General features: G+C 47.7%; 2 protein-coding genes across 2 annotated transcripts in view; both read right to left on the bottom strand.

Moving 5' to 3' along the window:
* si:dkey-178e17.3 (somatomedin-B and thrombospondin type-1 domain-containing protein) overlaps nt 1–2768 on the bottom strand; it is a 136974-nt gene extending 134206 nt beyond the window's left edge. Inside the window, exon 1 of the mRNA XM_060843916.1 lies at nt 2221–2768. Coding sequence (XP_060699899.1) covers nt 2221–2461 — 241 coding nt within the window. The 5' untranslated portion in view covers nt 2462–2768. The remainder of the gene's footprint in view (nt 1–2220) is intronic.
* A 16247-nt stretch (nt 2769–19015) lies between these two features.
* On the bottom strand, nt 19016–98079 carry LOC132827283 (tricarboxylate transport protein B, mitochondrial). The gene is made up of 9 exons (XM_060843915.1): nt 97710–98079; nt 58309–58416; nt 52203–52302; nt 40681–40819; nt 33677–33761; nt 29107–29211; nt 25389–25504; nt 24243–24316; nt 19016–19139 (listed from the first exon to the last, which is right to left on the bottom strand). The coding sequence occupies exons 1-9, from the start codon at nt 97792–97794 to the stop codon at nt 19025–19027; spliced, it is 927 nt and encodes a 308-aa protein (XP_060699898.1). The 5' UTR covers nt 97795–98079; the 3' UTR covers nt 19016–19024.
* Between the last annotated feature and the right edge of the window lie 21581 nt (nt 98080–119660).

Below are 119660 nucleotides of genomic sequence, written 5' to 3'. Positions count from 1 at the left end.
AGCCCCACTCTCCCTCTCTCACTCTCTCTGCCCCACTCCCTCTCTCACTCTCTCTACCCCACTCTCTCTCTCTGCCCTGCTCTCTCTCTCTGCCCCACTCTCCCTCTCTCTCTCTGCCCCACTCTCCCTCTCTCTCTCTCTGCCCCACTCTCCCTCTCTCTCTCTCTCTATCTGCCCCAATCTCACTCACTCTCTCTCTCTGCCCCACTCTCCCTCTCTCTCTCTCTGCCCACTCCCCTCTCTCTCTCTGCCCCACTCTCCCTCTCTCTCTCTCTATCTGCCCCAATCTCACTCACTCTCTCTCTCTGCCCCACTCTCCCTCTCTCTCTCTCTACCCCACTCTCTCTCTCTGCCCTGCTCTCCCTCTCTTTACTCCACTCTCTCTCTCTCTACCCCACTCTCTCTCTCTGCCCTGCTCTCTCTCTCTTTACTCCACTTTCTCTCTCTCTACCCCACTCTCTCTCTCTGCCCTGCTCTCCCTCTCTTTACCCCACTCTCTCTCTCTGCCCTGCTCTCTCTCTCCCACTCTCTGCCCCACTCTCCCTCTCTCTCTCTCTGCCCCACTCTCCCCTCTCTCTCTCTCTGCCCCACTCTCCCTCTCTCTCTCTCTCTATCTGCCCCAATCTCACTCACTCTCTCTGTCTGCCCCACTCTCCCTCTCTCTCTCTCTCTGCCCCACTCTCCCTCTCTCTCTCTCTCTCTGCCCCACTCTCCCTCTCTCTCTACCCCACTTTCTCTCTCTGCCCTGCTCTCTCTCTCCCTCTCTCTGCCCCGCTCTCTCTCTCCCTCTCTCTCTCTCTGCTCCCCACTCTCTCTCTCTCTCTGCTCCCCACTCCACTCTCTCTCTCTCTGCTCCCCCACTCTCTCTCTCTCTCTGCCCCCCACTCTCTCTCTCTCTCTCTGCCCCCCACTCTCTCTCTCTCTCGGCGCCCCACTCTCTCTCTCTCTCTGCCCCCCACTCTCTCTCTCTCTCTGCCCCCCACTCTCTATCCCACTCTCTCTCTCTCTCTCTCTGCCCCTCCCTCTCTCTCTGCCCCACTCTCTCTCTCTCTCTCTCTGCCCCTCCCTCTCTCTCTGCCCCCCACTCTCTCTCTGCCCCACTCTCTCTCTCTCTCTCTCTGCCCCCCACTCTCTCTCTCTCTCTGCCCCCCACTCTCTCTCTCTCTGCCCCCCACTCTCTATCCCACTCTCTCTCTCTCTCTCTGCCCCTCCCTCTCTCTCTGTCCCACTCTCTCTGCCCCACTCTCTCTCTCTCTCTCTGCCCCTCCCTCTCTCTCTGCCCCCCACTCACTCTCTCTCTCTGCCCCCCACTCTCTCTCTCTGCCCCCCACTCTCTCTCTCTCTCTCTGCCCCCCCACTCTCTCTCTCTCTCTGCCCCCCCACTCTCTCTCTCTCTCTGCCCCCCACTCTCTCTCCCCCCACTCTCTCTCTGCCCCACTCTCTCTCTCTCTGCCCCTCACTCTCTATCCCACTCTCTCTGCCCCACTCTCTCTCTCTCTCTCTCTGCCCCCCCACTCTCTCTCTCTCTCTGCCCCCCCACTCTCTCTCTCTCTCTGCCCCCCACTCTCTACCCCACTCTCTCTCTCTCTCTGCCCCTCTCTCTCTCTCTCTCTCTCTCTGCCCCCCACTCTCTCTCTCTCTGCCCCCCACTCTCTCTCCCCCCACTCTCTCTCTGCCCCACTCTCTCTCTCTCTGCCCCTCACTCTCTATCCCACTCTCTCTGCCCCACTCTCTCTCTCTCTCTGCCCCACTCTCTCTATCCCACTCTCTCTATCCCACTCTCTCTCTCTCTCTGCCCCACTCTCTCTATCCCACTCTCTCTCTCTGCCCCACTCTCTCTCTCTCTCTCTGCCCCTCCCTCTCTCTCTGCCCCACTCTCTCTCTGCCCCTCTCTCTCTCTCTGCCCCACTCTCTCTATCCCACTCTCTCTCTCTGCCCCACTCTCTCTATCCCACTCTCTCTCTCTCTCTCTGCCCCTCCCTCTCTCTCTGCCCCACTCTCTCTCTGCCCCTCTCTCTCTCTCTGCCCCACTCTCTCTATCCCACTCTCTCTCTCTGCCCCACTCTCTCTCTCTCTCTCTCTGCCCCTCCCTCTCTCTCTGTCCCACTCTCTCTCTCTGTCCCACTCTCTCTCTGATTCCTGTTGATGCCTGACTCACACCCAAGCCCATTGTACCCATTTCCAGTCCATATCACACAGAGACACACGTGGGTCACTCACCGGATATCTGACACACTGTGGGGTAATCTTCACAACAGTCTCCTGTTTTCTGACAGTAAGCATCACAGTAACACGGTGTCCGCCTCCTGCTCACCTCCTGACACTCGTTATTCCTGCCGGGACAGCATTTCGGGTTCTCTCGGTGATAGCAGCCGGCAGAGACCCCGTGCATCCTCAGGGTGAGGGTCAGTGTCCCCCAGTACAAGAGAAGACCAGCCCTGCCCAGCACCAGGTTCCCCATCTCCCTCTCTCAGCCCCTTTCACAATCCACCTCCGCTCACCATACGTTGGTGAATCTCTCTCTCTCTGAGTGTTAGCCCGCTCTGTGGTGTGTGGCAGGGACTCCTTTCCCTGCACAGATCCCTGGGCTCAATGCATCCTCGATTGCTGGGATCGAGAGGGATCCTGTGAGAGAACACAGTCTTCAGCAGAGCCCCTTGCAGATTGCCTCTCCAGCTCAGGCTCCTGTCACTGGTCCGAGCGCCCACACTCAGAGTCACAGCCCCAAGCCCCAGCTCCTGCTCCTCACTCCACAGCACAGCACAGACAGCTGGTCTCATAATTAGCACACGCCCCCCAGTCCAGGGTCCTGCAGCATCATCCCCTCCCCACTCCCCCAGCCCAGGGTCCTGCAGCATCACCCCCCTCTCTATTCCCCCAGCCCAGAGTCCTGCAGCATCACCCCCCTCCCCACTCCCCCAGCCCAGGGTCCTGCAGCATCACCCCCCTCCCCACTCCGCCAGCCCAGAGTCCTGCAGCATCACCCCCCTCCCCACTCCCCCAGCCCAGAATCCTGCAGCATCACCCCCCTCCCCACTCCGCCAGCCCAGAATCCTGCAGCATCACCCCCCTCCCCACTCCCCCAGCCCAGAATCCTGCAGCATCACCCCCCTCCCCGTTCCCCAGCCCAGAATCCTGCAGCATCACCCCCTCCCCATTCCCCCAGCCCAGAATCCTGCAGCATCACCCCCTCCCCGTTCCCCCAGCCCAGGGTCCTGCAGCATCACCCCCCTCCCCACTCCCCCAGCCCAGAATCCTGCAACATCACCCCCTCCCCATTCCCCCAGCCCAGAATCCTGCAACATCACCCCCTCCCCGTTCCCCCAGCCCAGAATCCTGCAGCATCACCCCCTCTCCACTCCCCCAGCCCAGAGTCCGGCAGCATCACCCCCTCCCCGTTCCCCCAGCCCAGGGTCCTGCAGCATCACCCCCCTCCCCACTCCCCCAGCCCAGAATCCTGCAGCATCACCCCCTCTCCACTCCCCCAGCCCAGGGTCCTGCAGCATCCCCCCACCCCATTCCCCCAGCCCAGAGTCCTGCAGCATCACCCCCTCCCCACTTCCACAGCCCAGAATCTTGCAACATCCCCCCTCCCCACTCCCCCAGCCCAGAATCTTGTAACATCCTCCCTTCCTATTCCCACAGCCCAGAGTCCTGCAACATCACCCTCCCCACTCCCCCAGCCCAGAGTCCTGCAACATCACCCTCCCCACTCCCCCAGCCCAGAATCCTACATCACCCCCTACCCACTCCCCCAGCCCAGAATCCTACAACATCACCCCCCCCCCCCATTCCCCCAGCCCAGAATCCTACACATCCCCCCTCCCCATTCCCTCAGCCCAGCCTGGAATCCGGCAACATCACCCACTCCCCCAGCCCAGAATCCTGCACCCTTCCACCCCCATCAGTTTGTGAAGCCTGTTGTGAGGCAGGTCCACCAATTTCAGCCGAGAGTCCAGGGGGGATTCAAGGAGGGTAGATTCCTCTGGAGGCGATGGAGACAGGAATTCACTGGCTCAAAGGGTTATAGAGGCAGAAATTCTCATAATAAGTCCAAAGATGCACAGGTTAGATGGGTTGGCCGTGCTAAAAGTGTCCAGGGATGTATAGACTAGGAGGATTAGCCATGGGGAATGTGGGGCTATGGGGATATGTTGGGGGCTGGGTGGGATGATCTTCGGAGGCTAGGTAAGGGCCAAATGGCCTCTTCCTACACTGTAAGGATTCAATTATTCTAATTCTAAAAAAAACTTGGATGTCCTCCTGAAGAGTGATGGCTGTAAGAGTGGGAATGGGATAAGGCTGGTTAGATTCCTGCAGTGGTTCGCATGGATGTGGAGAGGAGGCCATCCAGCCCATCATGTCTGTCCTAGCTCTCTCAGTGGGAAGTTAGCACCAGCAGCCATCTGAATGGTTTGTTCATCTGTCTCTTTCCCCCTGTAACTGGACTGAGTGTCACAAGGAATTACTGCCCTTCACATAGTGCCTGCCATGTACCTTGACCACTGCCCTGGCCTGGCAATATCTTTCCCAGAGCTGAGACATGGCAAGTAAAATGGCACAGCACAAAAAAGAGGCCATTTGACCCATTGAACCATTGCCAGCCTTCTGGTATGACATTGGGGTTTGTGGCAGCTTGCTGTGCAGATGTTGTATTTCCTACATGACAGCAGTATTTACACTTCATGGTTTGGGGGTAAAACATTTTAGGATATCCCAAGCTTATCAGACCATAAAACACAGGATCACAAATTGGGCCCTTCAGCCCATCGAGTCTGCTCCGCCATTCAATCATGGCTGATCATTTTCTCAACCCCATTCTCCTGCTTTCTCCCTGTAACCCTTGATCCCCTTGACAATCAAGAACCTATCTACCTCAGTCTTAAATATACTCAATGGCCTGGCCTCCATGGCCCTCTGTGGCAGTGAGTTCCATCGATTCACCACTGTCTGGCTGAAGAAGTTTTTCCGGATAACTGTTCCAAAAGGTCTTCCTTTCAATCTAAGGCAGTGCCCTCAGGTTCGAGTCTCTCCTACTGGCGCACCCATGACATGTACAATCTCAGTGGAAGCCTTTCTTTCCAGACATTTTATTAAAAGGAGCACTGTACCTTACAGACTTTTTTTTAGATTACTTACAGTGTGGAAACAGGCCCTTCGGCCCAACAAGTCCACACCGACCCGCCGAAACACAACCCACCCATTACCATACATTTACCCCTTTACCTAACACTACGGGCAATTTAACATGGTCAATTCACCTGACCCGCACATCTTTGGACTGTGGGAGGAAACCGGAGCACCCAGAGGAAACCCACGCAGACACGGGGAGAACGTGCAAACTCCACACAGACAGTCGCCTGAGTCGGGAATTGAACCCGGGTCTCTAGCGCTGTGAGGCAGCAGTGCTAACCACTGTGCCACCGTGCCGCCCAGTCTTTGGGCGCTAAATTTTCCGCCAAGTCTTTGAGATGTGTTACAGATTACAGCATTCCTTTCCAATACTTAATCAGAGAGCACTGCAGCACATTGCTATATTAATATCGATCAAACAGAACATGGGTCTCCTAATACTAACCCACAGAATCACAGAAGTTTTCCTGCACAGGAGGAGGCCATTTGGCCCATCATTCCTGCAGGAGCTCTACAAATGAGTGTCACGACCGAGAGCTAATCTCCTGTTTTTTGTCTCAATACTCCAATATCCAAAGAAAGAGATTTGGAGAGGGTGCAGAGGAGGTTCACCAGGATGTTGCCTGGTATGGAAGGGCGCGAGGAATGAGGAGAGGTTGAGTAGATTAGGATTATTTTCATTAGAAAGATGGAGGTTGAGAGGGACCTGATTGAGGTCTACAAAATCATGAGAGGTATAGACAGGCTCTTCCCAGAGCAGGGGACTCAATTACTGGGGGTCATGAGTTGAAAGTGAGAGGGGAAAAGTTTAGGGATATATGCGTGGAAAGTTCTTTACGCAGAGGGTGGTGGGTGCCTGGAAGGCGTTGCCAGCAGAAATGGTAGAGATGGGTACTATAGCGTCATTTAAGATGTATCTAGGCAGATACATAAAAGGGCAGGGAGCAGAGGGATACAGATCCTTAGAAAATAGGCGAGACATTTAGATAGAGGGTCAGGATCGGCGCAGGCTGGGAGGGCCGAAGGGTCTGTTCATGTGCTGCTTTGTTCTTTGTTGAAATGATCCAATGTTCTCTAAAACACCTCAATTGATTCTGCCTTTTCCAGCCTGTGCTGTAGGGCTGAATGGTCTACAACTGTTCCTAGTTTCTCAGTTTCTGCGTATTCCAGATCCTAAACACCTGCTGGATTCCTCACACATCACCCTCGCTTCCGTCATACGGAACTTCCCTGGTGGATAATCAGACTTGAAATCTATGTCCTCTCCTCTTTATTCCTTTTATGATCGGGAACAGTGTCTCCTGATCTCCTCAACCCAGCCCGCTCAAGACTTTGAAAACCTTGATTAGGTCTCCCCTCAGCCTCCTTCTCTACAAAGAGAGTCCTGACACTATCAATCTATCCTCATCGCACTTCCCTCAATCACCTTTTCAGCATCACTGAGTCAATTCTGTACGTACCCAGTCCCGATAGTACACATTAAATAATCACAGAGACCACATGAACCAATTCAGCAGGATTTTTAAGTATAAAACAAAATCACAGGATGAGAGTAATGCTGACATTTAATTAACCAGTTGGATATATTACTACACACCTCAGGAGTAGACAGGACTTGAACTCCAGCCTCCAGGTCCAGAGGCAGGGACATTATCACTGTATCACTTTTGCCTAAGGGCCAGTCATATTTGATGTGCCCAGAGTCACGTGTACAACAGCAGATTTCCATCTGAGAACCTGACAGTTTCCCACCGACAATTCCCATCATCTCTTAACTCTAGATTATTCAAGTTTCAACTCAAGTTCCTGTATCTTCCATGACTGGGTTTGAACTCAGGTCCCCAGAACATTAAACAAAAAACATCACAGATGAGCTATAAAGAAAGGCTGGAACTGTTTTCACTGGAGTGTAGGAGGTTGAGAGACGATCCAATGGAAGTTTCTAATGAGGGGTACAGATAGAGTGAATGGTCATTGTCTTTTCCCTGGGATGGGGGATTTCAAGACATTTTTAAGGCGAGGGAGAGATTTAAAAAAGACATGAGGGGCAAATCTTTTACACAGGATGGTTCCTGTGTGGAACAAACTTGATGAGGAAGTGGTGGATGTGGGTACATTTGGATAAGTACATGACAAGGAAAGGTCTGGAGGGATATGGGCCAGGAGCAGGCAGGTGAGACTAGTTTTGTTCGGGATTATGTTGGGCATGGACTGGATGGACCGAAGGGTCTCTTTCCGTGCTGTATGAGTCCTATAACTGCAGACAATGGAAATCAGAAACTAAAGCAGAAATTACTGGAGAAGCTCAGCAGGTCTGGTAGCATCAGTGGAGAGAAACCAGAGTTAGCTCTGCTCTCAACCCTCTCAGTTATCAGCCCTCTGTCTCTTTCTCTCTCTCTCTCCTCCCCCCCCCCCCCCCCCCCCCCCTTCTTCACAGACGCACTTTGTTTTGTTTCATTTCAGATTTCCACATTTTGCTTTCCAGTGCAGGGGAGGGGGGTGAGATAAAGAGAATGGGGGAGAATATTCTGACCTCCCACATCCCTTTGTATCAGCCTGATCCATTTCCATTCCTGTTAATGGTAGATTCTCGGAATAACGAAGGCAGCAGACCTTATCATTCTGGGAGAGGGGTTAGCTGGGAATACTAATTAAAAAGTAAAGGGTTGCACTCCCTCCCTCTCGTTAAAGTGGTAACCAGCTCCAGAAAGACAGCACTGCCCACCTATTTCACCGCTGAAGAGAGAGACCAATGCTGCATTTCCCTGGAGCATCAGAGGCTGAGAGGTGACCTTATAGAGGTTTATACAATCATGAGGGGCATGGATAGTGTAAATAGACTGGTGGGTACAGGCTTAAGGTGAGAGGGGAAAGATATAAAAGACACCTCAGGGGCAACTTTTTCACACAGAGGGTGGTGTGTCTATGGAATGAGCTGCCAGAGGAAGTGGTGGAGGCTGGTACAATTACAGCATTTAAAAGGCATCTGGATGGGTATGTGAATAGAAAGGGTTTGGAGGGATATGGGCCAAGTGCTGGCAAAGGGGACTAGATTGGGTTGGGATATCTGGTTGCATGGACAGGTTGGACCGAAGGGTCTGTTTCTGTGCTGGACAGCTCTATGACTCGATTTTTCCACATTACAATATACCTGTGAACCATGTGGCCACAGTGAATGCTGCTGTATAAACATTTCACATGAATTGAACTTCACAGTGAGATTAGTTTTCAGTGTGCCAGTGAGACCTTGAAGTAAGGACTGAAAGTCATTTTTTTTTGTAATAATGACTATCACCTGATGAAGGAGCGTTGCTCCGAAAGCTAGTGCTTCCAATTAAACCTGTTGGATTATAACCTGGTGTTGTGTGATTTTTAACTTTTTGTAATAAGACTGTCACAGACCACCTCCCCTCCTCATCCTTCCTGCTGACAACAGTCTTTAGTACAAGTACTTATCCCCCCACCCCCCACCTTACCCTTGACAATGGGAGTATCAGTTGGGCCCGCAGGGGTTAACCTGACCTCCTAGTCACGGCCTATTTTAATTCCCCTTTCCCCTCCCCCTCCGGCATGACCAACGTAGGCCTCTTCCATTGCCACAACGAATCAAACCACAAATTGGAGGAATAACACCTCAGCTTCCGCCTGGGCAGCCTACAGCCTACAGGACTCAACGTTGAGTTCTCCAGTTTCAAATAGTCTCCCTCCCCATCCCCTGACTCCCTTCCCAGCCCCACCCACTGCTCCCTGCTCCTAACTAAATTCATTCCTCCCATTCACCAAACAGGCCGTACCCTCTACCCGTGTTCACCTATCCCCACCGTACCACCCTGCCCCCTCACCCCCTTTATCTAAAGCTCCCCCCACCACCAAGGATTTATTTCCCTCCCCCCCCCTTTCCGCCTTCCGTAAAGACCGTTCCCTCCGTGACTGCCTGGTCAGGTCCACGCCCCCCTACAACCCACCCTCCCATCCTGGCACCCTTCCCTGCCACCGCAGGAACTGCAAAACCTGCGCCCATACCTCCCTCACCTCCATCCAAGGCCCTAAATGAGCCTTCCACATCCATCAAAGTTTTACCTGCACATCCACCAATATCATTTATTGTATCCATTGCTCCCGATGCGGTCTCCTCTACTTTGGGGAGACTGGATGCCTCCTAGCAGAGCGCTTTAGGGAACATCTCTGGGACACCCGCACCAATCAACCACACTGCCCTGTGGCCCAACATTTCAACTCCCCTTCCCACTTTGCCGAGAACATGGAGGTCCTGGGCCTCCTTCACCGCCGCTCCCTCACCACCCGAAGCCTGGAGGAAGAACGCCTCATCTTCCGCCTCGGAACATTTCAATCCCAGGGCATCAATGTAGACAATTGCCTCATTTCCCCTTCCCCCACCTCACCCTAGTTCCAAACTTCCAGCTCAGCACTGTCCCCATGACTTGTCCTACCTATCTTCTTTTCTACCTATCCACTCCACCCTCTCCTCCCTGACCTATCACCTTCATCCCCTCCCCCACTCACCTATTGTACTCTATGCTACTTTCTCCCCACCCCCACCCTCCTCTAGCTTATCTCTCCACCCTTCAGGCTCTCTGCCTTTATGCCTGATGAAGGGCTTTTGCCCAAAACGTCGATTTTCCTGCTCCTCGGATGCTGCCTGACCTGCTGTGCTTTTCCAGCACCACTCTGGTCTAGACTCTGGTTTCCAGCGTCTGCAGTCCTGGTTTTTACCGAAGGTTTTGTACCTAGGCACCATCGTACCGAAGATGGCGCCGGGAATGGTGACTGTGTACACTTCCCACTGTGGGCAGCGTAGGGTGACTGTGTGGACGTGCTCCCACAGCCTGTATTCCAAGGCTGGGGGACAGGGGAAGGCACCTCCTTGAGGAGAGAGATTTAAAAACGACAGAAGAGGCAACATTTTTACACAAAGTGTAGTCCATGTGTGGAATGAACTTCCTGAGGAAGTGATGAATGCAAGTAGAATTACAACAATTTATGAGATATTTGGATAGATACATGAAGAGGAAAGGTTTGGAGGAATTGTGGCCAGGAGCGGGCAGGTGGGACTCATTTAGTTTGGGATTATGTTCGGCATGGTCTGTTTCCATGCTGCATGAATCGATGTGCAGGTTAGGTGCCCATATCCAGGCTAGGTGGGTTAAAGGAATGAGGCACTTTCCTCATTCCTGAAGAAGGGCTTATGCCCGAAACATCAAATCTCCTGCTCCTTGGATGCTGCCTGACCTGCTGCGCTTTTCCAGCAACACATTTTCAGCCCTGATCTCCAGCATCTGCAGTCCTCACTTTCTCCTCCTAGGTGAGTTAAATGCAGGTTCCAGTGAGGGTGAGGGGAGGGGGTCCTGTACTTGAGTACGTCTGTCAATAAAATCTAATTCCAATCCCCTCGGAAGCTCTTGAAAAGAGATTTCTAATAAATGCAAAATATCATGGATGCTGGAAATCTGGAATGATGAAGGGCTTATGCTCGAAACGTCGAATTCTCTATTCCTGAGATGCTGCCTGGCCTGCTGTGCTTTGACCAGCAACACATTTGCAGCTGTGATCTCCAGCATCTGCAGACCTCATTTTTTACTCGAAATCTGGAATGAACCCAGAGACTGCTGGAGAAACTCAGCAGGTCTGTAGCAGCCATGGAGAGGATGAAGAAGGGATTCAAAACATGAACTCTTTTTCTCTCTGTACAAATGCTGCCAGGCCTGTTGAGTTTCTCTAGTGTTCTCGGTTTTTATTTATGGACATATTCTGTTATCTGCTACAAAGTGTGAAATGGGGCTTGATTAGCTTGGATGGTTGGTTTGAGATACTGAGTGATACCAACAGTGAGGGTGCAATTTCTACACTGCCTGTGGTCACCATGAAGGACTCTCTTTCTCAACCTTTCCCCTCACCTGAAGTGTAGTGACCCTTCGGTTAAACCACCACCAGTTGTTTCTCTCCAATGACAGGTCTGGGAAGAATGTGGTGACTTCTTTTACTCATCATGTAAGGACACAAGGTTTACATTTAAATAGCACCTTTCACAATATCAGGCCGACCCAGAACACTATGCCATTGGATTTCTGTAGGATCTTTGTAATGTAGAGAAAACATGATAGTGTCTCAAAAACAGCAATGTAACTAATGACTCTATAATCTGTTGAACTGTCACCAGTTTATCTCAATTCTTATGAAAAGCTATGGAATTGTAGAGTTATAAAAATGTACAGCACAGAAACAGACCCTTGCGTCCAACTCATCCATGCTGGCCAGATATTCTAAATTAATCTAGTCCCATTTGCTAGCACTTGGCCCATATCTCTCCAAATCTTTCCTATTAATATACCCATCCAAATGTCTTTTAAATGTTGTAATTGTTCCAGCCTCCTCTTCCTCTGGCAACTCATTCCCTACACATACCGTCCTCTGTGCGAGAAAGTTACCCCTCAGCTTCCTTTTAAACCTTTCCCCTCTCACCCTAAACCTATACCTACCAGTTTTGGACTCCCCCACCCCAGGGAAAAGACCTTGATTATTTACCCTATCCATGTCCCTCATGATTTTATAAACCTCTATAAGGTCACCCCTCAGCCTCCGACACTGCATAGAAAACAGCCCCAGCCTGTTCAGCCTCTCCCTACAGCTCAATCCTCCAACCCTGGCAACATCCTTGTAAATCTTTTCTGAACCCTTTCAAGTTTCACAACATCTTTCTGATAGGAAGGAGACCAGAATTGTACGCGGTATTCCTAAAGTGGTCCAACCAACGTCCTGTACAGCCGCAACATGACCTCCCAAATCTGATACTCAATACTTTGACCAATAAAGGAAAGCATACCAAACACCTTCCTCACTATCCTATCTACCTGGGACTCCACTTTCAAGGAGCTATGAACCTGCACTCCAAGGTCTCTTTGTTCAGCAACACTCCCCAGGACCTTACCATTAAGTGTATAAGTCCTGTTGGATTTGCTTTCTCAAAATGCAGCACCTCACATTTATCTAAATCCATCTGGCACTCCTCAGCCCATTGGCCCATCTAATCAAGATCCTGTTGGACTCTGAGGTAACCTTCTTTGCTGTCCACTACACCTCCAATTTTGGTGTCATCTGCAAACTTATTAGCTATACCTCCTATGACAAAACGTAGTGGACCCAGCACTGATCCTGTGGCACTTCACTGATCAAAGGCCTCCAGTCTGAAAAACAACCCTCCACCACCACCCTCTGTCCATTTGGACTCAAAATATTAACACTCTCTCTCTTCGTAGATGCTGCAAAAACTGCTGAGTTTCTCAAGCACTTCCTATTTTTATTTCAAATATTTAAAGGGATGTGGGCCAAGTGTTGGCAAATGGGACTAGATTGGGTTGGGATATCTGGGTGGCATGGACGAGTTTGAACCGAAGGGTCTGTTTCTGTGCTGTACATCTCTAAGACTCTACGATCTCATGTATTTGCAAAATCCTCCTTTTAATCTACATGACTGAAGTTGGTTAAGGGGATGTTATTGACAGACAGTCCTGTTTGTCAAACAATGCCATCGGACCTTTTTTTTAAGATGAAAGCACACTGGGACATCTCTTTAATCCAATTTCAGGAGAGGGTCTTAATCCCACAATCTTCCAGTTCAGAGATGTGAGTGTGTGTGCACGTGCGAGAGAAAGATAACCAAACAGAAGAGTCTTTTACCATTCGTTTCAATAATTTTACAGAACTAGGGATGTTGTATTTCAGAAGCCACAACACAATGAATCCTGTCTATTGTGGACATCAGTTCAGAGAGGAAGGATTTGTGCTTAGTCAATGGTTAGACGCAAGATTTGAACTGGAGATTGGAGAATGCAGTTCCCAGGCCAGTATGACAAAACCTTCCCAAGAAAAAAAAAGGGATCAATCTAAGGTCATTTCCAAGCTACACAGACACTTACAGAGTCGTTCAAACAGGGGGGGTGAAATGCAAATTCCTGCTCGTCAGTCTCACCCGCGATCTCTGCCAAACTAATGAAAAGGGTTTTGTCTGGGGAGGAAGAAAGGAGAGTCTGTTGGCAATGCCAATCACTCATTACTGAGCTGCTATGCCAGCTGATGGCATCGGCCAGCAGGAGTGATGCCTTTTCCTGTTCAGGCTTGATGTGAAAACAAGCCGTCCCTTAACTCGGAAAGGTGGTTTCCCCTGGTCAGGAGCTCGGGCCCAAGTTTGCAATCTGAGCCTGAAGTGCAGTCACGGCGTGAGAAAACACATCAGGGGAACAGCTTCCCCATCTTACCTTGGGCAGCATCAATCAAACCTCTCCTCAAGACACAACCTCCTGCCCCTTACCAGTGTTGAGGTGGTGACATAGTGATAATGAAATTGAACTAATTATCTAGAGAAGGAGGGTAATGCTCTGGGCACAGGGGTTCAAATCCTATCTTAACCCCTGAAGTCCTGGTATGACCCTTATAAACCTGTGTCGAACTCCCTCCAGGGTCAAACCTTTGATGCCCAGCTTTGTTCTAAATGGGGTGTGGGAAAAGATCTACCACCCTGCCAACCGACGATAGGCCCACAAAAGCAAACCTGGCCAAACTGTACCAAAACACCCAGAATGCCTCAGCAGGGACCAAGCAGGCTGACTAGTGTACTAGACAACACTCTCAAACACTTCCCAGCACCCACTAACAATGTCAGGGCACCACAGCTATCCCAAAGCCCTGAGTGTAGTTCACAACCCAGCAATACCAAAGCCACACAAAGGACAGGTCAGACAGAGGAGCACCGGCAAGGTAATGCTCCCAGGACAGGACTATGGAAGCACCTCACCATTCCGGAGGAGACATTAGCATCTATCTGGGAAGTGGAATGGAAGCTCCGAACGCATCAATACCGTCAGGATGTTGCTTTGTGGAGAGAGTTAGGACATTCCTCAGATACCTGTTTTCCCAATGAGCATCCTTGTAACTAGATTACTTCATTTGCAGATACACTGTATTTTCCCCATTTCTAATTAGCCACATTGGACAGGATTGTTATAGAAACTGGCTTCTTCCTCAGCTTGGGGGAAGAGAAATTCTGATCTACCTGCACAGACTGTCAATGCTGCCTCAGCCTCGTCAATTTCTCTTCCAGCCATATCGCTTGTAATAACCAGCTTGTCAATTTCACCCAATCTGGTTTGTGCGGCCTCTACTTTATTGGGCAAATTTCTCCGACATGGGGTCGAAGTAGAGCACTGTATAATCAGGAAGGTGTCAGTGCAGTGGTATTACCACTGGATTGTTAACCCCGAGACTCAGGTAATGTCCTGGATACCACAGTTCAAATCCTATCATGGCAGCTGGTAGAATTTGAACTCAGTAAAAGTCTGGAACTACTGGGTGCCTCTAGAGGGGAAGTTGTGGTAGAGACTGTCGCATAACTCCTGCTGGATTGTGTCTTTGCAGAGGGAGTCTGGACACAGATGCAGTGGTTATTGTCGGGGTTAATCCTGAGCAGCACCATGACAGTGGTCCACAGTCTGTTCCCCACAAGGCGAGGAACATTCATTGCACCTGGAGGACCATCAACTCTGTGACAGACGCCCTTCGGTCTGCCTGAAACGGAACGGTCTTGCACAGCAAGGAGTTGTTCCTGAGCGAGTGTGACTGGCACATTCCAAGGTTCAGGACGAAGTGCTGAGGGACGCACCAAAGCCTGGGGCAGCTGCTGTAAAGGTGCAGTGGGGAAAGACCACCATCTGAGGTCTTTCTGCCGAAGTGCAGTTCAGTTAACAGACCCTCCTGATGCCTCAAATATATGTAAATAGTATCTTAGATAAGAAGGAGGCAGCTCGGGTTAGTTTGTTCTCCATATGTAAAAAGACAGCATACAGAATCAAACTGCTCTAGTGACTTTGAACTTCTATAAAGATTTTTATGAATAAAGCATATTTTTGAAATTAAAAAAAAAAGAGGATTTGACAATGTAGTTGTGATAAGGTTGTTTCCCCTTGTGGGAGAGTCTAGGACCAGGGGACACTGTCTCAGAGCAAGGGGTCCCACATTTAAGACAGAGATGAGGGGGAATTTCTCCTCTCAGAGGGTACTGGATCGATAGGGCAGCACGGTGGCTCAGTGGTTAGCGCAGCCGCCTCAGAGCACCTCAGGTTCGATTCCAGCCTCGGGTGACACTGTGTGTGGAGTTTGCACATTGTCCCTGCGTCTGAGTGGGATTCCTCTGGGTGCTCCGGTTTCCTCCCACAGTCCAAAGATGTGCAGGTTAGGTGAACAGGCCATGTTAAATTGCCCACAGTGTTAGGTGCATTAGTCAGAGGGAAATGGGACTGGGTGGATTACTCTTCAGTGGACTTGTTGGGCCAAGGGCCTGTTTCCACACTGTGGGAAATCTAATCTAATTTTTACAGATATGGATATGGACCGCTTGGAGGCCAAAGAGTTTTAATTTCGGTAGGCATCATGAGTGAGCACATTGTTGGTGGGCTGAACGGCCTGTTCTTTGTCCTTGAACATTCTGCATCTACAGCCTTTTGAAGAACAGAATTCCAAAGACTCTGAAGCCTCTAACAGAGAGGACCCTCTGAGAGACTAACAGCAATATGGAGGGCCAGTGGCAATGAATCTACCCGAGGCATCTGAGTGGGTTCCATACTATCTCCCACCCACTGCTCCACAATGGCTCCATACAAAGGAACAGCATTGCTGCAGGTCCAGAGATATTCCCCGGTAAATCAGTGCAGAAGCTCAGCTGGATAATGCACAGTTAATTTATTAGCAATAATACATTGTGTTGTAAACATTACCCATACTGAGAGAAAAACAACAAGACAGAAATTACAACAACAAAACGATACGCAAGGACACAGTACACAACACTGATTGGGGCGGGAGGGGGAGGGGAACGGGGTAGTTTGGGGCACAGTTCTAAAGGAGCACCAGTGAGGGGTGTTGTGGCGCTGTGGTAGTGCTCCTACCTCAAAGCCAGGAGGTTTGGGTTCAAGTCCCTCCCTCCTCCAGAGATGTGTAATGTGTGGGGTGACAACAGCCTAGTGGCTTTATCGCGAGACTGTCAATCCTGAAACTCAGCTAATGTTCTGAGGATGTGGGTTCAAGTCCCACCCACAGCAGATGGTGGAAGTTAAATTTAATAAAAAGTCCAAAATTAAGAACGGAATGATGACTATTAATCCAACAGTTGAAAAAGCCACCTTGTTCACTAATGGTGTTTGGGGATGGAAATCTGCCTTTCCCACCCGGTCTGGCCTACATGTGACTCCAGACCCAGAGCAATGGGCTTGACTCTGAAATGCACCCTAGGCAATTAGGGACAGGCAATAAATGCTGGCCTAGTCAGTGGTGCCCATGACCTCTGACTGGATAGAAAAAGAAACCCAGCATTTGCTGCTTGTCTCTAATTACCCTTGAACTGAGTCGGAGGGCAGTGGAGAGTCAACCACATTGTTGACACTCTGGAGTTACATATAGGCCAGACTGTGGGTGTGCTGATGTATTTATTTTTGAGACTGGCTTTTAATTCCAAATTTACTAATTGAATTTAAGTCCCGCAAGAGGCGATGGTGGGATTTGAACCTAGCGCCTGTAGGAATAAGTGCTGGCCCAGTCAGAGACGCCCCCATCTCATGAACAGGTTAATTTGAAAATATCTAAAGGAGCATAGTCTTCACTCACCCCCACACACAGACACAGACACACCCACCATCACACTCACACACACAGACACGCCCCCCCCAACACAGACACACACACACATCCTCACACAGACACGCCCCCCCCACACACAGACACACACACCCTCACACAGACACGCCCCCCCACACACACAGACACACAACCCCACAAACAGACACACACCTCCCAAACAGACAGACAGACACACACACACACACACACACACACCCCAAACAGACAGACACACACACACAGACACACACACACACAGCAAATGAAGGAAAATGCTCATTTTGTGGGTTTCTCTAATCCTTCAAAACTCAATCACAGGATGTGGGGTATCTCTGGTCAGGCCAGCTTTTACAGCTCATCCTTACTTGCCCCGAGAAGGTGGTAGTGACCGCCCTCTTTTGAAGGGCAGCCGAGTGTCCTGACAGGTCGTTTCTGAGGGAGGTAAGGAATTGACCACATTGCTGTGGGCCTGCAGTGACGCGGGGGCCAGACTGGGGCACGATGGGTTTTTAACGATAATCTGGTGAGGTGCATGGGCACCACGACTGAGACTAACTCCTTACTTATTTCATTCATCAAGTTCAAATTCGTATTGGCTCAGCAGTAAGAGGCTTAATGGCAGATCTGCACAGTCCCCAGACAAACCTGAACCAGCCACAAAACCTTTCCTCCTGCATCCCTCCCCGTTCAGAGGGGGACGTGGCCTCTGTACCACTTGCGGCTGCTTTGGAATATGCCCTTTGGGGAGGGCTGACAGGAAGTAGCTGCTCCTTAGCATTGTGGGTAGTCAGGATGCCATTGACATTGTGACTGGACGTAGGTTCCAAGGACGTACCAAAGGTCCAGTAGCCACAAGGGAACAGCCTCAGAGCTGGCTTCTTAACATCAGGATACATGACAATGAGTCTCCAAATGGGGAGGTGTGGCTCACTTAATCACCAACCTCAGGTACAAAGTGAAATGCTGACCCCTTCTCCTCTCCCCATCACACACCCCCTCCCCCCTCACCACCCATTCCCCATGAGAATTCACACATGGAACCATGACTTCAGACTAAGACAAGACAACAGCTCAAGCTGACAACAGTGATGCAAAGAGTTAGGCTTGGCGGAGTTAAGAACAGTGAGGTTAAACCAGCACTGCAACTTCACGGGATGACAAGAGACTTTGGCCAAGGATTGGGAACGTAAGAATTGGGGAAGGCCATTCAGCCCTTCCACCATTAAATGAGATCATGGCTGACCTGCAGTGTAACTCTATCTTAATCACCTTGGATTCCTGACACATCACCTTCTATAATGAAAACTCATGATCCATAGCAACTGTCCTCTGATGACATGATCATCTCCTGATCACATGATCTAGCCCCGTGGCCAATGAGGCCTCGGCATGAGGCCAATCTGTTTCCTTCAGGCAGTTTCTGGTTTGCAGTCTATAGGCACTTAAAATCGAATGGCTGTATCTCTACCAAGCCCTCCTTGTGATAATAAAAAGGACATTAAAAAGATGAGTCACTTTGGCACAAATTAAAAAAATATTCAAACAGGCATCACCAGCTATTGGCACGTATTACATTACCAAGGCCACAAGGTACCCGGCTACAGAAATAATTTAATTCTCTCTCAGTTACCTGATGTGACTGGCTTGCAGCTGACTTAATATGACATTGCTTGGCAACATGAATTGGGGGGGAGGGGGAGAGTGTTGCTTCGTAAGGGGTGGGGGATTTGAAATGTTTACGCTGCCTCTGTCAATGTTATCCATTTTCTCAAGACCTCCTATTACCTGCCTTTCCCCACCCCATTCCTCTCCTTGCCATGGCAATGGGTGTCCCCTGCCCCATCCACCTCGCCATGGCAATGGATCTCTGCATTCCCTCACCCACCTCGCCATGGCAACAGATCTCTCCCCACCCTCACCCACCTCGCCATGGCAATGGACCTCTACATTCCCTCACCCACCTCGCCATGGCAACGGATCTCTCCCCGCCCTCACCCACCTCACCATGGCAATAGGTTTCTCCCCTCCCACATTCACCTCACCGTGGCAACAGGTCTCCCCTCTCCCATCCACCTCGCCAAGGCAATTGGTCTCCCCAGCCCACCCACCTCGTCATGGCAACGGATCTCTCCCTTTCCCCACTCACTTTACCATGGCAATGGCTCTCCCCTCCCCATCACACCCCCTCCCCCACACTCCTCCAAAATCTTCAGTCCGTCTTCCAAATCTTGTTCAGCACCTTCACCACTTCTTCATAGATGATGAAGACTATCGCGACATCCAGGCAGACCCGACCCAGCCGAGGGACTGTTCCTTTGTAAAACCTTTGAGGGGAGACAAAAGGCATTCAATTAGTGTGGCCGACTCTCCGGCCTTAGTCTCCAGGAAAATTGGGAGACTAATCTTTGTGAAGAACAGCGAATGAACATCTTGGAGAAAATAAGTCAAGACAAACATTTTTAAAAAACATTTTCTTCCATCCTTCCCCCTTCCAATTGTGCAAGGACTGTTAATTGTGATGGTTCTCAAACCTCTATCAATCACTTCCATGCTATCTCACAATGGTTAGGGGACATCATGTCACTGTCCTGCCTCTTCTCTTCCCCCCACCCATCCCTGCACAGCATCTAGATCACCTTAACCATCCAATGTCCCCTTGAATGCTTCAGTTGAACCTGTCTCCCCCACATTTCCAGGCAGTGCATTCCAGACTCGCTGGGTGGAGAAGCTTTTGCTCACATCAGTGTCATGGTGGCTCAGTGGTTAGCACTGCTGCCTCACAGCACCAGGGTCCTAGGTTCGATTCCAGCCTTGGGCGACTGTCTGTGTGGAGTTTGCCAGTTCTCCCACAGTGTTTGCGTGAGTTTCCTGCCACAGTCCAACGATGCACAGATTAGGTGGATGGGAAATGTGAGGGTTAGAGCTGAGTCTGGGTGGAACTCCCTTCGAGGGTCAGTGCAGACTGGATGGCTTGTGTAGTCTTTTTCCACTATCAATCCTTGGAAACTGACCCTTTGGTCCAATTTATCCATGTCACCCAGGTTTTCCTAACTGAACTAGTCCCATTTACCTGTGTTTGCCCATATTCCTCTAAACATTTCCTTTTCATCTACCAGGCCTCATGTCTTTTAAATATTGTAACTGTATCTGCATCTGCCACTCCCTCTGGCAGTTCATTTCACACACAAACTTTGCCATCGGTGTGAAAAAGTTGCCCTGTCCCTTATAAATCTTTCCTGTCTCACATTAAAAATATGCCTGCACCGAGGGAAAATGCCTTTGCTACTACACCAGTCATGATTGTATAAACCTCTAATGCTCCAGTGAAAAATAATCTTAGCCTAACCAGCCTCTCCTTATAACCCAAACCCTCCAGTCCCAGCAACATTCTGGTTAATCTGTTCTGAACCCTTTGCAATTTAATAATATCCTTCCTGTATCAGGGCGACCAGAACTGGACACAATATTCCAGAAGAGGCCTCACCAAAGTCCTGTACAATCTCAACACGACATCCCAACACCTACAGTTAAAGGTCCGAGCAACAAAGGCAAGCATGCTAAACACTTCCTTAAATACTCTGTCTACCTGTGATGCAGCTTTCAAAGAACCATGTACCTGACAGAAGGCAGAGAGTTGGGATAAAAGGTTCTTTTTTGGAATGGCAGCTGGTGACAAGTGGTATCCCACAGGGTTCAGTGTTGGGATCACAGCTGTTCACTTTATATATTAATGATCTGGATGAAGGGACTGGGGGCATTCTAGCGAAGTTTGCCGATGATACGAAGTTAGGCGGACTGGTAGGTAGCACTGAGGAGGTGGGGAGGCTGCAGAAGGATCTAGACAGTTTAGGAGAGTGGTCCAGGAAATGGCTGATGAAATTCAACGTGAGCAAGTATGGGGTCTTGCACTTTGGAAAAAAGAATACAGGCCTGGACTATTTTCTAAACAGTGAGAAAATTCATAAAGCCAAAGTACAAAAGGATCTGGGAGTGCTAGTCCAGGATTCTCTAAAGGTTAAGTCCGTGATTAAGAAAACAAATGTAATGTTGTCATTTATTTCAAGAGGGTTGGAATATAAAAGCAGTGATGTGCTTCTGAGACTTTATAAAGCTCTAATTAGGCCCCATTTAGAATACTGTGTCCAACTTTGGCCCCCCACACCTCAGGAAAGACATACTGGAGTGTGTCCAGCAGAAATTCACATGGATGATCCCTGGAATGGTAGGCCTATAATGAATGGTTGAGGATCCTGGGATTGTATTCATTAGGTTGAATGGAAATCTAATAGAAACTTACAATAAAATGCATGGCTTAGAAAGGGTGGACACTGGGAAGTTGTTTCTGTTAGGCACAGAGACTAGGACCCGTGGGGACAGCTTTAGAATTAGACGGGGTCAATTTTGGATGGAAATGAGGAGGCATTTCTTCAGCCAGAGAGTGGTGGGTCTGTGGAATTCATTGCCGCAGAGCGCAGTGGAGGCAGGGACATCAAGGCAGAGATTGATAAATTCTTGATCTCAGAAGGAATTAAGGGCTATGGGGAGAGTGTGGGTAAGTGGAGTTGAATTGCCCATCAGCCATGATTGAATAGCGGAGTGGACTCGATGGGCCGAATGGCCACTCCTATGTCTTATGGAACCCCCTAAATGCTTCTGTTCAACTGCTCAGGACTCTACCATTAACTGTATCAGACCTGCCCTTATTCATTTTACGAAAATGCAAATCCTAATTAAACTTCCTCTGCCATTCCTCAGCCCATTGGCCCAACTGATCAAGATCCCTCTGTAATCTCAAATAACCTTCTTAGATAATTTTGGTGTCATCTGCAAACTTACTAAACACGCCTCCTAAATTCTCATCCAAATTGTTTATGTAAATGCCAAACAACAGTGGACCCAGCACCGATCCCTGCTGAACACCTCCAGTCTGAAAACACCCCATCACCATCACCCTCTGTTTCCTACTTTCAAGTCAATTTTGTGTCCAATTGGTAAGTACTCCCTGAATCCTATGTGATATAGCTTTACCAATTAGGCTATCATGTGGAACTTTGTCAAAGACTTTACTAAAGTCCGTGTAGACAACTCCACCTTCATTTTTTTAAAAAACATCCACAAAAAACTCAATCAAGTTTGTGAGACACGATTTTTCACACAAAGCCACATTGACTATCCCTGATCAGTCCTTGCCTTTCCAAACATACATAAATCTTGTCTCTCAGGATTCCCTCCAACAACTTTCTCGCCATTGACATCAGAATCACAGGTCTATAGTTCCCAAGCTTTTCCACACAACCTTCCTCAAATCAAGGCTCCAGTCCTCTGGCACTTCTCCCATGGCTGTACATGATACAAATAAGGCTGCCCCGCAATTTCTTCCCGAATTTCCCACGACCTCCTGGGATACATTAGATCAAGTCTGGGAGATAGATCCACCTTTATGTTTCTCAGACCTCTTGCACTTCCTCTTCTGTAACGTGGGCTGTTTTCGAGGAGAGGGAAGATTCGACAATGAGAGTGCACCCACTGACGGGAAGAGTCAACCGAAACGATGAAGCAATGTTCCAGCTGCAGGATCTGAGCCGGATACCTCGCACTGATAGACGGACGGTGGTCTGCTTTGTGTTGCTGTCAATTTATAGGCAGCCCTCAGGCCCCTGCATCTGCTGCTCATTATCCAGGAGCTTGGATCATCTGCTTGTTGACGTGTTGGGTCAGTCTGAACCAATATATCAAACGTGCCGACTTCATTCCAGGCCCAAAATCCGCCTTGGTCCCCGGCTCTCGCCACCATCACCGGTCTCTGACCTCCAGGCACACATGAGTTTGTGCTGCCTTTCCCAAGTGGCCTTCCTCAGCCCATGCTCCGTTGATATATCCCATAGGATTATCCCCAACCCAGGGTTTGAGGTAGGATATAAAACCCTTGATAGCAACATCTGGGACACAACCAACTGAAAACATTTGGAGCCATCTTATAACTGCAATTAAAACTGGGAGGGTCAACACAGAGGAACCTCAATTATTCGGCATTCAATTATCCGAATATTGGATTATCCGGGAAGGTCACAAGCTCCCGATGCTCGGCTAAACTATGTTAGCCGGCACTCGATTATCCGGATGAAGTATTCCCCGTCCGTGTTCTTTGGATAATCGAGGTTCCTCTGCACGTGGTTTCTATAGATTTAGAAACAATGAAAATAGAAATAGGCCATTCAGCCCTTTGAGTCTGCTATACTATTCATTATCATCCCGAATGATCGTTCAGCTTATTTCTGCTTTCCCTACATATCCTTGAATCCCTTTAGCCCCATGGGCTACATCCAACTCCTTCTGGAAAGGAGTCTCTACATAAGAACAAACTCCGCTATTTAAAAATCACAACAATTCCCATTCATCCATTAGCCCTGTGCTCACTGACCTACGCTGGATCTCAGTCAAGCAATGCCTTGATTTTAAAATTCTCATTGTTATTTTGATATCCCTCTATCACCTTGCCCTTCCCTACCTCTGGCACGCCCTCCAACCCCACGATCCTGGTTATCTCAGTGATCCTTAAATTCCGATGTCTTGAGTGTCTTTGGTTCTAACCCCTCCAGTGTTGATGCCCAAGCTTTTCCCTCCAGCACCATCTCCAACTCCCTCTCCTTTTCCAAAGACAAACCTCAAAACCTACCCGCTCATCTCCCCTTGCACCAGCTCACTGTCACATTTGGCAAAGCACCTGGGAAGAGCCTGGGGATGTTTGGCAGTAGGTGCTACTTAAATGCAAGGGGTTGTTGGCATCGTTGGCATCCACTTGCCAGTGGGTGGCTGGAAGTGGACGGAAGGGGTTGAACAGAGGGAGTAAGGCACAGTTGCTGCCTTATCACTTTCGCATTGAACGAGGATGGAAAGGGACTCTGCTGCGATGCATCCCGTAGTCCACCAGCCCACCATCACTTGCTGCAAAGGCTCCTTGGGCCAAATGCGTGCACAGCCAGATCCAACTAACTACTGCCTTTACAACCCCGTTTGCAGAAAACCAATGACAATACAACCTTGTTCAATGGGCAACACCTGCACAACAAGATCCAACGAACCGTCACGCGATTGCAACCAAGTGATCAACTTAATTTCTCACAACACCCATTGGCTCAGGGAAGAATATTCAACCAGGGAAATCACTTTGAAGGGTGTGGACATGGCTTTTTTCCCGGAAGTGGCCACAGGGTAATAATTTATTGGAAGGGGGAGGTCTGCGACAGTGCAGCACTCCCTCCGTACCCCACTGGAGGGGCAGCCTCCAATGTTCTTTTTCTGTGCTCAGGACCTGAAGTGAGATTTGAACTCTTGACCCTCAAACCTCACTGGGCTGAGGTGTGCTTTCCCACTGAGTCACAATGACCAACATTCTTTCAAAAACAAAAATTAACAATCGCACTTACGCCAAGGGGCCTTCGTACTTCATTATTTGGATAGCACAGTCCCAGGTGCTCCTGTATTTATGAGCTTCCAGGCCCTAAAGGAATTGAGACACGTATTTATAATCCAGGTCACAGCTGCACTACACCCAGCCACTAAGAGCTGAGACACTCACCTGCTTCGCTCTATGCCCATCCCACCGCCGCAAGTTCTCAGCTGCTTGTCTGACTCATGTGGCACTAGAGCAGAGGCCCCACAGCAGATCTAGTTTTCCTCCTCCCTCTGAGTTCTCCCCACCCCCAACACCCAGTGTCTTCTGCGATTGATCCCAGAGCTCACTGGGCCCAGCACCGGTTTCCCTTCCCATTTCCTGAGTGTCCGAGAGCAGATCCATCACTGGACTGGTCATAGCAGGGAGCAAGCCTTCACATCGTGAGGGCACGCGGTGAATTAATCTGAACCGTCAGTGCTGAAGGAGGCCACTCGGCCCACTGTGCCTGTGCTGACCCTCTGAGAAAGCAATCCTCCTGGAGTTCCCATTCCTTGGTCAATTTTCTCCTTTTCAAATATTTGTCCATTTCCTATTTGAAAGTCCCTTCGGAATCTGCTTTCCCTTTCACACTGCGCGCTCCAGACCACACCAACTCCTTGAGATCTTGTCACCCCTTCCCCTCAGCTCTCCGAGTCTCTAACCCTCCAAATTCCCAAAGGGGGAAGAGGCAGAGAGTGGCCAGGGAGAGGGAAATATCGTGTGGGAGCTCTGACTGACTTGTATTGGCTGCGTTCCCAGCTCTCCCCCCTCAGGGCACTGAGACCCTTCCCAAGCCTTGGAATGGGTTAAGGAGGGGGGGTGCGGATTTGGGAAGATGCTGCGGCCAATGGAAACGCGCCTCTTCCTATTTCCTCCATCAAACCTCCTCATGAACTTGAATGGTGCCATCAAAGGGTCCCTTCCCCTCCCCCCACCCCCCACCACTCCATCCAATCTTTCAGTGGGGGCTGTTTTGGTTCAGTTGGGGTGTGGTCAGTTGGGGTGTGGTCTCGCCCCCCACCCCTCTCCCATCTGACTGACCCGATGATCCTGAGTTGATCAGGAGAATGAGATGTCCCTCTCCCCAGGGGGGTGGTGTCGGTCACTCTGTGCCTGGGCAGGGTCAAAGGTCTCGTACCTGCATTCTGGTTTTCACCACGTCTAGGGGGGTGTTGCCAAACACGCTCGCAGCTCCGGCGAGGGCACCAAACAATCCGGTGATGACCGGGTTCATCTCCTTGGCCAGATTATCCCCTGACGGAGGAGACAAAGAATCGTCACAACTCTCCAGCAGGTGTACTGCGGCCACCATCTCACATCACTCCACAAAGGCCATTCAACCCATCAGGTCTGTCTCAGCCCTTGGAAAGAGCAAAAAGCCCCATTGCCCTGCAACCGTTTCACAGGAAGTAGAGGCCATTCAGCCCTTCAGGCCTGCTTTGCTATTCAACATGATCACAGTTGATTGGTCCAACCCTGTTCCCACTTTCTCCCAATGCTCTTAAGAACTAGGATCTAACTCCCTTTTCAATCATTTATCAAATTCCCTTTTTGCAAGTTTCTTTACAATCTGCTTTCCCCACCCTCTCAGGCAGAATGCTCTATACCTAGACACTCACCTCCATATAGGCAGGAGGCTGGAAGAACACCACAAGCCAGGCAGCATCAGGAGGTGGAGAAGTCAATACGTCCTCTGAGTCCTGAAGAAGAGTTACACCCGAAGACAAAAAAAAACTGCGGATGCTGGAATCCCAAGTAGACAGGCAGGAGGCTGGGAGAACAGCCAATGTTTCGGGTGTAACTCTTCTTCAGGACTCAGAGGACGTATTGACTTCCCCACCTCCTGACGCTGCCTGGCTTGCGGTGTTCTTCCAGCCTCCTGCCTGTCTACTTGGGATTCCAGCACCCGCAGTTTTTTTTTGTCTTCTATGCTGAGATAAGGAGGCCATCAACTCGACTGGGATAACCTAACCGTTGTAGGACGAGTTAACTTAAGACATGCATGGGAGTATCTACAGACCAGGTTCTCAACTAAGACTGTCAGTGTGGAGTTTGCACATTCTCCCCATGTCTGCGTGCGTTTCCTCCCACAGTCCAAAGATGTGCAGGTTAGGGTGACTCGGCCGTGCTAAATTGCCCATTGTGTTCAGGGATGTGGAGATTAAGTGCATCTGGTTCCATAGTTTTCCCTGGAACATGACTTCTTTCTACATCAAACATGGCTGACCAGGTGAGTCTCCCATGCTTACCGCCACCATCAGGCACCTGGAAGGGAAAATGTCGAGTAATGGCTCTGGGTGGGTTACTCTTCAGAGGGTCAATGTGGACTTGTTGGGCCGAAGGGTGTGTTCCCACACTGTAGGGATTCCATGATTCACATTCTATGTAAAAGACCAGGTCAGATCAATAATGAGGGGGCTGGTACAACCGCGTCTCCTCAGAAGGCACACGGAGGATGATACCTCACAAGCTGTCTGACAAAATGTCTGCACACAATCTTTCCAGTTTGGTGAACAGACCGACAATTGTATACTAGACAGCCCCACACACCCTACGGGAATCCTTCTTCAGCATCTCCTCTCCTGTTCTCTCACCAATCATATTCAATCTGTGATTTTCCCTCTCTCTAACCGACTCACCTTCCTCTTTCATGGGACATGGGCATCATTGGCGAGGACAGCAGTTGTGGTGCATCCCTAATGGCCCTGGAACTGCTACCCTGCCCAGCTATTTCAGTTAAGGGTCAATCACATCGCTGTGGGTCTGGAGTCACATGTAGGGCAGGTCAAGGTAAGGACAGCAGATTTCCTCCCCTCAAGGACATTAGTGAACTGGATGGGTTTTTAAACAGTGGTGTCCACTACTGAGACAAGCTTTCAATTTCAGATACAACTCCCACAGGCACCCTGGGATCTCTGGGACTTAATGACCATGTTGTGGGTGTTTGTAACACAAATAAATCGAGGATCAAGCTGCCCATCCTTCCAGGTGCCTGATGGTGGCGGTAAGCATGGGAGACTCTCCTGGTCAGCCATGTTTGATGTAGAAAGAAGTCATGTTCCAGGGAAAACTATGAAACCAGACACCACCCTCCTTTGGAGGGAAGGTCTTATGAGGAAAGGCTGAGGGACTTGAGGCAGTTTTTGTTAGAGAGAAAAAGGTTGGGAGGTGACTTAATCGAGACACAAGATAATCAGAGGGTTAGGTAGGGTTGGACAGTGACATCCTTTTTCCTCAGATGGTAATGGCTAGCACAAGGGGACATAGCTTTAAATTGAGGGGTGATAGATATAGGACAGATGTCAGGGGTAGTTTCTTTACTCAGAGAGTAGGAGGGCTGTGGAATGCACTGCCTACAAAAGTAGGAGACTCACCAACTTTAAGGGCATTTAAATGGTCATTGGATAAACACATTGATGAAAATGGAATAGTATAGGTTAGATGGGCTTCAGGTTGGCTCCACAGGTCAGCGCGACATCGAGGGCTTAAGGGCCTGTACTGCGCTGTCATGTTCAATGTTCTAGCACGAGGCTTGTCAGGGAATGTCGGAGAAAGGAACATGACAGACTAGGATAAGAAGGAGGCGGAGGTGGGTACTGCAGATGCTGGAGATTAGAGTCAGGATTAGAGTGATGCTGGAAAAGCACAGCAGATCAGGCAGCATCTGAGGAGCAGAAAAATCAACGTTTCGGGCAAAAGCTCTTCATCAGGAATCACCTAAGATAAGAAGGAGCTGTTCCCTATACTAAAGACATTAGTAAGATCCACAAGTCTTAAGAGAAGTAGACCATTCAGCCCATCGAGCCTGCTCCACCTTTCATGACTGATCCGATAATCCTAAACCCCACTTTCCTGCCCCTCTTCCTATGAAAATCGGGGTGGTGGGGGGGTGCACAGGTTTGGAGTAAATGGTTGAAGGAATAGAGGGTTGTTGAGGAATTTCTTTTCACCGAGACAGTGGGTGGTAGCTGGAATTCAATGCTTGATGGGAGAGTAGAGGCAGAATCAGTACTCTGTCTCCCTCTGATGGTGGACACCAGACACTGCTGCTGCTTTTATAAAAGCAAATTCCTGTGGATGCTGGAATCTGAAACCAAAACAGAAAATGCTGGAAAATTTCAGCGAGTCTGGCAGCATCTGTAAGGAGAGACAAGAGCTGACGTTTCGACCCTTTGTCAAAGCTAGACTCGGTAATGTCAGCTCTTTTCTCTCCTTACAGATGCTGCTAGGCCTGCTGAGATTTTCCAGCATTTTCTCCTTTGGCTGCTGTTGCTTTTCATTAGATTTAGCCCCGGGTACAAGGCAGGTCTCGTATGTGGAAGACACTGAGCTTCATCCAAACAGCACTGTAACGACGGGAAAGAATCACTGCACCAAAAGTCCAAGCCACACCAACAGGCTGTTCAGTCCCTATGCTCTGTACTAGCATTTCTACACCACACCACTTCCCAGCCTCTCTTCACTGTCCCCCTCCCAATCAATGTAACTCTTATTCCCCTGTCCGTCATGTGCTTCTCCAGCTTCATGTTAATCCACCTCCAAGTCTTCCTCCTCTCCAGCTCTCGGTTAAAGAGAATGTAATGGTGTCTGGTTAAATCAGGTCAGTAACCCGCTATAGCCCATGGTGAACCACTGTCACTGGAACACAATCTTTGAGGGTGAGGGTATTGAAGAGGTAGCAGGGTGAGGAGGCAGGTTCCCAGGAATCAAACCCATTCTAAACCTCCGACTAACCGTCCAGCCAACTGAGCTAACCAGCAGCCTCCTGTGAAATCCATCAGGAGTACAGTTATTACTAACATAACTCTGCTGTTGCTGTGGTCACCTCCCCTCCCCTCCCCATGCTTCCACCTTACCTTTGTACCAGTTCTTCAGTGAGGTCATCACAAAGAATCGAATGGCTTGGTTCGATCCTTGCTTCAGGATAGTTGCTGTTAATCCCTGATATGTACCTTTCAGACCTACACAAGAGAAGGGACACCAGGTGACAGACAGGTTACAGCTGCACCATCCTCCCCTCATGGTGGAATTAAGGGTTCAATTCACGTTACCTGATATTCATCCCATTCACAATCCCTGCACCCAAAGCCCCCATACTGCCCCTTGTAGGGTATGCTGACATAATGCAACAATACCCACCTCCAGCATTAACCTACAGCCCATTAACCCTTCATAGAAAGTCAAATCTCAGAAGCCCTTCAGGGATGGGGATGGGGGATGGGGAGAGGGTCAGGGATGGGGGATGGGGGAATGGTGACGGGGGGGGGTGGGGACAGGGATGGGATTTGGGACGGGGACGGGGATAAGGATGGTAATGGAAATAGGGATAGGGTCAGGGATGGGGATAGGGATGGGGATAGGGATAACAATGGTAATGGAAATAGGGATAGGGTCAGGGATAGGGATGGGAACGGTAATGGGAATAGGGATAGGGTCAGGGATGGGGATAGGGATGGGGATAGGGATAACAATGGTAATGGAAATAGGGATAGGGTCAGGGATGGGAATAGGGATGGGGTCAGAGGTGGGGATGGGGGTGGGGATGGGGTTGGTAATGGGAATAGGGATAGGGTCAGGGATGAGGATGGGGATGGGGACAGGGATGAGGATTGGTTTCAGGATAGGGATTGTGAGCAATAGATGGAGCAAAATCGAAGGATGCAGTCCCCTTGCCCCCCACCTCTTGCCCCTCACAAACCAGGTGCCAGAGGCCTGGAAACACTGATGTTGAGGAATATTCTGGAGAGGAGCAAGGGTCATTGAATCAGGCAACGGGGCACCAGCAGTGCTCTCTCTTGGATGCCTGCTCCGATATTCCCTGTACGTTCCGATATTCCCTGTATGTTCCGATATCCCCTGCCTGATGATTGGTGTCGGAACACCCAATGGCAGCACTGAGTTCACAAACCCCAGGGTCCTGTGCAGCCAGTAAGAAAGTTATAGGCAATTCTGATCGGTTTTGTATCTGTCCCCATCTCTCCCACCCCAAACAGCTCCCTCTCAGTAAACAGGCAGATGGCACAGTGGCTGGCACTGCTGCCTCACAGCACCAGGGACCTGGGTTCGATTCCCTCCTCAGGTGACTGTCCATGTGGAGTTTACCCATTCTCCCTGTTTCCTCCCACAGTCTAAAGGTGTGCAGGTTAGGGCGGACTGACTGTGGGAAATTGCCCACAGTATCCAGGGATGTGTAGGTTGTGTGGATTAACCCTGGGAAACGCAGGGTTACAGGGACAGGGTAAGGGGTGGGTCTGAAGACTGCTCCTCAGAGGGTTGCTGATGGGCCGAATGGCCTGCTCCCACAATGTAGGGATTCTATGAAGCCTCCCCATGCCGAGAAGTATTTCAAAAGCCAGGGTGGACCATAACACCCCTCCTTAATGCAGAAAGCAACTAGATCCAATTGAGGGGCACTGGGATTCAAAATCTTAACTCTGCTTTCGCTGTCTGCAGATGCTGTCAGACCTGTTAAGTTTCTCCAGCAATCTCTGTTTTTGTTTCCAATGAAGGGACGATATTTCTGTCTCGGAATCAACGTCAGGCTGCACCAGAGCTCAATGCTATTCTGTGACTTAAATGGGTTAAAACCTATAGGTTGTGCCTAGATTGGAATTTCACTCATTGGAAACTTGGAAGTGGAGATTCGATGTTTCGGGCATAAGCCCTTCTTCAGGAATGAGGAAAGGACACACTTTCCTCATTCCTGAAGAAGGGCTTATGCCCGAAATGTCGAATCTCCTGTTCCTTGGATGCTGCCTGACCTGCTGCGCTTTTCCAGCAACACATTTTCAGCTCTGATCTCCAGCATCTGCAGACCTCACTTTCTCCAACTTGGAAGTGGAGCAGAGTGGCTGCCATTATTCTGTTCACCACCAGAGGGAGCACCTTGGCCTTCATGGAAACTCCCAGTGTTACACACGAGCTCAGAAGAGTAGGCCATTCAGCCCCTCAAGCATGCTCCGTTATTTAACACAATGGTGGCTGATCCCATCTCAGCCTCAATTCCACTTTCCTGCTCATTCTCCATAACCCTTCGATCAGTGCTGATTAAAAACCTGTCTCTCTCCTCCTTCACTGTCCCAGTATCACGGCAATCTGAGGTACCCAATTCCTCAGATTTGGCAGAAGTAATTTCTCCTCATTCTGTGTTAAATTTGCTACCCTTTATCCTAAAACCATGAACCCTCATTCTAGAATCCTTCCAGTGTGGAAGCAGGCCATTTGGCCCATTGAGTCCACACTACCCACACTTGTGGGTTGCGCTTCGGCGGGTCGGTGTGGACTTGTTGGGCCGAAGGGCCTGTTTCCACACTGTAAGTAATCTAATCTAATTTACCCCTCTGAAGAGCATCCCACCCCATCCCTACATTTCCCGTGGCCAATCCACTCTAACCTACATACCTTTGGGCTGTGGGAGGAAACTGGAGCACCCAGAGGGTACCCACGTAGACACGGGGAGAATGTGCAAACTCCACACAGACAGTTGCCCGAGGCTGGAATCGAACTAGCCCTGGCGCTGTGTGGCAGCAGTGCTAACCACTGAGCAATCATGATGCCCCACATGAAGGGAATATCCTCTCCATGTCTACTTGGTCAAGCCTCTCTGCCATTTTACAGCCAGGAACTTTGAAGGTCACTGATACTGAGACAAGCATTACATTTCTGATTTATTTAACTGAGTAAATTTGTATTCCCCACCTCTCCTGGTGAGCATTTTAGCTTAGGAATCCCACAGACTGCCTCATGCTCCCAGTATCTGTTCCCAGTTAGGGATTCCATCTAAAACCTGCCAAAGCTAAGGCCCATTGTGTCCACACTGGTCATAACAGAAACAGGCCATTCGGCCCAACCAGTCCTTGCTGGTGTTTCTGCATCACATGAATATCATCCACCACTGTCCACCATATCATGCCACTCCTTTCCCCTGGTGTATGGATTTAGTCAGGATTACTCTCAACTGCCCTCTGAAATGGCCTAAACCGTCAAGTAGTTCGTGGGTAACCCATTACCTCTCCCCCAGTCCATGACCCAAACAAGAATGAAGAAATCAGATTTAGGCAAATTTAGTTCAATTCTGATCGCCACATTACAGGAAGGATCTGGAGGCTTTGGAGAGGATGCAGAAGAGGTTTCCCAGGATGTGGCCTGGATTAGAGGGGATGAGCTATAAGGTGTGATGATGCTGCTCCTTTAACAAGGTTATGGTGTCTTTGTCTTTTTTTCCCGCCAGAGAGGTTGTAAAAGACACAGACTCCCAAAAAGTCTGGAGGTTGAAGGGTTTTAGGACCAATTTGATGATAGCTAACAGATACTGCCTCAGGTAGAAGGCTTTCAAGTTTAAACAGACTTGTGCAACGAACAGGGCCTGGCCAATTCTCCCAGCTCAGCTTTGTTTAGCAGTAGTGTGAAAAGCTGCTGGACCCAGAGGCTGGTCCATGTTGATCTCTCTCTGAATCTCTCCTGCAAGACCCTGTGTTTGATTTTACCTTTTGCGCCAAGGGGTGTTTATGGGGATTGTTGCAAGTATTGGAAACAGCATCATTAAGTTGGAATGATCTGTTGGGTTTCTGGACAAGTTAAGTTATTCAGCTTTCTGTTTACTGTTTCATTTTGGTAATCTTGTTAAGTTTTGTTTAACATGAAGTGGTTTGACCAGCTAATTCTCTCCTGTAATATCCACTCTATACCTGCTCACAACAACCAGCAAAGTTAGGGTCTGGCTACTTTCTTGAAATGTTTTGAGGGGGTCTGGCCTGGTCCAGAACAAAGGAGAGGCCAGGAAAACTCAGTTTCTCTGGAGCGGTGGAGGGGGAGGGGGAGGGGGAGGCATGATAGAAGTCTATACAATTAGGAGATGCAGAGATAGGGTTGATGGTCAAACTCCTTTCTTTTCCCCCCAAGTTGAAACGTCTAATACTAGGGGGTGTACAATTAAGGTGAGATGGGGTCATTCAAAGGAGTTGTAAAAGGCAAGATTTTTCTTTTACAGAGAGTGTGGTGAGTGTGGGGAACACACTGCCGGGATGAGTGTGGTGGTGACAATAGGGGCAGATCAGGGACTTTTCGATCAGCACATGAATAAGCAAGGAATGGAGGGATATGGACCAAGGGCAGGCTGAAGGGATTAGTTTAATTTGGTGTCATGTTTGGCACAAGATCATGTGGCTAAGGGTCCGTTCCTGTGCTGTCCTGTTCTCTGTCTGATGGGTATCAAACGTTGGCTGAGCTGTGAACTTCCTGATGAAGGGCTTATGCTCGAAACGTCGAATTCTCTATTCCTGAGATGCTGCCTAACCTGCTGTGCTTTGACCAGCAACACATTTGCAGCTGTGAGCTGTGAACTAGTTAAAGACACAGCTGTCCTGTTTGAACTGGGGAAACACGGTGAGAGAGTGGACAGAGGAACAAGAAACGCCAGGCCCTCACCTTGCTCACGCACTATCTCTCGGACCCCGTGGAAGAATCCTCGGTATTTCGGTTTCGGAGAACACTGGTCGTGGATGAACTTCACCTGGAAGTAAAAGAAGGGTCACCATCTCATTAAGATGGAGGGACTGCGTAATCCGACAACCAGCCACCCATAACAAAACCTCAACAACAACAACAACAACAGGCTCCCTCCCAATTCAGCCAATTAATAAGGACAGCTGTTTTCGGTGCGCTGCTTCTCCCACTCCCCGTGCACTCTTTCCCCCCACCCCCACCCCCCGCGCACTCTTCCCCTGCCCCCCCCCCCCCCAACCCGATCTGGCCTACATGTGACTCCAAACCTCATGGCGATGTGATTTTCTCCTTAAAACGAAAAATGGCCCAGCAAGCCACTCAGTTGTATCTAACCATTAGAGTCACCGTTAGAGCACGGAGAAAGGCCTTTCCACCCATCATGTCCACACTGGCCATCAAGAATCTTATCTATTCTAAGAAACAGGTCATTCAACCCAACTGGTCCTTGCTAGTATTTCTGCTCCACACGAATAACAACGAACACTGTCACCATATCCTAGTACTCCTTTCTCTATGGTGTACAGATTTAGTTTCCCTTAAATTGTGTCTGTATTATTCACCTGGACAATTACCAGAACTGGGACAGCCAGTTCTGCCTTCCCACCACTCTCTGGGCAAGGGGTTGAATACTTCAGAATTCTCTATTGGATAGATTAGAGGTTATTTCCTTACTGATGGACCCCACCACCCCTCAGTCTGAATCAGCGACAGCAGTGAGAATCAGAGTCCACTGCTCCCATGCAATACTGGAGCAGCACCTCCTCCTGCTGGCCAAAGGTTGCTATCTCAGCCACAACATCATCTGACCCAATCTCTGAGGCTTGGTTAGTGGGGAAGGTGCTAAAGTGACAGAGACAGGCTGAGGTCCAGATGAAAGTTCTCACTCCCTCGGTGACCCCCACAGCAGGTACAGGATAGATAGATTCTTATTTCCTTTCCTATAGACAATTACAGAGATGATCTGACTTAGGGGCAGCACGGCAGCGCAGTGTTTAGCACTGCTCTCTCACAGCGCCAGGGACCCGGGTTCGATCCCAACCTCAGGCGACTGTCTCTGTGGAATTTGCACATTGTCCCTGTGTCTGCGTGGGTTTCCTCCGGGTGCTCTGGTTTCCTTCCACAGTCCAAAGATGTGCAGGTTATGGTGAATTGGCCATGCTAAATTGCCCGTAGTGTTCAGGGATGTGTAGGTTAATAAAGGGCGGGGGAATGGGTCTGGGTGGGTTAGTCTTCGGAGGGTCTTGTTGGGTCTGTTTCCACACTCTAGGGATTCTAAGTTCTTAGTGCTTACGATGGCTAAAGGAGGTGATGGAGTCAACAGAGAGAAATGGGGTGTATTGTTAAACTCAGCAAGTCAGGCCATTTGGGAGTTACAAAAACAGAAATTGCTAGAAAAACTCAGCAGGTCTGGCAGCATCTGTATACAGCGAAAATAGAATTAACATTTCGGGTCCAGTGACCCTTCTTCAGAACTGACTGTAGTTAGGAAAAGGTAGAATAGTCATAGAGATGTACAGAACGGAAACAGACCCTTGGGTCCAACTCGCCCATGCTGACCAGATATCCTAAATTAGTCTAGTCCCATTTCTTTCCCCTCTCACCTCCAGCTTTGGACTGTGCTGAAGGTGGGGTGTGTGGGGAGGGGGTGGAGATAGAACCCAGAGTTGGGCAAAGGAGTGGGTAAAAGGTCATCCTGGGAGAATGAGCAGCTGCTAATGGAGACCATTGGTGCCGGATAATGAGCTGTTTGTGGTAGGCCATGTGATGGTGCATGGGTGTTGGGGGTCAGAAGATTGAACCCAAGACTGAGTCCAGAAAGCTGCACGGTCCCCACACGGAAAGTGAGGTGGTTTTTTTAGATTAGATTACTTAGTGTGGAAACAGGCCCTTCGGCCCAACAAGTCTACACTGACCCGCCCAAGCGCAACCCACCCATTCCCCTATATTTACTCTACCTAACACTATGGGCAATTTAGCATGGCCAATTCACCTGGCCTGCACATCTTTGGACTGTGGGAGGAAACTGGAGCACCCGGAGGAAACCCACACAGACATGGGGAGAATATGCAAACTCCACACAGTCAATCTCCTGAGTCGGGAATTGAACCCAGCTCTCTGGTGCTGTGAGACAGCAGTGCTAACCACTGTGCCACCGTGCCGCCACAGCCAGTGGTGTTCTCCAAACATGTGCTGAGCTTGGCTGGAGCCCTGCAGCAAGCCTGAGACAGAGATGTTGACCAGGGAACAGGGTGGGCTGGTGGAATGGCAGACAACGGGAAGCTCAGGGTCAGTTTTGTGGGTAAAAACCGTCACCCAGTCCACGCTGCGTCTCACCAACATGGAGGAGACCACATTGAGAAAATACTTCATTCTGAATCCTTCTCCTCCAGCAAGCCCGTTGGAACTTTCAAAACCAACACCTGCAGATTCTTGTTCAGGGTTTCGAAATTCTATGGGTTCTGATGAAGGGTTCCCTGTTGACTCTGCTACCTGCTCCATCTTCCACAGCCCCCAGCACCGTCACTACCATCCCAGGCAAGATTTGTTGAGAGTTTCCACAATTTTCTGTTTCCACAGAATGGAGCCATGGTGCCAAGGTGCAGGTCAGCCATGATCGAGGTGAAAGGTCAACAAGCTCAAGGGGGCTGAATAGTCCCCTGCTGTTCCTGCCCTGGGAGGTCCTTCAATTGGGCTTGTGGGCAGCACCACAACAACAGAAACTTGCATTCCAGTAGCGGCCTTACTATCGTAAAACATCCAAGTCGCTTTGCAGCAACTACCCACAGTAGGGGCTATCGGGAGAGGTGACTAAACTCAGTCAAATGCATATGTTTTAAGGAGGACCTTGAAAGGGGTGAGCAAGATGGAGAAACAGAGGGTTGGCGTAGAGTTCAGGGCTGAGTCTCCAAGCAGCAGAAACCTGGTCGATGAAACATTTGTTCATGGGGTGAGGGCATCACTGGCTGGGGCAACATTTATTGCCCAGAGGGCAGTTACCAGTGAACCACGTTGCTGTGGGTCTGCAGTCACATGTTTAGATTAGATTAGATTACCTACACTAAGGAAACAGGCCCCTTCGGCCCAGCAAGTCGGAATACCTTCCCATCGGAAAGATGTTGTGAAACTTGAAAGGTTCGGAACAGATTTACAAGGATGTTGCCAGGGTTGGAGGATCTGAGCTACAGGGAGAGGCTGAACAGGCTGGGGCTGTTTTCCCTGGAGTATCGGAGGCAGAGGGGTGACCTTATAGAGGTTTACAAAATTATGAGGGGCACGGATAGGGTAAATAGGCAAAGTCTCTTCCCTGGGATGCGTAGAGGGCATAGGTTTAGGGTGAGAGGGGAAAGATATAAAAGAGACCTAAGGGGCAACTTTTTCATGCAGAGGGTGGTTCGTGTATGGAATGAGCTGCCAGAGGAAGTGGTGGAGGCTGGTACAATTACAGCATTTAAAAGGCATCTGGAAGGGTATATGAACAGGAAGGGTTTGGAGGGATATGGATCTGGTCGGCATGTACAGGTTGGACCAAAGGGTCTATTTCCATGCTGTACATCTCAATGATTCCCCACTATATTTACCCCTGATTAATGCACCCAACACTATGGGACAACCTGGAGCACTTGGAGGAAACCCCAGCAGACACAGGGAGAATGTGCCTGAGGCGAGAATCAAACCTGGGACCCTGGCACTGTGAGGCAGCAGTGCTAACCACTGAGCCACCGTGCTGCCCCATGTAGGCCAGACCAGGTAAGGAGGGTGGTTTCCTTCCCTGAAGGACATCAATGAACCAGAAGGGCTTTTCCAAAATCAGGCCAGTTTGATTTAATTGCAGGTTTTTATTGAACTCAAATGTCATCATCTGCAATGGTCAGATTTGAACCCACATCCCAAGACCATTACCTGGACCTCTGGATTTCCAGGTCCAGTGATGTTACCACTACACCACTGCATTCCTCGAGAAATCAGGGAGGTTTGGAAGATCATCATTTAGGGAAGGAATTGTAACCCGATTCTGCCCCCTGCCCTGATACTCCGTGGCCCTGACCCAGGCCAGTCTCCATCCCCATCTCTCCATCGTCTCCCAACTCACTTTCAGAATGTCCAGTTTGTGGGCTGCAGCTGCCTCCTCCTCATCATGGCCATGCAATCCCTTTCCACGCCCATCCCCCACCAGGATGGTCTCCTGGCTCTCTGCTTCGTCCTGAAGCAAAGGCCTGAACTGTCCCCACCCCACCACCACCCGCCTCCTCATCCTCAACAACTTCTCTTTGAACTCCTCTCATTTACTCCAGGCCAGAGGGGTGGCCAAGAGGACCCTGGTTATGCCTGTCTGAGCAATGGGGTATGTGGAACATTCCTTGTTCCAGTACAATCCCAGCCCCACCCACAACCCTTTCTCCCATGTCTCAATGATATCATTGGTGCTGCTTCCCTTTCTTGCCCAGAATTGGATTTTTGCTTCCAGTTTCCACCCCACCTTCACCTGGTCTCTCTCTGACTCCTCCTTTCCATTCCTCAACACCTGTTTCTATTCCTGGGGATAGACTGCCCACTAATATCCACTATAGACCCACCGACTCCAACAGCTTCCTGGACTATACATCCTCACACGCTGCTTTCTGTAAAGAGACCATTCCATTCTCTCAGTTCCTCAGTCTCTGTCACGTATGTTCCGACGATGCCACCTTCAACAAGGGAGCCTCCAAAATGTCCATCTTCTTCCTCAGTTGAGGATTCCTCTGCACCGTTGTTGACAGGAACCTCAACTGGGTCTGACCCATCTCCTGCACTTCTGCCCTCACCCCCTCTCTTCCTTCCTGCCATAGCAATAAGGTTCCTCTTATCCTTACCTACCAGACCCACCAGCATCCACATCCAGATCATCAGCTGCCATTTCCACCACCAGACACCGATTCCCATCCCCTCCCTTGTCTGACTTCCGCAGGGACCATTCTCTCCGGGACACCTTGGCCCACTTGTCTTTTTACTCCCAACTGCCCCCCACATCTTCCCCGCAACCACTGAAGGTGTAACACCTGCCCATTTACCTTCTCCCTCCTCGGTATCCAAGGGCCCAAACACACATTCCAGGTGAAGCAGCACTTTACTTGCACTTCCCACAATCTAGTCTCCTGCATTTACTGTTCACAGTGTGGTCTCCTATACATCTCCAATACATAGCAGGTGGCACAGTGGTTAGCACTGCTGCCTCACAGTACCAGAGACCCGGCTTCAATTCCTGCCTCAGGCAACTGTCTGTGTGGGTTTCCTCTGGGTGCTCCGGTTTCCTCCCACAGTCCACAAATGTGCAGCTTAGGTGAATTGGCCATGCTAAATTGCCCGTAGTGTTAGGTGTAGGGGTAAATGTAGGGGGATGGGTCTGGGTGGGTTGCTCTTCGGAGGGTCAGTATGGACTTGTTGGGCCGAAGGGCCTGTTTCCACACTGTAAGTAATCTAATCATCAGGGAAACAAAGCTGGGTGACCACTTCACAGAACATCGATGTTCTGTCAGCAAAAAAGACCCTGAGCTTCCAGCTGCCTGAACCCCCCACTCTGTTCCCTGGCCAATATCTCTGCCTCAGGCTTGCTACAGTGCCCCAGTGAAGCTCAGTGCTAAGTGGAAGAACAACACCTTGTTTCCCGCTTGGAGCCCTCCAGACTCAACAATTTTAGGGCCTGAGCACCTTCTCCCATGTCCCTTACCCCAACCCAGGCCTTGTCAGCACATGGGCCTACTACCACACACAACACATTGTCAGCCATTAACAGTCTCCATTAGTAACTATTCATTCTACTAAAAACATGACTCTGTGCTCTCTCCACAGATACTGCCAGACCTGCTGTGTTTTTCCAGTAATTTCTGTTCTTAGTTCCCAACTCACTGATGTGGATGCCCCTTCCCAAGAACCCGCACACTAGTATCCATGGCAACGAGGGACAGGCAGTAATGTTCAGCGACCTGCTATCCCCGGATGGAATAAACTGCTCACATCCCAATATTGAATCAGAGATGAGGGTGTGTGGGATTTGGAGGCAGGAGCTTAGGAGTGAAGAGATAGGGGGTGGGAATTGAGGAGGAGGAGGGGACTGGGAATTGAGAAGGAGGGGTTGAGAGTTGAAGATGAGGAGGTTGGGAATTGAGAGGGTGGGGATTGGGAATTGAGGAGGGCTTAGGAATTGAGGAGAGGTGGGGAATTTATGGGGATTGAGAATTGAGGAGGGATTGGTATTTGAGGAGTTTGGGGTTAGGAAGGAGTTGGGAATTGAGGAGGGTGTTGGGAATTGACAAGGAGGGGTTGGGAATTGATGGGGATTGGGAATTGAGGAGAAGCTGGGAATTGAGGAGGAGTGGATTGGGAATTGAGAAGGAGAGGGTTGGGAATTGAGGAAGAGAGAGTTGGGAATTGAGGAAGAGGGAGTTGGGAATTGAAGAGAATTATGAATTGAGGAGAGATTTGGGAATCAAGGGGGTGGTTGGAAATTGTGAAGGGATTGGGAATTGACAAGGAGGGGTTGAGAAATTAGGAGAAAGCGGTTGGGAAGTGAGGAGGGGTTGGGAATTGAGGAGGAGGGGGTTGAGAATTGAAGGGGGGCAATTGAGAACAGGGTTGGGAATTGAGAACGGGGTTGGGAAATGAGAAGGACAGGATTGGGAATTGAGAAGGAGGGGTTGGGAGTTGAGAAGGAAGGGGATACAAACTGAGGAGGAAGGGTTTTGGAATTGAGGAGAGGGGTAGAAATTGAGGAGGAGGGGATTGGGAGTTGAGGAGGAGGAGATTGGGAGTTGAGGAGGAGGGGATTGGGAGTTGATGAGGGCAGTTTGAAGTAGAGGAGGATGCTGAGGGGGTGCTGGTTCCTTTTGCCTTGCCTGTGGACACAGTAAATGTCTTTTGGCAGTGAACGAGGTGAAGACGAACTAAGTTACCTTGACAGTCTCCATTGGACAGACCACCAACACGGCCTCAAAGACCCCAGCCCCCAGTCCACAGAGCAGGCTCTGTCGGTTACTCAGCTTCCCCTGAGAGTCCCGCATCTGGTTACTCAGGAACTCAAACATCCCGAACCTGAGAGGGAGAGAAAACACGCCCAGTTCAACAACAACAACAACTTCTTGCATTTGGCTATTACCGTCACAACGCAGCAAATCATCACAAGGCCCTTTGCGAGAGCAAGACTCAAACCTGAAGATGGTCTAAGTACAGCTGGCCAAAGGCATGACCAAATGGGTTAGGTTTTATGGAATGGACTAAAGGATGCTGGTGGGAGGGGTGGCTCTGGGGGTTGGAATTCCAGAGTTTTGGAGCAAAACTGTTGAAGGCACAGACACTGTTGCTGGAACCATGGGAATTCAGAATGTGCAAGATACTGGAACTGAAGGAGCTCCAATAGGATAAGGGTGAGGGTGAGGGAAAGGGCAAGGGTAAAGTTCAAGAGTGAGGGTGAGGGTAAAGGTGAGGATCAGGGTGAGGGTGAGGGTCAGGGTGAGGGCTGGGGTGATGGGGAGGGGGGTGTTGGAGTGAGGGGGAGGGGGAGAGTTGGGATGAGGGTGAAGGTGAGGGGGGTTTGAAGGGCTGGAGGAGATCACAGAATCAGAAATAATATCCAGAATTGGTGAGAATTCCTGTGGATCGGGGAGGGTATTCCTGTGGGAGTTACACTCCTGGAGGAGGGACAGAAAACTGACTACAATTTACATTGAACTAGAACCTGTAACATCCGCGTACATCCCAAGGCCTTTCACAATGAATGAAGGATGTAAGCACAGGAAGTGTAGCTGTTCACTCAGACACACGCTGTCAGTACGTGTCTGCCTGGTTACAGTGTGGGATCCTGCTTCTGGTTACTATCCCAGCCCCACGCTCCTGACCTTTGGGTACTCGGTGCAGATGGATGTGGGCAGGTTGAAGGGTATGACCGTGAGGTGCGTCTGCCCCTACCCCTCAGATAGCCCACAGTTACGATCCTGCCTGGGTGTGCTTGGAGAGGGAGGCACATGGTGTCCATCAATGCTCTCAATGCCTTTAGACACAAGTGGGCGTCATGGCGGGGGGAGGAAATAGTGCTTTACTTCCCCCTCCAACTCCATTTTCATTTATCCCCTTCCCACTCTCCCCACCTCCCCCTCACCCTTGTTGGTTTGCATTACAGACTTTGCACGGTAACTATTCATTTGGAAACAAAGCTAATAGATGAGATAAAAAGCACAAATGATTTGACAATAGGAAAAAACTTTTTATGTAAGAGCTCTCCTGGACAGAGAAACAGTAGGGATCCCGAGGAAAGTAGAACAAGCCTTCTCCTGCAATCACTATCACCTTATGAAGGAGCGTTGCTCCGAAAGCTAGTGCTTCCAATTAAACCTGTTGGACTATAACCTGGTGTTGTGTGATTTTTAACTTTATCCACCCCAGTCCAACACCGGCATTGCCAAATCCTGAAATCTCTGGCTGTCCAGCAGGGGTCAGTCAAGGGCCCCAGTCAATGTGTGCATGTAAATCTTCATGAATGGCAGTAGGGGGCGACTAAAGGAACAGGAATGATTGGTACAGATGTGTTGTGTATCCACCAATCACGTGAGGTTCCCAGGTCAGTCCAGTCTGTGTAGACTGAGCTGAATGGGCGGCACAGTGGTCAGCACTGCTGCCTCACAGCAACAGAGACCTGGGTTCAATTCCCGACTCAGGCGACTGACTGTGTGGAGTTTGCACGTTCTCCCCGTGTCTGTGTGGGTTTCCTCCGGGTGCTCCGGTTTCCTCCCACAGTCCAAAGATGTGCGGGCCAGGTGAATTGGCCATGCTAAATTGCCCGTAGAGTTAGGTAAGGGATAAATGTAGGGGTATGGGTGGGTTGCGCTTCGGCAGGTCGGTGTGGACTTGTTGGGCCGAAGGGCCTGTTTCCACACTGTAAGTAATCTAATCTAATCGAATGTCCCTCCAGACAAATTCAAACATGGAGACATTGGTGGCAGCAGTCATTAACAAAATAATGAGGTTGTGTGTGGAATCAGATCCCACGTTGGGGTTAACTCTTTAACTGCTGGAGAGGCTCCATCAATTCTCCATCCCGAGCTATCTTTCACTGTCTCACTCACATTCTCTGTCCCTGGCCGTCCTTCTCTCTATGTCTGTCATTTTATCTCTGTTGCTGCCTGTCTCTCTCTCTCAATTCGTGTTTATCTCATCTCCCCACCCCACCCCCAACTCTCACTCCTTCCGCATCTTGCGCTCTCTTTCTGCCTGCCTTTTTTGTCCCTCCCCCTTTCTCTCCATCCCCCCGGTCTAACTGTGGTGGGTCAGTTAGCTGGATGGCTGATTTGCAAACACGATGATGCCAACAGCATTGGTTCCATTCATGCGTTGTCTGAAGTTACAATGAAAGGTCTCCTTTTCGACCTCGACCCTCACCCTGAAGTATGATGACCCTCAGGTTAAACCACCATCAGTCATTGCGCGCGCTCTCTCTCTAATGAGAGAGTAGCCCTACGGTCTGGTAGGTCAATGGTGACTTTACCTTTTACCTACCGAGGAGTTTGTATCTTTCCCGATCTGTCATTCTCACTCACTCTGTCCCTTTCTGTGCATCTTTGGGGCTCCATCTGTGTTTTTCCCCTTTCTCTGTTCCTGCCTCTCTCACGGCCCCTGTCTCTCTCTCTCTCTCTCTCTCTCTCTTGCTCCCTCTGTCTCAATCTTTCTTTTTCTCTCTCTCCCACCCCCACTTTCTCAGGCAGTAAATGCTGGGTATCACCAGCACCATTCACAGTCTGAGTGTGAAGCAATGAAAAACAAGATTTGGTTTTAGGATTATTCCGGAACACCGTCTTGAGGATGCTGCCCGGCTGCAGTTGCACACCTCCTGGGGTAACAGGGAGGAAACCGGGGTAAACACTGGGCAGCTTGATCAGCTGATCAACACAATCTTTCCCTTCTTGTTGTACTTGGCTCCAGTTCTAGCGACTCCTTTGAAAAATCAGGTCCTCTCTGAATTTCTTGCCTTAAACCTTTCTCCCTTCTTTAATAACCTGGCCTTTTGACAAAGTTTTCGGTAGTCAGATTAAGTATCTCAGATGTTATTTCTTTGATAATGCATTTGTGGTGCCTTGTTATCTTAAGGGTGCTTCATAAATGCAATTTTTTTTGTTGTTGATCCTTCATAGAGTCCTACAGGACAGAAACAGACCCTTCGGTCCAATCAGTCCATGCCAACAATATTCCCAAACTAAACCAGCCCTCCTTACCTGCATTTGGCCCATATCCCTCTCATCTTTCCTCTTCATGAACTTATCCAAATGTCTTTTAAATGTTGTAACTGTACCTGCCTCCACCACTTCCTCTGCTAGTTCATTCCCACACACCAATCACTGTTGGTGTAAAAATGTTGCCCCTCCTATCCTTCTTAAATCTTCCTCCTCTCTCCTTAAAACTATCCTCCCTAATTTTGAACTCCCCCACCCTAGGGAAAGACCCTCATCATTCACCTCATCTATGTCTCTCATTATTTTATAAACCTCTATAAGGTCGACCTCCTACACTCCAGTGACAAAAGAAAATCCTAGTCTTCCAGTCTATTTTTATATTTCAAACTCTCCATTTCCAGCAACATCCTGGTAAATCTCTTCTGAACCCCCTCCAGCATAATCACATCCTTCCTGTAACAGGGTGACTAGAAGTGGACACAGTACTCCAGAACAGACCCCACCAATGTCCTGTACATGACATCCCAACTCCTATACTCAAAGGTCTGAGCAATGAAGGCAAGTGTGCTAAACACCTTCTTAACCCCCCTGTCTACATGTGATGCCAGTTTTAAAGAATGATGTACTTGAGCTGCTCTGTTCTACCCTAGGCCCTACTTTGAACTGGATAAGTCCAGTCGTTATTCGTTTTCCCAAAATACAATACCTCGCATTTATCCAAATTAAACTCCTGAGCCCATTGACCCCCATCGATGAAGATCTCCTTGTAATCTCAGACACCCTTCTTCAGTGTTGACTAGACCACAATCATCCCCAAATTTACCAACCGCATCAAATGGTGCAACATTTTCACAGTTGACTTGGAAAATTTGGTTTTGAAATTGCCTTTAATTTTTGTTTTAAAAAAGCAAAGGGTGTTCAAGATTTACCTTGTAATTAGGCAAAGGTCAGACTGACTGTGGGTCTAATTTCTCCTTCTATCTCTGAACTCAACAGAGCTTTCTCTGTAACGACTGGTTACAGCAATTGGTTTAGCTGAGAATGTAACTCTTTAAAAATGTTTTTTGATTTACACATGAAAGAAGTGAAACTATCATGGTATTCAAACGGAAGAAAGACTCAACAAACAATCAAGGTATTTTTCAATGTATAATTTCAGTTACATCACACTGTAAACTTTTGCTATAAATGCTGTGTCTTACAATTGTGTCCTCCACAACCACCTGATGAAGGAGCGTCGCTCCAAAAGCTAGTGCTTCCAATAAAACCTGTTGGATTAGAACCTGGTGTTGTGTGATTCTTAACTTTGTCCACCCCAGTCCAACACCAGCATTTCCAAATCCTGACGAGAATTCAACAGAACGTTCTGCCTGTTGTTACTCAGCCTCACTTTACAAAGCCAAGTGTCATGTGTTTTGTGTTTTTCAGAAGGACAGCCTTCCCAAGCTGTCTTGCTACCTTTATGATGGATGTATGTGAACCTCCCCAGGACCCTGATCCCACTTTCTCCCCCCATACCCTTTGATCCTTAAGTCTCGGGCAACTGACTGTGTGGAGTTTGCACATTCTCCCCGTGTCTGTGTGGGTTTCCTCCGGATGCTCCAGTTTCCTCCCACAGTCCAAAGGTGTGCAGGTCAGGTAAATTGGCCATGCTAAATACCCGTAGTGTTAGGCGCATTAGTCAAGGGGATATGGGTCTAGGTGAGTTACTCTTCTGAGGGTCAGTGTGGACTGGTTGGGCTGAAGGGCCTGTTTCCTCACTGTAGAGAATGTAATCTAAAAAAATTAAAGGGGGCACAGTCTCAAATGAACAGAATATTCAGATTACTGACAGAGTTGAACAGCACGTTATCCATAAGTAATAAAAGACCCTAAAGGTGCTCACAGGAGGGTTAGATAGGAACCGGTGGCTGGGACAAAGCAACAATTCAATTTTTGCTGTATTAAATGGTGACCAAACAAACAGATAGTGATGTGGTCAGGGTCTGATCTTTTAACAACTAGTAATTCCCATCCAATGAGGCAGAGTAAAAGCAGCTATTGAATATTCTTTCATTTCTCTGTCATTGAGGAATCCTTTATAAGTCTGTACAGACCCTTTGATGTAGATTTCAATGCAGGCTTCAGACCCTTTAATTCAATCTTTTAAAGATCCCTCTGATTATCCATGTCACCCTGTACAAACTCACTGGAGTCATCCCCTTTGTGACTGGGAAAACCAGTTCTTGCATTTGGAAGCAGCTGAGAGGTCATTATGACATGTCAAGACAAGCATCTGAGCTCTATTGTAGAGCCCTATAGTCATACAGCACAGAAACAAACCCTTCAATCTGAGAGCATCCCACCCAGACCCACCCCCCTATCCTATCCCTGTAACCCTGCATTTCCCCCTGGTGAACCCACCTAAACTGCACATCCCTGGGCACCAAGGGCAATTCAGCATGGCCAATCCATCCTTACCTGCATATTTTTAGATTGTGGGAGGAAACTGGAACACCCTGAGGAAAGAATGCACGCAGGGAGAAACTCCACACAGACAGTCCCCCGAGGGTGGAATCGAACCTGGGTCTCTGGTACTGTGAGGCAGCAGTGCTAACCACTGAGCCACTGTGTGTAGATGGCCTTGGTAAGTAATTTACTGTTTTGAAGACACCAGCTCCCTTCAGGATGTCACCCTGCTTGATTAACGACAATCAGTGCTAATGCTCAGAGCTGGTTAAAAGCCGGAGTGCTCTCATGTTCGGTTTTTAGAAAGCTGTTTCCCAATAGCAGGTTCCCTGAAGCCACAGTCTACTTTGGTCCCATTTGAAATCTGAAGACAAAGGATTTAAGATTTTAGAGATGGCTTCAATTCTAAATCCCACGGCTGAAAGCATGTACTTTCCCTCTTGACTTGATGGTTCAGGCTCTTTGTTTAATTTCCCCTTTCCAGGTGACTGGATCAAGTGGTTCCACTCTGACTTGCCCTCAGGTGGTCCGTTCAGAGAATGAACTGGGACACAGTGACAGCTGGAGGAGAAAGTACTCAGCCCCATCTGAGCTCATTCATACAGACAGAGCCTGCTCTTCCTATCTCTGTGCCTCTCCCTGCTCTCCATCCACCCTCCCTCCCCGACACCTTGTCCAACTCTTCCTCGAGTAACTGCTGTCCTCTGCACCCACCAATCCACACAGGGACGCACAGGAGGGAAATGGCGACAAATGATGGGGAGAACAAAGGGGAAGGGCCGCTTTCGTTTAAAGCCTGCATTCATGTAGCGCCGTTCGCAACCACAAGACATCCCTCAGTGCTTTTCAGCCAATAAGGTACAGTGAAGTGATTCAGTGCAAAAACCACAGCAACTTACATACACACATACACACACACCAACGTGACCACGATCAGGTAATCGCGGTTTGGGTCGTTGATTGAGGGATAAACATTAGCCCCTGGGCACTTGGGTGAGAATACTATCCCCCGTCCTTCTTTGACAGAGTTCCGTCCGATCCTTTACACTGTCCAATGGGAGAGAAACCCAGAGACAACTGAGCACCATGCAAACATACAGAACAGGAGGAGAAATTGACCATTTCACCCTCCAGCCTCCCCTGCCACTCTGTAAGGTCATGGCTGATTGGTTTCTGTTGTAAATTCCACCGACCCCCTGAATAATCCTGGATTCTGCTGCTGTATCCACTCTTAATAGGAATACTGCATTGCAGAGAGACAGGGTTCTGAAATCGCACAGTACCCTGTGAAAATGGCCTCTCACCTCTGCCCGGAGAAGGTGACCCCTAATGTGAAAACCATGTCTTAACCATCACCATCCCCGCCCCCCCCCCCCCCCCCAACCTCCAGTTCAGGACTGACCCACAAGAGGAAAGAAACGTCCTTTCCACGTCCACCCACTCCTACACACTTCAACAGAACAGACAGACCTCGGGGTTCAGGCACACTGGTCATTGAAAGTTGCTTGCCTTCATTGCTCAGAGTTAAGTCTTAACAGCAATCTAGGTTTGTTCAATATAGCATTCCAGTTGCATGACACTGTGATCTTTTGCTATAAATTCTGTGTCTTACAATCCTGTTTCACAACTACCTGAGGAAGGAGTAGTGCTCCAAAAGCTAGTGCTTCCAAATAAACCTGTTGGACTATACCCTGGTGTTGTCTGATTTTTTTTAAACTTAGTCCACCCCAGTCCAACACCAGCTCCTCCACATCAGTGCTCAAACCACTGAGGATAGGATAGAAGTTGGGATGTCACGTTACAGCTGTACAGGACACTGGCGAAGCTGCTTCTGGGGTACTGTGTGCACTTCAGGATCCCCTGCTATAGGGAGGATATTATTAAATTGGGGAGGGTGCAGAGCAGATTTACCAGGATGTTACTGTTTCTAGAGGGTTCGATTTATAAGGAGAGGCTGGATAGGCTGGGGTGTTTTGCCCCTGGAACGTAGGAGGTGGAGAGGTGACCTTATAAAGTTTTATAATATCATGAGGGGCATGGAGATGGTGAATAGAAGAGGTCTTTTCCCTAGAGTTGGGGAATTCAAAACCAGGGAGTGTAATTTTAAGGTGAGAGGAGAAAGACTTAAACGGGACCTGAGGGGCAACATTTTCACACAGAGGGTGGTTTGTATATGGAAGGAGCTGCCAGGGGAAGTAATAGATGCAAGTACAGTTCCAACACTTAGACGCCAGGAATAGGCATGGTTTAGAGGGACCTGGGCCAAATGCAGGCAGTGGGACTAGTTACGTTTGGAAAACTTGGTCGGCATGGACGAGTTGGACCGAAGGCTCTGTTTCCGTGCTGTATGTCTCTTGACTCTATAATTCCTATAAAATCGGAGGAAACCCACGCAGACACAGGGAGAATGTGCAAACTCCACACAGTCAGTCACCTGAGGCTGGAATCGAACCCAGGTCCCTGGCGCTGTGAGGCAGCAGTGCTAACCACCGTGCCACCCTTTGCTGGGATGTGGGTCATGAAGTCCCTCCCCAGTTGTCCTTGAACATGGTGGAATTCCAGTCCATTTCAGAAGGCACTTATACCTGCAGCCAATCTTCTCGACCAACCCAGGAAATGAATCCAGCTGCTCCAACCTTTCCTCCCAAAACAATCCACTCATTCCAGATATCCACCTCTTCTGAACTGCTCCATCGGATTCACTAATACCCTTCTAGGGAAGTCTACCATCCTTACCCAACCTGAGCTGCTGGTATAGGTGCCTTCTGAAATGGACTGGACTTCCACCATAGAACATAGAACATAGAAGGATACAGCGCAGTACAGGCCCTTCGGCCCTCGATGTTGCGCCGACCGAATCCTACCTAACCTATACTAGCCCAATAACTTCCAAATGCCTATCCAATGCCCGCTTAAATGACCATAAAGAAGGAGAGTTCACCACTGATACGGGCAGGGCATTCCATGAACTCACAACCCGCTGTGTGAAGAATCTACCCCTAACATCTGTCCTATACCTACCACCCCTGAATTTAAAGCTATGTCCCCTAGTAACACCTGACTCCATTAGCGGTAAAAGGTTCTTAGTATCTACCCTATCTAAACCCCTAATCATCTTATACACTTCTATCAGATCTCCCCTAAACCTTCTCTTCTCCAATGAGAACAGCCCCAAGTGCCTCAGCCTTTCCTCATAAGATTTTCCTACCATTCCAGGCAACATCCTGGTAAACCTCCTCTGCACTCGTTCTAAAGCTTCCACATCCTTCCTATAGTATGGCGACCAAAACTGCACACAATACTCCAGATGAGGCCGCACCAGAGTCTTATACAACTGCAACATGACCTCAGGACTCCGGAACTCAATTCCTCTGCCAATAAAGCCCAGTACACCATATGCCTTCCTCACAGCACTATTTACCTGGGTGGCAACTTTCAGAGATCTGTGTACATGGACACCAAGATCCCTCTGCTCATCCACACTACCAAGTAGCCTACCATTAGCCCAGTAATCCATCATCTTGTTATTCCTACCAAAGTGAACGACTTCGCACTTAGCTACATTGAATTCCATTTGCCACATTTCCGCCCAGCTCTGCAACTTATCTATATCCCGCTGTAACCTACCACTTCCTTCCTCACTATCCACAACTCCACCGACTTTTGTGTCATCCGCAAACTTGCTTACCCAGCTTTCAAGTCCTTCCTCTAGATCATTTATAAAGATAACAAAAAGCAATGGTCCCAAAACAGATCCTTGTGGTACACCGCTAGTAACTGCGCTCCAAGATGAACATAATCCATCAACTACTACCCTCTGTCTCCTTCCAGCCAGCCAATTCCTAATCCAAACCTCTAATGTATCCTCAATGCCATACCTCCGAAGTTTTAGCATTAGCCTACCATGGGGAACCTTATCGAACGCCTTACTAAAATCCATATACACAACATCTACTGCTTTACCCTCATCCACTTCCTTGGTCACCTTCTCAAAGAACTCAATAAGGTTTGTGAGGCACGACCTGCCCTTCACAAAACCATGCTGGCTATCCCTGATCACGTTATTCCTACCCAGATGTTCATAAATCTTATCCCTTACCATTCTCTCTAAGACTTTGCCCACCACTGAAGTCAGACTCACTGGCCTATAGTTGCTAGGGCTATCCCTACTCCCTTTCTTGAACAATGGGACCACATTCGCTATCCTCCAGTCCTCTGGTACTATTCCTGTTGACAACGACGACATAAAAATCCAGGCCAATGGCTCTGCTATCTCCTCCCTAGCTTCCCATAGGATCCTGGGGTAAATGCCATCAGGCCCAGGAGACTTATCTATATTCATCCTTTCCAATATTCCCAAAACCTCTTCCCTGCATATTTCCAGGGCATCCATTCTAATTATTTGTGATTCCATATTCACATCAGCAACAGTGTCCTGTTCCTGAGTGAATACTGATGAAAAGTACTGATTTAATGTCTCTCCAATCTCCTCCGCCTCCACACACAACTTCCCACTACTATCCTTGACTGGACCGATACCTACCCTAGTCATCCTTTTATTCTTGACATACCTATAGAAAGCCTTTGGGTTTTCCCTAATCCTACCAGCTAAAGACTTTTCATGTCCCCTTCTCGCTTCTCTTAGCTCCCTCTTTAGCTCCTTCCTGGCTACCTTATAACACTCAATCGCCCCTACTGAACCTTCACGCCTCATCTTTACATATGCCGCCTTCTTCCCTTTCACAAGGGACTCCAATTCCTTACTAAACCACGGCTGCCTCACAAGGCCCTTTACACCATGCCTGACTGGTACATACCTATCGAGGACACGCAGTAGCTGCTCCTTGAACACTCCCCACATCTCATTAGTGTTCTTCTCTTGAAGCCTGTTTTTCCAATCCACACATCCTAAGTCATGCCTCACTGCATCATAATTTCCCTGCCCCCAGCTATAGCTCTTGCCCTGCGGCACACGATTATCCCTCTCCATCACTAAAGTAAAAGTCACCGAGTTGTGGTCACTGTCCCCAAAGTGACATGTTCAAGGGCTATTGGGGAGGGGCTTCATGACCCACATCCCAGCAAAGGGCAGCATGATGGCACAGTGGTAAGCACTGCTGCCTCACAGCGCCAGGGATCCTGGTTCGATTCCAGCCTCAGGCAACTGTCCATGTGGAGTTTACACATTCTCCCCATGTTTGCGTGGGTTTCCTCCGGTTTCCCTCCGCAGTCCAAAGCTGTGCAGGTTAGGGTGGATTGGCCATGGGAAACTGCCTCATGGTGTCCAGGGATGTGCAGACTAGGGTGGATTGGCCATGGGAAATTACCCATATGCCCAGGGATGTGCAGATTAGGGGGAATTGGCCATGGGAAATTACCCATATGCCCAGGGATGTGCAGATTAGGGGGAATTGGCCATGGGAAATTACCCATAGTGCCCAGGGATGTGCAGATTAGGGGGAATTGGCCATGGGAAATTACCCACAGTGCCCAGGGATGTGCAGATTAGGGTGGATTGGCCATGGGAAATTACCCATAGTGCCCAGGGATGTGCAAATTAGGGTGGATTGGCCATGGGAAATTACCCATAGTGTCCAGGGATGTGCAGATTAGGTGGGTTAGATGCAGAAAATGCAGGGGTTACAGGGTGGTGAATCTAGGTTGGACGCTCTTCGGAGGGTCGGTGTGGACGCAATGGGCTGAACTGCCTGCTTCTGAACTGTAGGGATACCAAAAGAAGGAGGACTGCTGCCTCATTTAGCTCTTTTGCAAACCTGTAAGAGACAGTAGGTAATCGGGGAGTGTACCTGACAGCTGCCTTGGGAATAGATCCATACAGCAGTGAGCTCAAACCACGATACAGCCCCTTTACCCCATGGTCCCGAACCGTCTGTTTCACACAGTCACCTAGGGAAACAAAACAAAAACGGCTGGTTCCACTTACAAACAACATGCATTCATTTACCCCCCTTTCACACAGCAGGCCATTCGGCCCCTCGAGCTAATTCCGGCACCGCCTGAAGATAACAGCCTGGGCTTGGGATGGCAGCTTTCACTCCCCTGGATCGGAGGGTCATGGGTTCTGTATCCCACCATCACTGATTTGAGACAATATGGACATTAAACATTTATCGCCAGAGAGCAGTTAACAGTCAACAACATCACTGTGGGTCTGGAGTCACACGTGGGCCAGATTTGAGACGACAGTGTGGACAGCCATTGTCAGGTGCCAGGACTCAGCGAGGGCTCCACTGCCAGAGATACAGCCTTATAGTTGTGCCAAAGGCGATTGGGTTACTCTCAGCAGTTCCCTCGGGTGGACGTAGAAAATTCCATGGATTCTTTTTTTAAAAATCAACAAGCAGGTATATTCTCCCAGGTCCCTTGGCCAATAATTATCCCTCAATCAGCATCACCTAAACATCTTGTAGCATGTCATTAGCACCTTACTCTTTGTGAGAGCTTGCAGTGCACAGATTAACTGTTGCAGTTTTGACATTACAATAGCAACTACAAAAGGTTTCGCTTATCTACTGGGGAGAGGCTAACAGGGCCTAGCACGCATTATTCAGCTTTAACTAACCTCAAACTGAGTGAGTTGCTGAGCCAAATGGGACTTTATTTTAAAAGGCCATTCACAGGGTCTGGGTGTTGTGTGTGTTTATTGCCCATCGGGTCGTTAAGAGTAAACCACCTTGCGGCAAGTCTGGAGTTACATGTAGGTCAGACAGGATTTCTGTCGGAGGGTATCAGTAAACCAGATGGGCTTAATTTGTTACAAAGTGCCTAAGGATGCTATTTAAATGCACCTTCTTTCAATTCTAGGCATATAAATGATTTGGATGTGAACAAAGGAGGTATAGTTAGTAAATTTACAGATGACACATAATTGGAGGTGTAGTGGACAGTGAAGAAGATTACCTCGGATTACAACAGGATCTTGATCAGATGGGCCAATGGGCTGAGGAGTGGCAGATGGAGTTTAATTTAGATAAATGGGAGGTGCTGCATTTTGGGAAAGCAAATCTTAGCAGGACTTATACATTTAATAGAAAGGTCCTATTAAATGAGGGGTGACCTTATAGAGGTTTATAAAATCATGGGTAGCATGGATAGGGGAAAATAGACAAAGTCTTTTCCCTGGGATGGGACTGTACAGAACTAGAGGGCATAGGTTTAAGGTGAGAGGAGAAAGATATAAAAGATACCTAAGGAGCAACGTTTTCACACAGAGGGTGGTGTGTGTGGGGAATGAGCTGCCAGAGGAAGTAGTGGAGGCTGGTAGAATTGCAACATTTAAAAGGCATCTGGGTGGGTACGTGAATACGAAGGGTTTAGAGGGATATGGGCCGGGTGCTGGCAAATGGCACTAGATAAATTTAAGATATCTGGTTGGCATTTATGAGTTAGATCAAAGAGTCTATTTCTGTGCTGTACATCTCTATGATCCTATAATTACACCATGCTATATGAATGAGCAGATAAATACTGATCCAACCAATGGCATCCATAGACCGTGAGTGAATAAAACCGTCCTTCTGTTTGTAAATGCAGAATCTGTGCAGAGAGATGTGATAAATGGTCAGACCCGTCAGGTCAAAGGATGGGAGAGATTCTCAGGGCCACAGAGAGAGAGCTGTTAAACCTGGAGCAGGGTAGTGAGATCTTTCCACCCACTTGAGAAGGCAGATGGGCCTCATCTAAAAGTCTGCACCATCCCCAGTGCAGGCCTCCCTCAGTATTGCACTGCAGTGTCAATCACTCAAAGCCTGAGGGAGGCTTTGGAGAGGTAACCAGACATTCAGAGATATTTTCATTCATTTCTAACACATCAGGGTCAGGGGTCACCATCCAAAGAGAGGGCACAGGAGGAGAAAGGGAGCAGTGGGAGAGGGACAGCGCGAGGGGGAGGGAGAGCGCGAGGGAGAAGGGGAAGAAGGATATAGAAGATATTTATTAAAAAAAAAGATATTCTTCATAAACTAACCATTTGGATACAGAACTGGCTCAAAGGTAGAAGACGGAGGGTGGTGGTGGAGGGTTGTTTTTCAGACTGGAGGCCTGTGACCAGTGGAGTGCCACAAGGATCGGTGTTGGGCCCTCTACTTTTTGTCATTTACATAAATGATCTGGATGTGATTGTAAGAGATACAGTTAGTAAATTTGATGATGACACCAAAATTGGAGGTGTAGTAGACAGCGAAGAGGGTTACCTCAGATTACAACAGGATCTGGACCAGATGGACCAATGGGCTGAGAAGCGGCAGATGGAGTTTAATTCTGATAAATGTGAGGTGCTGCATTTTGGGAAAACAAATCTTAGCAGGACTTATACACTTAATGGTAAGGTCCTGGGGAGTGTTACTGAACAAAGAGACCTTGGAGTGCAGGTTCATAGCTCCTTGAAAGTAGAGTCACAGGTGGATAGGATAGTGAAGAAGACATTTGGTATGTTTTCCTTTATTGGTCAGAGTATTGAGTACAGGAGTTGGGAGGTCATGTTGCGGCTGTACAGGACATTGGTGAGGCCACTGTTGGAATATTGCGTGCAATTCTGGTCTCCTTCCTATCGGAAAGATGTTGTGAAACTTTAAAAGGGTTCAGAAAAGATTTACAAGGATGTTGCCAGGGTTGGAGGATTGAGCTATAGGGAGAGGCTGTTTTCTATGCAGTGTCGGAGGCTGAGGAGTGACCTTATAGAGGTTTATAAAATCCTGAGGGGCACGGATAGGATAAATAGACAAGGTCTCTTCTCTGGGTCCAAAACTAGACGACATAGGTTTAGGGTGAGAGGGGAACGATATAAAAGAGACCTAAGGGGCAACTTTTTCACACAGAGGATGGTACGTGTATGGAATGAGCTGCCAGAGGAAGTGGTGGAGGCTGGCACAATTGGAACATTTAAGAGGCATTTGGATGGGTATATGAATAGGAAGAGTTTGCAGGAATATAGGCCGGGTGCTGGCAGGTGGGACTAGGTTGGTTTGGGATATCTGATCAGCATGGATGAGTTGGACCGAAGGGTCTGTTTCTGTGTTGTGGTTCTGTTCGGTGAGCTGGGAATTTGTGTTGCAGACATTTCATCCCCTGTCTAGGTGACACCCTCAGTGCTTGGGAGCCTCCTGTGAAGCGCTTCTGTGATCTTTCCTCCGGCATTTGTAGTGGTTTGAATCTGCCGCTTCCGGTTGTCAGTTCCAGCTGTCCACTGCAGTGGTCGGTATATTGGGTCTAGGTCGATGTGTTTGTTGATTGAATCTGTGGATGAGTGCCATGTCTCTAGGAATTCCCTGGCTGTTCTCTGTTTGGCTTGCCCTATAATAGTAGTGTTGTCCCAGTCGAATTCATGTTGCTTGTCATCTGCGTGTGTGGCTACTAAGGATAGCTGGTCGTGTCATTTCGTGGCTAGTTGGTGTTCATGGATGTGGATCGTTAGCGGTCTTCCTGTTTGTCCTATGTAGTGTTTTGTGCAGTCCTTGCATGGGATTTTGTACACTACATTGGTTTTGACAACCGGAAGCCGCAGATAGAAATCACTACAAATGCTGGAGGAAACATCACAGAAGCGCTTCACAGGAGGCTCCCAAGCACTGAGGATGTCACCTAGACATGTGGGCGGCATGGTGGCACAGTGGTTAGCACTGCTGCCTCACAGCGCCTGAGACCCGGGTTCAATTCCCGCCTCAGGCGACTGACTGTGTGGAGTTTGCACGTTCTCCCGGTGTCTGCGTGGGTTTCCTCCGGGTGCTCCGGTTTCCTCCCACATTTCAAAGATGTGCGGGTTAGGTGAATTGGCCAGGATAAATTGCCCATAGTGTTAGGTAAAGGGGTAAATGTAGAGGTATGGGTGGGTTGCGCTTCGGCGGGTCGGTGTGGACTTGTTGGGCCGAAGGGCCTGTTTCCACACTAAGTAATCTAATGTCTGCAACACAAGTTCCCAGCTCTGCGAACAGAACCACAACAACAAGCACCCAAGCTACAAATCTTCTCACAAACTTTGAACAGGTCTGTTTCTGTGCTGTACATCTCTATGATTCATCTGCCATCTCCCCCTCTCTCTAAGAGACTGGGTCTCATGAGGTGGTTTGAGTTGCTGGGTATGGAGCGTTTGAGTTAGAAAGAAAGGTTGGACAGGCTGCGACTTTTTTTTCACTGGACCGTAGGAAGTTGAGAGATGACCTTATAAAGTTTCTAAAATAATGAGGGGTATAGATAGAGTTAATGGTAGTTGTCTTTCCCTAAAATGGTGGATTTCAAGACTAGGAGGCACATTGTTATGGTGAAAGGAGAGAGATTTTAAAAAAAAATAAGAGGCAAATGTTTCACACATAGAGAGGCCCTACTTTGGTGGATTTTAGGTCCATGTTTGAACCAAGGCTGTAATGAGATAACGAGGTGGAGGGATATGGGCCAAGTGTTGACAAATGGGACTGGATTGGGTTGGGATATCTGGTCAGCATGGATGAGTTGGACAGAAAGGTCTGTTTCTGTGCTGTACATCTCCATGACTTTATGACAGAAGGAAGTGACACAATCGTAACGGGGAGGAGGCCACTCAGCCCATCTCAGTGCTCACGTTAAAACAAGCGAGAAACAAAATAATTAAACTTAAAAACTAAAATAAGGAGAAACCCACATGGCCGACTGGTAAAATGTCATTTGAAGTTTGACAAGGTGAGCAGCAGCCAGTCAGAAAGGGATAAAGTTCCTGAGGAAGTGGCAGATGTAGGTACAAATAAAACGTTTAAAAGACATTGGGATAACTACATGATTAGGAAATCAGAAGGATATGGGCCAGGAGCAGGAAGGTGGGACTAGATTAGTTTGGGATTATGGTCAGCATGGACTGAATGGACCGAAGGGTCTGTTTCCCTGCTGTATGATTCTTAGGCTCTTTAATGGAGCTGTCAACACAAGTGGCTGTGTTTTTAATCCAACATCTGATTATTCGGGCTATTTGACCACAGGAGCATCACTTACAAGCACAATCATATCTGTCCCCAATGTACACATCTCTTTTCCATAAATTTATAAAATTTATAAAAGGCACAGGACTGTTCAAACTGGAGAACACGTGGTGTAAAGCTCAATCTGTTAATAGCTACAACACTCTCGGCATGTCAATCCAACAGCAGGAGAAGCCAATCAGCTGTTGAAGCTTGCTGTTAGAATAGAATCCCTACAGTGTGGAAACAGGCCCTTCGGCCTAACAGATCCACACCAATCCCCCGAAGAGTATCCCACCCAAACCCATTCCCCTACCCTACTACTCTACATTAACCCCTTACTATTGCACATAGCCTACACATTCCTGAGCACTGGGCAATTTAGCATGGCCAGTTCACCTATACTGGGCATCTTTGGATTGTGGGAGGAAACCGGAGCACCTGGAGGAAACGCATGCAGACACGGGGAGAATGTGTAAAAGCCACACAGACAGTTCCCCGAAGTTGGAATTGAACCTGTGTCCCTGGCGCTGTGAGGCCGCAGTGCTAACCACTGAGCCACCATGTCACCCTACTTTGGTGGATTTCAGCTCTTTTGTCCATGTTTGAACTAAGGCTGTAATGAGAGAAAGAGGTGGAGGAATATGGGCCAAGTGTTGGCAAATGGGACTAGATTGGGTTGGGATATCTGGTCAGCATGGATGAGTTGGACAGAAGGGTCTGTTTCTGTGCTGTACACCTCTAGGACTTCATGAGAAAGGGAAGTAACAGAATTACAGCATTGTTACAACGGGGAGGAGGCCACTCAGCCCATCTCAGTGCTCCCGTTAAAAACAAGTGAGAAACAAAATAATTAAACTTAAAAACTAAAATAAGGAGAAACCCACATGGCCGACTGGTAAAGTGTCATTTGAAGTTTGACAAGGTGAGCAGAAGCCAGTCAGAAAGGAAGTCAGTGTGGAGTCCTTACCGATTCCCTTATACCGTGGTGGGTTTGCTTTCTCATCCAGCTGTAACTGAGTCTTCACATATTCCGTCGGAAAGGTGATACAGATTTCAATGCCTCCTGCAATCCCACCTGCACAAGAAAAATCACCGACATTTAAATTCCAGACAATCACCAGGACGAAAATATTATGATCGCTTCCACGAATAGGCTTCACAAGCTGGGTCCCCACTTCTCTCGGCAGTCTGAAAGAAATGTACTTTATATAATATAGCATGTCTCCCATCCTCACAGCATTCATATAATGCCTTTCCCAACCTCAAGGTGTTGATATAGTGCAGTCCCCAACCTCAGGATATCACTACATCACATTACAGCCAATGCAGCCCACCGAAAGAGTCACCGTTGTTAGAACACAGGAGTCAATTTACTTGCAGCAAGCTCTCACAATCAGATAATAGCCACACAGCAGCAGTTCTCACTGTGATGGTGCATAATGGCCTGGTACAGCAACTGCTCTGCCCAGGACTGCAGGAAATTACAGGATGTTGTGTGCACAGTCCGGACCTTCACAGAAACCAAACTCCCATCAGTGGACTCCATTCTTGTTTTAAGTCAGAGTATTGAGTACAGGAGTTGGAAGGTCATGTCGCAGCTGTACAGGACATTGGTTAGGCCACTGTTGGAATACTGCGTGCAATTCTGATCTCCTTCCTATCAGAAAGATGTTGTGAAACTTTAAAGGGTTCAGAAAAAATTTACAAGGATGTTGCGAGGATTGGAGGATTTGAGCTACAGGGAGAGGCTGAACAGGCTGGGGCTGTTTTCCCTGGAGCGTCGGAGGCTGAGGGGTGACCTTATAGAGGTTTACAAAATTTTGAGGGGCATGGATAGGATAAATAGACAAAGTTTTTTCCCTGGGGCTGGGGAGTCCAGAACTAGAGGGCATAGGTTTAGGGTGAGAGGAGAAAGATATAAAAGAGACAGAAGGGATAACATTTTCACGCAGAGGGTGGTACGTGTGTGGAATGAGTTGCCAGAGGAAGTGGTGGAGGCTGGTACAATTACAACATTTAAAAGGCATCTGGAATGGTATATGAATAGGAAGGGTTTGGAGGGAAATGGGCCGGGTGCTGACAGGTGGGACTAGATTGGGTTGGGATATCTGGTCAGCATGGACTGGTTGGACCGAAGGGTCTGTTTCCGTGCTGTACATCTGTGACTATATTTACACCACTCATTTCCATGGAAAAGCTGCCAACATCATCAAAGACCCCTCCCACCCTGATAATGCTCTCTTCCATCAGGCAGAAGAGACAGAAGCTTGAACGAACACACACACACGTTCAAGAACAACTTCTTTCTAGCTGTTATTAGACTGCTAAATCAACCTCTCTAACTTCAAATAATGCTGATCTAATTAATGTTGATCTTGCTCTGTGTACGTCCTGTGCAGGGTAACCCTGTATACCTCACTCTGTCTGAGCACTCTATGATCTGTATGTCCTTATTTGCTATGATCTGCCTGTATGCTCACAAAACAAAAAACTTTATACTGTACCTAGGTACAAGGGACTACAATAAATTAAATCAAATCTTTTTTATTATTCACTCATCACAGGATGCGAATAGCGAGGTCAGCATTTATTATTTATGGATATTATTGCCCAGAGGACAGTTAAGAATCAACCGCGTTGCTGTGGGTCTGGAGTCACATCTCCGCCAGACCAGGTAAGGATGGCAGCTTCCTTCCCTAAACGACATTAGTGAGCCAGATGGGTTTCTCCAACAATCAATAATGGCTTCATGCTCATCGTTAGACTTTTAATTCCAGATCAATTTTTAAAATCAAGTTCAAATTCCATGATTAATCACGGTGGGATTTGAACCCGGGTCCTCAGAACATTATCTGAGTGTCTGGACCAATAGTTTATCGATAATACTACTGGGCCCTTGGTTTGCGAGTCTCCAGGAGCACAGAACATTACAGCGCAGTACAGGCCCTTCGGCCCTCGATGTTGCACTGCCTTGTCATACTAATCTGAAGCCCATCCCACCTACACTATTCCATGTACGTCCATATGCCTGTCCAATGACGACTTAAATGCACTTAAACTTGGCGAATCTACTACCGTTGCAGGCAAAGCATTGCATACACCTTACAACTCGATGAGTAAAGAAACTACCTCTGACATCTGTCTTATACCTATCCCCCCTCATTTTAAAGTTGTGTCCCCTCGTGTTTGCCGTCCCCATACTTGGAAAAAGGCTCTCCCTATCCACCCTATCTAACCCTCTGATTATCTTGGATGTCTCTATTAAGTCACCTCTCAACCTTCTTCCCTCTAACGATAACAGCCTCAAGGCCCTCAGCCTTTCCTCATAAGACATTCCCTCCATACCAGGCAACATCCTAGTAAATCTCCTCTGCACCCTTTCCAAAGCTTCCACATCCTTCTTATAATGCGGTGACCAGAACTGTACACAATACTCCAAGTGTGGCTGCACCAGCTTTGTACAGCTGTAGCATAACCTCCTGGTTCCGGAACTCAATCCCTCTATTAATAAAGGCTAAAACACTGTATGCCTTAACAACTCTGTCAATCTGGGTGGCAACTTTCAGGGATCTGTGTACATGGACACCGAGATCTCTCTGCTCATCTACACTCCCAAGAACCTTACCATTAGCCCAGTACTTTGCATTCTGATTACTCCGTCCAAAGTGTATCACCTCACACTTGTCCACATTAAACTCCTTATGTATTTTTTTCCAGGAGCTGGTCAAGGACAGAACATGAGCTGAATCACAGGGAGAAATACATCAGCCTTTCTCCGGCTCCTGATATGGAATCCTTCGTACCAACGTAGAAGACACAACCAGCCAGACCTTTGCTGCTGGGCTACAAATCCCACGGTGCCTCGGGGATTCCTGCAAACCCATCCTCAAAACATTACGTATAGGATAACAGGAAGGTGACAGGGAAAGACCAGCCTTGGATTCCTCTGAAAGGATTCCAACAGCAATAAAACCAAAGTCACACCACGGTGACCAATTCGGCTGCAGGTAGTTCTGTAACACGATGGTTGCATTCCTGGATAACCCTGTGTTATAGAAAACAATCACACTTTAGAAACAGTGCTTAAAGTGTTGGCGATGTAATCATGTTACAGTCACCACACATTGCTTCCAAAGCTCAAAGTCTTACAATGTCCCCAGTTCGTCAATCGCATTACAGCGAATTTGTGTTAATATCATAGCAGAACAACCTGTACTTGTTATCCTAGTTCACAGTAAAGACAACAAGCTTCCTTTAGCATTTAGGAGAAAGTGAGGACTGCAGATGCTGGAGATCAGAGTCGAAAGTGTGGTGCTGGAAAAGCACAGCAGGTCAGGCAGCATCCGAGGAACAGGAGAGTCGACATTTCGGGCAAAAGCCCTTCATCAGATTTTCTATAAGGTTTTCTGATGAAAGATTTATGCCCGAAATGTCGACTTCCCTGCTCCTCGGATGCTGCCTGACCTGCTGCGCTTTTCCAGCGCCACACTCTTCCTTTAGCATTTAGGAGAGGAAGAGGCGACTTGATTGAAAAAATACAAGATCCTGAGGAGAGCTGGCAGGACTGCTGGTGGTAAAGATGTTTCCTCTCGTAGGAGAATCAAGAACCAGGGATCACTGTTCAAACATTAAAGATCACCCACTGAAACATTTTCGTCTCTCAGAGGAGAGAGAGTTGTTGCATGCACTACATCTTCAGGAAAACAATTTCAGACTTGTGACATTTTTAACGCAGAGGTAAATAGATTCTCCATAAGCCAGGGGTGAAAGGGCATTGTTGCAGAGATCCAATCAGCTGTGATCTTACTGAATGGTGGAACAGATTCAAGGGGCTGAGGGCCCTGTCTGCTCCCGATCTGTAAAGGGGCACAGTGTACGGAGACATGTTGCTGCGGCCCACTTGCTAGCTCACCTGCTCCTGGCATTACGGTGTAACTCACTCGGACACGCCGGGACAGTATAGAGGGTGGGCAATGCCTTTTTCACATTGAGTCGCTAAACAGAAACCCTGGCTGTCCACTCTGGAGGGTAGGAAAGGTATCACTGCCTTGGTTTTGAAGAGGGAGGGGGAACGCCACCTGGGTCCAGGCCAGTATTTCTCACAGTAACACATCGTGTAATTATCCCACGGCATTCATGGAAGTTTGCTGTACGCAAATTGGCTCCTTACATCTCCCATTCTAAAGAGGGACTGCGTAAGTATGGAATTATTTCAAAAGCATTTCAGACTTTCCTATTAATGCTTTCTTTCCCTTTTAATTTACATAATATTTATTGCACTGTGTCAGAAAGAAAACGTACTGGAAGCTCCAAGGAGAAGGACTGCGGTATTAAGACTAATCAACCTGGATTTGTTCAATAATGCCCAAGGGTGTGGGAGATTTGATTCATCTTCCATTCCTGACGAAGATGGCACATTCTCTTATGGTGCAGAATGGGAAGGAGCCCTGTCGCTGAGCCATAATCACAGAATCCCAACAGTGTAAAAGCAGGCCATTCGGCCCATTGAATCCACACCTGACCCTCTGAAGAGCATCCCACCCAGACCCACCACTTCCCTGTAACCCTGTATTTCCAGATAGTGGTCCCACTGAGCCTGCACATCCCTGGACACTACGGGCAATTTAGCATGGTCAATCCACTCTAACCTGCACTTCTTCGGACTGTGGGAGGAAACCGGAGCACCCAGAGGAAACCCACGCAGACACGGGGAGAATGTGCAAACTCCACACAGACAGTTGCCCGAGGATGGAATTGAACCTGGGACCCTGGTGCTGTGAGGCAGCAGTGCTAACCACAACGTGTCGCCCATCAATTTTTAAGAGATCAAGTTATAAAGCCCTCACCTCACCATTGAAGTGCCGTACAACAATTACCTGCATTTATATAGCTCCAGTCACGTAATGCTGCTTCACGGGAGTTTAGGGTGGCCTCGCCCTAGTGGCGTGTACTTTGACACACGTGTTGTGGGTCTGGCTTCCTTACCTGAGGAAGGATGTTCTGGCCCTACAGGGAGAGCAAGAAAGGTTTCCCAGTATTTCCTGCCATCCCAGGAATTAGACATGAAGAGAGACTGGATAGAAACCAGAGCAGCAATTGCTGGAGAAACTCAGCAGGTCTCGGCAGCATCTGCGGAGGGAGAAAGCAGAGCTCCGGGTCCAGTGACCCTTCTTCAGAGTTCTGCAATCCGTAACCTGAAATGTTAACTGTGCTTTCTCTCCACAGATGCTGCCAGACCTGCCGAGTTCTTCCAACAATTTATGTATTTTCTTCTGATTTCCTGCACCTGCAATTCTTTTGGTTTTGGTTTGTTTAGAAACCCATTAGCTTTGGATGCTATTCACAGGAATTTGGAAGAATAAAATGCAGGCTGAGTTTAAAGAATCCTACGAAATTGTAACAGGGTTAGACGTAGAGTAAACAGAGGAGGGAGGTTCCCGAGTCATCCAGCCTCGGGCAACTGTCTGTCTGGAGTTTCCACATTCTCCCAGTGTCTGTGTGGGTTTCCTCCGGGTGCTCCAGTTTCCTCCCACAGTCCAAAGATGTGCAGGTCAGGTGAATTAGTCATGACAAATTTCCCGTAGAGTGCAGGGATGTATGGGTTAGGTGCATTAGTCAGGGAGGAGAAAGTGAGGATTGCAGATACTGGAGATCAGAGTTGAGAGTGGGGTGCTGGAAAAGCACAGCAGGTCAGGCAGCATCTGAGGAGGAGAAGAGTCGACGTTTTGGGCATAAGCCCTTTAGCAGGAATGAGGCTTGTGGCCTAGTGGGTGGGTGGGGGTGGGGGGGGGGGCTGCTGAGAAAGCGATAGGTGGATGAATGTGACAGAGAAGGCGATAGGTCAAAGGGGGAGTAATGGATGGGTCTGGAGGGCAGTGTTGGGTTGGAGGCTTGGGACTGGGATAATGTGGGGGGACGGGAAATGAGGAAGCTGCTGAAATCCACATTTATCCCGTGTGGTTGCTGGGTCCCAAGCGGAATATGAGGTGTTCCTCCTCCAGGCACTGGGTGGTAACGGTTTGGCATTAGTCAGGGATAAATGTAGAGTAATAGGATATGGGGAATGGTCTGGGTGGGTTACTCTTTGGAGGGTCGGTGTGAACGTGTTGGGCTGAAGGGCCTGTTTCCACACTGTAGGGAATCTATCTCTTGAGCGTTATCGCAAGCAACACAGCAGAAAAATCCTGGGGGTTTCAAAATAGTGAGTTTTCAGTGATTGATTCTGTCAATTAGTCTTCAAAATACTGAAGGGGGATAAGATGCTCTTTGATTGGGTGCAGCAATTAAAGGCACATTACTAACTTCCAGAAATATATCCAAGCAGACTTAGCAACTCTTATGTGGACAAAGTTGCATTTGTATAGCACCTTTCATGAACCAAAAACATCTCAAAGTGCTCAAAAGGTAATGAAGTAAAATATGAGGTACAGGGAGAAACGGTTGGCCTAGTGATATTATCGCCGGGCTGTTAATCCAGAAACCTAAATAATATTCTGGGGATCCTCTCGGGGTCAAATCCCATCACAGCGGATGGTAGAAGCGGAATTCAATTTCAAAAAAAACTCTCTAATGACGTCCACAAATCCATTGCCGATTGTTGTAAAACCCCACCTGGCTCCTTTAGGGAAGGAAACTGCCATCCTTATCTGGTCTGGCCTACACGTAACTCCAGACCTACAGCAAGGGGTGGACTCTTAACTACCCCCAGGCACGGGCAATAAATACTGGCCTAGCCTGAATGAATAAAGAGAAAACATGCAGCAACCACTCTGTACACAGCAAGATCCCACAATCAACGACATGATCATCACCAGTTCCTCTGTTTTCGTTTTGATGTTGGAGGATAAAGGTTTAGGGTGGCATGGTGGCACAGTGGTTAGCACTGCTGCCTCACAGCGCCTGAGACCCGGGTTCAATTCCCACCTCAGGTAACTGTCTGTGTGGAGTTTGCACATTCTCCCCCGTGTCTGCGTGGGTTTCCTCCGGGTGCTCCGGTTTCCTCCCACAGTCCAATGATGTGCAGGTCAGGTGAACTGGCCATGCTAAATTGCCCGTAGTGTTAGGTAAGGGGTAAATGTAAGAGAATGGGTCTGGGGTGGGTTGCTCTTCAGAGGGTCGGTGTAGACTTGTTGGGCTGAAGGGCCTGTTTCCACACTGTAGGGAATCTAATCTAAAAATATAAACAGGGAGAATCCCCCAGCTGTATTTTAAAACCCCGTCTGAGAGCGGGAAAGGGGTCCTACACTAACATCACACCTGAAAGGTCATCACTTCCAACTGGGCCAGTCCCCCTGAAGCCCCAGGGGACAGCAGCCTCCACAGGGGCATCACCCCTCCTCCCCTACCCACCCCCCCAACACACACATACACATCACCCCCCTCCTCCCACCCCCCCCCCACACAACACACACACGGACATCACCCCCTCCTCCCCTTACCCGCCCCCCAACACACACTCAGACATCACCCCCTCCTCCCCCTATCCCCCAACACACACACACACACACATGCATCACAGCCTCCCACCCCAACACACAAAGTGGCATCAACCCCCCACCCCAACACACAGGGGCTTCACCCCCTCCTCCTCCCTCCCACCCTCCCCACACACTGGGACATCACCCCCTTCTCCTCGCTCCCCCCTCCCACACATAGGGGCTTCACCCTCTCTTCCTCTTCCCCCCCGCCCCCACACATGGGCTTCACCCCCTCCTCCTCTTCCCTCCCTCCCCCCCCCCCCACAGAGGAGCATGACCCCCTCCTCTCCCCCACACACACAGGGGCAGGACACTCCACACAAACACTCACACCACCCCCTGACAGACAGACATGGACTGACACGGGATGGTAACTGCTTTGAAAGAGAATTCTTTGCCCCTGCTTTCAGCTTTGCTCAGACTGTACGCCTGCTGGCAAGCTCAGGGACAGGAACATTACCGAGGCACATGAGTCAGCATAAATATAAGGAACAGTATTGGCTGCCAGGGCAACACCCCATAAACACAGGCCAATCAACAGCCATCGGCTCCCTCTCAGATTGCAATGACTGTGATCGTTCGCCTGGTGACAAACACTGGCCTGATCTGTTCAAAACGTTTGTTATCAGTCACCCAACGCTGTGGGACAGAGTGCAGAATTCACCAGGGGTGAACATACCACCCATTCCACCACACCCCGTCAGTTTCAGGTCAGTTTCCTAATCCATCATTCACTACAAAGCAGTTATTCCCCATGGAAGTTTATATCCAATAGGAACACTGCACTACCCCTCTCACTGAATTTATAATAAAGGACAGACCAACATGGATCTGTGAACTTTCAAAACTCCCACCCCCCCACAAGGGTGGTAATGGTGAGCAGGGGAATGGGTAAGAGGGAGGAGAGCAGCACTAGGTAACAGGATTAGTGCAGGCATAGTGGGCTAAATAGACTCGCTCTGCATTGTGTGAAATGCAGGAATTCTTTCTAATTGATAGAGAAAGTTGAGGAGGGAGGGCATGTGTCCGGAGGGTGATTTATACATTCGAAGAAGATTTGGATCTTCTGGTGACTGGTGACAATGTAAAGAAATCACACACACACACTCAGACACAAACACAAACACAGACATGCACACTCACACAAACACTTACATAGCCCCACACACACACACAGACACACGCGTGCACGTGCACACACACACAGACATAGACACACGCACGCACACAGACACATGGTGCGCACACAGACACAGCAACATACAGACACACAGACATGCACACTCACACAAGCACACAGACATACACACACACAAACACACACAGACATGTGTGTGCGCACACAGACACACTCATATAGCCTCACACAGCTACAGACAGACAGACACAGACACACACACACACACACCCACCAAACACAGGGCTGCACCTTAACACGTGGGAACTAAGGGATTTAGCCAGACACACACACACACACACACACACACACACACACACCAAACACAGGGCCGCACCTTAACACGTGGGAACTAAGGGATTTAGACACACACACACTCTCAATGAGGCAGATCTTGTACCTGCGCAAGTGGTCTTGAATAAATTAAAATCTCACCCAGGCCATTGCAAAGCATCTTCAGACAGGTACAAACTACTAGGTACCTGTACTTTTAAACACACCTGTACTTTTTCAATCTCAGCTTTCTTAAAATGTACAATTTTGGGGTGGAGAAAGACTGGGGGTGAGTGAAGTGTACACAGTTCTGAGGGGCATGGACAGGAAGCAGCTGTTAGGACAGGTTAGGAGAGGCACAGGCCAAATGGTATTATTACTGGATTATTAATCCAGGTCATACTGGATGACAGAGGGTGGAATTTGAATCCAATAAGAACCTGGAAGTAAGAGCCTAGTGATGACCATTGCTGAAGGAAACTGCCTTCCTTGCCTGGTCTGGGCCTACATGCAACTCCAGACCCACGGCAACATGGCTGACTCACAACTGCCCTCTAGGCAATAAATACTAGCCCAGCCAGAGATGGCCACACTCTATGACTGAAGAAAAGGGGGCACGGTAATGCAGTGAACAATTTAGAGGAGGTTTTTTTTCTCCCCCATCAAGAGGGTGGTGGGGGTCTGGAAAGCACTATCTGGGTAGGTAGCTGAGGCAGGAAGTCTTTAAAACGTACATGGATGAGCACTTGAAGAGTCTCAGCATTCAAGGCCAAGTGCTGGAAAGTGGTAAATAGGTTAGCACAGATTCAGTTGGCTGAATGGCCTTTTCTGTGCTCTTTGACTGTGAGGGGTAAATTCCAGATCAGCAATTCATTTGCACAGTGCCCTATCTCCCTTTCATAATATTTACCGACAGAGCTGGTGCCTACAGAATGTTCCTGTAAACATGTTGATTCAGGTTCCTGTCTTAACACAAACCTTGTTCGTGAAAATGAACAACAAATTTCTCCGTAAACAGCCTTGGGTGCAGAGTCTTGTGTGTGCAGGTGTGGAGAGGTGAGGATCATTGCCAGTAGAAAGCTTGAGGAAGTGGGGCCTGTACTCAGTGGGAGTTCAGAAGAGGAAGGTGACTTTATGGAGATGTATAAAAATTCTGAAGGGACAGCACATGCTGGATGATTCCTCTCGTGAGGCGTCCAGAATTAGGAGAGACTCTTTCAAATTAAAGCACCTCCTTTTCAAATAGAGATAAGGAGGATTTTCATCCCTCAGAATGTCCTTGCACTTTGGAATTCTCTGGCATGGAGAGCCATGGTCACTGAATGTGTGTGAGACTGAGATAGTCAGATTTCTGATTAACTAGGGGCCCCAGGGCTACTGGGGTCAGACACAAAATATGGTCACATCAGGTCAGTCATATTGTCACTGATGAGCAGAACAGGCTTGAGGGGCAGAATGGCCTATTCCCACTCTCATTTCTTGCAGATATTTCCTTTTTGACCTGATGTCTATGATTGACTCCGAGAACGGGAACCATTTAATCAGAGAATAGAGGAGGTTTATCTCTGAACCCTCTTGGTCAAAGACATTATGACACACCTCTGGAGCAAGCAAGGACTCCTGACTCAGAGATAGGGGCACTACCACTACACCACAAGAACCCTCTATTTCCTACATTCTCATCACTGCTCAAATGACATGATTTGGGTGCCAGTCCATGCCAACATATCACCTTATTTCACAAACAGTGACATTCCATTGGTACAATATATGGATTATGGCTGTTTTAATTATTACATCCATCAGAGTTACTGGTTAAAGATGTACAATGGTGAATATACTGAGTCAAGGGCAAACTACAGTCAATTGCATTGAGGGACCCTTTGTCCAGTGTGCTTGGAGTCACAAACCAGAGCCAGGTTTGTAATGACTGCAGATACTAACCTCCCACTCGCTTCACCAATACAGTGTCTCTGTCCAAACAGCTGGCTCAGGGATTGGGTCACAGAGCCCTGGGGGCAGGCCGTTCCATCGTACAGTCGCTTGACACTTTGCTGCATTGTGGGAACTTTAGCCTATCGTCACGTTACCCTGCAAACCCTAACTCAGTAACAAACACAACCCTCGAGTCAAAACCACACCCTTCACACGTCAGCTCAGAATACTTCCGTGTAGTAATACAGAACGCCGCACTGTCAGTGGGTCGGTACTGAGGGAGTGCTGCACTGTCAGAGGGTCAGTTTCACAGGGCTGTCACACTGTCAGAGGGTCAGTACCGAGGGAGTGCCGCACTGTCAGAGGGTCAGTTTCACAGGGCTGTCACACTGTCAGAGGGTCAGTACCGAGGGAGTGCCGCACTGTCAGAGGGTCAGTTTCACAGGGCTGTCACACTGCCCTCACAAGGTGCCTGTAAATATCCCCAGGAGATCTATTAAACGAGATGCAGAGTGCCCTGTGCTGCTTTGGCCAATAATTCTCTCACTGGTGAAAGGTGATGTCTGTAGGAGTTTGCTGTGCACAGATTAGAAGCCACAGTTCTTGCATTACACTCATCCTCAGGCTTCACCGGCTGTAATCTTCAGAATGTTCAGAGGATGCAAACGGTGCTAGGTGAATGCAAACTTTCCTTTCTCACCATTAGACTCTTCTATGATACCCAAAAGTCTGACAGATTCGGGGGTGGAGTTGTGGGGGGGTGGGGGTGAGGTGCGACACTCTAGTTACAAACATCAGCAAGTTTTAATATGAGTTAAGTCTCAAAAGAACTACGAGACGATAAGAAACAGGAGCTGAATTAGGCCATTTGGCTCACTGAATCTACTGCACCATTCTATCCTGGCTGATAGGTAACTCAGCCGCGTTCTCCTGTCTTCTCCCTGTGTTCCTCGATTCCCTTCTCATCAAGGACCTATCTATCGCTGTCTGAAAGACACTCAATTAGATGACCTCCACAGCTTTGTGAGACAGTGAGTCCACAGATTCCCCCACCCTCTGGCTGAAGAAATTCCCCCTCATCTTAATTCCAAAGGATTGTCCCTTTACTCTGAGGCTGTGCCCTCAGGTCCTAGTCTCTCCCACCAGTGGAAACATCATCTCCATATCCACTCTATCCAGACCTCTCAGTATTCTGTAAGTTTCAAATCAGATCCCCCCTCATCCTTCGAAACTCCATTGAGTACAGACCCAGAGTCCTCAACCATTCCTCATATGACAAGCCCATCCTCCTACAGACTCCTCGGGATCTTCTCTAAAGCCAACACATCTTTCCTTCAGTTCGGGGCCCAAAACTGCTCGCAATATTCTAAATGCAGTCAGGTCACAGCCTTATACAGCCTCAGCAGCACATCCCTGCTCCTGTATTCTAGCTCTCTTGGAATGAATGCTAACATTACATTGACATTCCTACTGCCCACTGAACCTGCATTATAACCTGATGAGAATCCTGAACTAGCACTCCCTTTGTGGTGCCGATTTCCGAAGCCTTTCCCCATTTAGAAAATACTCTATGCCATATCCTTCCTAACAAAGTGCGTTACCTCACCCTTTCCCACTCCATCTGCCACTTCTTCGCCCACTCTCCTAGCCTGCCCAAGCTCTTCTGCAGCGTCCTCACCTCCTCAATATGATCTCTCCCTCCACCTATTCTTGTATCATCTGCAAACGTAGCAACAATGCCCTCAGCTCCTTCGGCAGATCGTTAATGTATAACGTGAACAGTTGCGGTCCCAACAGTGACCGCTGCAGTGACCAGTTGCGATCCCTTTATCCCTCCTCTCTGCTTTCTGACAGTCAGCCAATCCTCTATCATGCCAGTACCTCACCCATCCCACATTCTTAAAGGGGCTTGATAGGGTAAATGGAAACTCAGTATCGCAGAACTATAGAATTATTATGGTGCAGAAAGCGGCCATTCGGCCAATCATGCCCATGCCAGCTCTATTCCCTAGTCCCAATCTCCTGCTTTTTCTACATGTCCCTGCATCCCAATAACCAGCTAATGCTTCAATTTAAAACCATCTAAACTCAAAACAAAACCACTGTCCTTTCAAATGTCACAGAGTGAAAATCCTGTAACTTCCTATCTTAACAGCACTGTGGCTGTTTGTACACCCCTCATGGAGTGCAGCGGAAAGTTAATTTTAGAAAGGTGACCAACTGTTGAAGGGGAAATTGTTAAATATCTGAAAGGGCTGGCACAGGCGTAATGGGACAAATGGTCTCCTTTGGCCCTGTGAGATGCTATATATTTAAATAAGCTTGCAATCTCTTTGTGATGGCAATGATCCAATTGTGTTATCGCTAGTCTATTAATCTAGAGACCCAGGTAATGCCCTGGGGTTCAAATCCTGCAATGGCAAAGGGTAGAATTTAAATCTGATAACAATTGAAAATTAAGCCTCTAATGGGGATCATGAAAGCTGTTTGCTGAACAAACTCTTCGAGGAGAAAGTGAGGTCTGCAGATGCTGGAGATCAGAGCTGAAAATGTGTTGCTGGAAAAAGCGCAGCAGGTCAGGCAGCATCCAAGGAACAGGAAGGGCTTCCTGATGAAGGGCTTATGCCCGAAACGTCGAATTTCCTGTTCCTTGGATGCTGCCTGACCTGCTGCACTTTTCCAGCAACACATTTTCAGTGCTGAACAAACTCGTCTGGTTCACTAGTGCCCTTCAGGGTAGGAATCTGCTGTCCTTACCTGGTCTGGCCTTCTTATGATCCAGACCCACAGCAATGTAGCTGACTCTTATCTGCCCCCTGGGTAATTAGGGATAGGCAATAAATGTTGACCTAGATTGTGACACCCTCATCCCATAGGCTAATAAAAACAATCCCCAGTCCCGATGTTTACTGACAACATTCCTGATGAACGACAACATTCTAACTTCTCAAGAGGAAGAAAAAAATTCAAACTATTTGAGAAGACAAATCAACAGAAAGAAGGTGCTGACAATCCCAGAATAATTTACAGTAACGTGATGACTGATTGGCGCAGGGTCTAAGTGCCGGCCTTCCTCACTGGGAGCTGCTCCTGGAACTTGGTTCTCAGGGGTTTCCAGAGTCTGGCTGGTCAGTCATTGGAAGGTCCCTCAACCCAGCGCTGCAGGTCACAGGGAGAGACACAGAGCTGTGATATCAATAACAGGGGATGCCATTGAAACCCAGCACAGCACAGAGTGTCAGCCACGTCACAGCCTCAGGCTCTCTTGGTAACTTGCACAGAAGTGACCAGAAGAGGCTTGACAATGGCCCTTGTGGTGCAGCGGTAGTGTCCCTACCTCTGAGCCAGGAGGTTCAGGTCCGACCTGCTCCTGAACACCTCTGATTAGAAAATATCTGGAAGAGGCTTGATGGGCCTATAATAATGCAAAGGCTAAACAGGGTGGGAGTGTACTCACTGGAAGTTAAAAGGATGAGGGGTGATCTCATTGAGACATATTGGATTCTTAAGGAGCTTGACAGGGTCAATGCTGAGAAGATGTTTCCCCTCAGAGGCCTAGGGCACAGTCTCAGAATAAAGAGGCACCAATTTCCTGATGAAGGGCTCTGGCCCGAAACGTCGAATTTCCTGTTCCTTGGATGCTGCCTAACCTGCTGTGCTTTAACCAGCAACACATTTTCAGCACCAATTTCAGACTGAGATGAGGAAGAATTTGTTCTCTCAGAAGGTGGAGAGTCTCTGGAACTCCTTGCCACACAGAGCTGTAAAAGCAGAGCCCTTGTGTATGTTTAAGGCTGAGATTGATCAAGAATCCACCTATCGGAAAATCAAGGGTTACAGGGAGAGGGCAGGAAAGTGGATGTGAGGAATGTCAGATCAGCCATGTTGAACGGTGGATCAGGCTCGAGGGGCTGAAAGGCCTCCTGCTATTTCTTAGGTCTCATTTGGGATGGGACTGAGTGTATGGTTGACAGGAAGAAAGGAAGTTGTCAAGAGCAGGTAGAGAGTCTGCAATGGAGGAGGCAGTGGCATCGTGCTAGTGTCCAGGGTTCCCTCTGACTTTCTCATGGCCCAACCAGAAGTCAAAGTAGCCAGGCAGGAGGCTGGAAGAGCACGGCAAGGCAGGCAGCATCAGGAGGTGGGCAAGTCAACATTTTGGGTATTAACCCCTCTTCAAGACGGGGTGGGGGGGTAGGGGTGAGCTACAGATAGAGAGGGAAAGGTGGGGGAGGGCTTTGGGTGGGGAGAGGGGTGGAGTGGTGAGGTGAGGTAGTGATAGGCAAACATTGGGTAGAGAGTACGACCTGGTTGGTTGGTGGGGGGGATGAATCCATTTGGTGGCTGGAAGCAAGGGATGGTAGGTGGAACGGAAGGGAGGGGGAGGGGGAGGAGGAGGAAGAGCGGGAAGGATATTTGAGATTAGAGAACTCAATATCGAGACATCTGGGCTGTAGGCTGCCCAGGCGAAAGGTAAAATGTTGTTCCTCTAACGTGCAGTCACTGCCATAATCGGCGTGCCAATGCCTATCACCACACGCAGAATATCACAGCGTTGGTGCACTGCTTAGAGAGAACATTGACAGTACCATTGGACCTTTTTCTAGGGACACGGTTCAAATCCCACCACGCCACCTAGCAAAATTTGAATTCAGGTAAAATTGGAATGAATAGGAAGTTAGCCTCCCACGGCTGATTGTTATCCTTCTTAACTCTTGGGAGTTTACCAGAGTGAGGGGTCAAAATTCTGAGGGAGCTTATTAGGGTGGCTAGCCAAAAGATGATCTGTCTCGGTGGGGAGACAGGAATTAGAGAATACAGCTTTAAGAATAAGTAATGCACCTTTTAAAAGAGGGATGTGCTTTTAATGCCTCAGATGGTAGTTCGTGTCATATAAAGGAATGGCTGTGAACGGGTTAATGATCATGCTACTTTGGCTCTCTATGGCATCTCTGCAGCAACTCCCCACGGTCTCTGTAATGACATCTAACTATAGTTGTACTTGTTGCTATCATGCATAAACCCTGTTATTCAAGAACAGGGCCTTTCTGGAGGTACTCTAGCATGATGTCTCTTCTCCCCCAATCACTAGATAGTCCCAAAACAAAGCAAAGCCAAATTCTCTCAAGCAACTCTTACCTCGGGACTGGGGGAGATGGCAAATACCATGATGTTACCAGGAGTTGTCACCTGACAAAATACCACAGCTACAACGTGGAATTCTGTTCTCCCGGAAGAGGAGAGATTGCTGAGATGGAGTCATTGAAAGTTATTCAAAAAGCAAGATTTGATAGGATATATTTTTCAAAGACATATGGCATACTGGCTTTTATTGGTAGAGGAAGAGAGTTCCGGAGTCCTGAGGTCATGTTGCAGTTGTGTAAGACTCTGGTGCGGCCGCATCTGGAGTATTGTGTGCAGTTTTGGTCACCATACTATAGTAAAGATGTGGAGGCACTGACACTGGTGCAGAGGAGGTTTACCAGGATGTTGCCTGGTACGGTAGGAAGATCGTTTGAGGAAAGGCTGAGGCACTTGGGGCTGTTTTCATTGGAGAAAAGGTTTAGGGGTGACTTGATAGAGGTGTACAAGATGATTAGGGGTTTAGATAGGGTTGACCATGAGAACCTTTTTCCACGTATGGAGTCAGATATTACGAGGGGGCATAGCTTTAAATTAAGGGGAGGGAGGTATAGGACTGATGTCAGGGGTAGATTCTTTACTCAGCGAGTCGTGAGTTCATGGGATGCCCTACCAGTAACAGTGGTGGACTCTCCTCTTTATGGGCATTTAAACGGGCATTGGATAGGCATATGGAGGATAGTGGGCTAGTGTAGGTTAGGTGGGCTTGGGTCGGCGCAACATCGAGGGCCGAAGGGCCTGTACTGCGCTGTATTTTTCTATGTTCTATGAGACAAGGGATTCAAGGGTCATTGGGAGGACGGTGAAGAAAATGGGATTGACGCCAAAACACCAGATCAGTCTCTATCTTAAGGAAAGGCAGAGAGGATTGAGAAACAGCTGTAGGCCAATTTTCCCAAACAATCAGCTATTGTTTATTGTGGGAGGTGAGGGATGGTTTCAGAATAATAATGTGCAGGATATTAACTTTATTTGGGTAACGTCTGAACCTAGTGGGCTACTGTGTCAGCTACAGGCCAGCCTCCAGTTCTCAGGTGTAGAGGGTGCAGCTGAACACAGTTACATACGGCACAACATGTCCACGCACTCAGTGGTGAGGGTGGTCTACCAGGGCCCCCTGCCTGTTGGGTGGTTTGACAACATCTCATGAGTAGGGGGTCTATCAAGGTCAGCCCGGAGGTTGGACAGCAACTTTCCCCAGGTAAGACAATCGAGAATCAGTATTACCACATCACGTGGTGTCAGCAATCCTTGAAAAATTCTTTTTTTTTCAAAGGGTCAAGGAACCTCAGGGGGAGGGGAACATGGGATTAACGAATGAGCAAAGTTGAAAACCAATAGATAGCTGTGTGTTTGAGATAAACTTAAGTCTGTACTTCACTGTTTGCTGCCTCTATAATGAAAAGATTGATAGGATCTGTCACAGGAAAACCACCTCCTGGCTTTTTTTGAAGTTGTTCTTAAGATAGTGGGTGGTGCTTATGACACCCAGAGTTAACCCTTTCAGCCCACATACAATGGCCCGATGTGTCACCCCAGCTCCTTTTGAGAGCAATTCTACTGTTCCCTCTCTCTGTATATCCTGCTCTGTGCCAAATATCTCAACAACTTCACAGAATCATAGAATCCCCATAGTGTGGGAGCAGGCCATTCGGCCCTTTGAGTCCACACCAACTCTCTGAAGAGCATCCCACCCAGCCCCATCTTCTTGTAACCCTGTATTTCCCATGGCTAACCCACTTAGCCTGCACAACCCCGGACAAAACGCGCAATTTCCCATGGCCAATCCATCCAACCTAGACTGTGGGAGGAAACAGGAGCACCCAGAGGAAACCCACGTAGACATGGGGAGGATGTACAAACTCTACACAGACAGTCGTCCAAGGGTGGAATCGAGCAAAGGTCCCTGGTGCTGTGAGGCAGCAGTGCTAACCACTGAGCCACCACGCTGCCCCTAACTTCCTTTTAATACGATTATATGGGGGTCTCTGCCTTAATTATTCCTTCCCATTCTCTAATGATCCACTGTGTAAAGAAACTGAACCTAATGGTACAATTACAACATTTGAAAGGCATCTGGATGGGTATGTCAATAGGAAGGATTTACAGGGAAATGGACTAAATGCTGGCACATGGGACTAGATTTGTATCGGATATCTGATCAGCATGGACGAGTCAGACTGAAGGGTCTGTTTCTATCACTCTAATGATTTTTTCTCCTGGATAAGCATGCACTTAGACATTGCGCATTGACCAGAACAAGGTATCACGATAAGGGAAACCACAGTTTAACACTAACATCTCCAGGATTCTCTCCTTATACTACATGTTATATCCATAGAGAATGTTCCAGACAGTCTGGGGTAAAAGTGACCAGTCAGCAAATATTATCAAGTCAGCCAGGAGTGACAGACCCAGGGTAGGATCAGTAATCTACACCAGTGTTTTACACCACCCAGGGTTATCATGGACTGGATATTCTGTGCAATAGAATGGAAATGCAAACATAGCAACAAGCAAGGCCCAACAACGTCTCCTCTTCCTCAGGTAGCTGAGGGAATTGGGCATGACGGCGATTACCCTTGCCAACTTTTATGGGTGCGCCATCAAGAGCATTCTGTCTGGATGTATCACTACCTGGTATGGCAACTGTACCATTCAAGATCGGAGACGGTTACAGAGAATGGTGAACTCAGCCCAGACAATCACAAAGGCCAAACTCCCATCTATAGAATCCATCAACCAGACCCCGCTGTTAAGGAAAGGCTGCCAGCATTCTCAAAGATCCATCCCATCCTGACAATGCTTTTCTACAATCTCTACCATCGGGGAGAAGGTACAGAAGCCTGAACACATCCACCAGCTGGATTCAAAACAGTTTCTACCCTACTGTTGTTAGAATACTGAATGGACTCTCAAACTCTTAACATTCGCCTGTCCCTTTGTTTTTGTGGCTGTTTACCTATTATCTATTACCTTTGCTACTTAACTCTGTGATCTGCCTGTATTGCTCGCAAGACAAAGCTTTTCACTGTGCCTCAGTACGTGACAATAAATTCAATTCAATTCGATAGTAAATTACCATTGATTGAAATCTAACCCTTTCACCCAGATCTAGGTCTAACCACCTCTCTCTCTCTCTCTCTCACACACACACACACACACACACACACACTATTTTTTTCATGGAATGAAGGTGCCAGTGGCTAGACCAGCAGCTATTGCCCGTCCCTAATTGCCCAGAGGGGAGTTAAGAGTCAACCACATTGCTGTGGGTCTGGAGTCACATGTAGGCCAGAGTAGGTAAGGATGGCAGATTTCTTTTACTAAACTAGACCTCATAGTGCATTGCTTCGGACTAATGAACACAGCCTAACCTACAGCAATACATACACACCTACAGTATGTATACCTACAGCGATACATACACACCTACAGCATGTATACCTACAGCATGTATACCTATAGCGATACATACATACCTACAGTATGCGCAATAAACCACTGTTCCAGCCTGAATCTCCAGGCCATTATTCCAGCATCCCGGTCATCGGAATGTTGGAGGGGGAGGAACCGAGGGTCAGGACTGTGGTTCAGTCTGTGGTCTTCTCACCTTGAGGGTTTTGGGTCAAACCCCACTCAAGAGCTCCAACATCATGTTCGAGTGCAGTATACCGGGAGTGCCACACTGTTGGAGGTACTGGTGTTTGGATGAGATGTTAAACGAAAGCCCAATCTGCCCGTTGACGAATGACTGCCTAGCAGGTGCTCTTGGTACATCAGTGAAAGTTATCATGGTCCCAAAGGACTCTCTTATTAGACAGAGATTGACCAATGGGGAGTTTAACCCGAGGGTCACTATGCAGGGGGAGAAGCTGGAGCTCAGCTGGCGTGGGAACTGAACCCCACTCTGTCAGAGTCAGTCTGCTTCACAAAACAGGCGTCCAGCCAACTGAGCTAACCAACCCTTGAAGGAACATGCCAATTAGGAGGAGGCACTCCCTCAAGTCTGCATGCCCATTCGATATGATGGTGGCTAATGTGATTACTGCACCTTCCATCTACCCACTGGGATTAACTTTGGGAATGGGAGGAGTAGAGAAGCAATGTATACGCCTTGCGTTAAACTTTGGAATCCTCTGCCTCAGAGAGCAGTGGAACCTCAGGAGTGTGTTCAGGATAGAAATGGAAAGGTTTCCGCACACTAATAGATCCCACGATGTAGCAGGCTGGATGGGCTGAATGGCCTCCTGCTCCTGTTTCTGACATTCCAATGTCCAAAAGCCAAGGCTTCAAACAAAGTGAATATCACTGGGTGTCTGTGAACAAACCCAGGGACCTCTTACACCATTGAGCAATGGTTTGCTGAGCCAACACTTGCCTCTTGAGCAATGCTCCGGGGAAGCCGGTCAGTGTGCTCGTCATGAATTTGGAGTTCGGATCCCTGGACGTGGTGAAGAATGTACGTCCGCCCTTGAGTGAAGGTCACGTTTTCCTGCTGCAAGATTCACAGCTGGCAATAAAAAAAAACCGAGTGGCTCTGACGGACGCATCAGAATTAATAGCTCTCCTGCATTAACACTTGGTGGGACTGACAGGTCATCTCATTTATCAGACCATAGGGACATGGTAGTTTTAGGCCATTCAAAAGGCCACGGGTTTGGATGAACTGGGGGTTGGGTGGTGGGACGGGGGAGAAACATGGGCACTGCAACGCCTCTTGCAGTTGAACAGCTCACCCCCAAGCAAGTGCTTACAATTTGGGACGAGGGAAAAGGAAGAAAAGAAAAATATGCCAGCCCTCCCTTCACCATTCCCCCTCTCCCCCCAGGCCAGAACTTAGAAAGAGCCCCTTAATAAGGGGAGGAAACTGGAGTGCTGGAAATGAGTCTAGATCAGAGTGGTGCTGGAAAAGCACAGCAGGTTAGGCAGCGTCCGAGGAGCGGGAGAATCGACGTTTCCAGCAAAAGTCCTTCATCAGGAATGAGGCTTGTGGGGTGGAAACGAACCTGCCTTTACATAGCGCCATTCTCAACTATAGGACATTGCTTTACAGCCCATGGCATACAGCAGCAACACGAGAAATACAGTATACACAGCAAGATCCCACAAAGAGGAACGATGAGGTAATCTGATGGGTTTTATTCGGCAATTTTGAGAGGACTCTCCTGCTCTTCAATATGGATTCCATGGGATTGTCCACGAAAGATGGAGCCTCTGTTTGACATCTCGTCCATAGTTTGATCTCTCCGATAGTGCAGTACGCTCTCATAACTACAGAGCGTCTGCTTTCACCTTCATCACCTGCGAGTGGGACTTGAACCCACAAGCTGTCAGATTCAGAGACAAGAGGGCCAATCCCGCGAGCCACAGCAAGGGGAGAGCAGGGAGTTAAAAACGGGCGCTGTGTGTATCATCTACAAGCACTGCCAGAAATTTGCCAAACATCCTCAGACAAAAAAAAAACCGCAGATGCTGGAATCCACAGCAGACAAGGAGGAGGCTGTAAGAACACAGCAAGGCCAGGCAGCATCAGGAGGTGGAAAGTCCTGAGGAAGACGTTTCGGGTGTAACCCAACTTCTCCACCTCCTGATGCTGCCTGGCTTGCTGTGTTCCTCCAGCCTCCTGCCTGTCTATCAAAGATTCTTAGACAACACCTTCCAAGCCACACCCCACCCTGACTTGAAAATATATTGCTGTTCCTTCACTGTCACTAGGTCAAAATCCTGGAATTCCTTCCCCCAGGGCATTGTAGGTCAACTCATAGCACATGGACTGCAAGGGTTCAATAAACCAGCTCACCCCCACCTTCTCAAGGGGGCAACTAGGTACGGCAATAAATATGTACCCAGCCAACAATGCTACTTAAAAAGATTATTAATTGGCTTTTGACGTCCAGAGAAGTCCAAAGGAGGGATCCAGCAATCAACTCTCATCATCTGGAATCTCAGCATTCAACTCTGTTTTCAGTTTCCATAATGTGACAGGACACAGCGTCAGTACAACAGAAAAGGAGGCCGATCAGTCCATCAACTATCTCAAAGTTTTCACTGTCCAACCTCCACTCTAGGATTAAACTACAAACACATTCAGCACCTTCTGAGCATGCTCAGCTGCTCTGTATCTTGACCCTCCCTGCCTTACAACCACAGAATGATACAGGACAGGAGGCCATTTGGCCCATTGTGTCCCTGCTGGCATTTTAAAAGAGCTAAGTGAGTCATCCCTTTGCCTTGCCTTTCCCATGATCTCTAAGCCTTGGGATGTTTCTCTAAATTCCCCTCAGAGGTTGTCCGTCCAATCCATTACTCCTGCTCTTTTAGACAGCACGTTCCAGGCTGAAACAACTCTCAATGTTAAATATTCACCTCCATTTGCCTCTCGCTCTTCCTCCAATAATATTAACACTTCCCTGGTTACTGATACTGCTATTGTATCCTGAAAAACTTAATATCCTCATCGAAATAAAAATATTTTTGAGGAGTTCAATTAACGCGACAGGTGTGTCTGTGTGTGTGTGTGTATGTACGTGTGTGTGTGTATGTGTGTGTGTGTCTGTCTGTCAATGTGTCTGTATCTGTGTGTGAGAGTGTGTCTCTGTGTGTTTATGTGTCTGTCAATGGGTCTGTCTGTGTGTCTGTCTGTCTGTCAATGCGTCTGTATGTGTGTGCCTGAGTGTATGTATGTGTGTGTGTGTCTCTGTGTGTTTATGTGTTTGTCTGTCAATGGGTCTGTCTGTCAATGGGTCTGTCTGTGTGTGCATGTGTGTGTTTGTCTGTCAGTGTGTCTGTGAGTGTGTGTGTGTGTGTGTGTGTGTGTGTGTGTGTGTGTGTGTGAGTGTGTGAGTGTGTGTGTGCCTGTGTCTGTGTGTGTCTCTGTCTGTGCCTGTGTCTGCGTGGGGTTAGAAGGGCTATAGAGTGTCATAATGTTAACACCAAGAAGCAACTTAATTTGAACATGGATCATGTTATTGTCAGCTCACTGAAGGCAATCAGCTTTCCTGGAACATTTTCCTGTCTGTTCGGCTCTCGCAGGAGAAAACTGTGGAGCACTAAGAAAGAAAATATTTAGTTCATCTCAGTCACTTGCTGTTTGTCTCTGACAGCTAAAGGATTATAAAAGGGGTTTCAGTTCATTGGAGACAGAAAGAGGGAGGCAGTTTGTGACTGCAGAGATGGCTGACAGGTAGACAAGCAAAGCTGGCTTATAGCGACATAGACAGTGCATCTGGCTGACAGCTGAATAAATTAGCTCATCCCATTACAAGGTATGACATTTATTTTTGCAAAGCTGCAAACTGAATGAGGGTCCGGCTGGGTGGATTGCTTTTCTTTATTCATTCACAGGATAAGGGCGCCACTGGCCAGGCAGTATTTATGGTCCATCCCTAACTACCCAGAGGGCAGCGATGCTGTGGGTCTGGAGTCACGTGTGGAGGAAGGTGAGGACTGCAGATGCTGGAGAGTCAGAGTTGAAAAGTGTGGCTCTGGAAAAGCTCAGCAGGTCAGGCAGCATCCAAGGAGCAGTAGAATCGATGTTTCGGACATCAGGAATCCGGATGAAGGGCTTGTGCCTGATCCTTGGATGCTGCCTGACCTTCTGGAGTCACATGTCGGCCAGACCAAGTAAGGATGGCAGGTTCCTTCCCTAAAAGGCATTAGTGGACCAGACGATAATCGATTCACGGTCATCACTAGATTCTTAATTTTGGACATTTACTGAATTCAAATTTCACCATTTGCTGTGGTGGGATTCGAACCCGGGTGTGAGCTAGGTCTCTGGATTAACAGCCCAGCGATAATACCATAGGCCATCACCACCAACTCCCCTCCCCCTTCCCCAAAGCAAGACTGCCACCTCTTTAAGACTGGCCGCTTGCTTGTTTAAAAAAGACAGACTTGAGATACTGCCCGTTTCGTCAGAACTATAAGACGGGCGCTCATTAATCCAATCGGGAATTCAGGAGACTGGGCGGTGGTTTGTGCAAACAACACAGGAGGAAGTCAGATAAACAGATAAAACAAAAAGGATTAGACAGTACAGTGGTTAGACTTCGATAAAGTGGGCCGACTGGAAGCCCGAGTAGAACAGAATAAATAAGGGGAGGCTATTCGGCCCATCAAGTAGATGCCCGACTCTCTGGACAGCAATGCTGTAAGGTCATCTCCCTCCATTACACATCCAAGGTCCTTTTGAAATCACTGTACCCCATTTCTACCCCTCAGTCCCAGATCATGAGGTCGAGGGCATGACCTCTCACTAGGAACAAACTTTCTGCACATTCTTCTCCCCACCCTCTGCCAAAACCTTAAATCCTTCTACCCCGGTACTTGCACCATCGGTCACTGGGAAAAGAGCTCCCAGACTGTGGGGAGGGTGGGTGTACAATGGCACCATATGGAGCCACTCTGGCAAATGGTGCAGACAGGTTTAAGAAGAAATGTAGATGCAGAAGAGCGCGAAAGGAATTGAAAGCAAATAGGATGAGGGGAAGTGAGGGTGGGAGGGAGCTCTTATGGGGTATAAGTGATATACTGGACTGGCTGTGTGGGCACTGGTCTGATTCTGTGCTCCAGACTCCCTGTAATTGTGTAATTCTAATTCCCACCTTGAACAGCAAGTGGCTTTCTCCAAGTTAATGCCCTCCCCAACCAGACTGTAATCACAGTTGCCTCTGGTAGTTCATGACTTTATAACACCACTACAAGTCAGATTGATTCACTCTCTCTCTTAGCTACAACAGAAAGCTGGCAGGGAGGGGGAGTCTTGAGGGGGATGCAGGGCGATATAGACAGGCTGAGCGAGTGTGGGGCAGATACAGGCGAGAAGTTACACTGAATCTCCTTCTGCCCACTCAGGCAGGTGTTAAATATCCCGTGACAAACAGTATTTCCTCCCCATTTTTCATCCCACAACCACATCTCTAAAAGAAATAATTAAAACTGGCCATCTCATCTTGACTTTATTATGGGATCTTGCTGTGTGCCACATTCCCTGACTAGATCTCAAAAGTGCTGTGAAGTGCTTTGATTGAGGCTTAAGCTTGTGAAAGATGCTGTCATCAGACACCAGCATGTACCTGATGGAGCGAATGGCCTGCTTCTGTGCTGCAAATGCTACTGGGTGGTACATTCCTGATTACCTGGTCCAGCCCAAGTGTGACTCCCGTCCACACTTGTGACATGAGTCAATTCGCTGCCTGAGGAGAAAGTGAAGGCTGCAGATGCTGGAGGTCAGAGTTGAGAGTGTGATGCCGTACCTTTGCCTCACCCAGCCCTGACCCCTCCTCCCGTTTATCTCTCAGCCCATCCCCGGTCACAAGCCTCATTCCTGATGAAGGGCTTATGTTTGAAACATCAATCCCTCTGCTCCTCTGATGCTGCCTGACTTGCTGTGCTTTTCCAGCACCACACACAACTCACCTCCAGACAATCATGGGCGAGCAACAAACAGTGAGGGAAAAAAAGACTGAACTATAAAAATAGGGGGAAGGATCAGGAGTAAAGGTTAAGACAAGTTAATTAAACATGAGATGTCTGGAGAATCTTTCTACAAGTGTCTTATTGCTACCCCTCAGTGGAAAGGCTAATCTGTTGTGCATGTTTGGAAATCCTTCTACATCATAAAAGCAGCTTTGATAAAATAGGAGTCTGTGTGCATGCCTTTTTTTGCAGTCACTCAGTAATTCCCATACACCCTGCTGTGAGGGAAGGAGCTGCCTTCTTTGCTTTAACTGATCTGCTGTGGAGAGATTACCAGTGGAGGAGTCGGGAGGGAATAATAATGCAGCTACAAATGCAACACTCCCAGAAACTGAAGGGCAAAGTTCGACGCTCAATTGTCTAACTGACACCAACTCCAAGGAACCTTTTCCTCATAACTACAAAACATCAATTCACATACGAATCACACTTAACAGAAGTAGTTGTAGTCTCCCAGAATTCTCCTAATGGAGGCACCCTCTCCACTTGCCTGCACTAACTGGCCAATCACAGGACCTTTCAGAGTTGGGTTTAAAAGGGGAACTGTGCTGAAGCCTCATATTTTCAGTCACTTGAATTAATTTTAATACGAACCCATTAGATACAGAGGAAACTGTATGGGCTACGGAGTTAAAGGGACTGGGTTAGTGACTAGTAATCCAAAAAACCCGCACGCTAATCATTAACTGAATTTAAATTCCAGGTTAAGACATTGCTTGAGTCAGCAACAGTGATCAGGAATGCACTGATTTCTCTTGAAAATGCAACTCGCTCACTAATCTCCTTCAGATAACAGAATCTTAGGAGGGGAGAGGTTAAAAGTGTGGGGAAGGAATATTTAAATATTGGGTGATTAAAAAGATCAAGGCGAAGACAGGGCAGTGTCTGGAGAATCCTTCGATATTTGTGCTATTATCTATTACAATGCACTTGGACCTTTATTCTTTCATTTATTGTTGTGGGCGTCACTGTCTGTGTAAGCATTTATTCCCAGTCCTGAGATGCCCTGCCTTCTTATCCCACTGTAGTCTGTTGTGATGGAGGTTGTTTCAGAAAGCATGGACTACAAACACTTCAAAGGAACTTGGGGATGGGTAATCATTGCTGGTTCTTCAAGCAACCGCCATTTGCTTCGTATGAACTCATTCAGAAATCAGTAAAGCCCTCAACGGCATATGTTCCTTTTTGTCTTGGCACCTTATGAGCAAACGCACAAATAGATTTAAAGTTCACAAGCACAGGTACGGAGGCTATCACAGGAGGTGGCCATTCAGCCCATAATGTCTTCACCAGCTCTCCGGATGAGCGATTCACTGAGGCAATCGTTAACCCTGCATAGCTTTCCTTTTCAGTTAACCAATCTCTGCTCAAAAGCCTGGAATTACCTGCCTCCCTCTCCATCAACAATGTGGGCAGCACTGGCTAGGCCAGCATTTATTGCCCATCTCTAAATGCCCCAGAAGGCAGTTGAGAGGCAACAGCTGTGGGTCAGGAGTCACATGTAGGCTGGTCCAAGTAAAGGATGGCAGATTTCCTTCCCTAAAGGACATTCATGAACCAGATGAGGTGGTTTTCTGACAATGGTTTCATGGTCATCATTTGTCTCTTTAATTCCAGACAGACGAAATTGAATTCAAATTCCACCATCTGTATCCTGACAGGATTCGAACCCAGAACATTACCTGGGTGCCAGGATTAATTGTCCAGTGATAACACCACTAGGCCATTGCCTTCCTCAGTCATTGCTGAGTCCTGTGTGTCTGAAACGAAGGTGGGACAGCCAGTGTCGGCTTCTGGCCTCCAGTTTGTCCATAACTGAAGAGCCAGGTGCATCAGTACAACTTACTCCTGACACAATACGATAGTCTAGACCACAGAAAATGTTACTAAGAGCACCATGCGATGACACAAGATTATCTTCTTGTATTCTTGATCTGTGTAAGTTCAGTTTCCAACATGACATCGCTCAACTGAACTCGAAGAAATAAAAAGTTAGCTATGGCTGACTTGCTTCAGAACTTAGTGTACGGCTTCAGAGAGAAACTCCGGACTCACAGCTGCCTCAGGTCACCTTGCATCTACTAATGGAAACATCCATGGCAGCATCGAATCCATTATCTGTACTGAGCGGCAATGCAAAAATCTCTCAATGTCTGAAAGCTTGCTAATGTAATCGTGTTGAGTGTACAGAAAACCAGTTAACATTGAATTACTGGCACTATCACTCAAGTCATTGCCTGCTCACATCTTCGTGAAGAGTCAAGGAGACAGAGATCTGTCTCGCTAGCCTTTTTTTTAAACAATCACCTGACAGAGTTTCGAACAGCACAGCTGGTCATGTCCACACAGAGCAGCGCTAAAAATCACACAGCACCAGGTTAGAGTTCAACAGGTTTATTCGGAGAAAGTGAGGGCTGCAGATCAGAGTCGAGAGTGTGATGCTGGAAAAGCACAGCAGGTCAGGCAGCATCAGAGGGGCAGGGGGAGTTGACGTTTTGGGCATAAGCCCTTTATCAGCCGGTCATCAGATTCCTGATGAAGGGCTTATGCCCAAAACGTCAACTCCCCCTGCCCCTCGGATGCTGCCTGACCTGCTGTGCTTTTCCAGCACCACACTCTCGAATTGGTTTATTTGGAGGCACTTACCACAACCACCTGATGAAGGAGCAGTGCTTCAGAAGCTAGTGCCTCCAAATAAAGCTATTGGACTATCATCTCGTGTTTGTGTGATTTTTAAACACAGGACATCATCCAACTATTCTAACCTTATTCCCCAGCGTCGTTTCCAGTGCTCATCCGAATAGTTCTTAAATGACTTGAAGATTCCTGTCTCTACCACACCTTTGGGCAGCAAGTTGCAGATACCCACCACCCTCTTGGTAAACTTTGTTGTCCTAAAATCCTCTCTAAACCTCCTCCTCCCTCCCTGGTTATTGACCCTCTCTGCTAACGTGGGAGCTTTCTCCCCATCTACCCTCACAGCTTTGTACTAACCACCTCTCCCCCCACCCCCCTCATTCAACACTACCTTACAACTCAGGCCTAAATGCCACTCGAACTATTGCAGTTCAAAACCTGAAACAGGATTGACAATCTAGAAGATTGAACAGTACAGGCCCTTCGGCCCACGATGTTGTGCTAAACATTTATCATAATCGAAGATCCAACCTAACCTACACACCCCTCAATTTCCTGCTGTCCATGTGCTTATCCAGCAGTCGCTTAAATGTTCCTAATGTCTTTAATCACACTGAAAATGGCTGGAAAGACTCAGCAGGTCTGGCAGCATCTGTGGAGAGAGAATCAGGATTAACATTTTGGTTGTGAATTATTAAACGCTGTTTCTCACGTTTCACAGAGGCTGCCTGAACTGCTGAGTGTCTCCGGCATTATTTTGCCCCCGTTTATCTTTCAGATTTCTAACTCCTGTAGCAGAGTCTTTGTGAGGCTACTTGGATCAGTGAAAGTTCTGGGTGTCATGACCATACACTGGGCGCACCCTCTGACAGTCCAGGGACTCCCAGTTGGTACAAGTTGCACATTAACCGCTTTTTAATGGTCACGTGTCTCGTGACTGAAAAATAACCAATAGCAGAGCCTGCAAACAAGATCACCAGCCCAAAGGCTCGCCCATGGTGGAGAGTTGCTTCAATAAAAAAAAATGAGCTGAAATATGAATGCAAACATTTAAAGTATGTTTGGATAAAAGTTGCCAGTGAAGGTGAAAGTCTTTACTATTGTTGCCAACCTGGGTTTACTTTAGGATTCCTCTTCTGAAAGGAAGTCAGCAGTCGCGATGGCTTCCGTGGTCACATAGCTGGAGGTTGCTCCTGGTGGTGAGCCCAGAACAGGCCCTGGAAGTGAGTACAGGCTCCTTTGAACACAGCCACCCTCCAGCTGTTCCTCTTCCCCACATCCTACATCCCTCCTGCGGTCTCCTTCCTGTGAAGTAGTTGCTGCATCAAGATGTTCTTCTCAGACTGTGTCCCTCAGCCAGCTTTCGTCACAAATCAAAACCAACAGGCAGCAAGCAGTCACTTCTGATGAACCACTGCTTCACAAAGTGAGGTCAGTTCCTTGTGATGTCCTTCCTGTGCAATGCTACAGTAACTCTGTCAACTCTTGCAAATGGAGGACAGGCTTTGGGGAGTCAAGAGGTGAGTTACTTGCTGCAAGATTCCTCCCCAGTTACCTGCTCTTGTAGCCACAATTCAGTTCAGTCTCTGGTCAATGGTAACCCCCAGGATGGAGAATTGACCATTGATTATCATGAAAAAAAAATCCCATGTGGGATCCTTCTGGGAAGGAAATCTGCCCTCTGTATCCAGCCCGGCCTATGTGTGACCCCTGACCCTCTGAAATGGCCCAGCAAACACTCAGTTCAAGGGATGGGGAACCAATGGCGACTTTGGCAATGATGCCCACACATGAAGACAGGATAAGGAAATAAAATTTCAAAGGTGTGGACTCTGAACACAAACCTAACCTGACTTGGCCAAAAGATTGTGGAAAAATAACCATTTCCTGCTTCGTGGCAGTAAAGGAATATGCTGAAGAAATAGGTTAATGATTTCAGTCCAACCTGCTTTTCTGGTTTCATCATTGACTTGTTGACTGCTGTTACTCAGTGCATTTCCAAACACACAGGAGTATATTGGAGGGTGAAAAATATCTATCATCTCCAACATTGCTATAGTATATAACCTGCTCTTTCCTCCTGACTTGCATTGTCTCAGACTAGCACAGATACCCTGGAGGTTAACACTGACTAGGAAGTCAACTGGATTCTCCACATAAATACCATGGCTACAAGAGCAGGTCACAAGCTAGGAATACTGCAGCAAGTAACTCAACTCCTGATTCCCCCCACACAATTATCTCCAATGCACAAACACAGAATGTTAGGGAACGCTCCCCACTTGCCTGGATGGGTGCAGCTCTAATGTCAAGAAGCCTTGGCACCACGGCCACAAGCATCCACTCCCTCCAGCACCAATGCTCAGCAGCAGCAGTGTGCACTATCGACAGGACGCACTGCAGAAATTTGCTAGATATCTTCAGACAGCACCTTCCAACCCCACAATCACTTCCATCTTGAAGAACAAAGACAGCAGATACTTGGGAACACCAGCCCCTCCAAATTCCCCTCTGAGCCAATCACCATCCTGACTTGGAAATATATCGCTGTTCCTTCATGATCACTGGGTCAAAATCCTGGAATTCCCTCTCTAAGGGCATCAAACTACAGCACATGGACTGCAGCAGTTCAAGAAGGCAGCTCACCCCCATCTTCTCAAGGGGCAACCAGGGACAGGCAGAAAATGCTGGCAAACCAGCGATGCCCATGTCTCATGAGTGAATTTTTAAAAATTTATTCACAGGATGGGGGCATCACTGGCTAGGAGAGCATCTATTGCCCATCCCTAGTTGTCCAGAGAGGGGGTTAAGAATAAATCACAATGTCATGGGTCTGGAGTTACGTGTAGGCCAGACCAGGTAAGGACAGCAGATTTCCTTCCCTAAAGGACATTATCATATCAGATGGGTTTTATGACAATTGACAATGGTTACACGGCTCCCATTAGTACCATTGTCACTGAATAAAAAGCCGATCTATCTGCCAGAGAGTGTTACAGCATGGAAAAAAAGGCACTTCATGTTGAGGGAAATTAAATCCCGTGTGGTGGGATTTGAAGCTATTTCGCCACAACATTAGCCTGGGTCTCTGAATTGAATGGAGTTGAATTTATTGTCACGTGTACCGCAGCACAGTGAAAAGCTTTGTCTTGCGAGCAATACAGGCAGATCACAGAGTTAAGTAGCAAAGATAGGAAATAATAGGTAAATAGTGGCAAAAACAAAAACACAGGGGCAGGCGAATGTTAAGACTAGCTCAGTGACAATACCATCTCCCAGATCACCATATCCTGCTGGCATTGAGTTAAACTGAGTTAAAGGAGGGTCACTAGCCCTCCCATTCTTTGCTAAAACTGACACCATTCCTCTTGGAGGATTTTCCAGGTCAATGCCTGATTTCTTTTGTACGTTTAACCTAGTAAGATATCCCAAGCATTGCCTAGAACTGTCAGCAAACAGAACCCGCTGTAGCGCAACACGGAGAGGTACGTGGGCTGGGAACCAAATTGTTGGTCAACAAGGTCAGCTTTAAAGAAATCTGTCTTGAGGAAGAGCGGGTGAGATAGAGAAGGGGAAGTTGAAGGAGGAAGTTTGAGAGTTGAACATCCAGCTGGAGGGATGGCTGCCAATGTGGAACAATTAAAATGTTTTAAAATTTAATTGCAACAATTATAAGGGGCGCTTGAGAGGCCTGAAACTGAGGAGGTACAGAGATCTTGGACATTAACAGGGCGCAGCAAGACAGCGGCCATGCAGGGATTTGAATATTCAGAATTGTACAGCACAGAAGGAGGCTATTCAGTCCATTATAAATGTGAAAGACCTTTGAAAGAACCTCCCAATTGTTACCTTGCTTTTCCCCCAAAACGGTGTACGTTAGTTCTATTCAGATTTTGAAATGTCCTTGGATTGCCCCAGCCTTACAAATAAAGATCAGGGCTATTTACCAGAGGAAACAGATGGCTCCTCATTCACTCCATAAAAACACTTCAGAATTTTCTGCACCTTTTGACCGTCTTTCCCCCACCCTCTCTCTTTGCCTCTTTATCCTCATCCCTTGCCTTTATACTTACAGGGAGGTCTCTTGGTATCATACTGGAGACCCCCCCCTCCAAACTTGGAGATTCTCCATACTGGCCAGATTTGTACCCAATCCTCCAGCCCCCACCTAGGCTTCACTTTGGAAAGGTCTAGCAGGCACACCTTGTTTTTATGTTCAATGTTCCCACCACCCCGGGTATCCGGAACACTAATTTACCTCCATATCAATCCAAAGACTGAGTACACAACCCCCAACCCCTAGGCTCTCGCACCCCCTCAGAATTGCAAATTTTAAGAAGCCTGAGAACCAATTTGGGTCAGCGAACGTAGGATGGGTAGATGGGATTTTGAGAGCATTTGGAAGCGGTCAGTGCAGGTTTTCCAGACCAGTGCAAACCAACGGATGCTGATGGGGCATGGAGCATAAACCCAACCAGTCATTCCAATTGATGAACAATGGGGTTCTTTTATATATAGGAACACTCGACACCGAAGAAGTATTAAGCCAGACTTGATAGCTCCTGCAGGAGCGATCTCCTCCTATGGTTCACGATAAATGATGCATTGTTCAGCAGTGAAATTATCCTATTCTTTCCTTATCCTATTGCTCTCCTTCCAATGTCATCGCCATCAGCATCTTCACTCTCATGTGAGAACTGAAGATGGAGCCCTGAACGCCACCATCCGCCTTAAATAGAGGTCACTGAGTGGGGAACAGGAAACTTTCTGTCCCCTTCCTTGCATTAACCAGAGGGAAGGCTCCTTTCGCTGTTTTCTCCTGACTTCCACTTCTTCCAACAGCAAGTCTCACGGTGCACCATCCCTTTCCGGATGCTCTTCCTGCACTTTGGACCATCTGGGGCCACTGATTCCCAGGTGTCGGTGGGAATGTCGTACTTGCCCAGTGAGGCCTTGAGGGTATCCCTGAAGCGTATCCCTCTGTCCCACATGGGGCTGGCCTGCCGTTTCAGAGCTGGGAGTAGAACGTCTGCTTGGGGAATCTTGTGAACGACATGCCTAGCCCATCACAGCCGATCAAGGGGAGGGTCAGTGCCTCGATGCTAGGGATTTGGCCTGGTTGAGGACGCTAGTGTTGAGGTGTCTGCCTTCTCAGTGGATTCCCAGGATCTTACCCAGGCAGCGTTGGTGGGACTACTCCAGCACCTTGAGGTCCCTGCTGTAGATAGTCTGTGTGTCAGAGCCATACAGGAGGCTGGAACCACCACAGCTCTGTATACCATGAGCTTGGGGTTGGAACTGATGTTGCTGTTCGCAAACACCCTTTCCCTCAGACGGCCGAAGGCTGTGCTAGCACACCGGGGGCAGTGCTGGATCTCTTCATCAATACCTGCTTTGGTTGGCAGGACATTCCCGAGGGATTGGAAGGTCCAAGGCCTCTCCGTGGACCTTGATGATCGGGGATTCGCTCTGCAATGCTGGGCCTGGCTGGTGGGGAGCCTCTGTCTTGTGGATGTTCAGGGTGAGTCCCATGCTCTCATATGTCCCTGTAAAGGTGCTGACAATGGGCGGGAGGGACAATCACCCTCTGAGATCACACACACGCACACACACCATCCATGTCCTGCAGCTCGGTGACACTGGGTTGGGGTAGGTTTGGTTTTGGTCTGAAAGTGGGGGGAGGTTGAATAATTTCCTGCTACTTCTGGAGGTTAGCCCCAGGGAGCTTGTCGGCGATGAGGTGAAGCATTGCAGTGAGGTAGATCGGGAACAGTGTTGGAGTGATGACACAGCCCTGCTTGACACTGGTCCAAACGGGCAACGGGTCAGTGATGGAACCATTTGTCATTAGCATGTCTTGCACGTCATCATGGGGCAGGCGAAGGATGGGGACAAACTTCATGGTGTAGCCAAAGCTGAGAAGGACACCCCATAATGTTTCCCAGGTGACGTGTGAAAAGGCCTTTGTAAGGTCAAAGGTGGCCATGTCCAGGGGGAGGCTGTTTCCCTGCATTTCTCCTGCAGCTATCACACAGTGACAATCATGTCCACTCTGCCCCTCTGTAGACGGAAGCCACACTGCTATCCCAGGAGGAATTCCTCAGCCACAGGGAGGAGATGGTTCAGGAGGACCTTGGGTGTGATTTTTCTGACAATCAACAGCAGCGAGATTCTGCTGGGAGCACGGAGACACCCGGACTGAAGCATGAGGCCTACTGGCAGGAGCCTCCCTCTCTCGCCAAACATACCAGCAGGCTGAAAAAAATTCCAGTCAGCCTCTGAAGACAGATGGGAGGAGCAACAGAAAGTTAGCAGTCTGTCCCATCATCCAATACCCCACCTCCCACCCAAACCCACCCTCTGCTCTGCTCCTTGAAGAGTCACTCTTTAAAAGCCAAAGGTTTCAGCATTACCTTCCCTGACATCACCCTGCCCCCATCCTGAAGGTGCCCAGCAACTTCTTTCACTGGCTGTGGAATACTTTGGGAATGCCAGAACTTCTGCAAGACAATGCGGAAACACAAGTTTCCACCGTTGTATTCAGACAGCAACTCAAGTTGCAAGAGAGAAACCTGAGTGATAACATAACCAGCTCAGTCTGACCTTCACTTTCAAATTTTACTGAGGCCTCAGGATCATAAGAAGAGCAGTACTTGAGCAAATACGCCTTGCACAGCTTGACCTGATGTTCACGTGGGCCTGGTCTATCAAGGTGACAGGGGACAGCTGTACAACTGTGTTCTCCGCAGTAGAAAGATTTTGAATTAAAAAGAGTTAAGACCCACCGCTGCCTTGATTTTCAGGGATGCTGACATACTTGTCTATGGAGGAATGAGAATCCTGCTTTTGTTTGGAATTGCAGTTCCTGGTTTCATTCATCTCCTTTGACAAGTTGACCACGAAGTGAGGGTGACAGAATTCACATCAGGTCAACTGCACAGAAACAGGCCATTCAGCCCAAGTTGTGCTTCTATCCACTTGCAGAGTGTGAGTCACAGGATCATAGTGCAGAGGTCCTTCGGCCCACCTAAACTACACAAGTCTTATTTTCCAGCCAGCTGAATGTTAAGAAGAAATGGGTATTCAAATAGGAAGGGTTTAGAGGGATATGGGCCAAATACTGGCAAGTGGGACTAGAGGAGATTGGGATATCTGGTCAGCATGGACGAGTTGGACCAAAGGTTCAGTTTCCGTGCCGTGCAGCTGTTTGGCTCCAAGATGCAGTCAGAGCTCAGTCAACAGTTAGATATCTGTTAGCCCACAATGGGGGCTCAAGTGTTCATCGAGCGAGCTGAAGGGGGAGGTATTTGTCCATCAGCCTCGGCGTACAAATCGCCTCCCTGTGCCGGAGTGTACGATGGGAAACGTAAGCCGGGCACTGCTCAAGGAAGACCAGAGAGGAGGAGGAAAGGAGTTGGGTGAGCTACAGAGCTCACTTGTTGATGAAAAAAAACATGGTTGAGGATGTTTCTCTGGGAGTGGAGCTTGGCTGAGAGAGTTATAGGAGCGAGAGCGCAACTTAAAAAGTAGAGTCTCAAATCCTTGGTGGCTGTCTCCAGAGTCACCTGCCTTAGCTCTGTCTGCTCCTCATAGATGCTGTTTTAAGCCTGGTTCACAGTCACCTTATCCAATCTTTGGCTCAGTGTCAACTTTGGCCTGTCACAGCCTCAAGTCATTCGGTGCAATACAAAAGCAAAGTTTTTGTTTTAGATTTAGAATCCCGACAATATGGAAACAGGCCCTTCGGCCCAACGAGTCCACACCGACCCTCTGAAAAGTAACCCACCCAAATTCATTCCCCTGCCCTATATTTTCCCCAGACTAACGCCCCTAACACAATGGGCTATTTAGTATGGCCAATTCACTGGCCCTGCACATCTTTGGACTGTGGGAGGAAACTGAAGCACCCGGAGGAAACCCACGCAGACAGGGGAGAATGTGCAAACTCCACATAGACAGTTGCCCGAGGCTGGAATCAAACCCAGGTCCCTGGCGCTGTGAGGCAGCAGTGCTAACCACTGAACCACCACGTTGTTGTTGTTGTTGTTTTTCCTGGTTTGGACCAACAAGTTAGAATTGCAGTTTCCATTCTTGTCTGGATTCTTTAATTAGCAAGTGAGCATGGCAAAACAGTGAAGTGAAATGATTGGACAAAGGGACAGTGTCTATCCTACCTGCCTGTGCTTCACCTGCTATTTATATCTTATTGCACAGGAATTTTAATAACACTCCCAGAACATACATAAATCCTGTTGAACATCCGGCAACTTTCTTCCTTATTATTCATTCACAAGGTGAGAGCCAGGCCAACATTTATTGCCCATCCCTAATTGCTGTGGGTCTGGAGTCACGTGTAGGCCAGACCAGGTAAGGATGGCAATTTCCTTCCCTGATGGACATTAGTGAACCAGATGGGGTTTTTCCAACAATTGACAATGGTTTTGTGGTCATCTTTACATTCTCAATCCCAGATTTTTAAAAATTAAATTCAAATTCCACCATCTGCCATAGTGGGATTTGAACCCAGGTCCCCAGAATATTCACTGAGTCTTTGGATTAACAGTCCACTGATGTTACCACAAGGCCATCACTTCACAAATGCAACTGGGAGATCTTTTTCTCCTTGTCTGTCTCTCTCTCCCTCCCTCCCTCTGTCCCCTCTCCCTCCCTCCCTCCCTCCCTCCCTCTCTGCCATTGGAAATCTACAACCTAATGATAGAAGCCAGATTACAAACAAACATGAATTCACTCTGAAACTGAGATTTGCGTCAAGTATATCAGCACTATCGAGGTAGAACAACTGTGGTGTGAGGGGGACAGGGTAGAATTTTAACAGAATACAATTCCAAAACTAGTTAAATTCTTCTTCCATTAGCAGCAGCCTATAGACTGACCCGATCATTCATCTAGCTCATGCACACAGTTAGGCTTGATGGGCTGAACGGCCTCCTCCTATACCCCACAATCTTGCTGTTTGTGGATCAAGGGTTTCTTTCTCGAAAAAGCAGGGGAACCAAGCTGCATTTATCTAGAACCAGGTTTAGGTCACAATGGAGGACCATGTGCTCTCGATGTCAAACACTGACAGGGACAGTGAAGAAAATGCTGCAATGACTTACATGGAGAGGGGACTCTCCTCTGGAACACAAGAGGCTAGGTTCAAATGTGGATATGGAGAAACTGCTTCCACGTGTGAGTGAGCAAAAGGGCAGAGAGTGAGACAAAGCACCATTAGCAGAACAAAGGCCTGGGTACCATGGTAGTCTCATTCCTGATGAAGGGCTTATGCCCGAAACGTCGAAATTCCTGTTCCTTGGATGCTGCCTAACCTGCTGTGCTTTAACCAGCAACACATTTTCAGCTGTGATCTCCAGCATCTGCAGACCTCATTTTTTACCATGGTAGTGTCCCTACCTCTGAGACAGGAGACCTGGGTGCAATTCCCAGAGGTATGTCAAAGCATGAAACCAAAAAAGAGAAAATGCTGGAAAATCTCAGCAGGTCTGGCAGCATCTGTAAGGAGAGAAAAGAGCTGATGTTTCGAGTCTAACTGACCCTTTGTCATGGCATTGCTGAAAAGGGTGATTAAAAAATACCTGGACCTCTCTGGCCTTCCTTAAACAGCAGCACTGGATTTTTAAAATTCCAGCTGGACAGAAATCCCAGAGCTCTGTGGGTGGAGCAATGAAAACTGAACAGGTGAGATTCTAGACAATTGGTGGAGGAGCACAGAAATGCTGGAGGAGTTAAAGGTCAGAGGACATGACATAGATAAGGAGCAGGAGACTTACTGGCTAAAGGTTTTAGAGTTCACACCCAACTCACGGAGAATATATCCCTGCTGAAGGTGGGAATAAATTCTGAGCGAGGTGAGGTGGAAATAGAATCAAAGAATTGTTACAGGACTGAAGGAGGCCATTCAGCCCATCATGCCTGCACCTAGTGCCAATCTCCTGTCTGTTGCTCATTAACACCACACACCATTTTATCCAAATAACCAGTCAATGCCCTCTGTACTGAGGGGTAACATTTCTTATAGAGATACAAGGAACTCCCTGGACATAATCAACATAAAGCAAGCTGTCAAGAAGGATAAAGCACAAATATAAAAATTCTAGTTTTTAGTAATCCCTGGGAACCATTTACAGTAAAATCAAAAATGAAATACAAAACCCTGACTAGAGATGTCAATGGTATTGGTAACACATCAGAATATTTTAAATACAATATTTTAATTGTGATATCATGATATCTGATATCACAAAAATAACCATTTTTTAAAAAATAAAAGTGTTCAAGTGGTTTCCAATTGCGTTGCAATGATCTGGCTCAGACAGACACATCGTTATTAGACGGAGTTGAATCTGCACTTTTACCGAACTATCTCCCACAGCCTGACATTTATTATTCAAGAACACAGACCTGGGACTGATCAGTGACGTCTCATCCATTTGCTGATAGGTCCCATTCCTCACTCACACCCACCCACACCCCAACAGTAAGGGACACACAGACAAAAATAGGGGGACACACCCAAACACTCACACACACACCCACACCCCAACAGTAAGGGACACACAGACAAAAATAGGGGGACACACCCAAACACTCACACACACACCCACACCCCAACAGTAAGGGACACACAGACAAAAATAGGGGGACACACCCAAACACCCCCACAGACACAATCACACAAATTCCACCTGCCCCCATACACAGGCACACACACACACACAATCACACAAACCCATACACACAGAAACAGGGACAGACACACAATCACACAAACTTATAAACACACACACAGATAGGGACACACTCAGAGACAGATAGGGACACACACACACAGACATACACAGGCGCACACACAATCACACAAACCTATAAACACAGATAGGGACACACTCAGAGACAGACAGTCTCTCTCACACACACATACACACACACACAATCACACAACCTACACACACACACAGACATACACAGGCGCACACACAATCACTCAAACCTATAAACACAGACACACTCAGAGACAGACAGTCACACAAACCTACCCCCACACACACACAGACATAGGCGCACATACAATCACACAAACCCCCACCCCCACCCCCACAAACCCCCACAGAGACACACAGATAGACAAACAGAGAGAGAGGCAATCTAAACCAGGGTGTAATTCTGTCGGAACCCTAAGCCGGGCGAGCCTGCCTTGTTGTGCACTCTCCAGAGGCAGTGCCTTACCTGCCAGGATCGCTTTGCCCGGGTGAGTGAGCTTGGCTTTCGGGGCTGCAGCGGCGGCGGCGAGACTCGGCCTGTGTGCTGACATCTCTCACTGTCTCCCTGCTGCCTACAGGCGCTGCACTGGGCTGGGTCCCTGGTAAAGCCCCTTCCTCTGTCCCTGTGTGTGTGTCTGAAGAGCAGCGTGGCTGTGGGAGCCCCGGACCGTACACAGGGCGGAGACTACACCGCCTTCATCTGGCGTCACATCCTCAGTATCTGGCTGTGCTCCCAAGGGTGGAGAGAGCAGGAACATTCAATATAACACAGGAATCAACACTTTCTAACAAGCCTGCAAGCAACAATGTGGGTCACACAGCCCTGCTCATTAATGCCAGCGCTGCTGTGATCTTCATAGAGCATTGTGTCCTCTTAGTATGTGAAAGACAGAATCTGGAATAGATTGGATACTCCCTAGACCCGGAAGGGGCAACACTAGGAGGAAATTAAACCAGCCTTTTACAAATTATAGCTTCATAAGCTCACCAACGGTCCCAGTGCACAGAGCTCTGTTGTAACCGTGTTCCTGTATACACCAGGTTATAGTCCAATAGGTAAAAACAATGACTGCAGATGCTGGAAACCAGATTCTGGATCAGTGGTGCTGGAAGAGCACAGCAGTTCAGGCAGCATCCAAAATGCAGCGAAATCGGCGTTTCGGGCAAAAGTTCTTCATCAGGAATAAAGGCAGTGAGCCTGAGGTCTATTTGAAATCACAAGCTTTTGGAACACTGCCCCTTTGCCAGCTAGTTCCAACACTGGCACCTCCACATTGTGGAAGGGAGATGATGGCCTAGTGGGTATTATTAAAATAAAAGCAAATTACTGCGGATGCTGGAATCTGAAACCAAAAGAGAAAATGCTGGAAAATCTCAGCAGGTCTGGCAGCATCTGTAAAGAGAGATGAGCTGTCAAAGCTTTGACAAAGGGTCAGTTAGACTCGAAACGTCAGCTCTTTTCTCTCCTTACAGATGCTGCTAGACCTGCTGAGATTTTCCAACATTTTCTCTTTAGGTTAGTGCGTATTATTGTTGGATTGGTAATCCAAGACCCAGCTAATGTTCTGGGCAGCTGGCTTTGAATCCACCCCAGCAGATAGAGGAATTTGAATTCAGTTTTTTTAAAAACTGGAATTAAAAGTCTAATGATGGCCATGAATTCCATTGTTGATTGTTATAAAAACCCATCTGGTTCACTAATGTCCTTTAGGGAAGGAAACTGCCCTCCTTACCTGGTCTGGCCTACATGTGACTCCAGACCCACAGCAATGTGGTTGACTCTTGACTGCTCCCTGGGATGGACAATAAATGCTGCATCGCCAGTGACGCCCTCATCCTGTGAACAAATGATAAAAAATATTCCTGTACTGTAGGGAGAGCTGGACCCTGCACTAACAGCACATGAGACATACCCTCAGCAATGCCTCTATACTGGGGGGAAACACAGTGGCTCAGTGGTTAGCACTGCTCCCTCACAGCACCAGGGATCCAGGTTCAATTCCAGCCTCAGGTGACTGGCTGTGTGGAGTTTGCACATTCTCCCCATGTCTGTGTGGGTTTCCTCCCACAATCCAAAGATGTGCAGGTTAGAGTGAATTGGTCATGCTCAATTGCCTGTAGTGTTAGGTGCATTAGTCAGGAGTAAATATAGGGTAGGGAAATGGGTTTGGGTGGGTTACTCTTTGGAGGGTCGGTATGGGCTTGTTGGGCTGAAGGGTCTCTTTCCATACTGTCAGGAATTTAATCTAATCAATGGGAGAGACTATCTAAAACACCTTTTTGAAGGCTGGTCTATAAACATTCAGGCAAAACCAACTCCAATAAACTGTCCCCAAAAGGTCTCTTTTGCAATTCTCAAATGGACAGCAGGCTAGTGGAGAGTTAGAAAATGTTACAAAGATACCAAGCAACATTGGACACAGAACAAGGCCACACCTATGGAAGGATATACAGAAATTAGGAGGAGTGCAGGAAAAATTCATGAGAGTTGATTCCTGAGATGAAGAATTGGCCAGATTGGCAATGTTTTCTCAGACATGGTTGAGAGTTGATTTGATGGAAGTTAATGCGATGAGCGTTAGCCTATGTAAATTGTACCACAGAAACTCAGGTTCTTACTGAGGCAGATATCTGCAAGTTTATTAACAACTAACCATGTGAAGCAATGACATCTCAGATTTATAGTCTGGGCAATATGCTTAATTATTACATTGTCCACAATACCATTTCACTTGGCTTGTACCTAAGATTGTAATATTCATCCAGGAAACTACGCTGGCTCTGAGTCTTTGTCCTGGTTCATATTGGGATGACTCTGCATTCCTGTTCATACTCCTGGCCCATTTCCTCCCTTCTTTCCAACAATGTGTTGTGTTTGTGTGATGGGCTGGTAAGAGCTTGTGAGGGAAGAGCTCTGTAGATCTGCTTTAAAAAGAGGAACTGCCAATGGGGGTAGACCATTGTCTTGAGGAGTATCATGTAAATGGAACACGGCCATCCTCCAAAACCTTGGCAATTAGCTCCACATTTAGATTAGACTTACAGTGTGGAAACAGGCCCTTCTGCCCAACAAGTCCACACCGACCTGCCGAAGCGCAACCCACCCATACCCCTACATTTACCCCTACCTAACACTACAGGCAATTTAGCATGGCCAATTCACCTGACCCGCACATCTTTGGACTGTGGGAGGAAACCGGAGCACCCAGACACGGGGAGAATGTGCAAACTCCACACAGACAGTCGCCTGAGTCGGGAATTGAACCCAGGTCTCAGGCGCTGTGAGGCAGCAGTGCCAACCACTGTGCCACCATGCCGCCCAGTCTTTGGGCGCTAAATTTGGAGATGCCGATATTAGACTGGGGTGCACAAAGTTAAAAATCTCACAACACCAGGTTATAGTCCAACAGGTTTCATTGGAAGCACACTAGCTTTCGGAACGTTGCTCCTTCATTAGGTAATAGCACCTGATGAAGGAGTGACGCTCCGAAAGCTAGTGTGCTTCCAATTAAACCTGTTGGACTATAGCCTGGTTCTGGATTAGAGTGGTGCTGGAAAAGCACAGCAGTTCAGGCAGCATCTGAGGAGCTTCGGATGCTGCCTGAACTGCTGTGCTTTTCCAGCACCACTCTAATCCAGAATCTGGTGTCCAGCATCTGCAGTCATTGTTTTTACCTCTGGACTATAATCTGGTGTTGTGTGATTTTTAACCAAATACAGGTTTGTCATTCTGTCATAGACATGCTCTAAATCCTTTCTGAAATGCATCTACTTCCAACGTTATCCCTAAACTTAATGTTAGGAGAGGCAATGGCCTAGTGGTATTATTACCAGACTCTTAATCCAGATACCCAGGGAATGTTCCATGGAATCAGGTTCAAATCCATCATCTAGAATTTGAATTCAATGAGAAACGTCTGGCATTATGAGGCTGATGACAAGCATGAAACCATTATCAATTGTTGGAAAAACCCAGCTGGTTCATTAATCTCCTTCAGGGAAGGAAATCTGCCATCCTCACCTGGTCTGGCCTAAAGGTGACTCTAGACCCACAGCAATGGGGTTGACTCTGAGGGCAATTAGGGATGGGCAATAAATGCTGCATGGCCAGCGATGCCCTCATCCCATGAATGAATAAACGAAAGTAGTGAACTTAGAGGAATGACAAGGGGAGCCGGGGAGCTGTAGTCTGGAATCTTCGCTGTTGACTCTAACGGTTTTGTTACCTTGTGGATCACAGTAGTCTGTAGATCTGTAGACCGATGATGGAAGATCCCATTCCAGGTTTCTATCCCAAAGAGCTGTATTGACATTGTAGAAGGATGATGCCAATGCTTGGTGTGTCCGACCCTTGGTACACAGTTAACCTATTGTGTGGGGACTATACCATGCTGCGACAATTTCCTGAATACATCCTGTGTGAGATGTGTAAAGGGATTTACACTGGCACTAGTGTCAATAGTGGCGTTTAGTTTCTTTCAGGGTATACCAGTTGGATGGAGGGATCAGGTTCAGCTTTTCTGATGGCATCCATGTTGTGTGTCACATTGACCACACACACTGTTGCCTGGGATCAACAAACTGTAAGGTTGGAGCTCCATCTTGGACTTTGTTGACAATTCTCTGAGCCACAGATTGAAGTTTGGTAATGTCCGTTTTTTGATTGGCTCTTTTCACTGGCAGCTGCAGAGAACTGAGTTTGGTTTTCTCTGAACACTTGGAGGCATTGCATTGTGTCAGCTCAATGGTCTCTGATAAAACACACTTTGTATTGGTCATGAGATGCTGGTGTTTGGGACAGTCCACGTCATGTACAAGATTTCTGACAATTAGTTTGAATGTACATCCTTCTTATAGCCATGCAGCAAATGTATAATCTTTAGATTCGCCCAGAAATATCTTTGGGAAAGATTTGATGGGAATAGAGGCAATGATCAGTACCATGAGTCTTCAGCCAAAGTCACAAGTCACATGACACCAGGTTATTTTCCAACAGGTTTATTTGAAAACACAAGCTTTCAGAGCACTGGTGGCTCAGTGGTTAGCACTGCTGCCTCACAGCGCCAGGGACCCAGTTTCGATTCCAGACTCGGGTGACTGTCTGTGTGGAGTTTGCATGTTTGCCCCGTATCTGTGTGGGTTTCCTCCCACACTCCAAAGATGTGCAGGTTAGGTGGATTGTACATAGGTGTATTAGTTGGGGGTATACAGCTCTGGGTGGGTTGCACTTTGGAGGGTCAATGTAGACTTGTTGGGCTGAAGGGCCTGTTTCCAAACTGTAGGGAATCTAATCCTTAATCAGGTGAAGTTTGTGAGTTCAAATAAACCTGTTGGACTATAACCCGGGATTGTGTGATTTTTAACTACATACTAGCTGATATTTTCCCCTGGCTGTTGGCAGTATGACACTCTGACCTATCACCTCCATCCCCACCCCCATTCCCCTATTGTACTCTATGCTACTTTCTCCCCACCCTCAACCCCCTCTCATTTATCTCTCCACTCTGCAGGCACCCTGCCTCTATTCCTGATGAAGGGCTTTTGCCCGAAGCGTCGATTTTCCTGCTCCTCGGATGCTGCCTGACCTGCTATGCTTTTCCAGCACCACTCTGATTAGATTATTTTTTTTAGATTAGACTTACAGTGTGGAAACAGGCCCTTCGGCCCAACAAGTCCACACCGACCCGCCGAAGCGCAACCCACCCATACCCCTACATTTACCCCTTACCTAACACTATGGGCAATTTAGCTTGGCCAATTCACCTGACCCGCACATCTTTGTGACTGTGGGAGGAAACCGGAGCACCCGGAGGAAACCCACGCAGACACGGGGAGAACGTGCAAACTCCACACAGTCAGTCGCCTGAGTCGGGAATTGAACCCGGGTCTACAGGCGCTGTGAGGCAGCAGTGCTAACCACTGTGCCACCGTGCCGTGCCGTGATCTAGAACATGAACTCAAACCTGTCAATCCGAAAGGTGACTCCAACCTTAAGTGGATTGTAATTGGAACATTTTGGAAAGTTCTTTGCGGTCATCACTAGAAATACCAAAAGATTTTATTCTTCCCAATCCTTTGTCTCCCACAGTGATAAGAAGCTTGACTTCCTGCCTTTCTTCATCAGCTCTCAGTTTATCTACAAAATAAAAGTTCATTCTTTCTTCGAATGACAGAAATTCTCTGAAAATTTCACTGGAGTGCCCATTCATGTTTATTTTCCATCCTTACAGTACAGTGTTATGTTTTTACAATAATAGACAGAATATTGTATTGCTATGTTTTTTTTTATTTTGTGGTGATTTATCTCTTTTTTTTCTGTTTGAGATGTTGCTGTTTCCTTTTACTGATTTTCCTCAGAAAAGAAATAGTTGCGTTACGTGGTGTTCATGCCGATCAATAATGGAATGGAGTATTTCACACCTTTTTCTTGGTTTTGCATATTTTCTGAAGAAAATACAATGACGGCGTCAACTAATAACTGTCTACAGGAAAGGTTTCAACAATACGTAGAAGAGCTTTCTTTTCTGGCATTTTATGCTGGACTTTGTTTGACAATGACTTTGCTAAATCAGAATGTCTTTTAAACAGCTATTGTTTTTTAAAAATTGGACACACCGTAGCCTTCTGTTAAAGAGAGAGATCTGTGCAGTAATACCACAGAGACGCGGAAGATTGTGATCAGTCTGAACAGAGAGGGAACAGTGAACCCCTTTTGGTGGAATGAGTAGAGAATCAGAAATGACAGATTTAAGGTGATTCACAGGAACTGCAATGGTGACAGGACCAAGAATTCTTCTTTCACAGAGAGTGGTTAGAATCTAGAATGGACTGTCTGAGAGTGTGGTGGAGACAGATTTAGTCACATCTTTGAAATGGGAATTGGATAAGCACCTGGAGAAAACAAATTTGCAGGGCTACATGGGAATTGTGGGAGAGTAGAACAAGGCGTAAATATGAATTTGTGATGGAGGAACAGCCTGGTGGCTCAGTGGTTAGCACCGCTGCCTCACAGCGGCAGGGATCTGGGTTCAATTCCACTCTTAGTCAACTGTCTGTGTAGAGTATGCACATTCTCCCTGTGTCTGCGTGGGTTTCCTCCCACAGTCCAAAGATGTGCAGGTTAGGATGGATGGGCCAGGGGAAATTGCCCACAGTATCCAGGGATGTGCATGCTGGGTGAGTTAAATTCTATGTCTTATAATTCGCCTCCACAACAATCTGATGAAGGAGCAGCGCTCCAAAAGCTAGTGCTTCCAATTATAACCTGGTGTTGTGTGATTTTTAACTACATTTCCCCCAATTGCTATATCTTGCAGTCTGGAAAAGTTCCACAAAGTTAGTCAAATATTTTTGAAATCCATCCTAATTCTTTGCATTTATTTTCTGTTTATCTGTAATAACCTCGTCCTCAGGTATCTGAAAATTCCAGATGCTGAGATATAATTATACCTTGCTTTTTAAAACCAGCAATTTGGTGGAACAGAATTGCTGGATCGCTGAGTAAAAAAGACATTTTGTTGAAGATTGTTATCTTGCAATGCTCTGGGCAATTTAAATGAGATACCAAAGTAAAAGGAAAGCAACATTTATACCACGTGAGAAGAGAATGACGATTGGCTGGCAAGTGGTTGCTGATTGGTGGAGGTGTTGCCATGAAGGATGCATCAGTTAATGATGACTGACGATTAACAAGCTTTGTTTAATCTTAAACCAAGGCAGATTGGCTTTGACTGGCCAAGGAAATATCTTGAGAAATGAATCAGAGAACGACTGTCAACCATTTTGTTGAGTAGAACCAGGCACAGCATGCATACACATTGCAATAGGACAGGTCACTGAGTATTTGCTAGTTCCAGTACGCCAAGGTGCCTGATTGATAATCCTCGTCAGTGTAATTCTTCACACACTCAGGATTATCAGCAAATGTTGTCCAGTTGTACATCTAATTACATTAGATTACTTACAGTGTGGAAACAGGCCCTTCGGCCCACCAAGTCCACACCCACCCGCTGAACTCCACACCCACCCAGACCCATTCCCCTACATTTATCCCTTCACCTAACACGATGGGCAATTTAGCATGGCCAATCCATCTAACCTGCACATTTTTGGATTGTGAGAGGATAATGACCTGCTAGTCTTTGGGAGCTAAAGCCCAAATCATTTTCAAACTTTGAGCACATTAATTTTGTCTGTTCCCATCGATCCACAGCGCAGCACACGGTCTGTCTATCACCACTATTATATGTCAGCCTCCCTTTCTCATCTTTTCGATCTCTTGTAACTATACTACATGCCAGCCTGATTATTTTCCAACGTCGCTCCGAGACCAGACCACTTTGTTCACCTTTGCATTCCCATATCGCAGCTTCCAGTCGCCCACTTTATTCAAACACCACAGCAAATGCATTTTGTGCTTTCTTTCTTTGAAAAAACTTTGTCTTTTCCTTCATCAATAAAAATTGAAAGAACTGTGGATGCTGTAAATCAGAAACAAAAACAAATCGTTGTAAAAGCTCAGCAGGTCTGGCAGTGTCTGTGGAGAGAAAAGGTTCTGAGGAAAGGAAACGTTATCTCTGATTTCTCTCCACAGACGCTGCCAGACCTGTTAAGCTTTTCCAGCTATCTCTGCTGTTGTTCTTTTTTTTAATTGAATCACCACCCCCCCCCACCCCGTTTTTGTTCTGAATTCAGAATGATGCTGTGAAAAGCAGATGTGACAAACGCAGGGGTCCCTACAGTCGCATGCCATTACATTCCCACCTCAGGTGACAGACTGTGTGGAATTTGCACGTTCTCCCCGTGTCTGCGTGGGTTTCCTCCGGGTGCTCTGGTTTCCTCCCACATTCCAAAGATGTGCGGGTCAGGTGAATTGGCCATGCTAAATTAGCCGTAGGGTTAGGTAAAGGGGTAAATGTAGGGGTATGGGTGGGTTGCGCTTCGGAGGGTTGGTGTGGACTCGTTGGGCCGAAGGGCCTGTTTCCACACTAAGTAATCTAATCTAATCTAAACATATCCTTCCCGCTGACCCATGACTATGTAGGGGAAGCTGAAGGAAGAATGATGTTTGCAGGAAGGCTTAAAGGGGTAGCCCCGCTATCAGAGAGGGGCCGGAGAATGGATTTAAGGAAGTGGTAGAAATAGGAGAGGTAACATTACGGCCATGTCTGTTCACAAGTGGTGAAGAGCTGCCAGTTACAACCTGTGAAAGGTTGATGGAGGGACAAACCATCATCACCTTTAAAACTAAATCACAAGCGCAGCGCTTGGAGTGTCACTCACTACAGAGCAAGAGCCAAATACGGGCAGGGAGGCAAATAGTGAGCTTTGAGAAGATTTGTAGCTCAGGTTAAGGTTCTGGATGTAGGTTTATTCCCTGAGCTGGAAGGTTCCTTTTCAGCTGTTTTGTCACCATACTAGGTAACATCATCAGTGAGTCCCTGGTGAAGAACTATAACAAACACTACATTAGACAAAACAGGCAGAAAACTAGCCACCAGGATACATGAACATCAAGTAACCACAAAATGACATGACCCTCTCTCACTACTATCCTTACATACGGGTAAGGAAGGACACCACTTCAACTGGGACGACACATCCATCTTGGGACAAGCTAAACAGAGAAACATATGAGAATTCCTAGAAGCTTGGCATTCCAACTGGAACTCTATCAATAAACACATTGACTTGGATCCCATTTACCACCACCTGAGAAAAAGAACAGGAAATGGCATCACCAACCCAAGGAAACCTAAAGAGTAAAAAATTAGGTCTGCAGATGCTGGAGATCACAGCTGAAAATGTGTTGCTGGTCAAAGCACAGCAGGCCAGGCAGCATCTCAGGAATAGAGAATTCGACGTTTCGAGCATAAGCCCTTCATCAGGAATGAGAGAGAGTAGCCAAGCAGGCTAAGATAAAAGGTAGGAAGGAGGGACTTGGGGGAGGAGCGATGGAGGTGAGATAGGTGGAAGGAGGTCAAGGTGAGGGTGATAGGCTGGAGTGGGGTGGGGGCGGAGAGGTCAGGAAGAAGATTGCAGGTTAGGAGGGCGGTGCTGAGTTGAGGGAACCGACTGAGACAAGGTGGGGGGAGGGGAAATGAGGAAACTGGAGAAATCTGAATTCATACCTTGTGGTTGGAGGGTTCCCAGGCGGAAGATGAGGCGCTCCTCCTCCAGCCGTCGTGTTGTTATGTTCTGCCGATGGAGGAGTCCAAGGACCTGCATGTCCTCAGTGGAGTGGGAGGGAGAGTTAAAGTGTTGAGCCACGGGGTGATTGGGTTGGTTGGTCCGGGCGGCCCAGAGGTGTTCTCTGAAGCGTTCCGCAAGTAAGCGGCCTGTCTCACCAATATAGAGGAGGCCACATCGGGTGCAGCGGATGCAATAGATGATGTGTGTGGAGGTACAGGTGAACTTGTGGCGGATATGGAAGGATCCCTTGGGGCCTTGGAGGGAAGTGAGTGTGGAGGTGTGGGCGCAAGTTTTACATTTCCTGCGGTTGCAGGGGAAGGTGCGGGGGGTGGAGGTTGGGTTGGTGGGGGGTGTGGATCTGACGAGGGAGTCACGAAGGGAGTGGTCCTTGCGGAACGCTGATAGGGGAGGGGAGGGAAATATATCCTTGGTGGTGGGGTCCGTTTGGAGGTGGTGGAAATGACGGCGGATGATACGTTGTATGCGGAGGTTGGTGGGGTGGTAGGTGAGAACCAGTGGGGTTCTGTCTTGGTGGCAGTTGGAGGAGCGGGGCTCAAGGGCGGAGGAGCGGGAAGTGGAGGAGATGCGGTGGAGGGCATCGTCGATCACGTCTGGGGGGAATCTGCGGTCCTTGAAGAAGGAGGCCATCTGGGCTGTGCGGTGTTGGAACTGGTCCTCCTGGGAGCAGATGCGGCGGAGACGAAGGAATTGGGAATATGGGATGGCGTTTTTGCAGGGGGCAGGGTGGGAGGAGGTGTAGTCCAGGTAGCTGTGGGAGTCAGTCGGTTTATAATAGATGTCTGTGTTGAGTCGGTCGCCCGAGATAGAGATGGAAAGGTCTAGGAAGGGGAGGGAGGAGTCTGAGACAGTCCAGGTGAATTTCAGGTCGGGATGGAAGGTGTTAGTAAAGTTGATGAACTGTTCAACCTCCTCGTGGGAGCACGAGGCAGCGCCGATACAGTCATCGATGTAGCGGAGGAAAAGGTGGGGGGTGGTGCCAGTGTAGTTGCGGAAGATGGACTGTTCCACATATCCTACGAAGAGGCAGGCACAGCTGGGGAATTCTCTATTCCTGAGATGCTGCCTGGCCTGCTGTGCTTTGACCAGCAACACATTTTCAGCAAGGAAACCTAAACACTTAAATAGAAAGCAGGTCACTAACACCAGTGCTTCACTGATGATGTTACCTGGTATGGTGACGAAATGTCTGAAACCGAACCTTCCAGCTCAGGGAGCAAACTTACATCCAGAATGAAGGCAAATGTAATGACAGCATTTATTTTGAGAGGACTTGAATATAAAAGCTGGGATGTATTTCAGAGCCCCTGATCAGGCTACTTTTGGAGTATTATGTGCAGTTTTGGGCTCCATATCTCTGGAAGAATATACTGGTGCTGGAGCCTGTTCAGAGGAGGTTCATGAGAATCATCCCATGAATGACTTAACATATGAGGAACGTTTCAGGACTCTGACTGTATACTTGATGGAGTTTAGAAGGATGAGGGGGATCTATTATAAACATACAGAATACGGAATGGCCTGGACAGAGTGAATGTTGGGAAGGTGTTTCCATTGCTAGGAGAGACTGAGACTCAAAAACACTGCCTTAGAGTAAAGGGAAGATCTTTTAGAACAGAGATAAGGAGAAAGTTCTTCAGCCAGAGAGTGGGGAATCAATGGAATTCACTGCCACAGAGGGCCATGGAGGCCAGGTCATTGAGTATATTTAAGACAGTGATAGGTTCTTGAGTATCAAGGGGATCAAAGGTAACAGGGAGAAAGTGGGAGAAGGAGGTTCAGCCATGATTGAATGGTGGAGCAGACTCAACAGGCTGAATGGCCTAATTTTTTGCTGCTGTGTCTTATGGTCTTAAACAGTGGCTGCATCTGGAGGACCATCAATTTGGTGAAAGATGCTCCATGATCTTTTGGCTCCATGATCTGCCCTAAACCTATTGGTCTTCCAGAACAAGGAGTTGATCCTACCGGAATGTTGCTGACTGGCACATCCCAAGGTCCACGATAACAACATGCTGAGGGACGCACTAAAGCCTGGGGCAGCTTTAGTTGGAAAGACCAGTGTCTAAGGCTTCCCTGCCAAAGGATAATGAGGGCCCGTTCAGCTGCAAGACCCTCTCTTTGCCTTAATAGATGGTGCGAGTTAAAAATCCCCTTGTGCCACTACACAGGGTGCAACATAAAATTCCAATGTATCGTTTACGTTTCTCTTTCTTTGCTGGAAAGATTAAACAGACAAGAATGAGAATGCTTCTGTATGTGCTTATGAATAATTATTTTATGAATAAAGTATAGTTTTGCAATTAAAAAAAAAGCCAGAAAATGGGATGTGGCTGGATTATGCCGTTTTCTGAGGGAAAGGCTACAAAAAAGGGACAAATGAGCTCTTGCTGCGTCATGAACCTTTTGGAGTCACGTTTCTGTGAAATGTCTGATGTACACAACGAGAATGTTAGAAATGTAACCCCTCAGAAATAAAGTCACCCTTTCTACAACCATCATTACTGAAGGTTTCTACATTTATCGCCCTGCTCAGGCTCATTTACTTGCAGTGGATTCTTTGGAGGTGGATGAGCTGTATTGCAGTGATTTATAACACTGATTACATTCGCGCAGTGTCTAAACGTGCAGTGCTGGAAAAGCACAGCAGCTCAGGCAGCATCCGAGGAGCAGGAGAGTCCACATTTCGGGCAAAAGCCCTCTACACACGTCATCCCTGATGAAGTCACCTTATTCTAGCGCTGCCATCTACTGATCAATAGTGGAAGAACAGCCAGCGGTCAGTATGGAACCAGCAGACAGGTCAATATCCCTGCATCGTTGGAGGCACAAGGAATACGTTTCTACATCTTACCCAGCCCAGACATTAGTCCTTCCTCAACCAGAAGACAGTTTGTTCCCTGCTGGGTACCCAGATCTTGCACGAACTCCCAAATTTTCAGTCTGGGGAGGGGGAGAGGGTGGGGTAATGACCGAGTGAATTTACCACTAGACTATTAACACACAAAGCCCAGTAACATTCTAGGGGAGCTGGGCTCGAATCCTGCTACATCAGATGGTGGATTTTGAATTCAATAATTTAGAAGTTTGGAATTAAGAGTGCAATGAACCGGCTGCCGGAGAAACCCATCTGGCTCACTCATGTCCCTTAGGGAAGGAAACTGCCATCTTTACCTGGCCTACACGTGACTCCAGACCCACAGCAATGTGGTTGACTCTTAACTGCCCTCTGGGGAATTAGGGATGGGCAATAAATGCTGGCCTGGCCAGAGATACCGACATCCTATGAATGCATTTAAGAAAAAAAAAAGAGTTGCTGGGTACATTTGGAGGTTGGGACAACAGAGAGAGGTCCCTACAGCTACTGATGAAAGTGGCTGCAGTTAGGGATGTGGTTACATTGAGTGAGATTCAGCACCAAGGGCTGGGTTGTGTGTTTTTTTTTAAATCCTCCTCCTTTTCACAGGCTCTGTTTGCAACTGAAGTCAGGTCCGCAGGGTTCTTGGTTTAACTTCTTTCATGGGATGGGGATGTCATTAGTAAGGCCTCAGATGTCCCTAACTGCCCTCAAGAAGTGGTCTCTAAACACATTTAGATTAGATTAGATTACTTACAGTGTGGAAACAGGCCCTTCGGCCCAACAAGTCCACACCGACCCGCCGAAGCACAACCCACTTACCTAACACTATGGGCAATTTAGCATGGCCAATTCACCTGACCCGCACATCTTTGGACAATGGGAGGAAACCGGAGCACCCGGAGGAAACCCCCGCAGACACGGGGAGAACGTGCAAACTCCACACAGTCGCCTGAGGCCGGAATTGAACCCAGGTCCCTGGCGCTGTGAGGCAGCAGTGCTAACCACTGTGCCACCGTGCCACCCAATTTGTTCCACTGCAAAGTCTATCCAAAGGATGCCCACTTTGAAGAAGTTCCCCATCTCCCTCAGATGTACACTCTGAGTGCCTTTCTCACTGCCACAGCACCATGACCTCCAGACCACCCAATGGAACAAACTGGCTACTACGGGTAGGATTCAAACTCATATCCCCAGATCATTAGCCTTAGTCATAGAGTTAGTGGTGGTCTGACTTCACTGGAGGACTATCATTCCCCCCAGCCCTGATTTCTCCAAGAGCCCTCACACTGCATTAGCAGAGAGAGGTTTTAATGGGACCAGAGTGTCATTGGGTTTGTAAAATCCAAACAGGGCAAAGGCCAACTTTGAGATCTGACCAGTACTCTCAGCTCTGCACTTGACTCCCTCAGTCTCTCCACTTCCCTACTTTTATTTAAATTTCAAAAATATACTTTATTCACACATTATCTATAATAATTAAAAGGCAAAACAAGGCTATACAGACTTTGTAGAAAATACAGGTTTTTTGACAAACCCCATTTGGAGCTTTAACCCAGGTTTCTAAAAATAAAAGGAAATTATTTACACTCCCAGTAAGGCTACAAAAGGAGAGAGTGAAATTTAACAGACCCTCCCATTTTGGCAGGGCCACCTCAGACAGTGGTATTTCTGCGCTACACATTGGCAGCAGCTGCCCCAGGCTTTAGTACGTCCCCTCAGCATGTAGACCTGGACCTTGGAATGTGCCAGTCTGCAACTTACTCAGGGTCAACTCAGCCTCTATTAAGGCATCAATGTGGACTTCACCAGTTTCCTCATTTCCCCTCCCCCCACCTTACCTCAGTTCCAACCTTCCAGCTCAGCACTGTCCTCATGACCTGTCCTACCTGCCAATCTCCCTTCCCACCTATCCACTCCACCCTCCTCTGACCCATCACCTCCATCCCCACCCCCATTCACCTACTGCACTCTTTGCTACCTTCTCCCCAGCAACCCCCCCCCCCCCCCACCATTTATCTCTCCACTCTGGAGGCTCCCTATGTCTGTTCCTGATGAAGGGCTTTTGCCCGAAATGTTGATTTTCCTGCTCCTTGGATGCTGCCTGACCTGCTGTGCTTTTCCAGCACAACTCTGACCTAAATTCTGGTTTCCAGCATCTGCAGTCCTCACTTTTGCCCTCTGCCTCTATTCTCCCTTAGCATTCTGTATTAAATAAATATTTAACAAAGTCACAATAAAAGGTGGTATTAGTGAACACTTTGTTGCATTTTCATTCTGATCAAGAGGACAAGGTTGAAACAAAAGGGTACAGGACTAGACTAAAATGACAAATGATTAGATAGAGCAAGGCACCACATCAGCAACACACTCTGCACCTTACATTGAGACTAACTGGTTGCAAATTGAAACTTCAGGCATTAGGCAAAATAAGGTGGAAAATACCGCCACCTAGTGTAGGAAATACAGCATTTTAAACTAAGGGAAATTGGCAGATCTTTCAGAAACATTCCAAAAACTTTTTTTTTAGATTTTAGATTACTTAGTGTGGAAACAGGTTGTTAGCTCAGCTGGAAGATTTGTAAATTGTGAAGGAAGACAGTATGAAATTCCCACAGAACATTGTACAAGTTGGAGGAGTGGGTGGATAGGTGGCAGATGGTGGTCAATGCAATGCTGAGAAGAGTGAGGTTATGCATTTTGGTAGAAAGAATATTGAAAGACTATCGAATAATGGGCACAATTCAAGAAGAGAGTGCAGAGCAGAGGGAGCTGGATGTAACTGCACACAGATCACTGAAGGAGGCAAGACAGTGGAGTAGCAATAACTAGAGGATACAGTGTCCACAGCTTTATGAATAAGGATATAGAGCACAAGATGGCGAGATGAAAGTGAGGATTGCAGATGCTGGAGGTCAGAGTCGAGAGTGATGCTGAAAAAGCGCAGGTCAGGCAGCAAAGGAGCAGGAGAGTCAACGTTTCGGGCATAAGCCCTTCATCAGGGTTAATTAATTTGCTGAGGGATGCACCATCATGGTTCAGGAAGTGAAGACCAATGGACCTCCCTTCCTCCTGGAGGCGTGGGTCTAGGGAGCTATTAGAGACAGGACGGGCATGGAGGAGGGGGTATGAAGAGGTTCAGAATGTGCAAGTATCACAGATATTAGGGGACAGAAAGTGATTGATTCTCAGAGTAAGTGAAGAACAATATTGGACAGCTCAATAATCTGTAAAGATTCTTTATAAACCAACAGAGTTAGTCTTTCACAGCTGACAGCAGCTTGTTTAAATGCTCACTTCATATCCAATGCCCTTGCCATACAATAATGGAAAAGCTCCGAGGAATGGCTGGGAAGGTACCACTGGAGCCAAGGAAGGTCGAAGCAAACTGGTTTCCTTTTGGTATCGGGAGATTAAATTTGAAGGTGAAGGAAGGAACCTTGAACTGCACCCAGTATCATTTAAGGAACGTAACTTGAATTTTTTAAATCACTTGCTCTGTGCAAAGGAAGTAAGTTATGGTCAGTTTCTCTCTTACCCTGGAAATGCTATTATTATTTAGCCTGTGTCCTTAAAGCTCCTTTCACCAACCACTGTTGAGATCCATGGAATTAAGGCATGAGGTAGTATACATTTCAGACAGACACATGACAAGTTGCAAATAGCACATTGTCATACTTTCAATACCAGACTTCAAAACGTCAAAATTATATAATTAAAACAGCAAATTTCACACAATGTTCATGTTGGAACTGGAAATTTAAGCGCAGCCCAAACCTACACTTATCCCCCACTCTCCTCCAAATGACCTTAATTTACGTCCAGTCCTTACCATGAAAGGAACATATAGCTACATCTTAGAACCCCTTCTACATCTTAGAATATGGCATGTTACAATTTGCATTCGCATTACACTTTACACAGCATTATGATACCGACTTCACTGATTACAGAATATCAAGTCAGTGTTGCAAGGAAATAGCCCAAAAATAGAGGGATTGGGGATTTCAACCATGTCTCTGCGGCTCTTAAGAATTCAGTTAGAGCCTTCCCCCAGTTTTACATCATATCCCTGCAATGATTTTTTGCCTTCCATTTATCCAAGTCTCAGTGGAAAGCAGTCTGCTCAGGCAGTGCATGCCAATTCCAAACTAAGGACAGTGCAAGGCTCTTCAGGAAGTTATTTAAAATTTGAGCTCAGGTAATTGATCTTTTAGCTATTTGACACTGCAGAGAATGTTTAATTCAAGGTGGTGTTGATGGAGATGGAGACAGTGAGAGCACATGCAAGAGAGACCTTGCAAAACAGAAAAGCAAACAAAAGTAAACACCATCCAGAACATTTAACTATGAATACACTTTGTCATTGCTATTATGTTGAATAAGTGCAGTTTAAGTGAACAATACATAAAAAATATTCTTTGAAATGCAGTCCTTGAATCAGCCTTAACAGGTGGGCACCTCTCCCATTAATCTGATGTTAATCTTATTCAGTATGGAAGTTGTACACTTCACTATCTGGACAATATACATCCTCAGGTTTCACAAAGTTGGATTGCTCACAGAATTCTACTGTTGGGAAAATCCTACTTTCCACTAATGCAATTCCACTTGCTCAGTCACTTTTTCACACTAGCACTACCCCACATTAAGCAACTAATTTAAAAAAAAAATTAAAAAATTTGACAAACTGCTTGTCGTGTTGCCATAACAAAAACTACACATCAATTGTCCCAAAGAAAGTTTGTGCGAAGAGACACAAACGTAAGAAGTTTTACTCTCCATCCCGCTATTCACTTCAGATGTGCCCATTGCTAGCTGGTTCTCAAAAGATGGTGGGGAGCTGCCTGTTTGAACTGTAACAGTTTACATGTTGTAGACAGACAGTACTGTTAGAGAGGGAGTTTGGCTAGAGAGGGAGTTCGAGGATTTTGACCCAGGGACAGTGAAAGAATAGTCATGCACTTGCAAGTCAGAATTGGAGGTGGTTGCAAGTGGTGTTCCCCGCTATTCTTGTCCATCTAGAGGATAGGCAGTCATGAAGTTTGGAAGGCATTGTTTAAAAAAGTATTGGTGAGTTTCTACAGTGCATAAGTCACACTGAGTGACCATTGTGGGGGTTGGGGAAATGTGATACCAATGAAAAGGCTGCTTTGCCTTGGATGACGATGACGAGTGTGTTGGGATTGTACTTGTAATCTTAGGCACGTGGTGTATATTCCATCACACTCCTGACTGGAGATGGAATGGTCAACACCTGCCCTCACTACTTACATCCTAATGAAGTATTTCTAATAGCCTTTAGAAATGGAAACAGAAATCATTGTCTATACTTAAAATATTGCTGTATGCTCTATTCCCCTCTAGTGAGCCAACTAAAAAGTGCCCAAGGATGGATGATGGCTACAGGTACATCACCCTAATGTAGGAATCCTGTTTGGACTTAGCTGCACAGAATGGCTGTTCATAAGAGTAGAATTTGAACGTGCCTGACAACAATAGAAGGACGCACAAAATCTGACTGCCAAAATGAAATCATCTTCGCTCAGCTCAAAGGCGGCATAGGAATGAGACAATGAGAGAAGTAGTGTTTCAAAGATTCCCTGAGGGCTTAACGGGAATACAATAGCGATGGCAACGTTCACAAGACCCTTACTGAGGAGGAAAGGGGCTTGGAGGAATCTCCTGTCTGAAGGCACAATTCTTTGGGAACATGTTGGCAAGAGAAAGTACAGAAGAGAGGAGCGCCAGTGATACAAAGCTAAGGACCACCTCCTGGATTTGGATCTAGGATCAGGCTCATCAGCCACACAGAGCCCAGGACCAGTGACAGAATTTCCTGAATGGACATTCATTAGTGATTTATCAGTAAATGGCAGAACACAACAATTAGGCCAGACTACCCAGGATTGTACGACAGATATTGTTAGAGTCAGAGGTGTACAGCACAGAAACAGACCCTTCCGTCCAACTCTTCCACACCAATCAGATATCCCAACCCAATCTAGTTCCATCTACCAACACCCGGCCCATATCTCTCCAAGCCCTTCCAAATGCCTTTTAAATGTTGCAATTGTACCAGCCTCCACCACTTCCTATGGCAGCTCATTCCATTCCCCTCTCACCCAAAGCCTATGCCCTCTAGTTCTGGACTCCCCCACTCCATTGTCCATTTATCCTATCCCTGCCCCTCAGGATTTTATAAAAGGTCACCCCTCAGCCTCCGACGCTCCAGGGAAAACAGCCCTAGCCTATTCAGCCTCTCCCTATAGCTCAAATCCTCCAACCCTGGCAACATCCTTGTAAGTCTTTTCTGAACCCTTTCAGGTTTCACAACATCTTTCCGATAGGAAGGAGACCAGAATTGCATGCAATATTCCAACAGTGGCCTAACCAGTGACCTCCCAACTCCTGTACTCAATACTCTGACCAATAAAGGAAAGCATACCAAATACCTCCTTCACTATCCTATCTACCTGTGACTCTACTTTCAAGGAGCTATGAACCTGCAGTCCAAGGTCTTTGTTCCAGCAACACTCCCTAGGACTTTAGACAGTTAATGTTAAGTCCTGCTAAGATTTGCTTTCCCAAAATGCAGTACTTCACATTTATCTAAATTAAACTCCACCTGCCACTGCTCAGCCCATTGGTCCATCTGATCAAGATCCTGTTGTAATCTGAGATAACTTTATTCGCTGTCCACTACACCTCCAATTTTGGTGTCATCTGCAAACTTACTAAATATACAACAGACAATAGAGCAGGAGTAGGCCATTCTGACCTTCGAGCCTGCACCACTATTCAATATGATCATGGCTGATCATCCCTAATCAGTATCCTGTTCCTGCCTTGTCTCCATAACCCTTGATTCCACTATCCTTGAAAGCCCTATCCAACTCTTTCTTAAATGAATCCAGAGACTGGGCCTCCACTGCCCTCTGGGGCAGAGCATTCCACACAGCCACCACTCTCTGGGTGAAGAAGTTTCTCCTCATCTCTGTCCTAAATGGTCTACCCCGTATTTTTAAGCTGTGCCCTCTGGTTCGGCACTCACCCATCAGTGGAAACATGTTTCCTGCCTCCAGAGTGTCCAATCCTTTAATAATCTTATACGTCTCAATCAGATCCCCTCACAGTCTTCTAAACTCAAGGGTATACAAGCCCAGTCGTCCCAGTACTGATCCCTGTGGTACTCCACTGGTCACTGTCTGCCATTCCGAAATGCTCACATCCAAATCATTTATATAAATGATGAAAAGTAGTGGACCCAGCACCGATCCTTGTGGCACTCCACTGGTCACAGGCCTCCAGTCTGAAAAAACAACCCTCCACCACCACCCTCTGTCTTCTACCTTTTTTGAGCCAGTTCTGTATCGAAATGGCTCATTCTCCCGGTATTCCATGAGATCTAACCTTGCTAATCAGTCTCCCATGGGGAACCTTGTCCAACGCCTTACTGAAATCCATATAGATCACATCTACTGCTCTGCCCTCAATCTTCTTTGTTACTTCTTCAAAAACTCAATCAAGTTTGAGAGACATAATTTCCCATGCACAAAGCCATGTTGACTATCCCTAATCAGTCCTTGTCTTTCCAAATACATGTACATCCTGTCCCTCAGGATTCTCTCCAACAACTTGCCCACCACCAACATTAGGATTGCTGGTCTATAGTTCCCTGGCTTGTCCTTACCGCTCTTCTTAAACAGTGGCACCACGTTAACCAACCTCCAGTCTCGCAGCACCTCACCTGTGACTATCAATGATACAAGTATCTCCTAAGTGGCCCTAGCTTCCCACAGAGTTCTAGTGCACACATGATCAGGTCCTAGGGATTTATCCACTTTCATGCATTTTAAGACATCCAGCACTACTACTTCTGTAATATGGAGATCTTTCAAGCAACCACCATCTATTTCCCTATGTTATATAACTTCCATGTCCTTTTGCACAATAAATACTGATGCAAAATGCTCATTTAGTATCTCCCCTGCCATCTCCTGTGGCTCCAAAGGCCACCTTGCTGTGCTTGGAGGGACCCTAGTCTCTCCCTAGTTCCCCTTTTGTCCTTAAAATGTATTTATAAAAACCCTTTGTATTCTCCTTAATTCTATCTGCCAAAGCTATCTCATGTCCCCTTTTTGCCCTCCTGATTTTCCCTTTAGAGTATAAAGGCAGTAGGGGTATACTTAAGGATTCACTCGATCTATCCTGGCTATACCTGACATACGCTTCTTTTTCTTAACCAAACCCTTGATTTCTCTAGTGATCCAGCATTCCCTATACCTACCAGCCTTTTCTTTCACCTTAACAGGAATATACTTTCTCTGGACTCTCATTATCTCATTTCTGAAGGCTTCCCATTTTCCAGCTGTCCTTTTACCTGCGAATATCTGTGCCAATCAGCTTTTGAAAGTCCTTACCTAATACCGTCAAAATTGGCCTTTCACCAAATTTAGGTAAAAACTATGACTGCAGATGCTGGAAACCAGAGTCTAGATTAGAGTGGATTTTACTGCTCCTCGGACATCTACCTGAACTGCTGTGCTTTTCCAGCACCATTCTAATCTTCCTCCAATTTAGAACTTCAACTGTTAGATCTGGTCTAATCTTTTCCATCATTATGTTAAATCTAATAGAATTATGGTCGCTGGCCCCAAAGTGCTCGCCCAATGACACCTCAGTCACCTGCCCCGCCTTATTTCCCAACAGTAGGTCAAGTTTGGCACCTTCTATTAGGTACATCCACATACTGTTAAATCAACCTGTTGGGTCATGTTATAAAATCATATCTGGGGCAAGTGGGACTTTAACTCAGACCTTCCAGTGCAGAGGGAGGGACATTGCCACTGCATCGCAAGTGTCTTTAGCATTGTGTGTTTAACTATTTAAATCTCAATTATCTTACACCAACATGCAGTCATTAGGTATCACACCATAGGATCAAAATGTTAGAGACAGACTCAATCCTTGGAAAGTTCTATACAAAGCTACATTGATAAAAAGGTACACAGTGTCCTTTGGCAGGTATTCAAAAACATTTCTTATGGAACTGTTTGCCATATTTTGGCTACATAATGATTCATTGTGATTTAAGTGACAAAATGTAGGAGTGTGCCTTATACTCAGCTCAAAATTGATTACTTAATTGCCACAAGTGATATTAACCCCATTAACAGATACATTGAGACCTTGCCTGTAGTTCTCATTGAAAATGTTCTTAACAGGCTTCAACCTCCTCTGTCAAAACTTGTGAACTTACAGCCACTAGAGATTTACAGCTGATAGCACAATCCCCAGCTGAGATGACGGCAATGCAAACAGTTCAGCTTCAAATCTGCACTGGAACTC

Source organism: Hemiscyllium ocellatum, chromosome 24 (genome assembly GCF_020745735.1).
Source record: "Hemiscyllium ocellatum isolate sHemOce1 chromosome 24, sHemOce1.pat.X.cur, whole genome shotgun sequence".
NCBI lineage: Eukaryota > Metazoa > Chordata > Chondrichthyes > Orectolobiformes > Hemiscylliidae > Hemiscyllium > Hemiscyllium ocellatum.
This window is presented reverse-complemented; position numbering and strand designations above follow the sequence as displayed.

What these genes read in the sequence shown, in the direction of transcription:
- LOC132827283 (XM_060843915.1), bottom strand. Translation starts at nt 97,794, where the DNA reads ATGTCAGCACACAGGCCGAGTCTCGCCGCCGCCGCTGCAGCCCCGAAA. An exon ending in GGGCAAAGCGATCCTGGCAG is followed by an intron (nt 58,417 to 97,709) that starts GTAAGGCACTGC and finishes TTTCTTGTGCAG; the next exon opens with GTGGGATTGCAGGAGGCATT. An exon ending in GTCCAATGGAGACTGTCAAG is followed by an intron (nt 33,762 to 40,680) that starts GTAACTTAGTTC and finishes TTTTACTTCCAG; the next exon opens with GTGAAGTTCATCCACGACCA.